Genomic DNA, 144179 nt, shown 5'->3' on the forward strand with positions numbered 1-144179 from the left:
TCTTTATGAACTTATAGTAGGATATTGATGAACTGCATACCATTGATTTTTTAAACGGATATACCCATTGGAAGTTTTTTCTCTTCTTTTTTCTCACTTTCTTCCTCACATGTTTCCTGGCACGAGGAAAAACCGGCAGAACATTATAAGAAGTGAGAACTAAGAACTCCTACCACCTCATCCTACTTAGGGGTATTTATATGTTATCGTTCTGTTCACCCCAATACCTATATCCACGTAATTGTTCGGATTGTATGTATAGCGCTCCCATCCAAGTTCCACTATCTATTGTATATATCTGATTTTGAGTATTTGGTGACACTCAGGAACTTGTTGAAGGGTGCAGCTGTAATTTGCGCAGTGGAGTTGTCTAGTTTTGTTATACTTAAACCATGGTACATGTTCAAATTCACCCAGTTGTAATATTTGTACAATTTTATTTGCGGTATTAGAAATGACAAGGTAACCCATTTTGCGATCACATCCCTGACATTTTTCCAACAGATTGACAATGGCTTTCCTCTTAGTGAAGCCAATGATACAGATAGTAGCCTACCTATAAATGAGCTGGTGTTGTGTGTTAGATATTGCTGCTAAAGGTGATACACAAACCCAGTGGACTGTCACAGTCATGTTATCTTTAGTTTGACCAGTACCACTTGTCCACATATCTGCAGTTAAGCAGATACTTGGGTGTAAATATACTAAAGTGAGAGATTTAGAAGTGATGTTGCCCATAGCAACCAATTAGATTCTAGCTATTATATTCTAGAAGGTGCTAGTTAAATGTTAAGTAGAATCTGATTGGTTGATATGGGCAACATCACTTCTAAAACTCACTTCTAAAAATTCTCACTTTAGTAAATTTACCCCTTGGTATGATGCCCATTTTTTATGCCAATAAAATGTTTTTTAATGTCCAGCTAAGGAAGTGCTATTATGATAAAATTGATGGAATTTGGTAGTGGGGATGCAGGACCTCATGTAACTGTCTAAAACCAGATTGCATTGATGCCAGATATTGGATGCAGATCTAATGCTAACATAGCCATTATGGCTTCAGTGATCCTCTGTGCAACAGGATAGTAGCTTTCACACTTGCTTTATCTTGCAAATGATGCAGATTCAACACAGCAGCAGGAGCCCTATTATGCAAAGATTCTTCCTGGGAATCCTGAATAGGGGGGAAATCAGTTAGTGTTTGATTGGATAAAAGAGGTCTACCTTCAATCCATTAATGAGGAAGTTGATGATGAAGGTGTTGGCAGTGGAGATTGCATGTGCTGGGCTGTATCCATACTGCTGCTAGCTAATGCTGTACTGCTTTTTGTTATATTACCAAATTTTTGCGATTTTGCTAAATAATTTATATGAACCTTCTGCAAATGACGTAACAGGAAGGAGATGCCTAGATGGTCAGCATCCCTTTGGTCTTCCAAATTATACAGATGGCTCGACAAATGTCCGGATTTGGGAAAAAATTATTCCACATGAAAGAGGAGGCTTTTTTGGTCTCATGCTCTGGCATTACAATGGCCTCTTATCACTGGCAAAAACTGCTGCCACTGGTGGCTGACTTTCTTTGACACATACAAAATCCTGAATTTTATCAACTCCCTCTTATCCAACACATTCATCATAAACATCATTAACGTCAGATATACAAATATCCCCTTCATCCAGTTGCACTTCCACTGTAGCATCCTCAACTTCTATGGCATCATCATTACTTTTACTATTACTCATCCCTACATTTGCAACACTTGCAGAGGGTGCAGAAATGGTGGAAAGAGACTCTTCTACAATGACAGTTTCAAAAATGTCAAACTCACATATAGCACATGTGGACACCCTTTGAGCTATTTCACACACAATGGGTTTGTCCGTCTGGCAAAAAACAGGACTTTTTATACCGTTGTTTAACTTCAGTGGAAGATACAAGGACATTAGGGCTTCCACACCACTCGAATACGGCATGGTCGCCGTGTAACAGCAGTGATAACCACTGCCATCCATGGTTTCAGCTTTAAAGTCTGAAAAGAGATTCAAACACACGGCAATAACAATACACCCGGCACAAAACCATTGTGAAAGGGACTGATCCACAGGAAAAAAAACGGATGTTATTTTTCTGTCCGGACAAAACCATTGTGTCTGAAAAGAGCCTTAGGGGTAAATTTACTAAGAATGGTTTCTGGTCCGAGTTGAAACACTCACAGTACTGATAAACACAGGAGACTTTTGACAGCTGAAACACTCAAATTTATCAAGACTTGAGTTTTGCTAAATCATGTTTTTCGATGGTGTACGTGTTTGTGTTTATCCCCGCGTTCCCTGTGGGTCCGCACCTGAACATGCAGCCTGTACATATCAGAGAGATACGTGCAGGCTGCATGTGTGTTTTATCTATAACGGAAAATGTAAAAATAAGAGAAAAATGGTGTGGGGTTCCCCCCAAAATCATAAGCAGCCCTGGGTTCTGTGAGCTAGTCCTGGTTTTGAAAATACGGGGGACAAAATCTGTAGGGGTCCTCTGTATTTTATGAACCAGCACTGGGCTCTGTGAGCCAGTCCTGGTTTTAAAAATGTTGGTGAAAAAATTGCGTGAAGTTCCCTGTATTTATAAATCCAGCACCAAACGCAAACTAGTCGGAGTGTTATGCAACAGCCAGGGGACATTTCACTGGGCCCCCTGGCCAAAGCATTTACACCAGCTACAACCCAGGTCAAGGATCGAAGGGGAGGTGGGACCACCCCAATAAAGGGTCACCCCTCTCCTGAGTACCCTAAGCCTGGGTTGAAGCCCGGGGCTCTTCCCTGCAACCCTAGCCAGTGGGTGCAGGGGTAATAGTGATAATCATAAATGTGTACTATTGTTTTTTACAGTGGGACTACAGGTGCCAGCGTGCCTGCCATTTGGCACTTGTGGAACTACAAGTGCCAGCAGGCACCGGCACCAGCACACCCACTGTAAAAAAAATTGTAAAATTAACACAGGACACACACACTGTAGAAATCAAAAAGTTTATTACACACATACACACAAACACACACGCTATTACTAGAGATTATCTCTAAAAAATATATATATACTCACCTACCTCCTGGAACAGGTCAGTCCTTTTCTCCAGTAGAGTCCTGGCCATACAAAAAAACAAACCAATTCACTCAGACCATTTAGGACACTGAAAAGATGTATGAATTTCCACATACCTCTTTTCCCCGGCAAGTGACAGAAACCTTGTGGGTTGCATACGAGGTTACAGAAGATACCTGACTGTATTTGGCCCCGGCTTCTGCAACAGGCATTGTAGGGCATGAAACAGCAGTAGCAGGACCACCACTAGCAAATACAGGCCATGGTCTGAGATTTTCCTTGCCACTGCATGTGGTGTATGGAATGTTGGCAATTTTGCAATTTTTGGCAGTAGATTTTCCCTTTATTATTAAAGGTGATATTTTCTTTAAGATTGTGAAATACTGTTTAGATATCAGGTGTCCTTTCTTAAAACTTCTTTCCCCTTGAACACCTTTAGTAAATGTTGAAGTACTATCACTGACAGCAGCCACTGCACCAGTACTGGGTTGCTGCTCCTGCTCTTCTTTCGACCGATCCATGATTGGTTTTATTATTGACACCAGGATAGGAGTAAAGCTACTGTTGTTCAACTTACTGCCACTACACCAAGTGAACATACAACAATGGAATGGGGGACTGTCACCCTTTACCATACAGTTTTCTTAAAAGAATGGAGATTTTTTTTTTAAACCAGCCAAAAAATATATATTTTTCCACTTGTGAATTGTTTTGGGGTGCAGATGATGCCCCCGCACACAGTCACTGACATTGGAAGGAAAATACACTACACATTTTATTTAAAATATTTTTTTTCACACAAACAATTGTTTTATGCTATCGTTATCGCTGTACATCGTCCTATGTGTATGCACCATTAGTGTGCAGTTTGTGTGACAAACAAACACACATACACTAACTCTGAGTCAGTTGCATATCTATAATAGGTGCAGGGTGTGCGGGGAACATGGGCCCCTGGATCCAGGGGGCCCCCGCACTGCACACCCTGCACCCATAATATTACTTACCTCACCGGAGTCCGGTGCTGTAAAACATCTGGAAAATGGCCACGGCGGCCATTTTCCCGGTGACCTGTGCATACATTATAGACTCTGGGCACACTCTAGTGCCCAGAGTCTATAACTCCGGCACTGGCCGCGCACAGGTCAGTGTGCTGCCGGCCGCCAGGCAGAGAGGAGGGGGCCGTGTTGTACCGCACGCGGGCCCCCTCTCTAGAAACACCCCTGCTCTGAGTGACAATGATGCCTGCAGTCACCCTACCCACAACCACTGCATCTACCTACAACTCTTTCTGCCCTTAAGTGCTCCTAATGGCGTTTTGACTAAGTTGAAGTTACAGTAGTAATGGACACACTACAGTACACAGCCCACAGTCCCACACACTCTCCCACTGAAATTGGCTACCTCCTAATGGCGTTTTGTACACATCACACAGTCCCACACCCTCTCCCTACGCTATCCTCTGTGAAATGGCACCCGATCACATTGAGGGACTCTTATATACGATCCAAAACATGAGAGATCAGATGCCGGGAAGATAACATTTTGTCTCATTCTGGGTTTCGAACTTGGCGAGCCAGGACTCAGATTTATTCAGGATCCCTAAGTTTGGGTGTGTTCGGTTTCTGCAAAAATTGGATAGCTCATATTTTATTATAAGCACTATTATGTAAAACCCCATTACCTGTGCGTTACATTTAATATCAGTTTTATTACAAAATACAATATTGCTCTTCCTCTAGTTGGTTATTTCATAATTTCAGAAAGTTAGTAGTAAGTTTATATTTATAAAACCTTTCTCCATTTTGAAAAACAGACTATTTCAGGATAATTAAAATCATCGATAATGAGAATCCCATCTTGCTTTGCTGCTAGTTGCATTAGGGGAGTGTGGATCCAAGTTAAAATAAAAATATCTAAATTCCCTTTTAAAAGGTTATTTAGTCTTTAACCTAAAAGGACTGTTAAAATTAAAAAATGAAGAGAACAAGGAATATTGAATGTCACATACTGTACATCCTGTAATGTTTTTAAAAGTATAGCTTTCCCTATAAAGTTTATTTGGTATATAAAGAGAGAGATTAATTTAGTAAGTTATAATAAGGAATGTTACAATTCTACATATGCATGATGATAAGGACCAATATTCAGACAGTTTCTTTCACAAAGTTGTGTGAATGAGAAGTTAATTAAGGATGCCTCAATGTAAAAAAAATAAGAGTTATGGTAGACTTACCTAGATAACTCCTTTTCTTCAAGGTCCATAGGGTTTACAGGGATACAATGGGGGATATTATGGTTGTAGACCAGGCACCAAACAGTTAAAACTTCAGCCCCCAGGATGACTTGGGTCCTCCTCCATATATACCCCGTCCCTATCCATAAGATTTCAGTTTAGGTAACAAGCCTCAAGGCAGGAGAAGGAAAGAGGAGAAGGAAGAGCAATCATACATCAGAAACACTCTTACACAAAATGAGGGAATCTGTGCCCAAAAGAAATAATGTACTAATGCAGCCAGGTGCGTCAGGGTGGATGCCCTGTGGACCTTGAAGAAAAGGAGTTATCTAGATAAGTCTACCATAACTCTTATTTTCTTTTATAGGGTCCATAAAGATCCACAGGGATACCGTGGGGATGTCCTAAAGCAGTTCCCCTAGGGTGGGGAACACTCCTGAGCGGAAAGGAGAGCTTGTCACCCAAAGGTAGCATTTAGGGCGAAAACTATCAAAGGCATAGAACCTAAGAAAAGTTTGGACAGAAAACAGAAAACCATGTGGCTGCCTTGCACAATTGTTCAGCAGAGGCACCACAGCTAAATGCTCATGATGGCCCTACAGACCAAGTAGAATGTTCTGTCACCATGCTTGGGACAGGGAGATTAGCCTGTGTGTACAGCTGAGAGATAGTCATGTGTAGCCATCTCACCAGACTCTGCTTATTAGCTGGCCATCCTCGTTTGTCAAAACCATATAATCACGGGCATTTCTAGAGAGGAGGGGGCCTGTGTGCAGTCTCTGACACGGTCCCCCTCCTCTCTGTCTGGCGGCCGGCAGTGCACTGAGTTGTGCACAGCCAGCACCGGAGTTATAGGCTCTGGGCACTAAAGTGCACCCAGAGTATATAGAGTATGCTCAGGTCACCGGGAAAATGGTCATGGTGGCCATTTTCCCTGTACTGCGCATGCACAAATGATGGGAAAATGGCCGTGGCAGCCATTTCCCAGTTATTTTTACAGCGCCAGACCTCCGCGCCGACATGGGACTCCGGAGAGGTAAGTAATACTATGGGTGCTGGGTGTGCCCCGCACACCCGGCACCCATTATAGATACGCCCCTGCATATAATACAAAAACAGCATCTAATTTTCTAACAGAGTTTGTATGCTCCACATAGATACGGAGAGCACAAACTACATCCAGAGAGGTTTCACCTACAGAAAGATCTGGAGCCTGAAAAGCTGGGACTACAATGTCTTCATTCACATGAAAACAGGACACTACCTTAGGAAGGTAACCCTTCGTGTACAAAGAACAGCTTTATTCTGGTGAAAAATCAAAAAATGAGGAGTGACAAGAAAGCGCTCCTAAATCAGAGACTCTGCATATAGAAGAGATAGCGAGGAGAAGAAGTGTCTTTGCTGTCAACCATTTCAAATCTACAGAGTCCAAGGGGTCTCTTTTGTGGGCACACCACTGATCAAAAGAATGCCAGACTCTGTAATAGATGAGGGCAGAGGCAGGCTTTCATGCCCTAAGCATTGTCTGAATTACAGAACTGGAAAAACATTTTGCTCTTAAGATGGAAGATTGAAGAGCCATGCCGTCAAAGCCAGACGAGGTAAATCCGGATGTCAGCAGGGACCCTGCATTAGCAGATCCTGCCACAGAGGAAGAGGATACGGACTGTCTATTGACAGATTCTGTATGTCCATGAACCAATGACATATGGGCCAAGCCAGAGCCACCAGTATTACTGTTCCGCCTTCCTGCTTAAATTTCCTGAAAACTCTTGGGAGGAGGGAAATCAGAAGAAAGAGATATGCTAGCTTGAAGTCCCATCTTACTGCCAGTGCATCCACGAAGGTTGCTGATGGGTCTCTGGACCTGGACCCATACCTGGGGGGACCTTGTGGTTGTGACGTGATGCCAAGAGATCTATTTCTGGCAGACCCCATTTATTTACCAGAAGCTGAAACACTCCTGGATGGAGAAACCACTCTCTGGCGTGTAGGTCCTGGCGACTTAGGAAGTCTGCTTCCCAATAGAGTACTCCTGGTAAGAATATTGCCAAGATGGCTGGAAGATGACATTCTGCCAAATCAAAACCCTTGTCACCTCTTTCATGGCTGCGTAACTTCTTGTGCCTCTCTGATGATTGAGGTAGGCCACTGTTGTCACATTGTTGGATTGGATCTGGACTGGCTTGCCCTGGAGCAGGTCCTGTGCCCTGATAAGTGCTTTGCATGCTGCTCGCAGTTCTAGAATGTTTATTGGCAGATGACTTTCCAGATTTGTCCATCTTCCCTGAAAGGTGTGATGACACGTCACTGCTCCCCATCCATGAAACTGGCATCTGTGGTGAGCAGCACCCAATCTGGAATCCAGAATGGGGGCCCTTTGTTCAGATGATCCTTTCTTAGCCACCACAGGAGGGAGTGATGAACCTCTGGAGTAAGAAGGATCCTCTGGGACTTTATTTGATGATACGGTCCATTCCACTTAGAGAGAATCAAACTTTGCAGAGGCCTGGAATGGAACGGAGCATACCCCACCATGTAATAGGTGGATACCATTGAACCCAGGACCTGCATTGGTAGCAGAATGGATACCCTTCGCTTTTGAAGCAAATTGCATATTTGCAACGATATGACCACAATCTTGTCCTCTGGCAGAAACACCGTCTGTGCCCAATAACCCAGAAGAGCTCCCAGATGTACCATCTGCTGTGTTGGAGAAAGTGATGATTTCAAATCAAATCAAACTCAAATTCAGCTTTATTGGCCAAGTATACATACATAAATATACAAGGAATTAGTTCCAGATTAACACTCTCCTATAAAACAACAATGCCAATCAATCATACCACAATGCCAGTCCCCTACCACCCCCTACACTCCACATCTATTTAACACTGTAACAGCCTGTGGAAAAAAGCTGTTCAAATGTATGGAAGCTTTTACCCATTGTGACCTATACCGCCTACCAGAGGGTAACAATTGGAACAGATGACAGCCTGGATGTGCATGATCTGCAACAATGTTACCAGCTCGACTACTAATCCTGGTTAAAAATAAGTTTTAGGTACAAAAAGAGAGAAAAGAAACTCTATTGGGCGAGCACTCCTTAATCAGTAAAGGTTCTAAAATATAACTTTTAATATAATAAGGTCTAAAATCAGTTAAATTCAATGTATTATCCAACAAACACCCCTATGGACAGTACACTTGTTATGGGAATTATATGTTGTAGTATCTACAATAGTATATCCCTGATCAATAATCATACATCAAATGTAAACATACTACATATAGTGGAACAAAAAAAATATATAAATATCATACAGAAAAGTATAAAGAACAACAAAACAACATATAAGACAACTCTCTAACTCTAAATAGACATAAATGTTGCAGTCTCTACAATAGTTTGTCTCTGATCAATAATCGGACATCAAATGTGAACATACAACGTAGAACAAATAATATATAAATATTTCATACAAAAAAATAGAGAGAACAACAAAACAACATATAAGACAACACTGTAGTTCTAAATATTTAAAAATACAAGATATTAACCAGTCGCAAAAATTCACAATTAGAGGTTTGGCTAAACCTTCTCTCATAAGGTGAAATATTCAAGAAAAACATATAGATGATACAGATATCAATAATCTGAAGTTTTCAACATATAAACCCTGTAAACGGAAGGTACCGATAAATGCATTTGCAGTGTCCTTCATCTAATGAGATCTCATTTGGAAATATAGAAATAAGGAAGGTCATAGAGCTAAATGTCCTTTTAATAGAATCCTTGTAAGCGACAGGTGACATAGCTATACATTTACACCAATATAGTGCAACAGACGTAACAGAGGAAGTGTATATATGTGCGTAAATTAAGGTTTCTTTTGGTCATAAGGATTATATATATGACAACCTACTAACAAACCAGCTGTGCTTAGTGAGGAGGAGCAAATTCGGTGTGTTGGCTTGAAATGTTAGCTACTGTAGACATTAATTGTTAAATGTTGCAAATACATTTTTTACTCCTTTTAGCTAGAACTATATTGTATTCTCAGAACAATTAGGAATGTTACAACAACTAGGAACTGTATTAAAAATTTATTAGATATTCCTTATATGATGCAGTGTTTCTAAATTTAAGTCTGAAGGTGTTTCCAATTGAATGCTTTTGGTTTATTAGATTTCATGAATTAAATTGATTAGCACCAATCAGAGATTGAACCTTGACATTGCTGGCATCATTTATGATCCTCTGTAGTGTTTGATGGCATCAGATGTAAGATCCTGAGAAATACCTTTTATATACTTGCATGATAGGATCAATTTTTATGTCCTATAAGCACACGTTCCTCTGGTTGAGGCAGGAGATAAAAATATTTCCTTCTTCAACAAATGCATTTTTTGTGATGTAACATGATAAAGGATATATAAAACTTGCTTTTCTCTACCTCTATTAACCGCAGACAATCTCATTTGTATGGTTCTCTCATTGGGTGTCCTTTGCTATAAGTATGACACTTAACAGTAGAAACAAAATTTGAGTAAAGCCTCTGTTTCTAAGGGTAAACCACTTTCTGATAATCTCTCACTCCTCACAAATAGCAATCTGCATGGGTGAGGAGCAGAAGAATGAGGAATAGTGGATCTATACCCTGACCTTCCTTATTTCTATATTTCCAAATGAGATCTCATTAGATGAAGGACACTGCGAATGCATTTATCGGTACCTAACAGGGTTTATAGGTTGAAAACTTCAGATTATTGATATCTGTAGCATCTATATGTTTTTCTTGAATGTTTTTCTTGAACATTTCCCCTTATCAGAGAAGGTTTAGCCAAACCTCTAATTGTGAATTTTTGGGACTGATTAATATCTTGTATTTTTAAATATTTAGAGGTACAGTGTTGTCTTATATGTTGTTTTGTTGTTCTCTATATTTTTTTGTATGAAATATTTATATATTATTTGTTCTATAATGTATGTTCAGATTTGATGTCCGATTATTGATCAGAGACAGACTATTGTAGAGACTGCAACATTTAACTCTATTTAGAGTTAGAGAGTTGTATATACTTTTCTGTATGATATTTATATATATTTTTTGTTTCACTATATGTAGTATGTTTACATTTGATGCATGATTATTGATCAGGGATATACTATTGTAGATACTGTAGCATATCATTCCCATAACAAGTGTACTCTCCATAGGGGTGTTTGTTGGATAATACATTGAATTTAACTGATTTTAGACCTTATTATATTAAAAGTTATAGTTTAGAACCTTTTCTGATTAAGGAGTGTTCGCCCAATGGAGTTTCTTTTCTCTCTTTTTGTACCTGCTTTATTTAACTCTAGTGAGCATCGCCACTGCCGCTTATCGATATTGAATATTGTCCTCACATTACTATAAACTGACTAGGCATAGTCATCAAAATTGTTATTGTTTTTGTTTTATGGCTTCATATTCTTTTATAGAACACATTAGGAATCTTTTTGCCTGTGTGTTGTGTTTTTTTCCAGTTTTCCATTTCCCCTCTCTTTTGACATATAAATATAATTCTTGATGGGAGGGGAGATCAATACTAATAATTATTTCCGCAGCCTTAACTACTTTTTGTAGTCTGTTCTTCTCCTATTCTGTAATAGAACCAAACCAAAACAATAATTGATATACAGAGAACAGACTGAATTATTGTTGAACAAAGAAGAACAATTCTTGTGGCAGATTAAACTTCCTAAACTGACGCAAGAAATACAATCTCTGCTGGGCCTTCTTCACAATGGCGTCCACATTAGACCCCCATTTCAGGTCCTGTGAAATCACCGAACCCAAAACCTTAAAGGAATTTACCACAGACACCACCGTACCGGTAATAAGAACAGGTGGCATCACAGACGGTTGTCTCCTACAATCCACTATCATTTCCACTGTTTTCTGTGGATTTAGCTCCAAATTATTCTGATCACACCAAAGGGCCAGCTGTTCAACCTCCCTTCTATAAGCGGACACATCACCATCCTTGATGAGGCCTAGTTTAGGGTAAAGTTTGTCTGGAACAATTATGTTGAACGCCGAGCTGAATTCTACAAATAGGACCCTTGCATATTTACCCGGCAAGTCGAGATGTTGCAGGATGTAATGCAGCCTTAAATTGACTGCATCCTCCACCGACCTATTTGCTCGATAAGCAAACTGCATAGGGTCCAGAAGGGGGCCTACAGTATCCTTCAGGTGGGTCAACACTAATCGTTCAAATGTTTTCATGACCACCGAAGTCAAAGCAACTGGCCTGTAGTCATTAAAACTTTTGATTGAGGATTTCTTAGACACTGGGATAATTGTAGCACACTTAAAACTAGATGGAACTTCACACAATTCCAAAGATGTGTTAAAAATCCCTGTAAAAACTGGGGGGCCAGCTGTTCGGCACAGACCTTCAGGCTAGCTGGAGACACACCATCGGGCCAGGTGCTTTCCTGGACCTCAGCCTCCTGAACTGTTTGGCCACTTAAATCTCCTCCACCTTCAGAACAGGTAAAACACCTGTACCACATGGAGGAGAAGTACCTGGAATTCCCCATAATTGACCATGATTGGAGGTGGTGAGGGATATTAAATCAGGCTTTTCAAACTTACAGTAAAAATTATTCAATTCATCTGCCAATTTCTGGCTCATACCAGAGTGGGGAAATGTCTTCCTGTAGTTGGTAATACCCCTTGCAGGCCTCTCCACACCGACACAGGATCATTAGCTGAAAATTGAACTTTCAGCTTATTGGCAAAACACTTTTTTGCCACCCTGATCTCTCTAGTCAGAGTGTTCCTGGCCTGATTATACAGGATTCTGTCCCCACCTCTGTAGACCTCCTCCTTGGCATGATGAAGCTGCCTAAGCTTTGCAGTAAACCATGGTTTATCATTATTAAAAATTGTGATAGGATCACTGGTAAAGTGGTCTGTGGCAGGTACATTTGTCCCAGATTCCTGTCTTTTGTGTTTTAAACCCCCAGGAGAAAGTCTGCAGTGTAGCAGGCTTGAGTTTCGGCTTTTTGAAAAGCCGGTTTGGGACCTGGGGGTTGTGGGTGAGAGGAGAGGGAGGGCTCCACCCACGGCCACTCCAGGTTTTGGTTCTCGCAGCCTGGTAACAGGCTTGTTAGTTTTCCACTTGAGAGTGGCCAATATAAGCCTAGTGTGTTTAGGGCTGATTGTCTCACCTGGGAGAGCAGACAGGGAGTTTGCTCAGAGACGCTTGAAAACCTAACTGTGAGTGTTGTGCTGTGCCTTTTGTTGCTGGTGAGGGCATTAGGCCCTGCCAGGTTCTGGTAGTGAGGGAACCACCTGTGAAGTTAGTGCCCCGACAGGGCTAGGATTTATGTTTATGTTTTCTTTATGTTATTTCTGACATTTAGACAATAAAGACTGGCGCCGACCAGCTTGTACTCGCATCCAGACTGGTGTGCTGCTTCCCTGCTGCTGTGTGTGTGTAAGGAAGGAGTCCCCTACCCAGGAGAGGGACCTCCTAATCTGACTGTGTCACAATATGGTGGAGAATGCGGGCACCCACACACACTGAAGTTGCAGCGAGAGGAAAACTTTCCGTTTAAAAATTAAAGGGACAGACACCCAATTGGTGAGTGTGGAAATAACACTGTGTCCTTGGAGTCCCATAGAGGAGGCGTCAGCCAATGCTCAGAGAGGCAAGGTTCAGCTTCCAACCTACACCCCAGGCCAAAATGGAGGACATTATTAAGGCCTTGCTCCAAGCTACAGCAGCTCAGCAGGAGACAAACAGATTTCAGCAGGAATCCACCAGGGTGCAACTGTTGGCCTTGGAGACAGCCCAGAGGCAACAACAGGTCGCCGTCGAAGAAACCCGCCAGGCCTTAGCGGAAAACAGCCAGGCCTTAGCGGAAAACAGCCAGGCCATAAAAGAGGTGGTACAGCACCTGGTCGCCCAGCCCAGAGATGTTACTACTGGTCCTCCCACCACCACTCACTCCATACGAGCCAGTCACTTCCTCCAAAAGATGACTTCGGGCGATGATGTGGAGACCTACCTCACCGCATTTGAAAGAACGGCCAAAAGGGAGAGTTGGCCCAAGGAGCAGTGGGCAGGTCTGGTGGCACCTTTTCTGTCGGGGGAGCCACAAAAGGCATATTTCGACTTATGCCTGGCTGATGCCAAGGACTATAAAAAACTAAAACAGGAGATCCTAACTCGCTTGGGAGTCACCACCTTTGTTCGTGCCCAACGGGTTCACCGCTGGGAGTTCCATATGGATAAGCCTCCACATTCACAGATGCATTACCTCGTCCATCTGTCCTCAAAATGGCTGCAGCCCGAGACGCTGACGGGACCACAGTTCATGGAAAGGGTCGTGATGGACCGGTACCTGCGATCATTACCTGTGACTCTGCGCAAGTGGGTGAGCCATGCAGACCCTAAGTCCGCGGACCAGTTGGTCGAGCTGGTGGAGAGGTACATGGCGGCTGAGGAGCTGATGAGTATGCCCCACCGAGCCCCGATGGCACACCGGCGAACTCCCACAGACACTGGTAAGACTGTTCCAGGGGAGAACGGTGCTGGGCGGTGGAATGTACCTAAGACTAAGGGTGTAGAACCTGGAGACAGGCCTGCCAGGCCGGGAAGGTTCTTGCCCCATAAATGACTAGACATTAATATGACTCAGTGTTTCCGATGTGGTGGCTTCGGCCATATTGCCGCTAATTGCTCACTTACAACTGAACCTATGCAATGTGATACTGCTCATGTCTACCGCAGGGGGTCTTTCTTTGCACAGAGAGCCTGTATGGCTGACCGGCAGGCTGAGACTGATAAGCACATGTGTGTACTCACTGTAGATGGCAACCTAGTAGAGGCACTGTTAGACTCTGGTAGCTTGGTGACACTTATAAAAGCTGAGCTGTTGAACCCCTTGCGGCGTGAGGGGACAACTGTTGGTGTGACCTGCATACATGGGGATACTCGATATTATGTTACGGCCAAGGTGAACATCGAGACACCATGTGGTTCTGCTATAGTTTCTGTGGGTTTGGTGCATGGTCTGATGTACGATGCAATATTGGAGAGAGACTTTGCTCACTTCTGGAAGTTGAGGGAAAGCCGTTTTGTTCCAGAGGTGAACAACCCCGATCCATTTGAGAAGGTTGTCAATGTAGTGGAGGAGGGAGTTTCTTCTGAGTCAGAGTTATTCCCTTTTTCTACTATGATTGGCGAACTAGAGAATGCGGAGCGTGACGGTGGCCCGCCAACTGATGTGCCTCCCATTGAGGTGGGAAGTGTTGTTGGGCCAGGTGATCGTCTGCCTGACTTAGAGGTCAGAAGAGAGGTCTTTGCCGTGGAGCAGTTGAATGACCCTACTTTGGTAAAAGCCAGGGAGAATGTAAAAGTAGTTGATGGTAAACCTGTAGACCCTGATAGTCCTTTGTCCTATCCCCACATGGCAATGTGGCAGGATTTGTTATATCAGGTGACTAAGAAGGGGGATGATGTTGTGGAACAACTAATAGTTCCCAAAGCCTACAGAAGAACAGTGTTGGATCTGGCCCATGGTCATATAACGGCAGGCCATCTAGGGGTAGAGAAGACCACTGAGCGAATAATGCAGAGGTTTTTCTGGCCCGGGCTGCATAAAGAGGTATCTGACTTTTGCGCATCCTGCCCTGAGTGTCAGTATCATGCTCCCAGGCCACATTTTAAGGGTCCACTAGTTCCATTGCCTATTACAGAGGTGCCGTTTGAAAGAATAGCGATGGATTTGGTTGGACCCTTGATGAAGTCTGCCAGGGAACACCAGTATATTCTGGTCATAATGGATTATGCTACCAGCTACCCAGAAGCGATCCCGTTGCGCAATACGTCAACCAAGACCATTGCCAGAGAGCTAGTTCATGTCTTTAGCAGACTGGGTATACCTAAGGAGATACTAACTGACCAGGGTACACCGTTTATGTCAAAAGTCATGAAAGAATTATGTCGCCTGTTCAAAATTGAACAGTTAAGAACTTCGGTTTATCACCCCCAAACCGATGGGCTGGTCGAGAGGTTTAACAAGACGTTAAAACACATGCTTAGGAAAGTGGTTGAAAAGGATGGTAGGGATTGGGATTACTTATTGCCGTATTTATTGTTGGCCATAAGAGAAGTTCTCCAGTCCTCCACCGGGTTTTCACCCTATGACTTGTTGTATGGGAGACACCCAAGGGGGTTATTAGACATTGCCAAAGAGACATAGGAGGGGCAGTCTAGTCCTTACAAAATGGTGATTGAGTATGTTTCTCAAATGCAGGAGAGAATTGCTGCGGTAGTGCCGATAGTGAGATAGCACCTGGAACAGGCTCAACAGGCACAGCAGAGGGTATACAACCGCAATGCTTGGTTACGCAGCTTTGCTCCTGGGGACAGAGTGTTAGTATTGGTTCCCACTGTGGAAAATAAACTTTTGGCTAAATGGCAAGGGCCCTTTGAAATCTTAGAAAGAGTGGGGCAGGTCAATTACAAAGTTTACCAGCCGGGGAAAAGAAAGCCGGAACAGATATACCATATAAATCTGTTAAAGCCCTGGAAAGATAGAACGGTACTGTCGGCCGACCGAGCCCCTCCAGTAAATCCAGGGCCCTTAGTTCCCGAAGTGACCGTGGCAAAAACCCTGTCGGCAATTCAACAACAAGAGGTCAAGGAGTTTCTGATTAGAAATAGGGTGCTATTCTCTGACGTACCTGGGAAAACCTCGGTCATTAAACATGACATCATCACTGACCCAGGGGTTAAAGTTAATCTAAAGCCCTATAGGTTACCAGAAGCACAAAGAGAATCGGTGTCGAAAGAAATTAAAAATATGCTAGAGTTAGGGGTTATTGAAGAATCACATAGTGAATGGTCAAGTCCCATTGTGTTGATTCCAAAGCCCGACGGGAGTGTGCGTTTCTGCAATGACTTCCGAAAGTTGAACAGCGTTTCAAAATTCGATGCCTACCCGATGCCAAGAGTGGATGAACTGATTGAGAGACTAGGGACGGCAAGGTATTTAACCACTCTTGACCTAACCAAAGGGTATTGGCAAGTACCGTTAACCAAGAGCGCCAAACAAAAGACAGCTTTTTCAGCGCCAGAGGGCTTGTTTCAGTACAAGATGTTGCCCTTCGGGCTACATGGGGCACCTGCTACCTTCCAAAGAATGATGGACAGGATTCTAAGGCCCCATAGACGGTATGCGGCTGCTTATCTGGATGATGTGGTCATTCATAGTCCTGATTGGCAGTCTCACTTACCCAGGGTACAAGCAGTGTTGGACTCCATCTATAAGGCAGGTTTGACAGCCAACCCAAAAAAGTGTTGTCTAGGCATGGAGGAAGTAAAATATCTGGGATACACCATTGGCAGAGGCCTGATAAAGCCTCAGCTCAATAAGGTTGATGCCATACAAAACTGGCCACGGCCTCTGAATAAGAAGCAGGTGAGAGACTTCTTGGGAATTACAGGGTACTACAGGAGGTTTATACCCAACTTTGCCACCATGGCAGTCCCACTGACTGACCTGACCAAAGGCAAACAAAAAGTCATGGTAGAATGGAGTCCTGAGGCAGAGAAAGCTTTTCAGGAGTTGAAAGTAGCATTGTGTTCCCAACCAGTCCTGATGACTCCTAATTTTGAAAGGGAATTCATAGTACAAACCGATGCATCAGAAGTAGGTATAGGAGCGGTCCTGTCCCAGAACAAGGAGGGTGAGGAACACCCTATTTTCTATCTTAGCAGAAAGTTGAATGTACATGAGAGAAACTATGCCACAGTGGAGAAGGAGGCGTTGGCCATAAAGTGGGCGTTAGAGGCTCTCAGGTACTACTTGGTCGGAAGAAAGTTCAAATTGATCACTGACCATGCCCCTCTGAAGTGGATGTCTGAAAATAAGGACAGTAATGCGAGAATTACAAGATGGTTCTTGGCGTTACAAACTTTTAAATTTTCAGTGGAACACAGGCCAGGAAGCCAGCTGGCCAATGCTGAAGTGTTGTCACGCGTTCATTGTTTGGGGGCTTCAGTTGTTCTGCCCCACAGGTCGAAACAAAGGGGGGGGATATGTGATAGGATCACTGGTAAAGTGGTCTGTGGCAGGTACATTTGTCCCAGATTCCTGTCTCGTGTGTTTTAAACCCCCAGGAGAAAGTCTGCAGTGTAGCAGGCTTGAGTTTCGGCTTTTTGAAAAGCCGGTTTGGGACCTGGGGGTTGTGGGTGAGAGGAGAGGGAGGGCTCCACCCACGGCCACTCCAGGTTTTGGTTCTCGCTGCCTAGTAACAGGCTTGTTAGTTTTCCACCTGAGAGTGGCCAATATAAGCCTAGTGTGTTTAGGGCTGATTGTCTCACCTGGGAGAGCAGACAGGGAGTTTGCTCAGAGACGCTTGAAAACCTAACTGTGAGTGTTGTGCTGTGCCTTTTGTTGCTGGTGAGGGCATTAGGCCCTGCCAGGTTCTGGTAGTGAGGGAACCACCTGTGAAGTTAGTGCCCCGACAGGGCTAGGATTTATGTTTATGTTTTCTTTATGTTATTTCTGACATTTAGACAATAAAGACTGGCGCCGACCAGCTTGTACTCGCATCCAGACTGGTGTGCTGCTTCCCTGCTGCTGTGTGTGTGTGTAAGGAAGGAGTCCCCTACCCAGGAGAGGGACCTCCTAATCTGACTGTGTCACAAAATACAAAAAGTTTTCATTGGTACACACAAATCCTCACAAAACCTGATATATGATGTTACAGTGGGGTAGATGTATGAAGCCCAGATGCGGTATCAGTGCACGTTATGCTTCTCCCTGATGTATGATCAGGGGTTTGGGCGGTAAATGACAGGCCGCTATGCACCCCTGTCATTATCAGCGCTGCCATCTACAAGAGAGCAGCACCGAGCGGCAGGGCCATGTACAAATGGTCATACCGCATGACAGCTACAGCCTGGCGCTAGCCTATACCCATAGCAGGGACACCGCTGTCCCTGCTGGGGCTGCTGCTGGCTCCAGGGCTGCACGCGGGGATCTCGCGATACTTGCGAGAACCTGTGCATGCTCAGTGGAGCCAGCAGGGACAGAGACATAGGGCATCAGCACTAGGCTGATGTACTGCACTCTCTAGCGGGTAGCGCCAGAGGGGGGAGTTATCGCTCCCCCTCTCCGGCCAATGAGATGTTCTTACATCTCATCGGTAGTGCTTCCTGCTTCGCCTCGGTAAAGTTAAGTGCCGCTATCATACATCTACCCCAGTATCTGTTAAGTCATCCAAATCAGCAGCTGCAGCCTCAAATACACTCCAATCAGTGCAATCAAAGCAAGCCTGAAGCTTCCACTTTGCTTCATCAGTCAATTTCCTCACTGTCTTTTCTACAGGCTTTGATGATCTAAAATTCTGCCTTTAAGTAGGTAACAATTGAACCACACAATGATCTGAAAGGGCAGCACGAGGAATGGAACGATAAGCATCCTTTAAGGACACTATAACAATGATCCAGAATACTTGTATCCCTCGTCGGGCACCTAATGTGCTGCCTATACTTTGGTAATTCCCGACTTAAGTTTGCTTTATTGAAACTCCCAAAACAATTAGCAAAGAGTCTGGATATTGACGCTCCATATCAGTTATAGAAGCCGCCAAGTGCTGCAATGCTTCACTCACGCAAGTCTGCAGAATATACACCCCAACCATGATAAATGAGGCAAACTCCGAGGAGAATAAAATGGCTTACAATTAATAAAAATACAGTAGACTCCAAATGAGGGCTACATGACTTATGCAACACTACAACATCTGTGCACCAGCCTTAATTAATATAAAAACAAATCCCACCCCCCTTTGCTTTCCCAGATAATTTCCTAACACGCTCCCCTCTATACAGAAGGAAACCCGGCAAATGTAATAGTTCTAAAGTGCAAACTGTTTGAAGCCCGCACAGGATAAAATCAGATATAGGACATGGTCCCTATTACAAATGGGACGGTAAAGTACAACTTATGGAAACCAACTTACAGATATAATTGTACACTAATTGTGAGAGAAAATAATCATGAGTTGGTGGTGCTCCCCTGAGTCAGAAAGATACAAATACTATAGCAGGAGAAAAGAAGACTCGTTGTTGGGGGCACTCAATTGGATAATTCTGTAAATGTGTGAAAAGGTAGGTTATTTAATGATGTGAACAAGCCTCGTTCTGGGCGAAACGTACGTCATCGTTATCGCATCACGTGATCTGACCGGCTGGGCACCATCCCGCTGACTCGTGGAAGGGATTTTCCTGACAGTCTGCAGCCGCTCATATATCCGACTTATACCATCTGTCATCACGTGATGTGATCGTCAGGGCACCATCCCGCTGACAACCGGAGAGAGTCCCTTTGCCAGCGTGTAACTGCTGGCTCATGTAACTACCCTGTTGATTAGCTCTGTCTCCTTCCTTTTTTCAATGCCGCCGGGATTGGCTTACTGCAGCCTTCCACCTAGGCATAGTAACCTTGCCTTATGTTGAGACTTAAAATGCACTCAGAAGTATTACTATATGATTAGCTCAGCTGATTGATACTTAGTATATTTTGCATTTTGATCTTTTTGCAACACAGTATTCATATTATTTATCAGTATACAGCAACGTGGTTTGATATACCACTTAGTTTATTTACTGTGTATTGACATCTGTGGTCGTTATAGATACTGTCAGAATTTCGTTATTTTATACACAAATACTCTTTAACTCCTTTTTTAGCCGACTGACATCCGGCTGATTTGCCATTTAAAAACATTTTTTTACTTTTCAGCTGCTAGGATTGTCTCGCTTAATTTATTAACAGTGTATCTATATCTCTTGCCATAATCAACATTGTGATAGATCTGTTATATATATATGTTTTCCGATATGTTGGCTTAATGATTAATGTTGCCAATACCTTCATGCAGGTAATCTTTCTGCACCCTCTCATCGGTGTACCTAACGCGCCTAGACTGCAATGTCTCTGACACCAGGATAGACGCGGTTTGAGCGCACCAACAGCAGAGGTGCTCTTTACCTTTCTTTCAACGAGCCATCTACCCCGTTCTCTCATCCTGTGTCCTCTGTTTAATACAAGATGCAGAGACAGCAGAAACGGAGGAGACAATATCTGGGCCTTCTTTAACTATCCTGTGGGTTTTTTTAGCGCTTGTATCTACATGAACATTATCCAATTTTGCTCATTGGGTTCTCTGGACTCATATCTGATCACATTTACTTGCTTTTTTCTCCTTTGTAGGTGACACTGTGGTATATATATATATATATATATATATATATATACTCTCCACAAATATTCTTAAGCAGCTGTGTATTATTTCTATGTGTTACTATCCACCCTTCATACAGTTGGAATATCCAATGCTCTTATATTGTATTTGAGCCCTGATTTTTTGGCATTTCCAAGTGTGTATCTTACGACATCTACAGTATTATCAGCTGTAGCTTCTCCTATGTATTACATTCTAAACCCAGAATTTTGCATTCGGATATATTTTTTGGTCTCCTAACATACTTACTATGTATTGTGTATTTTGCACCTGTTAAAGTTTTCATACTATGTAAAGGCAATAATTGGAGACATGTTTACTTATTATTCTGGAATTATCCTTTGCTATTTGGGTATAGCACATTGCTGAGGCTAGCGCTTACTCAATATTATTCGCCGTCACAAATGGTTAACACATTTATCTGTTTTGATGCGGTTCGCACACCTATGTGACTAGGTGAATTGTGCACATTTATCTCCTACTTATTGGAATATTTTATTGACAATTTATTGCTGAATAGGAACTTTTTTGTCTTGCAAGTCTTATGTGTTGTAGTGTATAACGTTCATTATTTTAATTGAATAGATTAAAAGTTAATTTTTAAATAACCTACCTTTTCACACATTTACTGAATTTACCAATTGAGTGCCCCCAACAACGAGTCTTCTTTTCTCCTGCTATAGTAAATGTAATAGTTCATCAGGGACAAGTTCTTCTAACCAGGTCTCTGTAAAGCACAGGACAGCAGATCCCGAAATGCACCCACTTGCCCTGTCAAGAAGCAGCAGTAATTCATCCATCTTGTTAGTCAGAGAGCGAACTAGCAGCACTGCTGGAAACACCCTTATGTAGCCTCTTCTAATCCATCTAACCAATACACCAGCTCACCTCCCCCTCCGGCATTTCCTCCTACAGGCCACTCCACCGCCCAGACTCTTAATTCCATTAGTTGGCTCTCTAAACTCCCGCAACACCAGCTCCTTCACCCGCCCGGACACCTCACCAGATTCCCAGTAAGTCACTGCACCTCCAAGTCTTCAGGGGACAGCCGCACACACAGTCTCAATCCTTCCCTCGCACAGACCACAGAGAGCCACTACATCTCCACCATCCTCACATGGACCTCCACACCCCCGCTCCTGCAGGGAAACGTCCCACCTTCAGTCCCTCTCACAGTCACGCTCCCGGTCGTCGCACCTCCGATCCCGCACAAAACCGTCCATCAGCTCCACCAGCTCCGGCTGCACCAAGATTGGCAGGGTAAGGGTAAGATCTCTTATCCCCAAAAGTTTCTCTCTGCTATAGGAAATGAGTAGTGCCGACATGGGGCAAACACACAGGTAGAGCAATAAGTAGAGCAACACCGAGACAGCCATCCATGGCGCCATCTTCCAATTGATGATCCAGCCATGCTTTTGTAAGCAGGCTATGGTCAGTTGAAGATGGTTTTGTAAAACAACTGGAGTCTGTACCATTATCAGAAGGTCGTCCAGATATGACAGAATTTTGACTCCCTGATGCCTGAGATAGACCATTATGACTGCCATTATTTAGGTAAAAACCCGGGGAGCCGTAGATAGGCCAAAAGGTGGAGCCTGAAATTGGTAACGATGCTGAAGGACAGCAAACCATAAAAATTTCTGGTGGGATGGTATAATAGGAACATGCAGATATGCATCCTGAATGTCCAGAGAAACCATGTAATCCCCCGGCTCCATTGCCAATATAATTGATTGGAGAGTTTTCATATGAAACTTGGGTACATGCATAAACCTTTTGAGGGTCTTTAGATTTAGTATAGGGTGATAAACCCCATTCGGTTTCTGAAGCAGAAATAGTTTGGAATATTAACCCCTTCTCTGTTGCAACACAGGAACCGGGACAATCACCCCCACCTGCAGCAGGGAATGAATGGCTTCCTGAAAGGTCAAGGCCTTGACCGCATCTGATTGGGGATCTGTGCAAAAATTTTTTGGGGATGATGCCTCCTGAAACTGAGGGCATACTCCTGCGAGACCACTTCTCGGACCCAGGCATCTATTGTTGTTTGACCCCAACAATCCGCAAACTGAAGAAGTCAGCCTCCCACCCTGGGAGGCCCGCACCATCAGGCAGAGTGTTTTTTGTCCAGCTTATAAGATGGACGTTTTTCCGGCCCAGAACTCTTAGTTTGTCGCCTTGATATTTTGCAAAAAATAGACGCCTTAGAGGAAGTCTGCTCCCTTGCTCATCCCTGAGAACCGAAGGACCGAAAAGAAACCTGTCTAGACTTTATAGTCACCGTAGATGGCAGACCTGCTGACTTTGAAGCCACCAGAGTAGCTATTACTTTATCCAACTCTGCTCCAAAATGTACTGTTCCATAGAAAGGTAAAACCTGATCCTGTATCATTTTTCCAGGATCTTAACCAAAGAGCCCTGCATGCCACTATTGAAGCTGCTGATGCTTTAGAAGCTAAAATTCCAGCATCTACAGTAGCTTCTCCAGTTAGGAAGCCGCTTCCCGTATATGACAGATATACATCATCTGTTCCCTGGTAGCATTTGGTAGAGAATTTTCCAATGCTCCCATCCATTCTTCAACCACTTTGGCTACCCAGGCTTCAGCCATAGCTGGACGAGTAACAGCTCAAGATGGTGAAATAATCATTTTAGGACACGCCTCAATCTTTTTTATCTGTGGAATCCTTCAGGGAAGATGCTGACTGAATAGGTAACGTAGCATTTCTGATTAAATGCGTTACATGAGCATCCACAGTAGGAGGCACCTCCCGCTTAGTACATACAGAAGCCAGGAAATGATACAACAAAGTTATTCTCTTATTCACATAAAAACGTTTGTCAAGGTTACCCCATGCCTTATCCATAAGCTCAGTGAGCTGTTCAGATTCAGGAAACTCTGTTTTGATCAGTGCTTAAACACTGGAGCCTTCTTACTATGAGCTGATTCATCATCCTGAATGCCTAGGATTGATTTAACCACCCTCACCAAAGAAGAAGTGTGGATGGATGGTCCTCCTTCCTCAAGCTAGACCCTGGAGAGGAACCTTGCGCATCATCTGAATCCTCTGATAATGCATCTGAATCAATATGTTGAGCAGACTGATAAAAAGCTAACTTGCGCTTAGGCACCTTAGTAACTATCGGTCTGCTATCAACATTAGATGGTGCCATACTCTGACTAGCATGGCCATCAACATCCTTCCAGAAAAAATGCATAGGAGGTACAAACATAGCATGCTGTGTACACCCCATCCAAGGAGGCATAGTGAGAGCAGCCATACGATCCACAAACGGCTGCATTACCTGGGACAAAGAGGATACCCAAGAAGGCTCTTTTACATGAAACCAGCACAGAGGACCCCACATTCCTGTATACCTTTATCTTTTGACATGTTCAAAATAAAGGCAATAATTGCAATGTTATGTGACAGCCTTCACAAAATTTTATCCACCCCAAGGGGATGGAGAGGAAAACTGTGATAGTTATAATTTACAGACAGAAATAAAAGTGTGTCACTACAGCAGCTAGCAACAGTCACATACAATGCATATGTAATAAAATTACAATCAACTCTAAATCAACTACACAGACACAAAGGAATGGTAGGATATAGAGAACTATGGCCCTCATTCAGAGCCACTCGCTAGCGGCAGTACGCTCGTTCCGAGCGATGTTCGCACATCTGCGCATGCGTACGGTTTTAAGTACGCATGCGCGAACCAGTCAGTGCGGCTGAAAATCGTTGGTACGCAATATAGCGAGGGCCTGCTATTTTGAGTGACAGAATGAGGCGTATGTGGGTGGTAACTGGGGAAGGTGCTTGAAAACGGGGAGTGGAGATCAGAACGCAGGCGTGCTTAAAGGTCAAAACGGGCGTTTTAAGGGAGTGCATAATTAATACAGCAGCGTCATTGACCACGTCACTTGGTTTTTTGTAATTCAGAACTGCTCGCAAAATAGCGGTTGAAAACACCAACCACAAGAATAGCGAGCAGTTCATACGCTGTACGATGTACTCGATTAATCTAATAAATAGCGGACATGACGTATGGTGCGTGCGGCCAGGGGGCGCTTTTATCAAATAAACGAGCGTATGTTTTGCTCGCTCGTTCAGACTTAGAGGTGTGAACAGACTGCAATTTGCGAACGGATCATTTGAATAGCCACCCCTTGTTTTTGAACGAACGACCGCAAATAGCGAACGGCTCTGAATCAGGCCCTATATAACTTAAGCAAGGGAGAGGTATACAGGGAGACTGACCCAGTGGCGTAACTAGGGTATTTGGAGCCCAGGGCAAATTTGAAAAGGGAGCCCTCCCCCAACACCCTGATATGTGCGTGCGCCACAGGCGCGCGCGGGAAAAAATGGGCGTGGTCACTTAAAAATGGGGCGTGTCAACATGACACACCCCTTTATTTTAACGCTGAACATTCCTATGAGTATGCACCTTAACCCCAGTAGTACCCCTTATACAGTACCCCCAGTATGCAGTTGCGGTCCCTCTTATGCAGGCCCATAGTAGTGCCCCTTATACAGTATCCCCAGTAGTGGTCCCCCTTATACAGCCCCCAATTAGTTCCCCTTACTCAGTGCCCCCAGTAGTGGTCCCCCCAAATGCAGTGTCCTATGTAGTGTTCCCCCTTATGCAGTGCCCCCAGTAGCAGTCCCCACAATGCAGTGCACCCAGTAGTGGTATCCCCTTATGCAGTGCCCTTTATATAGTGCCCCCAGTAGTAGTCCCCCCCCTATGCAGTGCCCTTTATATAGTGCCCCCAGGAGTAGTCCCCCCATGCAGGTTTCCCAGTAGTTGTCCCCCTTATGCAGGCACCCAGTAGTGATCCCCCCTATCTAGTGCCCCCTGCAGTGGTCCCCGCAGTGCCCCTAGCAGTAAGCCCCTTATATAGTGCCCCAAGCAGTAGTCCCCCCCTCCCATGCAGTGCCCCCAGTAGTGGTCCCCCTGATGCAGGCTCCCAGTAGTGACCCCCCCCTATCCAGTGGTCCCTGTAGTGGTCCTTCCTGTTATTGCCCCCAGTTGTGGTCCCCCCAGTGCAGTGCCCCTAGTGGTAGGTCCCTTTTATAATGCCCCCAGTCTTAGTCCCCCCCCAAGTAGTGGTCCCCAGTTGAGGTTCCCCCTCCCGATTAAGTGCCCCCTGTAATATCCCCCCCCAGTAGAGGTCCTCCCAATAATGGTGCCCCCAGTAATAGCCCCCCCAGTAGAGGTCCTCCCAATAATGGTGCCCCCAGTAATAGCCCCCCCAGTAGAGGTCCTCCTAATAATGGTGCCCCCAGTAGTAGCCACCCCCCCCGTTGTGCCCCCACCCAAGTAGAGGTCCCTCCAGTGGTAGCCACCCCCGTTGTGCCCCCAGTAGTGGTGGCAGGTTTTTTAAAATATATATATAAAAACATACTTACCTCAATCCATGCTGCTTCTGCTGCTCCTCCAGTCCACGATGCCGCTCCCGCCGCCGCCGCCCGCCAGTCCTCCCGGGCTGGCGCGCTCAGCATAATGGGACAGACGTCATGACGTCTGTCCCATTACCCACTGCAAGAGCCGGACGGAAGTCCGGCTCTTGCAGTGGGTGCTGCAGCAGTCAATGAGAGTCTATCTGACTCTCATTGGCTGCTGTTTAACACACGCATCGCCACCAGAGCTGGCGGCGATGCGTGTGTTATGCACAGCCTGAGACCACCTCCTGGCGCTATTGGGCAAGCGCTCAGGGGGAGGGAACGGGCTCAGGTGTGCAGAACACGACTGGTGCTGGAAGCCTAGCGCCGGTCCTGTGTAAATGTGTAGCGCTGACCGCACTCATTGCGGTCGGCACTACACTGGTGGCTAACTAGGGCAGACCGGACCATGGCCGGTGGCGCCCCCCCGCGCCACCGGTCCCACGGCGCCCAGGGCAAGCACCCCGCTCGCCCTGCCCTAGTTACGCCACTGGACTGACCCAAACCTTCCTGAGACCAACAGCTACAGGGTGCACTGAGTGTGGACTGTGAGCATCTCATATACACGTGGAGGGTAGGCAGAGCAACCCAGACACGTGAAACCCTTCATAAGAACTGCATCTGGGTTAGGGGAGGAGTGCCAACCTCCCCTAAGCTGTGCTTACCAGCCGGGTATGCCGGCCTCGTGTCAGCAGAAGCGTCTGCTGCCGATCCCTGGTGTCAGATGATAAAGCCCCGGTGGTGTAGTGAGGACGCAGACTATCTCGGGCCCTGACAGCAGCAGCTTCTGGTACATCTCTCACACCAGAAGCTAGGACTGGTGCACGTGATTCCCTGTAAGCGAGGACTCACCTTACATGACATCTCCGTACATCCGATGTAGTCCAGGTCACAGCATTGCGGCAAGTAAGCTTAGCCGCGACCCGCCGAAATCACCAGCCCATTTACTGGTGTTGCAGTTCGGTGGAGGTAGATGGAGTCGCAGTATATGCATCTTAATTCAAACGCTTAGTACTGCCAACCCAAAAACAAACATAAAATAAACACTTAGGACTGCCAGAGCAGTCCCCTGTTACAAAGGTGCGTCTTGATCGAGCCGCACCAAATGAACAACTGAAGTTCTATGGCTAGGGGCGGGGTATATATGGAGGAGGGCCCAAGGCATCATGAGAGCTGAAGCTTTAACTGTTTGGTGCTTGGTCTCCAATCATAATATTCCCATGATATCCCTGTGGATCCCTATGAACCCTGAAGAAGAATAGTTGGAAAATAGAATTATCCCTGGCGCTTCAATATGAGGATCGTAAAAAAAGAATCAGTAACCGTAAATAAAAATGTATATGAAATTTATTACACAATTAGATAAAAGGGCATTCAAAAATTATAAGTAAATATATAAAACAGCTACTAGTAGACAACATATAAAGACAAACCACATAGAAACAAAAATTATGAGTTGCAGCCCTCAGTGGGTCGGTAATGAGGAAGTGCACTTAGAGCATTAAGCTCTTGGTCTCTCAGATAGTGTGTAACACCCTCTGGGGTGTATTGCTCCAATGTCTTATTGTAAAAGAAAGTCAATAAAAGCCTTAATCAGTGGCTAAACAGCCCAATGCCTTGTATGTCAGGGGTGTATGTAGAGGTAGAGGTCGCTTGCCGGCAAACTTGTAAGGGTGGAGAACGTGTGAACCACGTCTCTAGATGTCCCTTACCTCACTTGATCTAAGCGTTTCGCCCGCACCTCGGGCTTCGTCAGGATGGTGAGAATGTCCCCCTGTTCCTCCTTAAGTACCCACTGACTGTGGGTCCTCCCCCTCACTTCCGCCGGTTTGCCGTGCGGTAGCTTCCGGTGACGATAGGCAGGTATTTAAATCACCCCCTCTCCACGGTACCTTAATTTGTCTCAGACCTGTGAATGAGAGTTTTGAAGGATCCCCATTGTGCTTCCATAAAGTGTTTTGGAACACTATGATTCTCCTTTTTATTCTTTATATTATTCAGATGTTAGTTGATTCGTGTTGTTAGTTTGCGTATAGTTTTGCCTATCCAAAGAAGAAACTAAAATGATCTTTGAGGTGGATACATTACAACCTAAAGGTCTCAACATTGACTTTGAACTTTTACCCTTTTTGAAAGGCTAGATCTATATTATATGCTTCACCTTTCCAATATATTAATTTTTTGGTGCTGTTTGTAGTGGCATTCTAATTACCATAATATATATTATCCTTTATATTCCGATTGTCCTATAATATGTCAATAGTGTCTGTGTGTTTTGTTTTGTGTTAATCTTCTGGCTTAACATTAATAGCCAAATAGGACATTGACAGTTCTGTATTGTTGTCTGTGTCCAGGTTGTGGGCAGAAGAGAGGATCACATGAACTCTGGAGGGTACCGGGCAGAAGTGACCCCTATGTTACACGCACAGACAGCGCTTGTAGCAGATGATATCCGGCAGTGGAACCTTATAGAAAAACGGAAGTGACACTTGTGAACTGGCATCGTCCGCAAAGCGGAAGTGACACTCCGCCGCCAGGCGGACATGACGTATACTGAAGGACCTGGGCGGAAGTGACGTCACCGGAAGCTACCGCACGGCAAACCGGCGGAATGAGGGGGAGGACCCACAGTCACTGGGTACTTAAGGAGGAACAGAGGGACGTTCTCACCATCCTGACGAAGCCCGAGGTGCAGGCAAAATGCATAGATCAAGTGAGGTAAGGGACATCTAGAGATGTGGTTCACACGTTCTCCACCCTTACAAGTTTGCCGGTAAACGACCTCTACCACTACAGACACCCCTGACATACAAGGCATTGGGCTGTTTAGCCCCTGATTAAGGTACGTCTTTTATTGACTTTCTTTTACAATAAGACATTGGTGCAATACAGCCCGGAGGGTGTTACACACTATCTGAGAGACCAAGAGCTTAGCGCTATAAGTGCACTTCCTCATTACCGACCCACTGAGGGCTGCAACTCATAATTTTTGTTTTATGTGGTTTGTCTTTATATGTTGTCTACTAGTAGTAGCTGATTTATATATTTACTTATAATTTTTGAATGCCATTTTATCTAAATTGTGTAGTAAATTTCATATACATTTTTATTTACGGTTACTGATTATTTTTTTACGATCCTCATACTGAAGCGCCAGGGATAATTCTATTTTCCAACTAATTTATACAGGGAAGGTGAACCCCTGTTATTTCATCCCCAGGCAGCATCCCAGAGGCATTTAGGAGTTATAGCGCAGCCATCTCAACCTCTATTTTTATCCTGAAGAAGAATAACCTATTCAGTCCCAACGTGACAGGGATAATCTCATCCTCAAGAAACACGCAACACATGACACCCTCAGATCAACCCTTTAACATAATTATACATTTGGTAAAACCAGTTATTTATCCAACTGCCTGTTAGGAGAACAACATGGCCAGGGATTAGAACGAAGGGGTATATTTACAAAATGAAAATTGGGTTGTGTAGCGCTCAGACCTATTGCTAAGTGGTATTGTTTCAAATGATTGGGTGATGTGTAAAGAAGAATGGACCCAAAATGTTGCAAGATCATATTTTACTGGTCTCAATAGACAGCAGCAATAAACAGAATATTGGTGCTTGTACATAGAAATGTAGCAATCATAGATGTGGGTTGGTTGGTATGAACAAATATTGCAATGTGCACAATGACACAAGTTGGGCAATCTTGGATATGCAGGATGCAGCAAAAAAAAAAAAAAAAAAAAAAAAGCAAAGCAAATCAAGTCAATGTGGCAATGTCCAGTAACAATGTTAGTGTGGCAAGTGTTTGCCGTAAAGTCGAAGGTGGTAGTGGGTATAATCAGTACCCGTTATGGTCTATTCCGGTATTCAGAGAGTCCAATACGTGGTTAAGCAGAGTTTAATTCCACCTAGTGTTGTGGACTTTTCAGAGCTAGGGGCGGCTCCCGCTTACCTGTATGGTCATCCTGGTTATGCGTGGTTGGTGTTTGGATACTTGTGGATGTGTAGTAGAGAGAAGTGGGCATGGGTGGCCTGGTGTGGTTAACCGTGTGACATCGATCTTGCACAATGGGGACCTTCAGGAGATGCATCCTCCAGCAGTTCAAATGTAGACTGACCATGGTGTATCATCCTTCTTTTCTGTTACATCCAGGTACATTGCTGGCACGGTGTGATGAGACACGATTCCCCAATCCTGGGGTTTTGCGGGCTGATTCCTGCTGGGTGTTGGTATAGGTGGTGCTCTGTGTTGATATATCGGCTGAGACCATTGGGTAGCATGACCCGCTGTGGGTGCGGGTGTTCGCGCTAGCTGTGGTATAGTGTAGCGCTTGGTATGGAAGATGTGGATGCAACTCCGTGTTTCTGCCCAGCACGTGCCTTCCTCAGAGAGTATGAGTGGTGTGGACCATCCAAGAAAGGGGGTTAAGAAACCATCTTGGATCCGATATCAGCATTTGATTGACTGTCAGTTTCAGGTATCTGATTAGTGATCTTGTCACTCAGGGAGTGCTTCTCTGATTGGGTGGTGGTTGTGGCTAGGTAATGGTTGACTGTGGTGAGGCGATCAAATGATCGTGCAGATTGTAAACAGAAGTTAAAAAAAAAAAAAAAGAAGCAGGGGTTAAGAAACCATCTTGGATCCAGCCAAGAGGGGGTTGAGGAGCCATCTTGGATCCGCTGTCAGCGTGTCAACATGCAGATTGTAAACATATATATGGAACATATATCAAATGTATGCACAAATAGCTGTGCGGGGATATGGTTGATAAATGACTGGTTAAAAAGGAGATAAAATACAATGTTGTACAGCAATATATGCATTGTACACGTTGATTAAAGGAGGTGGTTGTGTGGTGATAGGATAGGGTGGGGGGTGTCTATGTAGTGTGATGTGTAGATACATTACAGATATTGGCGATGTTGGGTGTTGTGTAAGAGTAGTATGTACTTACATGGGTTAATCTACATATGGGTGGATGCGCTCGTAATAAGTACCAGCAGGTGGTGTGTTAAGGGGAACCAAGGGCCTGATTCAGACCCACTCACTAGGCTGCGTTCGCACGTAGCCGGACGATTTTCGCAATTCGCGCATGCGTCTAAGATGCAGTCACTGAGATCGGGAAGCGATCGCATGCTGTACATAAACGCCTCGCTAGAATGAATGACAGGATGAGCTGTTTGTGGGTGGTGACAGAGGGAAGACCATGGAAACGGGGGTGCGGTGGTGCGAACACAGGCATGCCTGAGCGTCAAAATGCAGTTTCAGGGGCGTGCTTAATTAAGAAGCAGCATCATAGTACCTGTCACATGTCTGTATTACACACTGCAGCATTGGCAGTGCTTGCGGTAGGGTATGGACAACCACAAGTGCTGCGCATGGGTCCGATGTTACCAATTGTTGCATACACTTCCTGGAGATGACGTGTGTTATGAAGGGAAAGTGGCCGTCTAAATACACACCGTGATAGCACGCTACAACATAGTGGGCGTTCTAATGTCTTGACCCTCGATCGCTGGATTTGCATACTTTGGCAGCTGACAGCTGCGTGCGAACGCATCTGAATCAGGCCCAAAGTACCAACATGAACACATAAGTGCCAGAACATTCCTTCTGGCACTTATGTGTTCATGTTGGCACTTGGTTAATGTTTTAGGATACAAAACATCAGATGCATGTATCCTTGGGTGATAATATTAAGATTGGATGAACTTGCGGTAATAACCGCATATGATAGATCGGATCTCGTTATCTATATTAAGTCCTTTGGGTGCAATGTGTCCATAGTGTAAATGAATTGAAACTCTTCCTTATTTATTAGCCTGACGTAGTCCCCTCCCCCCTCTCCAGTAGGCTTTGACTTGTTTTGAAACAATACTACAACCAAATTTTCTAGTATACCCAGTGCGGATGGGTTTCCCCACTCATAGCAGCGGGACTTAGTTACACAAGCACACACTCTGGGCCTGATTCAGACCCGCTCGCGAGCGCTCGCAAGCGGGTCGATGGTGCCCTAGTGCGCATGCGCACGATGGAGGGAGCTCCGTCATGCGCATGCGTGAGACCCGGATAGTGACAGCCAAGCTGTCGCTCCGGGTCTCGCACCAAAGGGGGCATGCTGTCGATGGTGAGTGACAGCACGCCCCCTTTGGTGGGCGTGCCGGGGGCGTGGCTGCCAGACAGAGGTGTTCCCATGGGAACGCCTACCGTCTGAGTCTGGCCCCACTGACATCACTAGTGATGTCAGTGGGAGTGATTTTGGCTCTGATAGAGCCAAAATCACTCCAGGGCTTGCGGTCACCGAGACCCTACCGCAGGCTCTTGTCGCAACCCCGATGGTCACAATGGTCTTGACCATTGCGACCATCATCATGGACGCTCGCATAAGCTGTGGGTGGTAACCCACAGCTATGCGAGCATCCAGGAGGACGCACCAAAAAAACAAAACAAAACGCCCTGATTCAGAGCGGGCGCTCGTTCAGAGCGTCCGGCTCTGAATCAGGCCCTCTGTGCGCAAGGATATCCATCCTAATCTCTATATTTACAAAATGGCATATATTTCAAGTCACAGGTTTTTTCTGTTTGACTTTAAAGCAGTACGAATATTAAGGCTGGAGTGTTTTGCTTTTACTATATGTGCCACATTAAATTTTGAGATCAAGCCACAGAGAAGGGGTTGGTTTGCAAAAGGTACCTCTTCATAAATATACCCTTGAGAAATGCATTTCATTTGTTGTGCAAATTGCATACAGTCATTTGTAGGATATAAGAAATGATCCCATAAAATTAAAATAAAATACTTTATTGGAGCTACTAAAAATAAGGTAAAATGTACAGAAAGGTCTACACACACATATACAGTATATATACACATACATATACACACACATATACATATAGATTTATATACAGACTACACACAGATATGTCCTCCTCATACACTATTGCCGCAGTTGCTGTGAATTTTTTTACTCAATTGTGTGTCTTAAGCTGCATTCACGCGCAGCACACCACCAACAAGCCAAGGACTAGAACGACCCGCGATCAACGATCGCGGGTTCCTATAGTAACTTGGTCGATATCGACCAAGTTGATTTGCATGTACGGGTGATGGACGATATCGCTATCGTCCGTACGTGCCTGCACATCGCAGGTCGTTGGTGGGTTGAAACTGGCCAAAAACTGGATGATTTGAACTATAATGATATGAACACTATAGTTATCGTTCAAATCATCCAATTTTGTCATACCGTGCATACGCACCTCACGTCTCACAAAATGAAACAATCGTATGTGACAAAATCGCTTAACAAAACTGCACACATTAATTGTACATCTGTATGCAAATGAGTCTGAATATCTGTATGAAGTGCTATGATGGCTTACTTTGTGCTTCATCTGCGACTGTACATATTTAAAACGAATTCACGTGCAGTTAAAAGTAGCAGCCTGGCATCTGTGGTACGAATAAGATGCAGAGCTACACCGGAGCTACAGTAACTCACGCTGGGCGGCTCACACTGCCTGGCATATTGAGGTAATATATATATAAAACACAGATGGGTTGCTAGCTAAACCAGAAATATGAGAATGTTCTATCCCATGTTTTGTTATAAACACAGTAGTATAAGAAGTTTATAGTACAATAGAATACATTTAATGTGGTTCAGTTTGTATATTATGCTATTTTAGACATGCAAGTAGGATTCTGTTTCTAACAACTTCTACACTAAACATAACATGACTGCAGTCCTATAACTATTATCAGGGTATGCAGGGTAAGACACTGGCGTCCATAACCTATTGGCGGAACACAGCAATGAATATGGCTGGGAGTACTCTGGGTGTTCTTATATTTGTCCAGCTGGAAGACAGTACACAAGGCATACTTACCTACATTGCTGGGCAGCTTTCCAGGAGCAGCAGGAGGGGACCTGCTGTTCTCCTCTTCGGGGGGCGCGGCCAGTCGATAGACTGCATTAGGCCCCGCCCCTTTACAGAAAACCCCCGTGATTCGCGTGTTCGTGAGGAGGGGGCGGGGCTAAATGACGCGATTTGCCTAATTTAGCCCCTTCCTGACGGACCCGATAATTTCAGGCAATATCTCCCCATCCTGCCCACTTCACTAGGAAGTGGGTGGGATGCGGGAGATATGCCTACTCTTCCGGGATCGCGGGTGGTTACCCGAAAAATCGGGAGCCTCCCGCGATTCCCGGGAGAGTAGGCATGTATGACACAAGGCCAGAGTGTATAATGGTGTGTATAAGTGTGCTACACAGTATAATGGTGCTTGTGGTGGTTAGTCCACACGTCGTACAGCTTAACCAGGTGTTAGGTTTATTTATCCAGCTAGAACAACAGGTAGCATAGGGACATATGGATGAACAGGTATAACAACTGTATGGAGCATTGGAGTGCAAAAGTTTCCTGGGGGTGGCATTGCGCCGGATGGTAAGATGACAAACATCCTGGTGGTTAGTGGCGCTACTACCCCCTATGCAAGGGGTAGTGGTATGTGGTACTTCCGGTGCCTAAAGGGCTCTTATGATCGATTAACTGTGGGAGTCTTGGAGTACACGTCCATCTATGTAGAACGCCAGGGAGGAAATACGCGCCAACAGGGTGCACATACACAGTAGCGCTTGTCAAAGTTCAGGCCTCTCCGCTGGCTCATGTTACCTGTCACAGCGATGGATGCAGGCAGCGCTGAGTCCTCCTCAGCTAACAGTAACATGGTACAGGTCCTGCTTTGCATCGATTCTGTGCTATTATGTAAAAACCCTACATAAAATATTAACATTCTCATATACTGGCACGGCTTTTCAATCCCACCTTAGGTGCAATAAACAGCTGGTTTACGTGCTGTATTATTACCATTGTGTGATGCGACAGGAAGGTTGATTACACTTGGCTATAATCCTACAGGTAAGGGAGCTAACAGCTAGGCTATTGTGGTCAAAGGCTTCAATATAAAAACTCACAGATAATGAGGGACAAAAAAAACTTAAATAAAATGTATCAGTAGCTGTTGCACGCCTCTGACAATTGCAACCATAGACTGTATATGACACCAAAGATAATGTCTAATGAAAACGGAAGAAAAAAAAGAAAACATACAAACAGAATTTAGTGTGAAAATGTAGCCATGTATCCTACATTCTCTCATTCATGTCCATGAATCAATCACTGTACACATTTCACCTGCGTCCCGCGCAGGGAATATACTCTGCATCTGGACACATCAGAGACGGACTTTGGCAATTTATAAATCGAATAATAAAAAGTGTTTTACAGTAGTTAATTAGTTCCTTCTACAGTCACAGTTACTCCTTTGGCAGGGAAAGGGTTAACCCATCCAGTGAGTAAAACCAAATCAGTTAAGATTGTCCAATGCCGACCAGCAGGGATATCAGAAAGGCCACATTTCCAGAAACGAAGATCAGAAGAGCCACAGTCTCAAATTCTATCTGAAATATACAATTATGTAAATTTAGTTTTTGTATTTAATTGCAACATTTTCACATGAAAAGTTGCCTGCTTTCCACCCCATATGTAGAACACTTTTATGCTCTGCTGCATTACTAGTGTGCTATCTGTGTGTACACAAAGTAAGATTGCATGCCCATAAGCCTCTCACATTGATGCCCCATGTGTGCCCTGCTTGGAATGTCAAGAGCACAATGCAGTTTGCCATGTTAGTTTCGCAGAAAACCCCTACATATGTTTTGGTTGATTGATTAACTTAAAACAGTTCACAATAATATTAGTGTTTTATTCAGTAAGAAGACAGATATTCATTAATATTTGATTATTTTAATATAAATACTTGAAAAAGCAATGCCATAAATAACGATTGGTGCCATGCAGAGGAAAAGCAAAGGCACGGTTATTGCGCTATAGAAACAAATAAGGATGGACCTGATTGATAACCAAGGCATGTGACATACTGTGGCTGCCACTTGAATTATGTGCACAGAACTAAGAGTCTGATTCAGAATTATACTCAAAACCAATGGTTTATGTACAACTCAATGGTGGGTGGACTATGCATGTGCTGTGATACAGCTGCGGTTTCGGTTGCAGTGTCGGGGAAGTCGCTGCCTGAATGACAGGCTGTGATTGTTTGATGGTGGGGAGGCTATCGGTTTCACAAAATGGGGGCGTTTTTGCTTCAGCTCTATCATTGGCGCATCTGTCTCAAATCAGAATAATACGCACAACTCACCATGGCCTGCAATTCTGTAGACATGGACTCAATATGCCCTTAATAAACAGCTTATGTATGAATACCCCTCTGCCACCCAGTTAAGCCCTTACAGTCATACTGTAAGTGGAGATGCTACTGAGATGCATCCGACTTGATTCTGGTGCATGCATAAATTATAAGATGCATGTCAAAACTGGATTATTGGCTGAGACAAGATCAGTTTAAAATTGAAGCGTGCGCGACGCCATCTTGCAAATGGCAGCTAAACTCCATTTTAGAAACAAGAATCTGCAAGACGCCATTTTGTGACCAGCGTCATTTCAAGTTACAACTCAGGTGCTATGAACAAATGGCAATGTTTTTATTAATCTACCAAGGGCAACTGGAAGAACAAGCTTTCTGAGTAAGAGTAAATAGAATAGACAATGGGTATTTTTACATACAAATTGGGAATCCCTGGATGCAGATAAAGTATAGTTGTGGCAATTGTAATATAATCCAGGCATTGATCTACACAATTGGATTTGTCTGAATCCTAGACAGGATGGCCCCAACTTCACAGCTTGATTCACAGTTCACACAAGAGTCTAGGAGAACAAAAGAGGTTTTTTTCCTTTGAACACAGGACAGTTGGGGGCCTGCTGACAGAGGGCATGTGGAACTACAACACTGCTGGATGTTCACTTTGTGTATGAGAAATTATGCACTTAAATCTCACCCATTAATAACTAGCGTCCTTCTATCAAACCCCGAATACCCACACATTACATATTCACACATAAGGTTCAATAAGCTCTAAAGTGTATGATTTAAGTTGGTTCAGTTAGTTAAATGCTGAGAAATAAAGATATTGGATAACTAAGGTATTATACATGCTAAACAAGTCGTGTTTGGAGTTGTACTGATGCGTATCCTTTTTACAGTATTCCGGTGTTATCGGTGGGAAGATCGCATCATACATTCCCGAGTTATGGATCGCAGAGCCTACAAGCAACAAAATGTATATTTTAGAAGCAACTGTTAGGATGCTGCAGGAGGTGTGAAGACGAAGACCCCCAGCTGTTAGAGGCAGGGAGAGTCTGTTTGAACCAGCCTGTTAAATGTGCTGTAACAGATGCTTCACCCCTGGGAACCAATGATATCAGCAACAGACTTCCCTATTGTCCTGTTTATTCTGGGGGGTTATAAATATGAGTGCACGAACACTGGTTCTGGGTCTTCATGCTGAATGCTGTATGACTAGGGGTCTCTTGCTGATGCCTATCTCCGGGTCCGGAAGCCCCTGCGTATGTATACTGTACTTGGGGTCTGTATAATTTCCTTTTGCGCCTAAATTGTATCTTTCTCTCTCTGTCTGTGTCTCTCTCTCTGGGTCTTTCTCCCTCTGAGTCTCTGGGTCTCTCTCTCCCTGTGTCTCTCTCTCTGTGTTTCTCTGTCTCTCTCTCTCTCTCTGTGTGTCTCTCTCTCTCTGGCTCTCTCTCTCTCTGTGTGTCTCTCTCTCTGTCTGTGTATCTCTCTCTCTGTGTGTGTGTCTCTCTCTTTCTGTGTGTCTCTCTCTCTCTCTCTGTGTGTCTCTGTCTGTGTCTCTCTCTGTCTCTCTCTCTGTGAATCATGCATATCAACTGTACCTTGTGACTGTATGATTTATTTGCGCTTATTATACACAGGTCATAGCGTGTAACTGACTGTACTTTTACTTGAATAATACTTTGTGCTTCGGAACCACATGTTCTGAGTCTGGAATCTCTATTTATTGTATGACTGCGTATGCAAATTAGCGTCATCCTTAGAGGTTTATAGGAAAGGTTTTAGAAGGTACAGGTAGGGGTATATAGAGGTTCATTTTAATATCAACAGATGGGGGCTCGTTGAGTGAAGTCACTTACCTGCTCACACGGTACATACGTCTATCGATATTTCAGCAAAGGGTGGAGTGGCCACATGCAGGGTTTGCCTGCAACCGCTTTGTGCTGAAAGGTCGCTATGAATCCGTGTGAATCAAGGAAGCTGACTAGAATCCAGGGACAAGAGAGGAAAAAGTTTGTTTTCCTTTGTTGATAGAACCTTACGTTTAAAGGGGTGTCGCAGTACTGAGTACGCGGCTAAGTCACAGGTTTGCGCATAGCAAAGATGCACTTTTGCGTACACAGTTAAAAAGCCATTATACGGTTGTGTGGTAGTCGCATTATTGTGTATGCGACTGGTTTGCACAATAGCATATACGTACTTCCGGTTGTGCTGCCACGTGTTTGAACAAAGCCATTGAGGTTTACATTTTTTTTTTCTATTACCAATATCAACAGTGAGTGTATTGTTGGTAGGGGTAATTTGTTCCCTACAGTTAAAGGTACCGTATGACCTTTAAGGGCTAAGTGCTAGCCGCTCGGTAAGCAGCTTACCGTTCAGTACACAGAGCAGGTGTATGGTTTGTTATTTTTGTTAGGGACCGGCTCTCAGTGTGACTGCAGTGTTCAATAATATTTGAGCATTTTAGTTGAGCCGCACTAGGTGTGATTGTGAGCTGAGAGATAAAAGGTGAGCGGGGGCATCTAGAATTTCTTCCGTAGGTGAGCGGGGGTATCTAGAATTCTTCCGTAGGTGAGCGGGGCATCTAGAATTTCTTCCGTAGGTGAGCGCGGGCATCTAGAAATTTCTTCCGTAGGTAAGTGAGAGTATCTTGATTGTCTTTCACCAGTCTAAGGGCCTGATTCAGACCCACTCGCGAGCGGCTATCCGCTCGCAAGTGGGTCGATGGTGTGCATGCGCGAGACGCGATGAGCGAAGGACTTTCCTTCGCTCGTTGTGTCTGATCAAAGGGGGTGTGCTGTCGATGTTGATTGACAGCACGCCCCCTTTGGTGGGCGTGCCGGGGGCGTGCCTCCCAGACGGAGGCGTTCCCAAGGGAACGCCTACCGTCAGAAGCCAGCCCCACTGACATCACTAGTGATGTCAGTGGGAGTGATTTTGGCTCTGATAGAGCCAAAATCACTCCGGGCCTTGCGGTTGAGAAACTCAACCGCAGGCTTCGGCTCGCAGTGGCGATGGTCGCGATGGTCAAGACCATCGCGACCATCATCCTGCACGCTCGTATAGGCTGTGGGTGGTGACCCACAGCTATACGAGCGTCCAGGAGGACGCTCTATAATTATGGAGGTGGGCCCTGATTCAGAGCGAGCGCTCTGGTCAGAGCGTCCGGCTCTGAATCAGGGCCTAAATCTTTATTGAAAAGCGTAGGATTTTGTCTCAGAATGGGAGCCATGCAAACAGTAAAGATGTTAGACAATGATGTGCTGCTAATGAAAGCTCCGATTGGATCGGGCAGTCGTATTATGCATACTAAGTACGGTACTTATGCAATAAGGTATTGTGATTTATGGTTTAATATGACGAGGAAGAGTGTTAGACAGTTTCCCAGAATTGGTAGTTTTGATAAAAATGTGTTAGACAATGTCCGGGATCACATCAGTTTGATGCGCTCCCGAGAGAAAAAGGTTAAATATGTTTAAAACTGTGGCAGCATGAAGGGGATGCGTGGCTTAAAAATGTGCAAACAACGCAAACTAGCGTCGTGAGCACATTGCCAGAAAATACATCCACGACGCTGAATTGAAATACGGGCGAGCCGCAAAATGGCGCGCACGTGCGGCAAGGTAGCGTCGTGGAGAGTTTGCCAGCAGTTCACGCTCACCTCCCCCACCTTATGTGGATGGAGGTGCAAATACAGTTACCAAAAATACCCATAAAAATGTAACAAGCAACTTGTACCCTCTCTTAAGCACATATAAAGAAAATGTTCATGATGCGGATGATGAGCCTATTGTAATGTCTGCCATTTCCTATGCTGTGCAGATGATAGATGCTGCATCACCACAATCAAGGGTGGTGCCGCTATCTCCATCGGTAACAGCAAGGGAAGTGTTAACACACTCTGCACCAGTAGAGGAAGTTGTTAATACCATACATAGCAGCAGCAGATTAAACCCCCAGCCAGGTAACCAGGTCAGAGGTAGCAACGCTGCCGGTCTGCATCCCATTCGGACAATAACTGTTCCAAATGGAAATGCAGACGTGAACGGTATAGTGCCCACGAGGGAAGAAGCAATGCATTGTCCTTGGACAAGAGCAGAACTAAATTCCATCATAAATGATTTCCCCGATCCCAAAAAGGAATTAGCCAAATGTCAAAGATTTTTGAGAAATTTGGGTAGTTCACATGAGCCCACTAATAAAGATTGGCGTGTGGTGTTAAGGGCCTGTCTGCCACGCAATACTGACGTGACAAAATTTATCACGGATTGTGTATTGGATGGTAACGTTCCCTTAACAGACCAAGTAAACCAAGGTAACATTTCCCGCATTGTAACTCAATTGGGTGTATATTTTCCAGTAGTAGTTAACTGGAACAAAATATTCACAATTAAGCAAAAGGAGAGTGAAACTGCAGAAGACTATTGTGACCGGGCTCTGCAGGCTATCACCAAGTACACTGGAATAGAAGATATTAAAGATAGCACTCACCACAGGGGAATGATAGTCACGGTACTCATGGACGGTCTGAAAGACGATTTAAAGATTCGGGTTCAGGCCTCACAACCTGGCTGGAGGGGACTTACAATAGATAACCTCATAGAGTCTGCCATAGAACATGATAAAAACATCTCCAAAAAGAGAGAAGCCCAGAGCGAAAAACTAATGGCTGTCAGTATCCAAGCTCTGGAAGGAATGACAATAACATCACAGCCAACCGACACACCTGCACCCACACACACACCTGCACCTGAACAATTACACGTCCTCACCAATCCCACACCACAGCAAACACATCCTTACCCCACATATCATACACAACCACAGGTCCCATACTCATATCCCCCACAATATCCTTACCCTCCCTATCCTTACCCATACCCACCACCTTTCCCTCTTGCTCAAATCCCACAACAATCTTTTCATGCACCCCGTTCAAAATTATGTTTTAACTGTCACCAAGTGGGACACATAAGTAAGTACTGCAAAGTGAAGAACACCACACACACGAGGAACACGAGTTTCCCATGGGTAACCTCAGTATCTTCTCCCAGGCCTTATATGACTGTTTACAATCTTTTTCAAACTGCCAATGTATCTGTTCTAATGTAAAATGTGGACGATTTATTGTTGTATTTTAGGTCATGTTTAAATGATATTAAACTGTTGTGCTTTATCTCCCACTCATAGGACGCAAGGTTGCTAAGGATAAACGGCAGCCATGCCAGGCTGAGGTCGACTACTCGGAATACTATCCAACCCAGTGGCACAGATCATTATTTAGAGCAGTAGCTATTAAATAACAACATTTAATTGCAGAAACCTGTATGCAGATACTATATCCCTAGAATTATTAAAAATGATAGGGGGACTTATTTTACAGGTGACGTTTCCAAGAACATGTGTAAGATGATGGGTAACAACACTGAGATTATCCCAGACTGTCTTTTCCTTTATTTGCCCCCCCTTTGAGATACTGTTCAAACAGGCAGCCTCATGTGAAAAATATGATAATGAGGTTACTGTGCAGGGTCTCACGAAGATGAATGAGAATAACCGAAATTGAAAGTGTTATTAACTAACATGTCTAATGCAACCTGTCATGATGTCAAATCTGGAAGAATTTGTTATGATCCAATTTTTTTTTTAGCTCAGGTTGTTTGACTGATCGGTGGAAAGGTCTGTATCTGACGATACTACATCCACAAAGGGTGGCCGGGGAAGATACGTGGGTCCATTCCACTCACTATAGGGAGGTTAACCAACCGGTGGAGATACAAGGCAGAGACAAGGCCGATAACATGAACCTGTCGATTGCGAGCTTGTGCCAGAAGAATTAAAAAGGTGACGGTGAGATATCTGAGCTAAAGAAATGTGTAGATCAGTGCTTCCAACAATGGAGTGGTCTGCTGTGGTCATCCTAGTTCTTTTTCTTTCCAGAGTTTTTGTCATGATGATCTGTTTGAGGATACTCAGTGTCTGTGATGGGGGACCGATAAAGGAGATGTGAGCTGATGGCGGAGCTGATGGAGTGGAGTCAGGAGGAGGAGTGCAATGCCAATCAGGGGAGTGTCTGACCAATTTTAGCATTGTAATTGTTATGTTATTTGGGAAAAATACTTCCAGAAGTTATGACCCTCACACATGTTGAAATGCTGGGTATACATAAAAACACACCGTCACCCTATCTTCACACACAATATGAACACAGAGGCAAAAGAAATATGATGCGTCCGGTGTGTTCCTATTGTGTTGAAGTGTGGAAAATGTAAAAATAGAGTAAAACGAAAGAATGAAATTATGATAGTGGCCAGTATGAATACCGAGGTAAATACAGAACTGCATTACAACCCTGAGCTAGGAAATACAATCGTTTGATGTATTATATTTAAACATGCATAGAATGTATTATTGAAATGTTATTCATAGAACACCTCAGATAATGTAAAGTCTCAATTCCCCTTCAAGACTGCTTTTATAAGACTGGTGCATTCCCACACCTTTCACATGATCTTCCAAGATCCGCGGTGTGCGTATAATAGTAGTTTTATGTCCCCACTCAGAGACACGTTATTGATGGATTAAGAACCACCTTGTGCCATCCCATAATAACAACAAAATAATATGTAAATGTAAGCCTAAATGAAATTCTAATAGCAGATTGTGATAGCATGTTGTTCGCTATCAAAGGGTGGACTGTCAAAACTGGATTATTGGCTGAGACAAGATCAGTTTAAAATTGAAGCGTGCGCGACGCCATCTTGCAAATGGCAGCTAGACTCCATTTTAGAAACAAGAATCTGCAAGATGCCATTTTGTGACCAGCGTCATTTCAAGTTACAACTCAGGTGCTAAGAACAGATGGCAATGGTTTCGTTAATCTACCAAGAGCAACTGGAAGAACAAGCTTTCTGAGTAAGAGTAAATAGAATAGACAATGGGTATTTTTACAAACAAATTGGGAATCCCTGGATGCAGATAAAGCATAGTTGTGGCAATTGTAATATAATCCAGGCATTGATCTACACAATTGGATTTGTCTGAATCCTAGACAGGATGGCCCCAACTTCACAGCTTGATTCACAGTTCACACAAGAGTCTAGGAGAACAAAAGAGGTTTTTTTCCTTTGAACACAGGACAGTTGGGGGCCTGCTGACAGAGGGCATGTGGAACTATAACCCTCAGCAATCCACACTGCTGGATGTTCACTTCGTGTATGAGAAATTATGCACTTAAATCTCACCCATTAATAACTAGCGTCCTTATATCAAACCCCGAATACCCACACATTACATATTCACACATAAGGTTCAATAAGCTCTAAAGTGTATGATTTAAGTTGGTTCAGTTAGTTAAATGCTGAGAAATAAAGATATTTGATAACTAAGGTATTATACATGCTAAACAAGTCGTGTTTGGAGTTGTACTGATGCGTATCCTTTTTACAGTATTCCGGTGTTATCGGTGGGGAGATCGCATCATACATTCCCGTGTTATGGATCGCAGAGCCTACAAGTAACAAAATGTATATTTTAGAAGCAACTGTTAGGATGCTGCAGGAGGCGTGAAGAGGAAGACCCCCAGCTGTTAGAGGCAGGGAGAGTCTGTTTGAACCAGCCTGTTAAATGTGCTGTAACAGATGCTTCACGCCTGGGAACCAATGATATCAGCAACAGACTTCCCTATTGTCCTGTTTATTCTGGGGGGTATAAATATGAGTGCACGAACGCTGGTTCTGGGTCTTCATGCTGAACGCTGTATGACTAGGGGTCTCTTGCTGATGCCTATCTCCGGGTCCGGAAGCACCTGCATATGTATACTGTACTTGGGGTCTGTATAATTTCCTTTTGCGCCTAAATTGTGTCTGTGTCTCTCTCTCTCTCTCTCTCTCTGTGTGTCTCTGTGTGTCTCTCTCTCTGTGTCTCTGTGTCTCTCTCTCTCTCTGGGTCTCTCTCTCTCTCTGTGTCTCTCTCTCTCTCTCTGTGTCTCTTTCTCTGTCTGTGTGTGTATATCTGTCTCTCTCTGTGTTTCTCTCTCTGTGTGTCTCTCTCTCTCTGTGTCTGTGTGTCTGTGTCTCTCTCTCTGTGTCTCTCTCTCTGTGAATCATGCATATGTACATCAACTGTACCTTGTGACTGTATGATTTATTTGCGCTTATTGTACACAGATCATAGCGTGTAACTGACTACTTTTACTTGAATAATACTTTGTGCTTCGGAACCACATGTTCTGAGTCTGGAGTCTCTATTTATTGTATGACTGCGTATGCAAATTAGCATCATCCTTAGAGGTTTATAGGAAGGGTTTTAGATGGTACAGGCAGGGGTATATAGAGGTTCATTTTAATATCAACATGCATTTGGGTACACACTATAGAATAATCAGACCAAAGATGTTGCAAAACTCACGGATGGATAGTGGATGCAAACCCGTACTTCAGGATGGGTGAGACCGAGTACTGAGGCGCAGAATCTAACATGTTGGCGGTATTCACCAGGGGTCCCCACAAGGAGGTTTGGACTCAGACTTGGTTCCCTAGTACAGGTGCTGGTGTACTCTGGATATAGTGGTGTACAATGAAGGCATACAAATGTAGTCGACAAGCCGGGTCAGAATCAAATGGACAAGATGGTACCAGGGTTCAGACAATATCAGGGTCAGGAATGAAGCTAAGGCCAGATGCGGAATAACAAGTGCAGTACCAGGGAGGAGAGGGACCACGAGTAAGCCAAGGGTCAATAACAAGCAGTAGGGTTCACTTAGATATAGGAACGTTGGAGTAAGGTTTGGGAGCTTAAACTCTGGCACAGAAGTGCACCCAATAACTTCCTTATATAGGAGGAGGCTTGAATTTGGAGTCTCCTGTGACGTCACTTAGGTCGTCCTGCAGGTCGGTGCATGCACTCCTGGGGGAGCTGCGGCCAACTGTACTTTACAGTTGCATGAGAATGGCGGGGAGAAGCTGGGAGTAGGACACTAGCAGCAGGCGCAGGGGACTCGCTACCCACTGCCGACAGGGACCCTAGTGCTGCTGGACCCAGTGAGTGTCTGGCACACTATGACAGAAGAGCCATTTTCAATCGTTCGGCCCAATAATTGTTTATAGGGCTGACTGCTGTTTGGATTATCTCATGCACAACATATTTCAAAATGATGAGCCAAATTCCACAGCAGCAATTCAGGTGTTCTCATAGGATCGTTCCAATCATAACAGTCATTGACAATTGTGTGCACTAGCCATTACACTGAAAGATAATTGAGAAGTTGGATTATTGGTACTGAGAGGAATACCCTGCTTAACTCTGCATCTTACTTACTATCACTAGCATCACAGAAAGTATTGAAGAGTATAAATAGGTTGTGTAGCAGGAACCAATACAGTAATTATTAGCAAAAAAACAATACAAAATAGTTTACCTTATCATCAGTGATTTCATATATATCTGAGGATAAAACAAACACATAAAAGTTGTGGGTTTTATTTTTATGCACTAGGCTACTCATATACAGCCCTAAACTGGCAATCTTATAGTGCTAAACACCAGAGGTCTTCCAGCTTATGAGATCACAGGAATTATGTATCTATAAATAATACTTGCCCAACATTTAATACATCCCACACATGAGGTACTGGGGCAAGTATGGGGTGACATGATCCCTATCCTGACTCTGCCACCTGTTTTAAAATACTGTAATAGACTGCATTGCACAACGTGGGACTGGGCTATGGTAATGAAATTTGCAGCGGATGGTGTCATCACAGCTCTGCTTATTACAGGGGAAGTGGATGGGATCCACGATGGTAATTTTTCTCTTGAGAATCTGGGAGAACTCCTCACAAATATGGGAGTCTCCAGGAGAGCAGCAGTGTATGCTAAAAATATAAGAGACTTACACAATAGATTTGGGACCTTGGAAATAAAGGAACCACAATCTTCCCCTATACATAATGTACTCAGTTGTGCACAACTTGACAAAAGTAAACTTGAGGCAAGTTTGAAGTTGAAGTCCTTGTTGATTATTGCACTTACTTCACTATGGAGACTTCATGGAGTTCATTTTAAATGACAAAGATGGGCAGTAAAGAATTATTAGTGCTACCTTATACTACTTTTTCATATCAGATAATCAACCAGAAGTTTACTAAAGTATTAATGGATAATACACCAGTTGTGGGCTTTTTTGGCTTTATTTTGGGTACTATTACAGTTGAACATGAGTAAAAGCCAGAAGGACCATGGTGATGAAGTTAAAAGACCCTTATATATGCCTATACGCTACTTAACATACAGCTGATAACACATTAGCATATTTGTTTGTTATAGCATTGTAAAAGGTGTGTTATTACTTTTTGTTTTTAGACCAAGCAGCCGCCATTTAGGAGCACAGGTTATACTTTTTCCAAAGAATTAGCTTGTATGGTAAATCAAACACAAATAGAGCACAAGCAATATGACCCAGAGTGTGTCATAGAGTCAGGTGCATAAATATTGGGACTTTTTTCAGATTTTGGCCTCTATTCACAACCACAATGGCTTTGAAATGAAACAAACAAGATGTTCTTTAACTGCAGATTTTCAGATTTAATTTGAGGGTAATTACATACAAATCATTATCAATTAAGCAGGTAAAAGGTCTGGAGTTGATTCTAGGTGTGACATTTGCATTTGGAATCAGTTGCTGTCGACTCTCAATATGAGATCCAAAGAGCTGTCACTATCAGTGAAGCAAGCCATCATTAGGCTGAAAAATCAAAACAAAACCTATCAGAGAGATAGCAAAAACAATAGGTGTGGTAAAATCAACTGTTTGGGACATTCTTAAAAAGAAAGAACGCACCGGAGAGCTCACCAACACCAAAAGACCCGGAAGACCACGGAAAACAACTGTTGTGGATGACAGAAGAATTATTTCCCTGGTGAAGAAAAACCCCTTCACAACAGTTGGCCAAATCAAGAACACTCTCCAGGAGGTAGGTGTATATGTGTCAAACTCAACAATCAAGAGAAGACTTCACAAGAGTGAATATAGAGGGTTCACCACAAGATGTAAACCATTGGTGAGTCTCAAAAACAGGAAGACCAGATTAGAGTTTGCCAAACAACATCTAAAAAAGCCATTACAGTTCTGGAACAACATCCTATGGACAGATGAGACAAAGATCAACTTGTACCAGAGTAATGGGAAGAGAAGAGTATGGAGAAGGAAAGGAACTGCTCATGATCCAAAACATACCACCTCATCAGTGAAGCATGGTGGTGGTAGTGTCATGGCGTGGGCATGTATGGCTGCCAATGGAACTGGTTCCTTTGTATTTATTGATGATGTGACTGCTGACAAAAGCAGCAGAATGAATTCTGAAGTGTTTCGGGCAATGTTATATGCTCATATTCAGTCAAATGCTTCAGAACTCATTGGACGGCGCTTCACAGTGCAGATGGACAATGACCCGAAGCATACTGCAAAAGCAACCAAAGAGTTTTTTAAGGCTAAAAAGTGGAATGTTATGCAATGGCCAAGTCAGTCCCCTGACCTGAATCCGATTGAGCATGCATTTCACTTGATGAAGACAAAACTGAAGGGAAAATGCCCCAAGAACAAGCAGGAACTGAAGACATTTGCAGTAGAAGCCTGGCAGAGCATAACCATGGATGAAACCCAGCGTCTGGTGATGTCTATGTGTTCCAGAGTTCAGGCTGTAATTGCCTGCAAAGGATTTGCAACAAAGTATTAAAATGCGAAAGTTAGATTTAGGATTGTTTAGTTTATCCCATTACTTTTGGCCCCTTAAAAAGTGGGAGGCACATATAGAAACCGTTGTGATTCCTGCACCGTTCACCTGATTTGGATGTAATTACCCTCAAATTAAATCTGAAAGTCTGCAGTTAAAGCATATCTTGTTTGTTTCATTTCAAAGCCATTGTGGTGGTGAATAGAGGCCAAAATATGAAAATTTTGTCAATGTCCCAATATTTATGCACCTGACTGTATATGTAACCCACTGAACTTACACGTATGCAGCAAAATGGTGCATTTTAGTACAGTAAAAAGGACACAAAAACGTAATTGCAGTAGTAGAGTATGAGGTAGGGATGATGATTGGTGTGGTTACCATCGATGGCGATATAGCAATTGCCATCGATGGTTACCAACTATGTAATGGATGGCCATCGATGGTTTCGCCAACTGATGTTCATCCCTGTTCTTTGACTGACCAGTCCGTGGGCCAATCAGAACCTGGGGGTGGGGCTTAGTGGGTGTTAGGCGCAGAGCTATGCCATGTGTCTTGACACCATGTAAAAAAAACATGTGGATATGCTGTACCATCGATAGAGGGAAACCATTTGGTTCTCCCCCATTGATGGTAAAAGCATTCAACTTTGGCCATAAACCATTAATTATGAATCATAGACCGGTCAATGGCCATCCCTAATATAAAGTATACTGTAGATCAGTGATTCCCAACCTTGGTCCTCAAGGCACACTGAGCCTGATTCAGACCCGCTTGCGAGTGCTATGCGCTCGCAAGCGGGTTGATGGTGGCCCAGTGCGCATGCGCACGACGGAGTTGGCTCTGTCGTGCGCATGCGCGAGACCCGGATAGCGACGGGCAATCCGTCGCTCCGGTTCTCGTACCAAAGGGGGCATGTAGTCGATGTTGAGTGACAGCACGCCCCCTTTGGTGGGCGGGCCGGGGGCGTGGCTGCCCAGACGGAGGTGTTCCCATGGGAACGCCTACCGTCTGGGGCCGGCCCCACTGACATCACAAGTGATATCAGTGGGAGTGTTTTCGGCTCTGTTAGAGCCGAAATCACTCTGGGGCTTGCGGCAATGAGACTCTACCACAAGGGTCTCGTCGCATGCCAGATGGTCGAGATGGTCTTGACCATCGCGACCATCTCCCTGGCCACTCGCTATAGCTGTGGGTGGTTACCCACAGCTATGCGAGCGGCCAGGAGGCCGCTCTGAAAAACAAGAAGGACGGACCTGATTCAGAGCAATCGCTCTGTCAGAGCGTCCGGCTCTGAATCAGGGCCACTAACTGTACTGGTTTTAGTTATATCTATTATTGTGCACAGATGGTTAAATCAAAATAACTGAGGTACTAATTAAGTCACTTGTGCTCAAGTATGGCTATCCCTGTTAGTGTGCCTTGAGGACCGTGGTTGGGAACCCCTGCTTTAGATGAACACATTTTATTATTATTATTATTCCACAACCAGTGAATGGGTACAGTGGTAATATCACATAGGGGTTCTTACCTTTTGATTTAATATGTACATTGGTCTCCAGGATAATATAGAACAAAACTTCCCACGCAAAAAATCCACCCATCACCTTTGGCATCCATTGAGTTGGGGTCGTGTCCAAAAGAATCAGGCCAAGGAAGATAGCAGCCACTGGAGGTTGGTGGAATGTGGTATGTTTAGAAGTGATAGCAGATAAATTATTTACCATCCAAATAAAACACATATCTGCAGACATAGATTAGGTAGATATACACAAATATTCTAGGATTACCTGCTAGTATCTTTATCACTAGTGCATTGATTCTATGCGCCCAGTTAAAGATGAACCGCCTGTAAGTAAAATACATGTTCAGATGGTCACATTACAGAACTTTGTGATTTTTAACTGTCCTCTCTAAGCCACACAATTAAAGATTTGAGGGGCATTAGATTATATATGTTCTATTCTTCAGGTTTCTCACAGCTGTGTAAACAGGTATATGAACATCCAGATGACAGAGCGGTAGCTGAATAAAAAGGTTTTCCTAGAAAACTTTACCTGCTGCTTTTTGGGTCTGGACGAAACAAAGCAGCGATTGGTTGGAAGAATGACAGTATCATGACTATACATCCAAGGACTGGATGGGCACCTGCGTCCTGTGTAAAAACAAAATGCAGTGCAGTTATAGCACTTAACCAGTACTACAATCTCAGCTTTTGCTAATTGGTGGATGTTATCTTAATCAGCTTTTAAAAATGATAATTTGGAGACCAATGCATCAACATCAGACTTATCTTAACCATAAAAGACATGCTACATCACCACTTATCGCAGCAATGCAAGATGCAAGTGCTGCAATGTATGAAAAGGAGTCTCCGGAGGAGTGGTACAAAAGTCATTTGTCTGGTGATCTTGGTTACCCTCTGTATTGGATTTTGGAAAAGAAAACCCTCAACAACAGGTAAATATGAGAAGCTTGCGCATGTGTGACCAGTAGAGCATAAGCATCATCTGGTCAGTAAGTAAGCATAACACGATCCTTGTATGGCATTATGTATACGTAGCTAAACTTTTCATCACTTGATAAGTTGTAATCACTGACTATGGTGGTGTTAAAGAGAATACAAGGGTGTCGCTGTAGAAAACACCCCCCCCCCAAAAAAAAAATGAAAATTGTAATCACTTTAACCCTTTGTTTGGATAGGATATGAAAGTCTAATTTTGTGATACTAGTCTAATAAACCCCATCCAAAAAGCTGGATAGTAATAATCATATACTCTACTTCAACAGCGTCCAGAACTGGGGCACTAGGGAACTATACTTGTGGAGTCCAGGAGGGATACTGTAGGTCAGAGGTTCCCAGAGGCGGTCCTCAAGGCTCCCCAACAGTCCAGGTTTTAGAGATATCCATGGATGAGCACAGGTGGTTAAATCAAATTGACTGAGGTACTAATTAAGGCACCTGTGCTCAACCATGGAAATCTCCAGAGCCTGGACTGTTGGGGAGCCTTGAGGACCGTCTTTGGGAACCTCTGCTGTAGGTATTGTATCAGGTTGGAAAGTTTGGAGATCTGTACTTTTTACTGCTACTTTGAAAGCAGATTAGCATTTAGGGGTGTTATCCCGAGTCAGGAATCCCGACATCAGTTGAGATGTTGACTGCCGGCATCCTGAACGTAAGTATAGCGGGCCGGGTTAGCTGCTAGCCGCACAGGGGGGTTTAGGTATCACAGGGAGTTAGGGCTGGCTGTGGGGGTGGAGGGTTAGGCTGCGGATATGGGGGTTAGGTTTAGGCACCATTAGGGGGGGTTAGGCAGCGGACACAGGGGGTTAAGTTTAGGCACCACTGGGGGGGTTGGGTTAGGCACTAAGGGGGGAGGGTTTGGTTTAGGCACTATGGGAGGGTTAGGGTGAGTGGGGGGACGGATAGGTTAGGATGCAGGAAGGGAGGGTTAGGGTTAAGGGGGTGAAAGGATGAGGGTAAGGATAATTACGGAGCCCCTGTCGGGATTCTCAGCATCAGGATGCCGCTGTCAGTCTTTTCACAGCTGGCATCCAGACTGTCTGTCTCTCTCCCAACACTATATATTTCAAGTATACAAAAATCCATAACACAACTTAGAATCAACCATAAAGTAAAACAAAGATTGTCCGATATATTCTAATAAATCTAAATAATTCAGTTGCTCTTTACTACAACATATTACATTATTATAAATGGTTAGTTTGGGTGTAAATAGTGTGGTAAGCCTCATGATCCTTATTTTTTTTTTCTACTTACAACTCCATTCGTCAGTAAGCAGTGATTTACATTCCAGTTTTCAATGTTTTAAAATGACTGCATGACTTACATGTGATGAATGGAGAAGGCAGAAATACTTACATAACTCCAGTCAGCAACTTTTACAAACACCATGATAAATGCAATTATAGTCAGAATGACAGTCAGTGCCATGAGAAGTATGTGAGTCTGTATAAACCAAAACAGAAATAAGTATCAAATTATGGAGCTTTTTCAGAATAACAAAACTTGTTACTGTTATGCATGCTGATGTTCATGGAGTTCCGCGATTTTTGCATGCATGAAAAATCCCTAAAGACTTGTATGGAGCATGTGTCCCATGGTGTATACACACAGAGTTCGGTACCTATTGAGACACAGGGTGTCTGTAATGTGCTGGCTGTTCCTGGGTGGTGGCTATTCAGACACAGAGCTGTACCATCTTACGGGTGTGTTATGAGAGTGCCGTTGGAGTGTTGCTGAACTGGCTGTGAACTCAGAATCACTCACATTGGAGGCTATATTCTGATGGAGGTTCCGCATCTAGCATGAGGCAAGTTTTAATGGTGCGACCGATGGTTGCGTTTAAAAACATACCAAGTGGGATTTTAGTGTCGAACATGCACAAAGTGGGTATAGCAGGGCTAATATTAGCATAAAGTTGCAGACATGACTACGGGAAAAGATGCTAATGCAGCAGCAAGCAACTCAGACTCAGGCCCAAGTCTAACAGCAGTTGCAGTGCAATATTTATGCATGCTCTGGCTGGCTGGTGCAAGTCCATGGGAAGCCCTAGTTGACTACCCAAACCAGCTGTATGTGGCGCTAACCCCCCCATTTTGAATGTGCCTCCTCACCAGCCGCTTCTGAACTTGGCAAGTGGTAGGTGGTGGAGGCATCCTTAGTGCCTCAGACTGGGAGTGACAGACAGATGCCACAAGAGGGTGTAACCTGTTTGTTCAGCATAAACAACAGATACATTGGGCAAACTCAAAAGTTTCTTCTCATCTTTGACACACCTAAAATGAATAATTAATACACCACCGTCAAGGCCAGTAAACAGTAGACAATGTCTAGTGTGTACTGACCTAGTCAGTGACGGGACCCAGCGGGGTGCCGGCATCGTCAAGTACGTACAGCTGATGATTTCGCCCGTCTGACCTGCATGCAGGTCCGATGGACGATGCAGCGGACGACGTGCAGGAGCGTGCATAGTCAGCGACATAACCGGTACACACTGGCCGATGTGTACGATATGTTGTCCGATCCGCCGTATCGGACGACATATCGTCTAGCGTGAACCTGGCATTAGATTTACATCATAGGCGTCTGTAGGCACACAAACTTTGGTTCCATAAACCTCATCCTAGGCACTAGATATACCTCTTTTATATAGGGAAAGGGACACTATCCCCCTGCCATGTTAATTCTCATAGCTGATGATATATTATGCAGTTAAGATAACAAAAACATATCTCAGACTTTGCTACCCATACTGTAGGTGCAGGCCTCTATTTATAAAGCTCTATGTGTTGGAGGGGGGCAGTGAGAAATCTATGGACTGCAGGGGGGCAGTGAGAAATCTATGGACTGCAGGGGGGCAGTGAGAAATCTATGGACTGCAGGGGGGGCAGTGAGAAATCTATGGGCTGCAGGGGGGCAGTGAGAAATCTATGGGCTGCAGTGAGAAATCTATGGGCTGCAGGGGGGGCAGTGAGAAATCTATGGGCTGCAGGGGGGGCAGTGAGAAATCTATGGGCTACAGGGGGGCAGTGAGAAATCTATGGGCTGCAGTGGGACAGTGAGAAATCTATGGGCTGCAGGGGGACAGTGAGAAATCTACTGTATGGGTTGGATGGGGCACATTTGGGGTATCAGCATGTGGGACTCTACGAGATTCATCAACAGTTATTCAATTATGGGTGACTAATATATTGCTAATAATTTGCACCTCCACAAGTTTGTATGTCTCTGAAACAGTGTTTATGTACTTTTTTCAGATATATTGTTTGTTATCTGTATGTCTTTATGTAGCTATGATTTATATGCGATTCATGTGTTTATAGCAGAATATGTTTTATTTTTTAGACATTTACTTCACTGACTGCGTATATTCTTGCAAAGACCAGCTATCTAGGAAAGGGAGGGGGTACATGGAATAGATAAAAGATTAGAGCGATTAGAGATTTTGGGGGAGAAAATATACACAATACTGTATAGTATTGTGTATATTTTTTGTGAATTTGTGTTGTATTGTCTTTCCTATATTTCGCCGCCTTCACAGGGATATTCTTTTCCCTTACACTCCTCACTATCTTACCTTTCCCCTACCATTCTCAGTGTTTGCTTGTTATGTTAGTCCATTTTTTAGTCTGAGCATAATAAAAGTTATATTCTATATTTTATTAGTTGCTGATTAGCTATAAGAGTGTTCCATTATAGTCTTGGATTTGGTCTTTGGACCTCTTTCCCTTCCCCTTTTTTTTTACAGCTTATAATCAGCAATAAATATGGAAGTACTGTAAGTAGAATAAAATACACGATTGGAGGCCTAGGACAGAGATTCACCATCTCATCTCACCTGGAACCATGCAGCCTTTCCAAGGAATGGTTTTCCAGCTGCACTCTTCATATAACGAGCTATTATCATCCCGATGCTGCCAGTAGTCATCCATGCAATCAGCATCAGGGCACCTTTGGAACAGATGGTGAATTAGAATGTGGCGTCCCCTCTATGTGTGTGCTTTCCAAGTAAGGTATAAGAGAAGCAGATTGCAATTTTAACACTAGCCAGTCATTAGGAATTGCAAACATCATTAATTGTTTAAGAATATAGAAACAGACTAAGTTCTTTGGGGGTTCAGTCCTTGTATTTTTTACTGTAGTACTAAAGGATAAAGTAAATCATTACACATACTCACCATGACCATGTACTAAAGAACTTCTTCCACTCTGTGCACTGCCTGACGACTGAAAACTTGAAAGGTCAACAGGACTGCTGGACATGGCGGTCTTTGAGTGTTTTTGGATCTGCCCTGTGTACAATGAATTGGTTTACAATTTGTTTCATTATTCATTGAAAAGACCATAGATGATATTAATGAAAACAGTTCTAACTTGGGGGTAAATTTACTAAGAATTGTGTCTGTCTGAGATGCCATTCACGGGGGGAGTTTGCCTTTAGTAAATCACAGTGTTTGAAAAACAGATCAAACACGGGTAACAAAGCCTGAATATCCCTGAAAAACACAGGTGAACTGAAAACAAACAGAAGTATATACACCATCGGCCAAACTCGCAAGTACTTTCTATAGACAGGAATACAACACAGGAATTTACCAAGAATCATTTTCTTACACGATCGTAAATGGAGCACACTCAGGGCAAAATAGAAGTAAAAATAGATTCCCTCCTGAGCAGCGTGTTTAGCAAAAGCATGCACAGATCAGTGTGATCTGTGAATTGTTCTGAGTGTAAAACAGGCATTAAATGGTTAATAATAATAATAATAATAATAATTAAATAAAAAAGCCAGTCCTGGTTCAGGAAATACAGGGAATAAATGCGTGGGGGTCTCCTGTATTTCCATGAACCAGCACCAAGCTCATCTAGTGGGGGGGTGGGGTGTAATGCCACAGCCAGAGGGCACACTTGACAGGGTCCCCCGGGCTGACAACTTCCAACTGGTCAGCCAAAGCCAAGTATTCCTCAGGAAGTGGGGAATTCAATGAAACACGATTCTTCGTAAATTTGAGCATTTGAAAAAACTCTCCCATGTACATGTGATGCCGATCGAATTTCATCTCAGACCAGAGACGATGCTTAGTAAATTTCACCCTTAGTGTCTAGAAAATGGAAGCAAAAATATAACTGGCTGCAGTCGGTTACAACACCCTTTCTGCAAATTACCTGTGTAAGAGTATTTATAATACAATACATATATTAAGAATTAATGTATATAATTTTGTTAGATTCATTTTGGAACTAAAGCAATGTAATGTCCACCTGAGATTATTTGTTAATAAAGCTTTATTTAGCATTCACTTAACACTTTCTTTATGGTTGGAAAGTATGGTACAAACTTCATTTAGTCAGCAGAGGAATTAAAATGTCAGTTCCCTGTCACCTCAGTACATGCAAATTTATTGATAAATTAAGTTTAAAATTGAACGTAACAGTACACAAGAGAATTCACAGTGAACATTGGACCAATCTGCCAAGCAATAGGACTGTTAGGAGGTCTTATTTTTTCCCTCCTTGTGTATTTGTCTTGCTTTGTTCTACCTGTAGCTGCCGGCATTTGCCAGCTTAAACCCAATATATCTGAAGCAAATATTCTATTTTTCTCATATAACTAACATCAGGTTATAAATATATATATATATATATATATATATACACACACACACTCGCAAAAATGTGTACACCAGAATTATATACCTTTTAAATCATTTGGATCATTTGGTTAATAACATTGCACACAAGATGTGATAAAGTGTTTTTATATTCATGAAATCAATCCTCATAAAACAGTATTTAAACTTAACAATACTAGTTAAAATACAATAGAGGATATGGGGTCTATTTACTAAGCAGTGTTAGGAGACAGAGTGAAAAGTGATAAGGTGCCAGCCAATCAGCTCCCAACTGACATTAGAGATAGGGGAGAGAGAATAAGAGAGAAGAAATGTAAAATGGCTGCTGAGAAAGCATATCCAATATGGCTGCTGAGAGAGCACATCCAAGATGGCTGCTGAGAAGGCATGGTGAGAGTATGTGGGGGTTGGTATGGCCCATGTCCTATTGTCCAAACCGCATGGTCCGTAGACAAAAACTCCATTTTGAATGTCAGAAAACTTGCATAATGTTGTAACTCTGTAAATCATATATCCATTAATGATCATAATTATAACTATAACAAACCTATTTGAACTATACAACACCAAAACTATGATAGTATTATAACTATGATCACAATACTAGTAATTCACAACTCCTTTGAATCAAGCACATAGTACAAGGCCCTAACACAGCTCACCATCTGATATTAAACTGAAATATATATGCTGCATATTGCAATTACACAATCCTATCATAATACTGAAAGCATACACCAACCACATGGACAAACTGCAGTCTCCATTAAACACATGGTATGTGGGGGTCATCCTTATCCAATTCAAAGCTGTTATTAATTCAACTTCCATGATATAACACTGATACTAACCTATGATTACATCCATGATACTATACAAACTTATTCCGATACTATAACATTGTATAATATATATGAACTGATTCCTCTGTCCTCTCTTATGTTCAACTATTCCATCTCCATCAAATCTCTCTAGTGAGCACCATATAGTAGCTAAAATACAAGTATACAACACATATAAACAGACTAAATCACACTACAGCCTAGTGCATGCTACATCACAGGCTTACCCATATTGCTTACTACTGTTACAAATCACTACATTATTAAATGTTATTGTTAACACAGACATATGAATTCCTTTAACTACAAACTTGTTACATACAATCTATATAAGCTAAAAACAGATTAACACAAACTATCCAAGGCATAACCAAAGCATTACAGCTTGATAACCTTGCTGTTAACAAAGATTCCACTATGAATCACAATATTATCACAATATTAATCACTACAAACTTACATTAACTACTTAACCATCACCATGTTACTAACTACAGTAGATATTATTACCCAATATCATTATGCCATTAATCCATTAAGTTATTTCTATCTAGTCAGATACTTAGCATCTTTTCCAGGCGTTTGCAGTTGCATTGTTCTAGCCTTGTGGAATGGCTATCAGTCAGAGAGTGGGCATATCTTTCAGTGTCTTCCTCCAAGTGTGTGTGCCAGCCTGTGTCTTTGCCAGAGTGTCTTTGTCTGTTACTATCCTATTACCTGTGGAGGTGTGGTCAGAAAGGGAATATCCTATTGGTCAATTGAAACTAATGCTCAGTTTAAACTTGTGGGCTGTTGTTTAAAGCCTTCCTGTATTTAGGCTATGAGCTGTATTCAATTAGATTCGGCCAGCTATACTTCTTCGCCTCCCGGACTTTCCGCCTACTTCATCTGTTTTGTAGTTGGAAAAGTATCACGCGCGTCCCAGCAAATCCCCGTATTCAATTTGAAAGTAGGCGAAAACGTCACCCGGCGAAACCGAAACAGGCGGAAAGTGCTGTCAGATTTGGGGAAATCAGCCTGACACCCCCCAAAAGATTCACAGACATGGGGGATCACTATGGGTACCCCCGAACAGCCCTGCTGAAGGTATTTGGTCTTTTTAAAAGGGCTCGATAGGTGCCGTTTTGAGTTTTTGGTTAAGTGGTGAAGAATAGTATTTAGCAATTTTTTTGGGGACAAAATAGGTATTCCCATCAAATTTGGGGTACTTGTGAAAATGGGGGGTAGCATATTTAAATGTTGCTAATTTGAAGTTAAAAATATTGTGAAAAATCCACCTGCACCTGCAATCTTAAAAATACCTGGGGCATACTTGGGGGACCCCCTGGAGTCTATTTCACTAGTTTTTAACTTTGTCCCCCCCCCCCCAGATTTTTTGGGTGTTCTTAAATGTTTTTTTTTTTTTAATTCTTGACACAGATTACCTTTGGGGGACTGTCTGAAGGCTGCAGGGGGGTTCCTGCAACATTGCAATCCAAAACCCCAATTCTGCACTTTTTCGCCCATTAAATTGCATTGACTTTGCGCCTAGGCGGAAAGTCTTCAAATTGAATACGGAGTAAAGTCAAAACAGGTGAAAATGACGTCATTGGCGAAAAAGTATTGCGTATACGGACTTTTCGCCTCAATTTGAATACGGGCTGGCTCTAGCTAGAGGTAAACAAGTGCTAATTAGGTTGTATTGTGGGATATGTCTCCATCTATGGGTATGTTAAACTATCTGGCCAAACTAGTTCTGGGATAAGTAATTACACATATATATATATATATATATATATATATATATTTTAGTTGTATAAGGAATTAATATTATTATATATTGATATTAATATATTCTACATTATATGGTGATATTGATATACACACTGTAACATGGACGATCCATGATGATGATCCACAATCTTTTAAATGCTCACTCTGAATACTACCTTGTATTTAGAGAATAAAAATGAAATATTTTTATGCAGAGAGCAAAAAAATATATTAGAAAAGGACAAATATGCCTTGGGCAGGGCACCCTTGGAGAGAAATAATAAAGATATTAGTCTGTAAATGAAATAATGAATTAGTTTAAAACTTAACATTTAATAATACATAAAAAGAAACTCTCTCGTAAAGATACCTACAATAAGTAGAAAATAACAAATGGCATGATTTACACTCAAAAAGAGTGGTTACAAAGAACTGCAAAAATCAGCAGTTTAGAATCAGGATCAAAACAATTAATGTAAACCTTGCATACAGAAAGACAGATGGTCGTAAATTAGGTAAATGCAATCCAATCTCAAAATATTATAGAATATAGTGATTAGTGTATAATACCTACAGTTACTGTAAATGTAATGAAGAGATTGAAAATATACTAAATGTGATTAGATATTAAAACACATTAGCAACCATCTTAATGTTAAGCAAGGTAATATGGGGCGAAAATATCAAAAGGACCCCAACTATTTACTCCTCAGATAAAAATCACAAACAGGACTAGAGAGCACACACAAATATTAAAGCCAAATTTAAATGATTTAGTACACATTGATAGGGGAACCTAAATAAGTGTGGATACCATTAATTTGGTGCGGCCTTATAGCCTCATCTAAAAAGATCAAAGACCTGAGTACAATTGTCTAGTCTTGGCAACTGATTAGGCAGCTTATAGTATATAAGATGTAAATAGCACATGTACATTTATACCTGAATCTAGCATGGTCGGAAGTGCTAATTGGAACAGTCATAACATGTAAAACACATATTAATAGCCAATTAATCACTGAGTAGTAATAGTGAGAGTGAATAAATCACAGATTTATATACACAATTGGAGATCAGTGTTCACAATTAGGGATTAGTGTAGCATTTGAATTATAGTGTGCTGGATATAATTAACACATATATACTTAATCCGAATCTAGCATTAATTAAGACTAGAGTGCTGATTGAAAAAGTTATAACATATTGCACAAATATTAGATCAATTCATCGCTGAATGGTGATAGTGAATAGATCACAGGTCACAGATACAGTTAAGGGTTAATGTGTATACAATAATATTTAGAAATACATAACAGCATATAAATGTTACATTCTAATTACCTATGTAGGAACACAAATATATAGTTCCAGCAGTAAATTTAACCAGCTTAAATATATAGAGTATAATTAACACATTTAAGCCTTAATCTGTGTGTGACATAGGTTCATGGTCATTTTATCAGTAATATAATTATCAGTCACCTGGATAAATACATTTACAGAGTGCTAATTGAAGAAAGTAAAGCCTGGGATAAAGGGATGCAGAGTCACTTCTACTTTCCCCTGTCTAATCAAACAAGGGATGAGAGAGTGACTACAAGGTATATACCAGTTGAAACAACAGACAGCGCTTCTGCTGTTTGAGATGGTAGCTGCGTCTCTCCCCTGATACCAAAGGGCATTGCAGGGGGAGTCAAGCGCTAGAGACTCAAATGAGAGAGAGCAATAAAAAAAAGTATCTGTAGATTTAGGCAATTCATAGAGGCTGCAAGGAAGTGTGTGCAAGGGATCCTGCTACTATGAGCAATGGAGGACGCGCATTTCACCGGGAAGGCTTGGTCACCTGATCACCGGGAAATGCTCCTGCTTACTGCTTGATAAGGAACTGAAGTCCAACCAGAGAGGTGTGTCTGAGAGTGGCTGGACAATCAGCCTATAAGAGCACAGTGAGTAAACCAATTGATACAGGCCCTTGGGCTTAGTAACGTGTTCAGACTAGGAAAAAAAGTAAACAAACAGTGAATCATCATTCTCAATGTGCACAGACAAAATAGTGCAATGCTATAGTCATAAGAGTCTTACTGGGAATAGAAGGGATATGCCAATGTAAATAAATGAAGCATCGTGGGACCTTATTAGGAATAAAGTACACTGGAAATAGAAACAATATACCAATGTAAATGGATAAGGCATCATAGGACCTTACTAGGAATAGAGTACATTGCTGATATAGACACAAAGTGCATAAGAGTAAAAGGGATTTTTTTTTAAAAAGATGATATACACGCGATCTTAAACATAATTATAGTGTATGGATAATTGATATAACTAAAATAAATTTACAGTAATAAGGGAAAAATGTACAAAGGGGACATATGAAAACCATTAAATGAAAAATAAAATATAAAAAGAAAAAAATTAAAGTTATAAATATAAATAAAAATAAATAAAAATATAAATAAAGAAATATGAAATAAAAATGATAAATAAAAATAATAAATAAAGTGAGTAAAAAGTGTGTAGGTGTTGGAAAGTGGAAATATTGATAGTGGTGTGTAAATGAACAATACGTCCAGTTATAATGATAAGAAGCGAGACATAAAGCACATGAATAAAAATATCATGTGTTGTGGTTATAAAAAGGAAAAAATCAAGGTGAATAGTGTAAGTGGATAGTGGTGTAGTAAAAGTGAGATGCACGTATTAGATTGAAATGACAGTACAAACTGAGGTACTGTAAATATAATATGGTAAAAATTGTATGTATCTGAAAAAGAAAAAGCAGTAAATAATAATAGAAAGAAAGAAATTGTACTAAAAGTAGGGACAAGTTAGTCTGGAAGAAAGACGCCGTAATTAATGTTTTCATTTAGACCTCCCAACATCAAAGGTTTATTATATATTTTCTGAACATTATGTCCTGGTAGTTATTATTCTAATATTATATGAAGTTGTGCGGACTCTTATTCCATTACATTATTACAATACCTTGTATTGTCTGCACTTTCTTCATTGGGTAAAATTAAGTAGCAGTTAAGCTATGTTTGAGTAGTGAAAGCAGCTGAAACAGGACATACCATGGTTTCATGTAAATAGTCTATGAGTAAACACGCTGTTGAAGTGAACACGTACAATGTTACATAGCCATGTTACAGGTGTAACTTATTTCCATTTGCATGAAAACTAAATAGAAAAATGATATATTAAACATTAAACATTAAACATGCACATATAATGCTGAAGGGAAACAAATTGCAAACAGATTATTAGATGCATGGCAATCACGGAAAAAAGTACTGTACATATTACTATGACAACATCAATCATCCTCTAATCTAGCTCCCATTATCCTCACACCCATTCTGGTACAGTAGTTACCTACAGCTCCAACCTAATAAGCCTAAATTTGCACCATTATCCTTACAAACCTTTGTCACTTCATTTACTTGTGAGTCTATTAGCACTCAGGTTTTAAAGACATCCATGCTTAAATACAGATGAAATAATTAGTACCATTTTAATTTTCCCATCAGTGTTCAAGCTTGATTATCCTTAAAACCTACACTGTTACGGTATCTTGATGACGGAGTTTGAGAAACCCTGGTTTAATAAAAAGGTGAAGGATTTTTAGAAATGTAGATAACATTGTGATTATATCCTGCTAGAGTGTAAATTTAGTCCTGATTCATATATAAAACTACTTAATAAATTGAATCAGCATTCACGAGAGAAGGAAGAGATGACCCACATTACATTAATTATTACAGTAAAATATTGTTGCTGTCCTTTTCTAACCTAGGCTACAAAAAAGGCAGCTAGAATCTGAGTAGTTGTAAAGCAACACAACAAGTCAGTGAGCAATAATATATTGTTGGCACAAACACATACAGCTACATAAGTGTCCTCTCTCATCATTGCTGCAGTTGCGCCAAACAGTTTCTCTTGGCGTGCCAGGTCCCATGTTGCTCTGCTAGCACTGGGTGTTTTTTTTTTGCCAAATTGTGATAGGATGCACTGGGAGACTGTGCCGGCTAATTTGATATGAGACACTTGTATATCTGTGTGCGAGTCTCTAAATCAGCATATGAAGTACAATGATGCAGAAACTGTGGCTTTTTTACAAGCCAAGTTCCATTGTGCTTCATAGACAATATACAAGTATCATATATCAAATGAAAATCGGTAAGCGTTGTGACTAAGACGCATTTTTGGCAGAAAAAGTTGCCTGACACTAAAAGAGTTGCATGATACCTGGCGGCTCACTAACACCAGGCATCTTGTGTCACATGGCGTATTGAGGTAGGACACACGTGTAAATTGCACAAACCTAAATAACAACCAGTTCATAATATCAGGTGATGGATCATTTGCCATTTGCTTTGATAACCCTTATCAAATCAGATAATCTGTCTGGTGGGAAGGAAAATCTGGTCCGTTTTTCAGTGTTAAGGAGCAAATTTCTGTTATTTGCTCCCATACATTACCAGATTTACCTTCCAACCAGCCAGATTGGACAAACAGGTCTATAGATATAGATATAGGTGTGTACACAGCCTACAGGCTCATACACACTTAACAATATGCTCCATGAGCGATATCGTTAAGGGTTTCCCTTCACTGCTGAGCTCAATGTCATTAACGACATTAAGCATACACACTGAACGATATCGTTAATGATATTGATCAGTGACGGCACCCTCCCTCATCCCTGTAATTGCAGAACCTGATAATATTGGCAGGTTGCCCTGCAAGTATGGGCAATGAAAGACATCGTTAATGATCAGCTGGAGCGTGCATTGTTAACGATGTCTTGCATACACACTGGGCGATACTGAAATCGATGAACGATATAGTTATCATTCAGATCGTTCAACTTATCGTCTAGTGTGTATGCGGCATAGGAGAAGGAACAGAATTTGAGGAGGTGTTGTGATCAGTTAAGCTGGCCATTACCTATACAATTTTCTGTCAGATATCTGTCCAATCTGGCTAGTTGGAATGAAAACCTGGTAATGTATGGGAGCAAATGACAGTCGATCATATGGTTTTAAATCACTGAAAAGAGGATTTTTTTTTTCAAATTGGTTAAATTTGTGTGTTTTAACTAGGGGTGAGCGGGTTCGGATTTCTGAAATCCGAACCCCCCCGAGCCACCCCGACCCGAGGCCGATCCGAGTCAGGCTCGTCTTTTCCCGCCTGACTCGGATCTGAAATCGAGGCAAAACGTCATCATCCCGTCTTCCGGGTCTCGCGGGTTTTGGATCCTATATAAGGTACCCGCGTCGGCGCCATTTTCTCACTGGGCTGTGGACAGTGAAGATGGAGGGTGGGAGTTAGGGCTGGCTGGGCTGTGTAGTGTAGTGTTGTAGTGTAGTGTAGTGTAGTGTTGTGCTGTGCTGTGCTGCGCTGCTGTTGTCCATAGGGGCTGTGTCCACTCCAAAGTCCTGTGCAGTGTCCCAGTCCTAACGGGGTGCTGTAGTGTTGTCCAGGGGTGCTCTGTCCGTCAGGGGTGCTCCCCCCAAGTGCTAAAAAAAATATATTTTTTCTGTGTTTGTGAATTGTGTGCACTGTGGCTGCACATGTATCAACGAAGGAGCAGCGCCAAGCGTGCGCCTGTGTCTCATAAATAAAGGGCCGGCTGGATTGACCATTAAAGGGTGCTGTAACCCCCAAAGGGCACTCCAAACAAAATAAAAAAATATTTTCTGCGTTTGTGTGCGCCTTAGCCGCATGTATATATCAATATAACATAAATGGAGGACCAAACTTTCTCCGATAAAAATAAAATAGGGAAAGATCAAGAACCACTTCCTCCTAGTGCTGTTGCTGCTGCTGGGAGTTGTTCATCATCCCAGAGAGGAAGTAGGAACACCACTACTTTTACTAAACAATTGACCCTCCAACAGTCCCTAGCGAGGAGGATGAAGTACGACAACAGTCATCCTGAAGCAAAATGTATAACTGAGGCCTTGACTGCTATGTTGGTGTTAGACGTGCGTCCGGTATCCGCCATTAGTGCAGTGGGATTTAGACAATTGATGGAGGTAGTGTGTCCCCGGTTCCAAATCCCGTCTAGATTCCACATGCATCCTCAAAGCAGAGCGACAAGCGTGCATCTGTCTGTTAAAGGGTGGTGTAACCCTCAAAGTGTGCTCCACAAACAATAAAAAAATTCTTCTTTTTTTTTCTGTCTTTGTGAATTGTGTGGGCTGTAGCCGCACCTGCATCCTCAAAGCAGCAGCGACAAGCGTGCGTCTGTCTGTTAAAGGGTGGTGTAACCCTCAAAGTGCGCTCCACAAACAATAAAAAAATTCTTCTTTATTTTCTGTCTTTGTGAATTGTGTGGGCTGTAGCCGCACCTGCATCCTCAAAGCAGCAGCGACAAGCGTGCGTCTGTCTGTTAAAGGGTGGTGTAACCCTCAAAGTGCGCTCCACAAACAATAAAAAAATCTTTTTTTTCTGTCTTTGTGAATTGTGTGCACTGTAGCTGCACGTGCATCAACAAAGGAGCAGCGCCAAGCGTGCGCCTGTGTCCCATAAGTCTGTTAAAGGGTGGTGTTACCCCCAAAGTGCGCTCCAACAAAATAAAATAATCTTCTTTTTTTCTGTGTGTTTGTGTGTGAAATGTATGCACAGTAGCCGCACCTGCATCCTGAAAGCAGCAGCGACAAGCATGCGTCTGTCTGTTAAAGGATTACATCGGTGACAGCATCCAAGTAGGCATGTCAGACAGTCCGTACCTGTACTGGCAGGAAAAAGAGGCAATTTGGAGTTCCCTGTACAAACTGGCTCTATTTTACCTGAGTTGCCCCCCCTCCAGTGTGTACTCCGAAAGAGTGTTTAGTGCAGCCGGGAACCTTGTCAGTGAAAGGCGCAGGAGGTTGCTTCCACAAAATGTGGAGAAGATGATGTTTATAAAATGAATGATCAACTCTTCCAGGGAGACCAGCCTCCAGAACGTACAGAGGGACCTGTGGTTGTGGATTCCAGTGGGGAAGAATTAATACTCTGTGAGGATGAGGATGTACACAACACTGAAGAGGGTGAGGAATCGGTGGATGAGGAGGATGAGGACGACATCTTGCCTCCGTAGAGCCAGTTTGTGCAGGGACAGATTAATTGCCAGCTTGTTTTGTGGGAGCCCAAACGAACCAATCATTTCAGCCACAGTCGTGTGGCAGACCCTGGCGCTGAAATGTTTGGTTTGTTAAAGTGTGCATGTGCTGTTTATACAACATAAGGGTGGGTGGGAGGGCCCAAGGACAATTCCATCTTGCACCTCTTTTTTTTCTTTGCATTATGTACTGTTTGGGGCCTAGTTTTTCATGCATTTGGTCAAACCAAGCTGACCAACCAAAATCTCAAATTGTGTGAGCAGCATAATTTCTCTCATCTCTATGTCATCACTCACTGTTAAGCAGGTCATACACGGTGCGATTTTTTGCACAATATGGGAGATTTAGATCAATCGTATTGACCTATCGTGTAAATTGTGTGCGGTATTTGTACAATTACGATGACTATGCGCGTCCTCGTCATCGTAATTCTGCATCGTAGATAGGATTTCGACCTAACGTGTACGATGCGACACATATCGTACGCTATTTTGCAGGCGAAAGATCTGATGTGCGACGTATGAGGTCTTGCTAAATCCGTGGCCACAGCCCTCCTCCATTTTGGGACAGACGACGCAATCGGAAACTAAGCATCTGTATCGTATGTATAATCGTACACCATTTGTCAAATCATATAGAGAATTTATGGCCTGTATATTATTTCCTTATTCACCATTTTAGATACATTTGTCACATAGACTGAAAGCTATATCCCATAGTTGTACAAACTGGCCAAGCAAGTTCATTTGTTGTTTATGTTAAATGATTATATAATTACAGTTTTTTAACACTTTTGCATTTTTTGCACATTTTTTGAATAGAGTTATCCTAATGATTTAAAAGGTATATTTCCTGGGTGTAATATTGTGAGTAAGTTATTAAAATATATATAGTTAGTTATTAATTATGATAAATTATAAAATGATATAATTACAATATTTGCCTTAAGAAAATGATAGTAATACGAGGAAAGCACCCAAGATGGCTTTTACACTCACCATTTGTCATAGCTGGGCCACTGACAAGAAATACATAGTAGCTGGAAGTGGCACTGGATCGTTGTTGGTTAGGTAGAACGATACTGCTCTGCGTAATGAATGAACATTTCAACACCCCATTTACATAGGATGTTACTAAAGAGCCTGCAGTGCTCTACAAATATAAAAAAATACATTTATAAGTTTGTTGGAGAGCTATATCACAGACAATATAAAAGGCGACTTCATACTTATACTGTAGGAGGCTCTCTTACTCCGGAGAGCAGTTACTACACAGGTCTCCTACATTTATTTAGATCTAGGAAATATGTTACAGTATGTCTACACTGCCTACACAGCTGCTTCTGCAAATAACCAGGAGGGGGAAAGAGGAACTGGACGTAAAACACAAGAATGGGAAGGTAAGCAGGGGCACACAAAGGCTAGGGGCAAGAGACATGGGGATTAGGGGATCAGCCAGCAGCATGGAAGACAGACACGGTTTAGGGCATTTCACCTTTTGATATGTGTACTCTGACATGAGAGTCGTGCTGCGCCACAGTCTGCTATATAATTTACATAATGTTTTATCATTCCCACCGAACTCCAATATAATTTACAGACCATTACATATTGCAAATACCGTTTGCTGCCTTATACCATTCTCTTTTTTTTTGTTATATCATACACCAAGTAAGGGGCATAGTAATACATTTCAAACACTAATTGGAGACAATAATATATTTACTAAGCTCTGGAAAGTGATTAATTGGAGAGTGATTAACTACCAGCCACTCAGCTCCTAACTGTCATGTTACAGGCTGTGTTTGAAAATGACAGTAAGTTTCTGATTGGTTGGTAGTTTATCAGTCTCCATTTTATCACTTTCCAGAGCTAAATACATTTGGCCCATATGGGAGAATAATGATATATTAAGTATAGTACAGGGGCACAATTTAATATGTATGTATGGTGGAGCACAATCATATTCATAATAGTACGGGGGCAAAAATATGTATTAATATAATACTAAGGGGTTACTATTCATTTAAAACATAAAGGTGGCAATGAGCTGTACTGTATCCCAGCCAGGCATACCAGGAGGGACCCAATGCCAATTGTCATTGGGCTGCTCATCCCCAAACGCAGGTCCCTCTGTACTTACTGCCCTGCTAACACTAACATTGTTGTTTTTTCCTATATGGCCTTCTGTTTGTGTTACTCCACATGTGATCTAGGGGTGTAAAAACCTCTGCACATCACAGGCAATTTGTGTTTGAGACTGCCGGATATACATAAATCCGGTGGTTGCAGGGCAATATCACCACCTTTACATCTTACTGATTCCACACGCACTTACTGTACAGGCTCTTCAGTACTAGTGCTCATCAAACTGGCTTATGCCTATATGCTGCTGATCGCTAACTGGCATTCCTGCAGGGGAACCTGTACTACAAAGTATGATAAGGCCATGAGAGCAGAATGTGAATGGTATGACTATTTGAAACATATTAGTGAGGGCAAAAAGTATATTAAATAGATCTTATACGCTGGCCCCTAACAATCAGTTGTTAACTTGGTCAGTCTACTGGAAGCGAAACTAATAATGATATAGTTTGCATGACATTTATTAAACTGCACAGAAGAAGTAAATAAGAAATTGTTAATGTTCCTATGGCGCTGTGTGAAACATAACAAGCAAAACAAAAAGAGAGAGTATACTTTACTGTTACAGTGTCCCTTGAAATGTAGCAAATATTTGTTCATGTATGAGAGAAACAACCACAATAGTGTATTATTATTATAAGACATAAATGGACATAATTAATATCACTTGGAAACCAGTAAATAGGCAAACAACTGAAAAGAGGTCTGTGAAAACAACATGCTTTGGCGGTTACCATAAACTGCGGTGATTACAGCTTCAGACCAATATGGAATAGATTGCAGCCCTATTTAAACCAGCACATCATGCATTGACTCAAGGAAGAGCTACACCATAGATCAAAACACGTTGGATTGTGCTGCATGCTGCATCTGAACATCGCAACCCACTCCAGACTGGAGGGTGACTCAGGATTTATACCCTGTATGCACAACAACGCTGACTTGTGTCCCCCGCCTAGTTGGGTCCCCCCATTCATGACTGTGGTTGCTCCTTTGAGTTTTTATATCTGGCTTATTTTAAGCATGTGTTTTTATAGCTCTCTCGTTATTGCTCTAGTTCAGCTAATTATCATTTTGTTTATTTTATGTACCTCCTGATATTTTTTATCCACTTGGTTATATAGACCCATAAATTAAGTTGTGTTCACAGACATCTTCTCAGTTGCTTGTCTAGTCGCCATAGGAACATTACCACTTTGTTTGCATATTCCCATTTCTGGGGTTTGGGAGACCCTGAGTATTGTGTCATAGGCTGCTTTGTTTCTGTGCGCTCCGAAGTATGACCATTATTTTTCTCTACCTGCACATAAGAAGTGCTTGCTTACTCTAGTACTCACAGTGTTGGTAATAATAGGGGCGACTTTCCCAGTGGTATACGCTCGTTGTACCATAATATTTCCTGCTGAATTGGTACAAATATAAACATCATCAGTTCCCTGCAAGATACAACATGATTAGCTATAATATATTCTAATAATTATAGGACTCAAATGTGACAAATGGTAACATGGGTATAGTCATCCGGTCAACAACTACAATGTTGATAGTCAAAAGGTTGACACCATAATGTCTACATGGTTAACATGTTTTCACCTGCAAAATGTTGACACATGAAATGCCAAAAACATAAATTTCAGGGTTGGGTATTAAGGTCAGGGTAAAAATTAGGAGTTGACAAAATGTACCTTTCAATATTATGGGGTCCGTACAATGACGGTCTAGAAAACAAACTAACTGGTAAGCTGTAATTTGCTACAATTTTGCTTAAAGGCATCATGTTAAGTAATTATTTTATTAAACTAATAAAAAGAGAAAATTTGTATTAAAAACGCTCTGGAATGTAAATTAAAATTTTAAAGCAGAACAATGGTAAAATGTAATGCAATTTACATAATTTCTGAAGGTTCCTGCTTTGGATAGATGGTAAGTTGTAGAAAACATGTCACCATAAAATTACTATTGGGAACCTTTAAATGTGAAATATATTGTGGCATTGCTACATACTATCCATCTACTGTCTGTGCATCTGTCTTTATGAAACAGTGGGTAAAATAAAAGTAGAATTGATCTCAGTCACCCACATTCAAACATTTCCCCAGTGACTGGCTGCTTCATGCTTTAGGTCAGTGATTCCCAACCTCAGTCCTCAAGGCACAATAAAGCTGGCCATACACTAGACCAACTTTCATCCAACCATTCAACTAGCTGACTGGTTGGAATGAAAATCCGGAACACAGTCGAAAATGGTCGTTCAGACAAGTTGGTTAAATGTTCGATTTAAATAATTTGTTTAAACAACAGTTTTTGGCGGTTTTCCAGGATTTGGGAGCAAATAGTTTATTGTCATTTGCTCCCATACCTTACCAGATTTTAATTCCATTTAATTGAGCACAGATGGTTTAATCAAAATAACTGAAGTACTAATTAAGTCACCTGTGCATAAGTATGACTATCCTTAAAACCTGGACTGTTAGTGTGCCTTGAGGACCGTGGTTGGGAACCCCTGCTTTAGTTCTTTGAAGAGTTTCTTGAAGCAGCACAGAACATTATGGTTTAACCCCTATGGTGCGGAAGACAAGTCCCATAAGTCATCTTCATGTATTCTAAAACAGTGGATGACAAGTGGGACTCCTCATCCTCTTTGATTGGGGAGAATAATAAACAAATCTTATCTTCCCTATTGGTCCGGATGACCGGTGGGGACCGGACGTGATGATAGCAACTGGGACTTCCAGAAAGTGCCATCAGTGCACACATACACGCTGATGGCACTGTAAAGTATAATTTGTGTGGGCACTGCATAAATGTATTTATTTTTTTTTTTTTTTAAATCAGTGATCTATTTTTCCCTTCAGATTTATTCAATAATTTTTTTTTTTTTTAAAAATCAGTAGATGTGGCTTGATGGACGCAATGGCGATATTTAAGCAGATTGAGCTATTGTTAGCTATTGTGATCTTCACTGCACGAGAGCAGCGATTGAATTGCAATTACGCACGCACAGAGGATTCACTCGTGAGTGACAGGTGATCAGCGTTTGGGGAAGTTAACAGGGAGTTGGTTATAAAAATGCAGGCTTGTCGGACCGTTTTTTGGGCATCCATAAAATAGCCACAGCATTCTTGCTCACAGCAGGAGAGTCCTCTGTCTGTCTGGAGACCCACTATGTCTACGACAGCTTAGACTTGCTCATAAGGCTGATGGCCACCTGATCTGCATTCAGGGTACTGGTTTTGTGTGTTAGCGGTGGATGTGAGATGCTTTCAGTGGGTGTCTTTAAGCACTGAACGTTGAGTGCCTCATTAGCATATTTTCACAACTTCGAATCCGTTGGAGATCGCAGCTGTGATGGCATTTGTGTTCACATCAGAATCAGGCCCAGTGTTAGCAGCACTGCAGATGTTAAAGATACAGACCCTGATTCACTACGGATCGCAACTGCGATTGCGATTACGCCTGCAGTCGGACTGCGAAGATATGCTTATCCATTGCAATCGCTATGCCATCGAGGCACTACATAAGGATGCCCACCTTACCTTACACACATCTGTAATGTTTAGCAAGACTGCAAAATAATCGGTAACATTGAGTACAATCGGAGCCTCAGGCACACTTGCACAAGGTCAGACCTTACCTCAGAAGTTGCTAACCTTCGCGCACGCAGTGAGTACACAAGCTGCGTATGGCATCTCAGTGGTTAATTTGTGAATGCCCCGGCAACAGCGTTCGAACACCTTGGCATGCATACATTTTCGCCGACCACTCTCCCTTCATCACCCACAAATGGCACTTCCTGTCAATCACTCTGTGATGGGTCTGCGTAGTCACTGTTCTGCGCATGCATTGTGCGAACCAAATAATCGGCCAATTGCGTGTGTAATCACAGTTGTGATCCTTGCTGAATCAGGCCCACATTACACAATATAGTAAATGAATGAAGCATCATATGAAAAAGACTGCACAGTATTATTAATAAATAAGCTGCATTTACCCTATAAAATTCTTTTAAATACAGGTGCTATGCAAAATGAAAGTGCTAGATAAAACAACATCAAAACACAAAAGCTGTAAATTGGGAATCTGTCTTCACAGACCAATTGCAAATATCTATGGAGTAGATCACAGAAGCCACACCAATAAACAGTAATAGTGTTTGAGGAATCAAGCCATTCATAAACAGCTGGTGATCATCCTGACCTCCTGCATCTTAAGGGGCCCATACATCTGCACGGATTGACGCAATTTCATGTTCTACCGAAATCGGGGGCGATGGATTGGGAATATTTAACATATTGAAATATTTTGAATCCCCGATCCAGACTCTACAATAGTTGAATTGTTGAATCAAGGATTTTTAACATGTTGAATTTCCCTGATCCGCCAACAAATCCTCGATCATCAAGGTCTGCTGATTGGAGGTTTTGGTCGCCGATTAGCAGCTCCAGTTGGCTTTGGCAGAACAGGGAATCATGGCTCTCAGATGTATGGAGCCCATTAATTATGATCTGATATGACGCATTTGCAATCATGAGGGAAGGACTTACATGCAATAAAAAAAAAAACACTCAAGATCCTTTTTTCTAGATCAGAGATCAGACTTATGGGAAGACTCGAGCTGGGACTCGGTTCTATTTGAAACCCCCAATGTGATCTGTCATATGTTATATGTCAACAAATGCATCCACATGCAACTATACAGATGTGTCCTGCTACATCTTTGCCGATCGCACTACAAACATGCGCACGCATCGCGCTATGCAATTACCCGCAGCATACGCTGCGGTGCGCACTGTGATCGCACCATGCAATCCTATGGAGATGCGGGTGTGAATGCAGTGCGTGTATCTGCTCATGGGCACATGCACGCGTACGCAGCAATGATGTAGCAGGACACATCTGTACAATGTCCTAGAATTTTTAAGGTATTTGTCTTAGTAGTTTCTTAACAAAATTAAATGAGACCCCTTTTTCTTACCATTTTTGTATCATTCGAGAAACCAATGGCCACATAACCTGATGTTGAGCCGCTCATTTCAAATACGTAACCATTACTAGAGGCAACTACAGCCATGAACAGGCAATTGCTGTCACTGGGACTACAGTTCTCTGGACTAGTAAGGCAATACTTCCGAGAACCGCATGTGGTATTAGACATCTGCATCTGTAAGGAAAATATTGTTATTTTATTCTGTCTCACACAGTACATATCACATTCATACTGTATGTATACAATTTAATGTCACACAGAACATGCCATGCCAATTGGTCCGTGTACCATTTACAGACTTACTGCAACTATTGTGTCACTCTCCAAACCAGTCCAGAACGTGGTGTAACTACTCAAAACGGTTGCTCTGCAAAGAAAGAAAGAGGTTTACAGTATATTGCCTTTCTTTATTTTTATATTTTACAAAGCGCTACAAAATGTACACAGCATCGTATGTATTATGCAATGTTAGCTTATTTTAAAATATTGTGACAAAGGGCTCTATTCAGCAAAAGTGACAATGTTGCCCAGAATATTATCGTGCAACATCGTCACGATTTTTTATCAATTATAAATATTTATGGCTGCTATTCAGCAATATTTTGGTTTTCTGAAAACAATATCTCCTGTTTCTGCTTCTGTGCATGCTCAGTCATGTGCTCGGGAATAGTCTCTGTCCATGCTTTGAGGTGACCGCTGACGGGTAAGTCCAAATACAGTCTGTCCAAATTGATTGACATGTGTCCACAGGCTTTATATTAGTCTGTGTATATGTAAATTTATGTGCTTTTATATTTGACATTTTCATCAGGCACTGTTCCTTCTGCATTCAAGCATGCCCTTGTCTCCCCCATTCTTAAAAAACCTACCCTTGATCCTAACCTTCTTTCTAACTACCGACCCATCTCTCTCCTCCCTTTTGCCTCCAAACTCTTTGAGCGGATTGTCTACAAACGCCTTACCACTTTTCTTTCCTCCCACTCCCTCCTTGGCCCTTTTTAGTCCGGCTTCCGTTCTCTCCACTCCACTGAAACTGCCCTTACGAAAGTCAGCAACGACCTCCTTGCTGCCAAATCCAAGGGCCACTACTCTCTTCACATTCTCCTTGATCTCTCTGCTGCTTTTGACACTGTGGACCACCCTCTCCTGCTGCATATCCTTCACTCCCTTGGTCTACGTGACACTGCCCTCTCCTGGCTGTCATCCTACCTCTCTGACCGATCTTTCTCAGTTTCCTCTCATGACTCCTCTTCCCCCCCCCACAGACTCTTACAGTAGGTGTTCCTCAAGGTTCTGTTCTTGGACCTCTTCTATTCTCCCTCTATACTTCCTCTCTAGGTGAACTCATCAGCTCTTTTGACCTCCATTATCATCTCTATGCTGATGATACTCAAATCTACATTTCCTCCCCTGATCTCTCCCCCTCTCTTCTGAATCGTATCTCCAACTGTCTCTCTGCCATCTCTTCCTGGATGTCCCAGCGATTTCTTAAACTTAATATGTCTAAGACAGAGCTGATCATCTTCCTACCCTCCCACATAACCTCACTTCCCACTATTTCTTAATCAATTGATGGTATAACTATCTCATCTAGCCCCAAAGTGCGATGTCTTGGAGTTATCCTGGACTCATCCCTCTCCTTCAAACTACATATCCAGAACCTTTCACAGTCCTGTCGTTTCCATCTCAAAAATATTTCTAAGATCGGACCCTATCTCACCCAGGATGCTACAAAAACCCTCATACACTCACTGGTCATCTCCAGATTGGACTACTGTAACCTCCTCCTATCTGGCCTCCCCAAATCCCATCTCTCTCCTCTCCAGTCTATCCTTAATGATGCTGCACGGCTTATCTTCCTCTCCAAATGCTCTACATCTGCCTCCCCTCTCCTACAAGCCCTCCACTGGCTCCCCATCCCTTTTAGAACCCAATTTAAGGTTCTCACACTCACTTACAAAGCCCTCACCCCATCTCTGATATCATCTCCCTTCACTCTCCTCTCCGCTCTCTTCGTTCAACTAATGCACTCCGCCTTTCATGCCAGCTGATTACTTCCTCCCACTCCCGCCTCCAAGATTTTGCCCGCACTGCTCCCCACCTTTGGAACTCTCTCCCACTCCCCATCAGACTCTCCACCTATTTTGCAATCCTTCAAGCAGGCTCTCAAGACCCATTATTTCATCAAAGCCTTCCAGCTGTCATTCTAACTCCCTGATACATACACCTTCCTCCCCATCTGTGTCACCCCTGATTGTCTTCCCCTCCCCTTTTAGAATGTAAGCTCTTATGAGCACGGCCCTCTAACCTCTTGTACTTCTCCCTACTTTAGTTTCATCTACTTCTTACTCACCACTAGGGCACCTAACACTTGGCTGCTTATGCTCTGTTGCTTATCTGGGTGTTATGGTCACTAATGTAGCAATATATATTATCCATGTCCTGGTCCTGTATTGTATTGTTCTGTAAGTCGCTTGTCTACAACTTGCTTATGTGCTTTGTAAGGCGCTGCGGAACATTTGTGGTGCCATATAAATTGTGCGCTCGCTCATTGCGGTTTATTGACGCCTCTATGTCTGAGCGAGCGAACAAAAAATATTTTGTAAAGACGCCCCTTTGCCGTTCGCAACACATGTCATCTCCGGTATTTATTTGATTAATCGGATACATCGAAAGGCATCTGAACTGCTCGCAGTGCTTGTGGTAGGTTTTTCCTACCGCAATCACTGCGAGCAGTTCAGGCTAAAACATTAACAAGTGACGTGGTCGATGACGCTCCTTTACTAATTATGCACTCCCATGAAACAACCTTTTTACCGTTAGGCACGCCTGCGTTCGGATCTCCACTCCCCCGTTTTCAAGCACCTTCCCCTGTTACCACCCACAAACGGTACATTCTGTCAATCAAATTAGCAGCCGCTCGCTGTTTTGTGAGCGCTCGATTTCCGACCGCAATGACTGGTTTGTGCATGCGCATTACGACCCATACGCATGCGCAGTTGTGCGAACATCGCTCAGAGCGAACGAGCGGCCGCTTACGAGACCCAGAGTTACAAGATGCTGCAGGGACATTTGAGAAAATCTCCCTCTGTACCTGCAGTTTTCTGGGAATTCAATGCATTTTCTTCATATAACACCATTCTGATATGGTGTTATATATAAATGCTTCTTGCTTTGCTGAAAAGCAAAATGCGTTAAAGCCCTGTAGAGATCAATTACTGATCCCTAGAGTGCAGTTCTCTGCTAGATGGGGATTAATGGAGAAGATTATTGCATTATCTTCTTCATTAACTCATTGCTGAATAGGGAATTTACATAAAAAAAATACGGAAATCATAGTTTCCGTATTTTTTTATGTAAAAAAAATCATTGCTGAATAGACCCCAAAGACATAGTTATTCTGTAATGTAGTCTGTCACTTGAGTGGAGCTCTCATCTGATATTGTTATAGACAAACCTTAAATTCACTCACTAGTAGCCCACTCGCATCATGCAATTTAATGTAAACCTCATCCGCCAGTTGAGAGGCAGTTAAATGTTTTCCCTGGCTAAACAACATGGAGTCCAATGTGAATCTCAAAGGAGCATATTTACCGAATATGTTTTGTGAGCAATAACCGGAAAACAAACATTTTGGCGGCGGGGTCCCTGCCTAAGGCATGTATCCTCAGGAGTGGGCTCAACCACTCAATTTCCTATAGCTGCTGCTAATCTGTCAGATTGGCCCCGGCTGTTAACACCATAGCCCATACAAATTTATGGGCTATTTTAAACACATTTTACTTGAGAGTAATCCTTCCGATCTCTCCCCATCAACCCCCACTGCCGCATACACAGGCCGCACTGGGTCCAAACCCCTAAGCAAAGTGATAGTGGTAGTAACACTCACTTTGCTTCTAGCTCTTTGTAGGGACAGAACATTTCAGAAATTCCATTCCGACATTATGGTTTATCCCTTATTAATATAGCACCACCACAATATGCTGTACATTGTTTTACATAGGAGTCAAGAGTCATCAGCGTGTTTTTGCAGGCGCAAAATGTATGCCTCCTAGCAGGTCAGGATTAGCATAACCATGGCTTTTCTTTACTGTCCAGGTACTCCTCATTGTTCCATGTTTCCAGACATAGGGAGTCATAAGTGCCAGATGTAAGAAGGTCTTCAGTGACACATATGCATGCATTTGCTTTCTGATCATGCAACGCAAAATCACACTGGTGTAGTACTCCTTCTGCATGAGCCCCAAAATGTGTCATCAATCATATGCTCTGCCATACACACACACACACCCACACTAGAATCAATATTGTCAGAAGCCAATTAACCTAGCAGTTTGTCCTTGAACTGTTGGAGGAAACTAAAGCACCCAGAAGAAACGAAGTGAAAATTGGGAGAACGCCCAACTTTAGCCTTTTCTACTTATTGTTTATATGAGGGTCAGCTCCTCATTGGAAGCAGCGGGCCTACAGGTTTGTTTGCAATTTAATTATAAATAATTTTGACATAATTTCTTTCTAGCGCCCCCACTATCTTTGGTTTTGATATATTCAGGTACAGTGCCACATGTTTGTTTGCTGCAAATAATACAAAAAGTGTATGTATCCTTGTGTATCAATGCCTATTTCCCTATAGATTGTAAGCTTGCAAGCAGGGCCCTCTTACCTCTATGTCTGTTTGTTATTACCCTGTTTTGTTCTATCAATGCTTCCAATTGTAAAGCACAACGGAATATGCTGCGCTATATAAGAAACTGTTAATAAAATAATAATGTTCAGCAATATCTAAAACCTAGTTCTCTATTGAAACTCATATCAATTGTAAGTCTCAATATGTTATATACCTACTAATCTGTCCTTGTGGGCTATACTAAATAGGAAGTACAACATGCACTAGATTTATGGAACACTATCAAAAATCTATTTATAATGTTTCTTCTGAGTCACATTTTGGTGATCCAACAGGTTTAAAACTGATTGGTTTGGAGGTGGTATCTAGGACATGTAGGGGTGGAGACCGTTTCAGGATCCTATGCAGATAAGCTGCATGGATCCTGAAAATGCAATCTCTCAAACCACAGGGTTTGAATGATAATATAGATTTAGAGTATATATAAATATTTATTTTATAATCTATTAGAAATTAAAGATTAGCATTAGATATTTCACTTATTTGCTTATTAGCAGGCTATAATAGCCTAAAAACAAAATGTCATAGTAAATTCATTAATTACTGTCACACTCATGTAAATGGTAGCTACCTAAAGATTAGTTGAGGGAGATACAGTTTATGCTGTAGGAATGCAGAAACATAGAATGAAATCAGCTTCTGTAAAGTAATCAACACAATGTCACTGTACAGTAATCAGTACAGGCATCACTAAGTCTGATGACTTCTCTCTGTAATACAGTTCCCATACTAACCATCGAGGTTCTTCTAATTAAATAGTTTTTTTTGTTGAAGAAGAGAACTCACATAAGCAGAAGTATTCCACGTGTGGGTCGAGTCACAAAATAGGGTGACTATCTTTTTTTATACTGGAGAGCACCACTTTTTGGCATCCCACTAGCAAGTCACTTATGTTTGTGCTCTAGCTTCAGAATGTTTGGTGCATATTCCATTTGGTAGTTTTTCACCCTGCCAGAAGGACCTCAGGAGGATATCACAAAAGGGTTAGGCTACATGAGGGAAGGTTAGGGTTAGGCACTAGGGCGAGGGTTTGGCTACATGAGGGAAGGTTAGGGTTAGGCGCTAGGGCGAGGGTTAGGCTACATGAGGGAAGGTTAGGGTTAGGCGCTAGGGCAAGGGTTAGGCTATATGAGGGAAGGTGAGGGTTAGGCTACATAAGGGGAGGTTAGGGTAAGGCACTAGGGGGAGGGTTATGGTTAGGCTACATGAGGGGAGGTTAGGGTTAGGCACTAGGGGGAGGGTTATGGTTAAGCTACATGAGGGAAGGTTAAGGAGATGACGTATTTTGACATGGTTAATGTCAATATGCCAAGAATGTTGATAATCTCATGCAGTGGCGTCACTAGGTAGGTGCGGGGGGTGCGGTCCGCACCGAGTGTCACCCTTCAAAGGGGTGACACAAAGAAGAGCAGCACTCACACCCGCGCGCCGCACCCTTCTCAGACACATCCCCACCGCACACCCCCTTTCCTCTTACCACCGCACTTGGTCCCCGCCGACTCCATGAGCTGCATGCCGCTGGTCCTTCACGCCGCCGCCAGGGCTCAGCTAATTCTGTCATCGCGCCTTCATCCAGAGACACACACAGGCACAGAGAATCTCTGTGCTTGTGTGTGGTGCTGGACACCGGCCACGATGACGTCATCGCGCGCTGCACGCTGGCTCCGCTTGTGCTTTTGGGAGCCTGAGGGAGAAGAAGGAGCCGGAGGGACTACGACTGTGAGCGCTGCCAGAGAGAGGACCATTTATTTAGCAAGTGACAGGCCCCGAGTGCAGGCCAGGTCGAGAAGAGAGAGTAAGTAATCCACAGTGCACAGGGAAGGGGGCACAGCATAAGGGGCATTACTGGCCACTGATTAAGGGGCATTACTGGGGCCACAGAATAAGGGGCATTACTGGGACCACTGAATAAGGGGCATTACTGGGGTCACTGAATAAGGGGCATTACTGGGGGTCACTGAATAAGGGGCATTACTGGGACCACTGAATAAGGGGCATTTTTTGGGCCACTGAATAAGGGGCATTTTTGGGGCCACTGAATAAGGGGCATTACTGGGGGCACTGCATAAGAGACTTTACTGGGTGCACTGCATAAGGGGAGCTACTGGTGGTACAGTATAATGGGTGCTACTGGGGGTACTGTAAGGAGCTCTACTGGGGGTACAGCATAATGGTCTCTAATTCATGGGCATTGCATATTGGGCACAACTAGAGGGGGTATTGCATAAAAGGGCACTACTACAAGGGGAACTGCATAATGGGCACTACTACTGGGGGCATTGCATAAGGGGCACTACTACAGGGGGCATTGAATAAGAGGCACTACTACAGTCATCATTGTATAAGGGGCACTACTACAGTCATTGTATAAGGAGCACTACTGTGGGCATTGTGTATAAGGGGCACTATTACAGTGGGCATTGCATAAGGTGCACTACTACAGTTGTAATTGTATAAGGGGCACTACTGTGGGCATTGTGTATCCTGTTTGGATCGGCACTCACTCTAAGCAGCGTTCAGCAGCTCTGGTGCCCTCCACATAAATACAGTCCACAAGCAGCTACAAAGACGGCCGCACTCAGAGGCTTCCACAAAAATTGATGTATTCAAATAAGCATGTTAGACATCAACATTTCGGGACCACAATGTCCCTTTGTCAAGGTAACACTTGGTGGTCCCGAAACGTTGGTGTCCAACGTGCGTATTTGAATACATCAATTTTTGTGGAGTGCCACCGTCTTTTGTAGCTGTATATATATATTACAAAACAAAAAGGTGGATAAAGAGCGCCTCCTAGTGCAATATTATTACATATCGGTAACCTTCACCAGATGTGGTCACCCTCTGTGTGAATAAGGGTGTACCTTATTAAGTGGAATACACTACTTGTATATCAGCATGAACAACCAAGGGAGTCCTCAAGTTTTAGATTCTGGAAACCACTCGATATCTCACTTTCCATAGATGTTAGATTACTGTGACCCTTGCATCCAGCCCATCTGTGTCACCCCTGGATACCACGGACATCTATGGAAAGTGAGAGGGGCGGTGACACCATGAGCTACCACACCGGGTGACACCAACCCTAGTGACGCCTCTGATCTCATGTTGACATTATGAATGTTGACAAAATATGCCACCCCCCTGGAAAGGCATTCAGGCATTTATCTGCATATACTGTATGCGCTATAATTGGCTGAACACAATAACAGGCCTAATACAGTATGATCAAGTTTTGGGGCATTGTACAGTAGTTGCACATAGAGGAAACACACAATAGAATTTGCCCCTATGTGAGCTGCATAAATACATAAGATAGTTACTGTATTAATAGTAGTTAATTGGATTAAGACTAAACTAACATTTAACATAACCTTAATTATAGTCTTGGGGGGGGGGGGTTAAACTATTTTTAAATAATGTATATCCTGTACCACAGTACCAAGGAAGCCTGCACCATGTTTTGCTACTTACAAAACCAGCACAATAGAAATACATATTATATTACTTTATTACCTCTGGGCCAGGCAGCAGCCATCACCACTGCCCCAGCGATCAAGAGCAAGCTGACCAGGAGGATGCAGGGAATGCATCCCAGAACTCCGTTCAGCACCTCACCTGCCAGCGCCGGCAGCAACGCCACTCCTACCGTGCTGGAGACCAGCAGCTCCTGCCACAGCACCAACAGGTTTATGTCCTACTTTAGCAGCAGCAACGCACCGGACAACGCTCCGGTGTCATAGCCCTGCCGAAGAGGAACCCTCCCAGAGTTCCTGAGAAAAAGGACACCATGTAGACAAACGCTCTGGTACCCCCTCAAATCCCCCCTCTAGTTGCGGCCCTGCTCATGGTTGCCTCCGCGCCTCCCCCCTTAATCCAGCCCCTGGCACCCCCAAGCCACCACGTGGTCTGCGGGGGCCGTTGTTACGCCACTGAAAGCAATGGATCGTTACATTATTTGCATTCGATATTTACCATCTGATTGCAAGTTTTCACTGGTCTGCATGATCTTATTTGTTTTATGATACCTTGTTACATGTACATCATTGCACTATTAAAAGCAGTACTATATGCATTTTGTGGATTAATTAAATCAGATTTATTCTCATCTGGCACTGCTCCCAATATTTTTTCTTGTTTTATTTTAGGGGCCTAATTATCTAGCATTTACAGTACTGCAACATCTTTGTACATTGTAAGGGGACTGCGTTATGCTTCAATTTTTGGGTCAAATGCGGGAGATATCTGCGATATTCAGTCACCCAGGCGACATGGACAATAAGTGGTAAAGGAATGAGTAACAGCTTGACGTGTCCATTCTCCATAGGCACTGAAGGGATACTTGTTAAATAAGAATAACTAGCTGAATAAAGCTGGGTACACACTTTTTCGATTGCAGGCTGATCGGGTAAAACTGTCCCGATCAGCCGTGTAGTCTGTCCCCAGTGTGACCCCTATCAGCTGCCTGTGAGCTGCATACACACTGTGGTGTAGACATAGCACAGTGTGTACAGGCTTTGATGGGATCGGGAGGTCGCAACGAACAATATTAAACAATACAAAAGATGCGGCCACCCGATCCCGACAGCTGCAGGAGCGTTAAAAGCCGTTTATCGGTTAATGCTCCAGCATCGGGACAGCGTACACACCTATACAATCCAATGGCCGATCTCTCGATATTGGATGAATGGTCCGATGATTGTATAGGTGTGTACCCAGCTTTAGCTTGTTGGCTAGTAACTTTTCATGTATAGGATGAAGTGTAAAAGGGCTTTTCAGACTTCAATAAATTGGCCTCCAAGGCTTAAAATACTCTGCAGTCTGGGATATTTCCTTAGAACTTGCAGCCTGTCTTGTTTAGTTTGTATAACTTAGTAAACAAATGAGCACCACCCCTCTACAAACCAAAGACTGGTGATAACATTATGTTCCCCATGACGTACGAGATATGGCGCCTCTGAAAAGATTGTAAGGTTATCAATCTTCAAAATAGCTTTGCGAGTCTCCTGACCAGTTCGTTCCTTTTAGCAATTACTGAAATCTAACCACTGACTGAACCCAGTCTGTTTGTACATAGCTGTAAAATGTTATTAAACACTTATTTCCTTTATGAATCAAAACATTGTTGCAAGCATGATGCAACAATATTTTCCATTAAAAATAATAATAAATAGTATTAGAGATAAGAAAAAAGGAATTGAGTAGCGAGAATATTGAACAGAGGAAAGTAAAATGACATACTTTTAATATTAGGCAACACTTGTAACCTTGCATCATTCAATAGATTTAATCTGAAAAAGATAAAATGACCCATACAGTATCTCAGGTGCAGTTCCCAATTCCCTACACATACCTGAAGCGCACAGGTCCTTCACCTTCAGGAGCCGTCCATGAAGCAGTGATAGACGATTTTAAATTGCCACTTGTGTGGCTGACAGCGGTGTCCTACATAAGATAAAATAGGAAAGAGGTTTTAGTTTCAGCAGATCTTGAGCTTCAATTTTGATCTTTATTTCATATACACATACAGTGTCCTGTAGTAGTTGGCAGCATATTTTGTAGCATAACAAACCACATTTCTCCTCTCTTTGCATGCAGAGCAAATACTGCACGCTCTTGCATGCCACCCCCCCCCCCCACACACACACACACGTATTAATATATAGGGGGATACATACATTTGTTTTTTTAACACATTAGAAAGGCTAATACAGTAGATTACACATTGATATTTAATATTGGCATACAGATTAGAGGGCTACACTTTGGAATGGTTTCAGGTATTTTTACTTATACATCTTCCCTGTTTGGATTTAGAAGTTAGGACCTATAAGAGGCAGATGTCTAGGTACTCCTGGTAGGTTTTTAGCACTTCAATTTCATCATATTGCCTTATGCTGCTGTCATTTACCACATCAGTTCTGCTTTTATGAGACAGGGGGTCTCCTATAGAAATGTATGCAATACATAATTTGCACTCACCACCCACCCCCACAAATTGCCCTTTTTACTGCACAAGTGCACCAAACATTTACACATCCATAACAATGCTGACTGAAATTATGTACTGTGCTAAATAGACAGGTGTTTGAGAGGAAATGTAAGCATGGCCAAATTAAAGTATTGGGGTGGTCGTAAGGTATAGGTGTACTATTGCTCCTGCTCAACTCCTTGTCAAAATATAAATGGGCGCCGACTGGCTGCATCTAATTGGCTGTATACATGTGAATACTTACCTTTTAGGTCAATACTATAGTAATGTTGGTGTTGCGATCTTTTCACATTGGGTTAGTTATATTAGCAAATCAGTCCACAGCAATAAAGCATAATGCCATTTCATCTTTTAAATGGGAAGGCAAATGGTTTGTGTACGGATATGAATTTAATCAAACCTTTAATTTTGTCTTTACATATTAATCTAATTTCCTTTAACATAGAATGTGACTTTGGGGCTGATTCACCATTGAACACTAGTCTTCCAGGATCCCTAACTGGTCACGTTTTCCCAGACCACTTAGTAATGAAAGCATTTGTGCACCAGCTAACCCATATGTGAAAAGATGTTTCTTTCATTCCTAAAGGCGGCCACACATTGAGCATTTACAGTATCTGCCCGAACAGCCAATTATCGGCTGCTAGGGCTAATAATTGCACAGTGTATGGCCGTGACAGAGTTTAAATCATTACTCTATCAGGCATGAGAAATCTTCCAGCATGCTCGAACCATGCTATAATTGCTGCTTGGATCTGACAGTGAATATACTCACCATCAGACAGAGACCAATTATCGGACAGTGTATGGCATTGTCAGATAATTGGGGGTATATTTACTAAAGGTCACTTTTGGTGTTTTTGGTGTGTTTGTAGGTGATTTTCATTTGATTTTGCAACTCAGAGATTTACTAAAGTCAAAAGAGACTATGAATTCAAACATAAAACCAAATCCCATCCAAAACCAAACATTGATACTTTCACATAGACCACTACAGGATCCTCTCATTTACTAACAGACTTCCCACTATTTCCATTAACCAGCACCAGGTTGAACCAGCTGGAGTGGTAATGCCCCAGCAGGAAGACACACAGTGTGGGGTCCTCCTAGCAAAGCATTAACCAGCCCCAAACTGCTCAGCCCAGAGCTGGTAATCCTCAGAAAGTGGGGACCCCCTCCAAAAAAATGGGGTTCCGCCTCCCAAGCATCAACCATCTGTGGGCTTTCAACTCCAGAGCTACTCCTTGCAGCCCAGGTGGCAGTGGATGCAGGGGCAATGTTAGTAATAAAGGGTAAATATTGTTTTTCACAGTGCGACTACAGGTACCAGTGTGTCTGCCCTATGGCACTTGTAGAATTACTGGCATTGATACTCCCACTATTTAGGTGCTTTTAAGCTTAGGAAGCATACACAGATCTGTGCATGCTTCTTTTTTACATGTGTTTACAGCAGTCAAAATGACTAACATTGAATTTGACTTTGAAATCGAATGTTAGTAAATGAGAGATTTGGCCAGTGATTTATACAGGACATTTTGAGTTAATTTAATTCGATTAAAATAAACAAACATCAACTTAAGAATCGACATTTAGTAAATGTACCCTTTGGTCTCTGTCTGCTGGTGAGTTTAAACTCACAGTAGTGTATGGCCAGCATAACTGACACATTCTACAGATCCACAGGTGGTCTGCAAAACATAATGGGCAGGGCACTCTTCCCTCATGTGCTTTGCCATCCCTCACTTATACCATCACCTTCTCCCCACTGCCTACAACCAACGGCACCTTTCTCTTGGGTATTATGACTGCTGATGGAGCAATGTTTATAAACCATGTCCTGCAATGTTCTGTACTGTAACTGACTTATAAGACACTGTGGGCCCCTTGTGATGCGATATAAATAAATGATAAGAATAATAAAAATAATAAAATATTTTTCTGTACGTCAAGGACAAGAAATGATCTAACAGGAAATTGTATCATCTTACTTGACAAACCACCTACTCAATTCCTGCCCTGCACCCAATGGCATCTGCTCTTTATCTGATCCTGCAAATTAAGAATCTACATTTTTAACTTCATGGGTAAAATGGAAAACAGCGCTAATACCATAAATTAATTTAATGAATAAACAATATATTAAATGAAATGCATAAATATAAAAACCATAAACCTCAGTACTGAGAATACAATTCAACATATGGCCATAGTATATAATAGAATGGAATTAAAAAGGCATATAGTTAAAACCCTGTAGGCACTGAAAGGATCACCATGGCATTAAGGTTATGTCACCATAACATAACCCTGTGAATTGGCACTTACAATTGTGGACCGCAGCACCTTTCCACCTTTGGGAGCACCATTTGGACTTTATGGATTTACCATTATCCAGTACCTGGTCATCACGAGACTTCATCTGTAAGCGCTGGTTCCTACTATTCATGAAGACCTCCATCAATTATCAGAACTACCAATTGTGACCAAAGACTGGTAATATATTTACACCATCATTGGACTGTGCTGCCCGTATTATATGTGGCACTATGGTGCAGTCATGGTGATCCTTTCAGTGCCTACAGGGTTTTAACTATATGCCTTTTTAATTCCATTCTATTATATACTATGGCCATATGTTGAATTGTATTCTCAGTACTGAGGTTTATGGTTTTTATATTTATGCATTTCATTTAATATATTGTTTATTCATTAAATTCATTTATGGTATTAGCGCTGCTTTCCATTTTATCTATTATTTCTAGGAGGCTGACTACCTCCTCCCCAGCAGCTGCTTGGATCAGCTACACATGACAGCGCCCTTCACTATATTTTATAGTTTTTTTCCATTTTTAACTTCATGTTTGATCCCATACCTCATAAATCAATCATTCCTGGTCTCATGTACTCACTCAACCTTCCCTAACATCTGTAATATCTCTCCAATGATGGTTAAATTTCCATCATTATATAAACTGTGATCACATCAACAAATCAAAATCTGACTTCATAACTTACTAACCCATCCCTTAGCTCCTATGTCCTTCCAAGCTTAAGAGACTTGCCTGCACTTTCTTTCTCACACAGCTATGGGTACCTCTTCAGTCAGACTTGACTCTTAACACTCCACAGTGACTGCTGATACGGTTGTTCTAGCGGTATACAGTCAGGAGGCAGACGGTCGAAATGCTGATCGCCGGCTTCCCGACTGTGCAATCCCAACAGGGGACTAACGATAAGCATTGAAATCCCAACGCCTATCATTATCCCTACGCCGGGAGCCAGACGCCTGGCATACCGAATGAAGGATAAGCCAGGTGGCGGGCACGGACTGCCGGGACCAGGGGGTGGGGGAGGGTCAAGCACCCCCCCGGGAGGGTTAAGTTAGGGGAAAGGGGGGTTAGGCAAATGCCCCAGGATGGTTAGGTTTAGGCTGCGGGGATAGGGGAGTTAGGTTTAGGCACTTACGGGGGGGGTGGGTTAGGCACTAGGGGGGAGGTTAGGGTTAGGCACCCCTAAGGGAGGGTTAGGGTTGGGGGGGGGATAGTTATACTTACCTTACTTACCTGTTGGGATCTTCACTGCTGACGGTCTTCCGGCGTCGGGATTTGACATAGGTCCGGCGGTCATTCATACCGATCCCGTTCGAATTCTCCTGGAACTCTCTGCTGCATTTGACACTGTTGACCACTCACAGGGGCGGATTGGGCCGCCGGGAAAGAGGGAAAGTTCCCGTTGGGCCGGCCACATTAACCCCTTTGTTGGGCTGGCCGACACTGCCGGCCGGGCTGGGCAGACACTGCCTGCCAGCAACCGCGCGTCTGGTATTTGCGTTCCGCTATGGTTCACAAGTTACGCAAACCGGAAGCTCCCGGCTCCACCATCAGTCTGCAGTGTCCCCCCTCTATCAGCCTCCGCCGCCGGCCGTCAGCTCCCGTCTATGGCATGGTCGGAGCCGGGTTGGGCCATTCCTTATGGGGCTGCGGGAGATGACGTGGACCATGCAGGGAGGTGGGGTTGTGTGTGCACTGTAGCTGTGCCTGGGACAGAGTAGGAGCCGCGCGAGCGGGACAAGGTGGCAGGGGCTTTCTAAACATACTTCCTCTGGCTGTCAGTGCTGAGAGAGGGGCAGCAGCCGGGACCCATGAGCTGAGTTGACAGTAGAGGTAATTCCTCTTTAACTTCTTCCACTTCCATCCTGCCCCCTTATTCCCACCACTACAGCTACCCTGTGCCACACTACTGCTCCCATCCTGCCCCTGCCACTATTACTCCAATCCTGCCCCTTGCTCTGAAAAACTACTACTACTCCAAGCCTGTCCCACATTACTACTACTCCAAGCCTGCCCCTGCTCGGCCATTACTAATACTCCCATCCTGCCCCCTGATTCGCACTACTACAACTCCAATCCTGCCCCCTGATCTGCGCTACTACTTCTTCCATCCAACCCCCTGCTTCCCAATACTACTACTCCCATCCTTCCCCCACTACCGACTACTACTCCCATCCTGCCCCCACTTCTAACTACTACTCCCATCCTGCCCCCTGCAGGGACGTACACTGCTTTTGTTGCGGAGGTCAATGTATTTTTATTGTTTTTCCTCCAGGGGCCAATGTGTTTTTTTTTCCTGTGGGGGACCAGTATGTTTTTTTCTTTTTTTTTACCTGTCGGAGGTCAATGTGTTTTTTTTTCCTGTGGAGGCCATTGTGTTTTATTAATTTCTGTAGGAGTCAATGGGCTCAATTCTATTAAACGCGAAGTGAATAGCGCCGGGAATGAGCTCCCGGAGCTATTCAATTACTCACGCTGCTAAGCCTGACTAAGGATTTCTTCTCTCATCCCTCATGGGATGCGAGCAGAAATCCGACAAAAGTCCAGGCGCAATGCTGTTTTCTGCCCTTAGCGTGGCGGAAACAGCATCGCGCCAGGAAGATTAGTCGGAGAATGCCCGTTCTCACGACTAAACACCCTGATTATGGCGCGAGGGACAGGAGAACCGGCATTCTCTGACTTAACAAAGTGCTGAATTGAATAGCTCCGGGAGCTCCTTCCCGGCACTATTTAATTCGCGTTCAGTTGAATCGAGCCCATTGTGTTTATTTTTCCAGTGGGGACCAATGTATTTAATTTTTTTTCTGTGCGGGCCAATGTGTTTTTTTTGTTTGGGGGGGGGGGGAGTGTGTGTTTTATTTTTTCCTTGTGGAGGTGAATGTATTTTTTTGTTGTTGTTGTTTCGGGTGTCAATATGTGTATTTTTTTTTTCCTGTGGGGATCAATTTATTTTAATTTTTTACGTGGGGGCCAGTGTGGGTTTTATTTTATTTTTTGTTGAGGTTAATGTGTCTTTATTTTTTTCCTGTAGGAGCCAGTGTGTTTTATTGTGTCCTGTGGGGGCAAATGTTTTTTTTTTCCCTGTCGGGGTTCAATGTGTTTTTTTTTTCTGTAGGGGCCAAAGTGTGTGTTTTTTCCTGTGAGGACCAATGTGTTTTTATTTTATTCTTGTGCATTGTTTTTCATCTGCGCATGCATCTGAGTTGCAGTGCGGATTCAGTCGCATGCACCAAGAAGTGTATTAGAAATGGGTTGGGTGTTCATGGCTGGCTATAGAGATGCTGAATTGCCAACATTGGAGGCCATACTCCATAGTTCCAATGGTGCAACCGATTGTGACGTCTAAAGACGCACAAAGCATGATTGCAGCGTCTTTAGCCATGAACAGTGGGGGTCTCAGTCCTTGCATATTCGGACGCAGGGCTGTACAGGGAAGGGCATTGTAAGCTCATTAGCCTAAAGTCACAGACAGCAGCAGAAGACGCAAAGACGGCTGCAACTGTGTCCAACTCAGAATCAGGCCCTATAAGAAGGGATCCCACCCCCATTGACAGACCTCACCCCCTCAACAGCCTCCGCCCCCATTAGGGCTGCTTTCATAAATTTCCCGGGCTGGTTTTCTGTCCCAATCCTCCCCTGACCACTCACAAGTCATATCAACACTACATTCCCAGTACTTAGGACAGGGGCCCTATGGCTCTCATCCAATATATTAAATCACTCTTTCAGTGCTCATTTTCATAGATTTACTTCCTCTATCAGCTGTAGTATGATTCTCAGTCCTAGTTTCTCTGCTCTTCTCCATCTATACAATTTATTTTGGAAGACCTTAGGATTTTAGCATAATCTCTTTAAGGAAAATCCTGAAATCCATATTCTCTCCCTGTATCTCTCACCATCTGTGTTTCCCAAGTTACTGTAAATCTTTATGGCATTTCATCATGGATGCCTTTTCACCACCTCAAACGCAAATCTTCCAAAAACAGAGTAATTAATTCCCAGGAGCCAAGAGAAGCTACCCAACATCTCTTACTGTTGACATAATATTAGACCCATGAAGACTTCTACTTAGGTGTCATTTTTTATTTAGAAAAGCACCTCTTCTTGTTCAAATTCTGTTACATACATCTCAGCCTTTTTAAATACACACTTGTCACACACACACACACACACACACACACACACACACACACACACACACACACACACACCTGCAAAAAATGCAAGTCATGCAGTCATTATTGCCCACAATGACTATTGCAATTTCCTCCTTACTGGGTTTACTCATACCATACGTTCACCCTACACGGTTTTGAATGCAGTGGTTAGACTAAATGCCCTTGTAAAAAACTATTCTACTGCTGTCGTTCCATAAATTGGTTGCATGTACAGTATTTTAATGGAACTCCACACAAATTACTTTTATCTACACACAAAACCATGAGCAAAACTGCACCAACATACGTATCTTGTTTTAAACAATTTCCCAAGTCAACCCTCTCTTCTGTACAAGATCCACAATATCTGCATTCCTTATTCGTGTTCACTATTCCCAGTTACAGGACTTTTTGTCAAGCTGCATCCACTCTGTGGAATGCCCACCCTTGCACGACAAATTCTTCTTCTATCCACCATATATCAAAGAACTGTTTGAAAACTCCTCTCTAATGCTGCCCATCCACTAGCAGACCTCAAAACGACTGCACGATTATGACAATGTAATCGTGCAGTCGTTTCAAAGTCTGATGTGCCTTCACTGAACGAGCAGTCATTCCATGTAGGCACATGAATCATCCCCTACCATGCTCAACCTGACGTTATCGTTAGGTGGTCCAGCATATTTGCACGATGATAGATGTCTAAACGACCAGTGGGAGCGCGCAACGCTGGTCATTTTAGACATTTTTGCAAACGATTTATGAATCATAACGATATCGTTATAGTTCAATCGCTCAACTTAATCATCTAGTGGATGGGCACCTTTAGAAAACTTATTAGATTGGCAAACTAGCCTTCTATACTTATTATACGTCTGCCCTGATTGCCACTCCTCTTCACACATGTGTTTTCCATCTATGTTCAAACAGCCTAATATTTACTTTGTTGTGTGCCTATATTGGCTAGACTTATAAAGCGCTTTTTACACTTGCAAGTTGGCTAGTCCAATATGTAATATGTGGAGTATGGAGTCTTTGAATAGTCAGTCTGACCTGTACAAAAGAGGAAAAATGGGTCTGATGTGTTTGTAAATGGACAACACTTTGCTGATTTACTCCATAGAGGAAATGGAAAAAAATGGCTCATGATGACTGTGAGCATAGGTTACCAGTAGCTAGGTTATCACTTTCACTAAATAAACTCCAAGGCATAGCGGTAAGGGGGCAAAGAGCCTGTGTAGCACAGTAACCAGATGGAACTCGGGGCACTACAGTGCATAATACTGTTATAAGGGTAGAGATTTACTCTATACACCCATTTTTAAAAGCAGCATGTGCTAATGTATAATAATACATGCATAAAAGGATGATTTTGCAAAGAAAAAAAAAGGTATAAGCAGACAAAGGAGGTAATTGCTTCTTGCTAGCATTAATATATTTCTGTGATTAATACTGGGTACAGGTTGAGTCTCCCATATCCAAATGTTCAGAAATACGGAATATTCCAAAATACGGAATTATTTTGGCAGGACTGAGATAATGAAACCTTTGATTTTTGATGGTTCAATGTACACAAACTTTGTCTAAGGCACAAATTATTAAAAATATTGTACAAAATTACCTTCAGGCTTTGTGTATAAGGTGTATATGAAACATAAATGAATTTCATTTCTGTACACAAACTTTGCTTGAGCCACAAAATTATTGAAAATATTGTATAGAATTACCTGCAGGCTGTGTGTATAAAGTGTATATAGCACATATATGCATTCTGTGTGTATATTGGGGTCCCATTCCCAATATATCTCATTATTTTATGCAAATATTCCAAAATACGGAATATTCCATTATCCAAAATACCCCTGGTCCCAAGCATTTTGGATATGGGAGACTCAACCTGTATTACTACAGTTATCGAGGGTATTACAGGGCATTATTCCTGTCGATCTTTTTACTAGAGAGCTTGGTATCCGCAACAGTCGGGAAGCCGGCTTCCTGACTGCATCCCCTTCCTACAATGTATTAGTAAGTCAAAGGGTATGCAGGGATATGAGGGGTAAGAATGGAACACATTACAATTCATATTTAATGTATGGTTTTATCCCTACAGTGCTACAGACATTTGATGGCGCCAAATGCATAATAAATTAGTAACCTTGGACTTCATTATTTTACAGCTTTATAATGTGTAGTCATGCATTACATGTGGTGTTACACTACTTGCATGTATACCACGGATGCTTCTTTCGTGGCAGCCAGCCATAAACATGGCAAATCACGTGGATTAAAGGACACAAAGTTACAGATTTATAGTATCATATGATTTTTTTCACATTTTCAAAAATAATTTTATCTGGGCTGTTTCTAATCAGTATTTCCTCAAATTTTATTTTATTATCTAGGTTGCCATGGTAACATATAGGATAAATGGTGGTCGCAATGAATAAGGTGGTGCCAATAATGTTGATAATCTTATGTGTTCCTTCTTGCACATGTAATCCCAAAATTAGGGTGCACAATCATTCCAACCCCATCTTTTAACTACATCTTCACCATGTGCATTAATTTACCACTGTAAAAGGTAGCTCATTAATACTTTGTTGAATAAGAAAACAAATTTGATTACATGCTGCCACATTCAGGTAAAATAGATGCTGGTGTATGATACAGTAAATGATTAACTTACTGCTCCCGTACTGCATGTTAGTAGTTGAGTGTTTGCATCGGTTTTGGAAAAACTTCCAGTAATCCTATTACCGCCCACCGATCGAGCCTCAAGCAGGAATCCTTTAAAACTACTGCCAGATGTGGACTGTATGGTCACTAAAGTAGAAATGAATAGAACAATTAGTGGGCAGACATGAAATTTATTAAAGTTCGGATTGTCATTAATATACAGTAGGTTTAGAGGCAATGCAGTATTGGATATTCTGATTTTGTCTTCTGTAAAACAATTATTAGGGGTATATTTACTAAAGTGTGGGTTTACAGAGGTGGGAGGTGTTACACTTACCAGTTATCTAGCACCTTTCCAGAAGAGAATAGCTAGAATCTGATTGGTTGATACGGACAATATCTCTACTTCCATAAACCCGCACTTTAGGAAATATGCCCCTCAGTGCCTGCATTAGAAACATGGACAAATGTAAACACATGTTCCACTATGTTACAGTGGGAAAGCCATCAATTTACCAGTGACCATACACGGTTTGCAGGCCACTTGCTACATTTATATTTATGTAGAGATAGATGAATATCAGTCGCTGATGGAATCACCATATTTGTGAGGAAGTCATTGAAGCCTGCACTACTGATGAGGCCTGAGGAACCAGTTTGATTGCTTATGCTCCTGAGTGAAACCCCCGGCTCACCCAATGCATTGTCTCCTGTGAAAATCTTCTGATGAGAAAGTGATACTAATATCCCTGCTTTGAAATTGGAACTGCAGTACTATGGCTATGTGCTCTGCATCTTATCACGTCAGTTGAAAAATGGTTTGCTGGAGCCGCATGCCATGTTCTGCAGTTTTTTACCATTACAGCCTCTATTTACCTTCTACATCTCTAACAATAACCTTTTCTGCTGCAACAATAACAGTAGGAAATGTAGATCTCTACTGATTCCCCCTGGGTGAAGGTCTCATTATAAATCAGCCACGTACAGTAAACCTGAAACCAGCTGTCTCCTTCTAACAAGGTGTTTTCAGACTGTAATCTCTCTGCACAAATGTTCAGTTTATCTGGGATTAGACGCTGGGTAGCAAGGAACAGAATCCTCTAAATCAATTAAATATTTAATTGGCCTCTATGTTGTTGAAAAAGGTACAAACAAATGTATAATATATTCATAAAAGTTAATTGAATTGTAAAGAAAAAAAAAATGTCAGCATGGGCGAGTCAATTAATTTTCTGCAATCAAATTGTATAGAATTAAAATTGGATAAGAATTTTCTTAATGCAATTTAAATGGTGTGTATGCTATAGTTCTACAATTCTTCACTGCAGCGTACTGTACATGTTATGCTAAGATAAATATGAAAATCTTTGTACATGTGCATTAATCTTGAGGATTGATTCAACTATACTTGAGGCTGCTTTCCTATGTCTTACGGGAATACATAACTTGCATATTTTTGTTTACAGCCCCAAAGAGTGAGAACGGGCCCGATGGGGGGGGTTCAGCTCTGTTGCTGGCATTTCTGTGCCGTTTCATGGGCAAGTCGCCCCCTGCATGACTAATTGAATTGCAATCTAATTAATGTATGACAGATTTCACTTTTATGTTTTCTGAGTGAAGAGATTGTGTAAGCGTTATTTGGGAATGTGCAAGCATGGGCTCCCTTTCATATATTGCAAATTTTTACCATTTTACACTTGTATTCTTTTTAAAAAATACATAAATCGCAATGAATTGTCTAAAGCCGGGTACACACGTAAAGATATTCTGTCCAACCATCCAACTAGTTGATTGGTTGGAATGAAAATCTGGTAACGTATGGGAGTAACTGATGATCAGCAATTTGCTCCTAAATGCCAGAAAACAGGTGAAAATGGTCAAGTTTGCTAAATGTTTGATCTAAACAATTTGTTCAAACAACAGTTTTTATCCATTTTCTGGTGTTTAGGAGCAAATTGCTGATCATCAGTTACTCCCATACGTTACCAGATTTTCATTCCAACCAATCAACTAGTTGGATGGTTGGACAGAATATCTTTACGTGTGTACTCAGCCTTACTCCAAGTAGGTAATGACAAGTGGGTAGTCCGAGGGGGGATCTGATGAAGCGATTTGCAGCATTGCATGAGGCGGGCTACAATGACAATGAGATTTACCAAGAATGAAATCACCACGCTGTCGTCCAGCCCATTTCACTACAAAGTAGTTGTGGGAGTGTGACTCTTCCGGAAGTCAGTGGGGACTTCCCGAAATTTGGGAGTTTTCTGAACATTACAGGAGAGTAGATAATTATGTTCCACAATTAGTGGTGTATTTGTATACATAGAAAGCTAATTACTCAATGACAAGTACAGAAAACTATTCTGTTTCGCAATAATCATGTGTGTTGTAGGAAGGGCGGAGGAATGTGTAAGGAAAATAATGGAAACTTTAAATCAGACAAGCAATACAGTACTGTACACACATCCATGTTGCAAATGCAGTGTGCACAAATGAACATTATTCTGGGCTTTTGATAGTCAGAGGCAATTTTAAGACATTTTACTATAGTGCAGTGTTTTTCAAACAGTGCATGTTTTCCAGATCTTCTAGCAGGAGCACAAGTGTGGTGATTCACTAACACAATAGATCTACATATGTATAAAAAAGTACTTGCCATTGTGCGCACTCTCCGGGGTCTAAATAAAAATGATAAAAAATTGTATAGTCTATAGTTTTTTCCTTTTAATAGTCTGCTTCTGGTTGAGTAATTTGGTCAGGGTAATTCTCCACTTAAAGGATGTAATCAGTAATTTTATATAACGCACTTTCCTCCATATGGATATGTAAACAAGGAGAAAATATATTGTGTATAGTAAAGTATTGTTTATTTATTCGCAACATCCATTAAAATCAAATCCTTAATATGCTACCAAATAACAGAAAAAGCAGCGTACCAGATTGCGGGGGTGCAAATATCTCACACCCAAACTTGCATGTATGAAATTTTTCCAACCACCTCCTGGATATAAGTGGTTGGAAAAACTTCATACATGCGAGTTTGGGTGTGAGGTATCTGCACCCCCTCAATCTGGTACGCTGTTATTTGGTGGCATATTAAGGATATAATTTTAATGGATGTTGTGAATAAACAATACTTCACTATACATGATTTATATTTTCTCCTGGTTTACATATCCATACGGAGGAAAGTGCTTTATTTAAAATTACTGATTACATCCTTTAAGTGAATAAAGGCAGATAATTACCCTGACCAGATTACTCAACCAGAAGCGGACTATTAAAAGGAAAAAAATATAGAGAATATACAATTTTTTCATTACACTCCAGAGGGTGCGCACAATCGCAAGTACTTTTTTATACATATGACAATTTGAGGTATGTGAGACCAACTCGACGTATTGGGTGTCGCACCATTGTGTTGAAGCGCAAGTTTCTCTATACCATTTATACAATACATCTACAGGTGGTATTAATTATTCCTGAGGATAACTTGCACACATTATTAGGGTTCCATGAGGACCAAGTTTGAGAAACACTGCTTTAGCGCAATCCAGAAAGAATGAATGCGGGGCTGGGTTGGGGGTCCCGGCAGTTGGGATGCCGGCTGTCAGAATACAGACAGTGGAATCAAAACAGTCATAATTCTGACACCTACAGGCAAGTCCCCTTCCCCTAACCAACCTTTCATGTAGCCTAACTCTATCCCCTAACCCTAACCATCGATATGCTGGCGGTATTCTGAGCACCAACATCCCGCCTGAAGTCTATAAACATGTGGAATCTTGTGACGACTTATATACGTTACATGTATGGAGACTGCCTGATTCTGCAAAGGGTATTATTTCGTCAGCAAATGTGATGTGAATCAGTAAGAATCAGTGTATTTATTCTATTAAGGATACTAAAAAAATGTGAATAAATATGGCATTAAGCAGGGTTCAGATAGTTGGGCCGTTCTTTTGGTTCCAGACTCGTTCATGTGATATCTTCAGAATGTATATGCACCTTCCATCATGTTTACTCGGGAGAAAACTGGTCGCATCAAAAGATCAGGTTTTATGTGCAGTTTAATATTCATCCGATTCCATGGTACAATATTGGCCTAAAGCTGAAGTGTATACACACTACTGACCGTTCTGCCCAAATGCCTCCGGCAGCATCACAGCCTTTGTGTCTTTTCAGCAGATATTTTAGACACATGAATTACCTGGATCGCAAGTTAGATTGTAAAGGATTGTACGCATAAATTCGCCACTATGAACGGAACTTCCGAATGCAAGTGTAATCGAATGTAAAAGCGCATTGAAAGTATAATTGTACAAGTGTGTACCCAGCTTAAGAGCAACAATAAGATATCCAAGAAATGCCATTATCGGATACCATGGACTCAGTATGGAACTACCTCCTGTTTTATATATTTAATAGAAGCTTTATTCCTTCAGTCTTACCTGTTATTACGTCACCAGCAGCAAACGTAGTGTTAGACACTGTGATGCTATAAGGGGCTGCAGACGATTGGGGGCTATTGCTCCCATGTGTCGGAAGCATGGAGTCACATGACGGACTTATTTGTCCACTTGGATAGCCAGAGACAGCCACCAAACATCCAGCAACACAAATGCACAGCATTAATCTATGTTCCATTTCTACCTGAGGAGACACAAACAGAAGGTAACGTGGTGTGCTGTATACATGTAAAGCATTTTTATGCAAATATATATGAGTGTGAAGAAAGCAATGTGTATATGACACAAACACAGTATTTATGCACTTGTACATCTTTACACCGTTGGTCAGCGATGATTTATTGCAGAAGGAAACAGTTACAGGTTTCATTGGATAGTTATATAGTATCCAATGTATGGATATTCACCTCCTGTCATACACTTGGTTCCATAGCTGTCATCATTATTAGTGCGCACTCTCACCCGCTCTCTCTGGTGCCAAAGATCAGTATGAAAACAGACACATTTACACTATGCACAACTCTGTATAACCCACAACTCCATTGATATGCCTTTGTTACCCAACATGCGAACACCCCGGTACACCCCTTCTGCATTATCAATGGTTGCGTCTGCTGGTTCTGGAGCATGCAGATGCAAAAACATGCAAGATACGCCAACAATATTGGACTTGCATTTAATTTTGCATCAGCCCCATACTTAATGAGAAAGCAAAATTACTCCACCATGACAGTCCTGGTTTTAAGAATATCCATGCTTGAGTGCAGATGGTTAAATCAAATTGACTGAGGTACTAATTAAGTCACCTGTGCTCAATTATGGATATCCTTAAATCCTGGACTGTAATTGTGGAGTGTGGGAACCTCTGAGCTATAACATACATTGGGGAAGATGTATGAAGCCCAGAAACGGTATCAGCGCACGTTATGTGCGTTGATACCGCTTCTCCCCGATGTATGATCGAGGGTCTGGGCGGTAAATGACAGAGGCGCTATGCGCCCCTGTCATTATCGGTGCTGCTATCTACAAGATAGCAGCGCCGAGCGGCAGAGCCATGTATGAACAGTCATAACGCATGACCGTTCGGCCGGCTGTAGCTGTCGTTTCCGACAGCTACAGCCTGGCGCTAGCCTATCCCCACAGCAGGGACAGCGCTGTCCCTGCTGAGGCGGCTGCCGGCTCCAGGGCTCCACGCGGGGATCTCGCGATACTTGCGAGATCCCACGCATGCTCAGTGGAGCCGGCTGGGACAGAGACACAGCGCATCAGCACTAGGCTGATGCGCTGCTGTCTCTAACGGGTAGCACTGGAGGGGGGAGTTAACGCTCCCCCTCTCCGGCCGATGAGATGTTCATACATCTCATCGGTAGTGCTTCCTGCTTCGCCTCGGTAAAGAGGCGAAGCGGGAAGCGTTATAGCGGCACGTTAAGTGCCGCTATAATACATCTACCCCAGTATATTCCAAAGTTCAATTTAGAAAATAGCAATACATTAAAAAAAAAGTACCTTAGATAACAATATTCTAGTCCAAGCAATTATGATGAACAAACCATTAAATAATAGAGAAAATGTTCAAAGCTAAAACAGGCAAAATCACAAATGTAAGAGTTTTCATTGGCAATATTGCTCTTTATCACATCACTAAATATATGAAAAGGGTTATAGCTTATAATAGCGCTCTGATAATACTGGGAAAGCATATTTAACAATTATTGCAGCACTAATCTCCCCCCACACATTTTCATAACTGTCCCCAACACCTACTACACCACATACTCCGCTCCCCCTTTAGTAACAGTAGTCAAATATTAACAGAATGGAAGGTAGGCAGAGTTTTTACAAGCTGTGACTTGTGACCCTAAGTATCAGAAGAATGTGTGAAGACAAGACTTTTCTATATCAACCAAGGAAAGGCACTACATGTAAGCATGTGCTATGATGTGTGCACTGGATGGCTGAGGAACAACGACAGAATTAACATTTCATTTAACATTAATAAGTTGTGCATTTCTTCATAACATTTGCATAATTCCATTACACAATTTCACAACATCATTTCTTCATTAAACTTGTATAATTTCATTACATGCAATTTCCTGAGTTAGCCACATCCCGTGTTTCCCTAATAATTTACAAATATCCTGCTTTAGAGAACTAAACTTCACACACTAAAATAACACGTGATTTTGTACCACTCACTTGAAATAAGCCTCCACAGCTGAACGCTGCACACTGCAGAGGAGCACAGGTAAGGGAGAGGGGTTGTGTTGCTGGTTTACAGTCTGCAGCTGCAATAGTTTCCTATTCACAGGTGTCTGTAATGAGAAGAAAGACTGTACTACTGTAGTTTTTATCCTCCACCCCTGAGGGTGTGGCTTATGTGTATAAAGCTGTAGACCGTTCCCTGAGTTTATTGACAAAATCTAATTGTTTCTTTTCTTCCACAATAAGTACACTTTGGTTGCAGGAATGCCTTGTGATTATGAGCTAATCAGCAAGGCTGGTATATATAAGGTACACAGAGTGAGACCCAGCTACTAAGTAAAGTAGCATCATTATTATTGACCAAGAAAGATTTTGTAGCCTAGTTTTCTATTCATATAAACTTTTTAATGGTTGTGTCTATAATCTAGTGTGCATTTGAATTGCATTCCTATTTGAAGTGTCTATAGGGCATATTTATCTATCAGTATTAGACCTGAAAATGTCAATTTCTTATTGCTGCTATTCGCTGACCCTCTAATACCCCTTTTACACCAAAGCTAAAACCTGGATTATTGCAGGGTTAACCCGGGTAGCTCCTTGGTGTCAATGGGGACAGGGTTGGAGTCCCGGGTCGAGTGACCCAGCAATCCTACCCAGGTAAAGGCCCCCATACATCAGCATTTTGCAATCGATTGTGTATAAAAGCGGTATTACATGGCCCATTCCACCCAGTACAAAATGCTCTGCTCCTGGACTTCCCACGTAATTTTTGATTGCAGATACCTGTGTTGAAACATTTGTCTCATCAATTACCAAGTTCAACACAGGTGGCTGCAATCATAAATTAAGTGGGAAGTCGAGGAATAGAGCATTTTCTACCAGGTGGAAGGGGTCATGTTGGAGGGTAGGTATTCGCTGCAATAGGAATTATTTTTCACCTTAGTGTACTAATATACGAGGAGTGATTGAAAAGTAATGAGACTATTTTTCGATTTTTTTTTTTATTCAGAATCTGATGACTCCACAGGATCTGAACATTTTTTTTCAAAGTAGTAACCTTCACAGTCAATAAATTTTTTTAAGCATTTCAACAATGATTCAGAGACGTGCAGTAGACTGTTTTGTGACATCACTTTTAGTGTTGCAGCTGTGGCATTTTTCACTTCAACCACTGTTCAGAACTTCTTTCCGCCTTGTTTTTTTTTCAGGGTTGGGAATTCCCAGAAATCACAGGGCGCTAAGTCTGGGCTATATGGAGGGTGTTCCAGTGCTGTCCCAATAATTTCAGTCAGTGCTGCCAATGAAACAGCATCAATATGTGGTCGGGCATTGTCTTGGAGCAAATACCACTATGGTAAATGAGGTCTTTTCTTCCTCATGGCTCCACACAAATGGGTTTGCAGGACGTTTGCATTGTAGTCACCATTAATTGTCTATCCACTGGGAACCCAGTGCTATAGGATCATATCGTACGCATAAAAGAATAGCAGACATGCTGAAGGAATCACACAGAATTTTTGGACGGACGCAAATTCGCATGTTACACTGGACTGTTGTTTGGATTCCAGATCATAATGACGAATCCACGATTCATCACGTCACAATCGATGTCATGAAATCTGGTATCCTCTCTGACTTTTGAACGTTGTTCTTGCATGTTTGAACTCATCGTCGCATCTGTTCTTCTGTGAGATTTCTGGGTACCCACTTGAAACACACGCAATGCATTTTCAGTTCCTTTATCACAATATGCTGAACCCGTTCGAATGAGATACCAAGTGAAGACGTAAGTTCGCGTAGAGTTAACCTTCTGTCATTTTGCAATATCTACAAAGCTTTGGTAACGTTGACATCTGTAACCCCGGTGGATGGTCAGTCACTCGTGTATTACCCTCTTTGACGTGCTTCCACCACCATAATACTGCAGCATGGCTAATTGTTTCTCCACCGTATGGGAATGTGAGGGAGGGATTGTATTTCTACACAGGTGAGGGAGGGGAATATCAAATGTGTTACAACACGGGCGAGGGAGGGAAAGGTGTTACTACACAGGTTGAGGGAATAGAATGTGTTAGTACACAGATGAGGAATGGTATTGGATGCTTCTTCCACTATCTTAATTGGGCAGGGCAGCGGGGAATAAAGCTGGGTACAGGAGCGGCTCTAGGCATGGGCAAGCCGGGCCGTTGCCCGGAACGCCACTGTATCTGGCGGGTGCAAGAAATGCCCACCCTCCCGGCGCTATAGTGAATATGTAAGCTCAGGGGGAGGGAGCAGAGGAGGGAAGGGGTGGCAACACAGGACAGCGCTGGGCGCAGCAAAGTCTAGCGCTGGCCCTGGCTGGGTACACACCTAAAGATTTTCTGTCCAACCATCCAACTAGTTGCTTGGTTGGAATGAAAATCTGGTAACGTATGGGAGTAACTTATGATCAGCAATTTGCTCCTAAATGCTAGAAAACAGATGAAAATGGTCATTCAGACAAGTTTGTTAAATGTTTGATCTAAACAATTTGTTCAAACAACAGTTTTTATCCATTTTCCGGCGTTTGGGAGCAAATAGCTGATTGTCATTTGCTTTCATACCTTACCAGATTTTCATTCCAACCAATCAACTAGTTGGATGGTTGGACAGAAAATCTTTACGTGTGTATGCACCTCTTAGACCATTGTTTTCTCCAAACTTTCCTATGCTATCCAAATGCTGCCAGTTAAATTGGTTATTTCAGATTATAGGGTATATTTACTAAAGTGCAGGTTTTTAGAAGTGGAGTCATTGCCCATAGCAACCAATCAGATTCTAATTGATTTATTAATACATTTGACTGGTCCAAGGAACTCTAAATGTCATTTGATAGTGATTGTTATGAATACTTTTTTGTATTAATTGGTAGACACATTTTTGACATATTTTGGGTATATTTTGTATGGGAAAATCCAATAAATATATCATAGAAAATAAGTGTGTTGTTGCTCAGGCACTGTGTTTAAAAAAATACCATTAGGGTACCATTGAAGTGAACCTGCACCTTAATCTGTACCCCAGGACACAATTATCAAGTGTATTATGAACAGTATGAATAAAAATGTAGTTTGATCAAGCACGTATTATTCATGTCCAATCTATAGATATAGAAAAGTAAAAAAAATGAGTGACATGAAAAAAGTCAAACGTTTTTTCGGCACGTTATTTCTAAAATAGTTAGACTCTTTCAGACATGTCAATAAAGTAATTCTATTATGTTCACTGTACATTTTCCATACAAAAAATATCAATATCAGAAATGAGCTGTCAACCTTTCTATTTCCAAAATCTACTACACAAACTTTGAAGCTGACATGACAGAAAGTCAAAGAGGAAAAACTGAAAATATTAAATCACATTTTGTATGTGTTGATTTGTAACATACATTGGGCCTGATTCAGAGCCGTTCGCTATTTGCGGTCGTTCGTTCAAAAACAAGGGGTGGCTATTCAAATGATCCGTTCGCAAATTGCAGTCTGTTCACACCTCTAAGTCTGAACGAGCGAGCAAAACATACGCTCGTTTATTTGATAAAAACGCCCCCTGGCCGCACGCACCATACGTTATGTCCGCTATTTATTAGATTAATCGAGTACATCGTACAGCGTATGAACTGCTCGCTATTCTTGTGGTTGGTGTTTTCAACCGCTATTTTGCGAGCAGTTCTGAGTTAAAAAAAAACAAATGACGTGGTCAATGACGCTGCTGTATTAATTATGCACTCCCTTAAAACGCCCGTTTTGACCTTTAAGCACGCCTGCGTTCGGATCTCCACTCCCTGTTTTCAAGCACCTTCCCCTTGTTACCACCCACATACGCCTCATTCTGTCACTCAAAATAGCAGGCCCTCACTATATTGCGTACCAACGATTTTCAGCTGCACTGACTGGTTCGCGCATGTGTACTAAAAACCGTACGCATGCGCAGATGTGCGAACATCGCTCGGAACGAGCGTACTGCCGCTAGCGAGTGGCTCTGAATGAGGGCCATTACTAGCTACTTTTTAAGCTATTTGTAATTGCTTAATGTTGTACATACATTATTTACCAAGCATACCAGAAGACAAAAAGATATAGGGCCGTATTCAATTAGCGGCGATAATGGCCGTTTTTTTTCGCCATAGATGAAAAAAGCTGTTTTTCTTCAAAAAAAGGTGATATTTTTGCCAAAAAACAGGCGAAAACGCAATTGGTGAAAAGAAACTTGAGAAAAGTTTTCTCCATTCCAGACCAGTCCCTAAAGATAAATGACCCCAAAAATTACATAAATTGCGCACTTTGGAGAAAAAACGACCGCAAAAATTTCAGGTTACAAAAAAAATTTTGAAAATGGTTTTAATGTATTGGGTCTGATTTTCTGGGGACGGTATGAATGAGTGAAGTATTTTAAACATCGCACGCGGTCGCAGCAGGCAGTTTTTTTATCATTTTTAAAATTGCGTTTGTGTGACACGAAAATATACTCGCATCAATTTTAACATACCCCCAATTTACATGGAACAATAATTTCCTGTAAAAAAAATTGCTTCCTATAATTTTCAACGGTTTTTTTTACATTTTTTTTTCACCCAAAATTGTGTGGTCGTTTTTACGCTAAAGTGCGCATTTGTGTTTTCGCTTGTTTTTTGGCGAAAATATCACCGTTTTTTATGGAAAATGGCCATTTTCACCTATGGTGAAAAAAAACATCAGTTTTCGCCACTAATTGAATACGGCCCATAGTATTAAATTGTGATATACATTTGTTATATCCTGCTATGCAAGGGATTATTTATGACAAGGAGTATCTTGCTAAAGTTTTTGCACATGTCATTACACAGACGGTAGAGACTATTTCCACTTCAGATTCTGTACCTGGAGGTGACGTGCACTGAGGGAGGAAGTGTAGTTTCCTGCTCAAACAGTCCATCAAAAAAAGAAAGTTAACCCCTTGCGGGCTTGCTTCGCTCACCACATGGTTATATTCCCCCTCTTAGCCCACTTGGATGGTAGGGAATGACGTTGGACACTGGCTGATGACGTCATGGTCAATCTACACAGAATGGGATCTAGCTGCTTCCTTACACAGACAAACCACTGCCTACAGTTCCCAGCAGCCTCTGCAGCTGCTTAAGATGTCAGGAGGACATCACATGTACTGTGTCGGTTGCTATGAGAAGTGACCGTTGGAAGTAAGTGGCAGTTGGTGCAGGAGAGGTGTGAGGGAGGAGGGGAGGGTGCGTGTGTGTGTGTGCGCGCGCGCGCGCCGGTGTGACACAGAGAGAACGTGTTACATGCAGTAAGAGACAGCAGCATAAATAAATATAATGAGCAGAGAACAGACAGGCGCATTGACCAGAGTAGCTGAGACTCACAGAGCTGGGCAGTAACGTACTCACTGGATGTAAATCAGCAGTAATCAGGCCTGATACTTACCTAATACACTAGGAGGCCTTGTTTACATGAGGGACTGTTTACGCTACAGGAAAAAGTTTTGCAAACAGAATCTGATGACCGGCCGCAGCATAAAGAAGACAATGGCCCTCATTCAGACCCGGACGCAAGCACTGAGCGCTCGCAACCGGGTCGATGTTTAGGCCCTGTGCGTGCGCAAGCCCCGGAGCGAGAGATAAATTCTCTCGCTCCAGAGCTCACTACAGAAGGGTTGGCTGTTGATGTTGATCGACAGCTCGGCCCGTTTTGTAGGCGGGGGGGTGGTTTCACAAACGGAGGCGTTCCTTAATGAATGCCTGCCGTTTTGTGGGCGGCCGCACTGACATCAGCAGTGATGTCAGTGGGGAGCTTCCTGTTCGATCAGAGCAGAAGCTCCCTGGGGCTTGCGGTTGCCGAGACCCAACTTTAGGGTCTCATCGCAAGCCCCGATGGTCGCGATGGTCTTGACCATCACCACCATCAACCTGGTCGGTCGCTAAAGCTGTGGGTGGTAACCCACAGCTTAGCTAGCGACCAGGAGGCCGCACTTAAAAATAGAAGCGGCCGCCCTCATTCATAACGAGCGCTCTCTTCTTGCGAGCGCCTCTGAATGAAGGCCACTATGTGCACCACCCCAAGTCCGGCACCGAACTGATTACACTTGCAAATATACAGGTGTATGGGTTTACTAATGAGACTCTTGAAAAGAACTATATTTTATTTATGATGTTGATACTAACATGATAGTTACAGGTATTTATGGATCTGAATACTAAATAGCTGTAGCATCATATACATATGTATTGAATTCTTGGGCATCTAATGTGTTTTATTTTTAATATATATATATATATATATATATATTTATTGAACATAGTGTTAAGTTAGGGTTCTTACATGTTTACATTCCTTCAATATTGGTCTTGTGGCTGTGCTACACCTTTGTATACATTTATTGAAAGAAAACCTGGCAGAACTTTTTTTAGGTTTCTATTAGCAGACAAATAATGGCCAGGAATTTATTAATAAAGAAACATAGGCCCTCATTCAGAGCCACTCGCAAATAGCAGTACGCTCGTTGCGTTCCGATGTTGACTAACCACGCATGCGTCGGTGTTACACTGCGCATGTGCGTACGGCAGATTGCAAGCTTTTTTCTGTCGTTCCTAAAATAGCGTACAGGAAGTGACATGTCAAATGTGATTGACAGAACAGGGCGTTTTTGGGTGTTGACGGGGGTGGAGATGGAAAGACGCAGGCGTGGCGAGGCATTTTTGGGGCGTACATACATTAGCAGATGCGAACGTCAAATGTGTTCGGACCGTCACATACGTCACTGGAACATCCTCTTTCCCTTCAAAATGCTCGCACAGTTTAGGGTCTGGATTACTCGACCACATTGGCGATGGCCTTCTCCTCCGTCCCGGGACTCCACGATGTGGCAGCGATTAATCGCGGGTGGTCACAAAAGCAATTAGTGTTGTATTGAAAACCGGCTTGGTATGTGTTTGGAAAGCAGTTTATTGGGATAGCACAAAACCGTACGCAGGTGGAAATCATACCTGCTAATGTCAGGATTACACAATCAATTGGCGTACATTTTTTTGGGGTTTTTTTGGCCTCAATTTGTTGTTTATGGCCTATTGTGACAATAATGTCATCATGTTTTAATTAGCTCCCCTTTTTTTTTTTAATGTGCAATTTGCATCGTTATGTGATTTTTTAAACGTTCCTTCAAGAGGCCTTTTTTTTATACAAATGAAATGGTTTTTGGTGTCCTTTTTTGCCTTTAGGGCCAGGATTAAATGTAACCCATTTGTACAATAATGTCACAATACAATGTCAGATTTTTTTCAGAAATTTATTGTTTAAACACAAACCAATTGGCATAATATTTTTTTTTTTTTTTTCTGCCAAAGATACTTTTTATCAAAAATAAATAATCAATAACTGATAACATAAACGTACAAAAATAACTTAAAAACATTTCACAAGAAAGGAGAGGGAAGTTTTGACCAGAAAGGAATATGAGCCAAGCACAGAAGGAGTGTGGGAAAAGTCGCCATTGCTGTCACCGTTTTTTCGCCCGTTTGGATGGGGGAGGGTGGGCGCCAGACCGGGTCCGGGATGCCATCGGGCTGGCCTGTCCAGAGGCAGATGTTGTGGCCTCTGGACTAGGCACAGGGCTAGGCACATTTGGAGGATTGGCTGATGTTGTGCCAGAGGTGGAGGATCCTGATGTTCCGGCAGGAAGGGAGGTCGGCTCCACCATGTGCTGGCGAACGAGCTGCTCCAGGGCATCGGCGATGCGGATGTTGGCCCTGGTATTTTCCGCCAGGGCCTGACCAATGGTCACGTTGGCCGCAGCATTTTGCTCCAGGGCCTCAGCCACCCGTATCAGACTGGCGTCCATCCTCTGCAGAATCTCCGTATGGAAATCCGATTTGAAATTGAGTTCTGTGAGGAGGCCCACTGCCTGCGAGGGGGCACGCCCTGGACTGGCTTCAGCAGGGTCCTCAGCCGGATGTACTGGTTCCTCCCCTGCAGAGCCAGCAGAAATTCTGCGGCCAAGGCTTCCCTCTGGAGCAGACTCATCCGCCTGTGTCTCTGTTGGAAAAATGAGAAAAGACTCACATTAGAATCTACATATTGGCACAATAGCATTTCAGAGTTGGTGACATCACAATACTTACCTGGGCCAACATGAGGAGCCGCAAAGTCTGGCATGTCCGTATCCATGTTGGACACGCCAAACACCTCCACAGGCTGCACACACCCCTGTGCCAGCTCTTCTAAATCCGTCAACTCCAATGACACAGGGGTGGGACCCCCACCTGTCCCCCTTGCATGCCTAGCCCTGTCCGCGAGTTTTTGCTTTAGGCGATATTTGAAGTCGCCCCATCTGTGGGGAAAAATGGAAGCCATTATCCTTTGGTTTAAAATGGGGTTTGTTTTTAGGGGGGGCAAGGGTTTACTTACCGCCGTTTGACATCCCGGGCTAGACGGACATAATCACCCACTCTATTGACAGCAACGGCTACCTCTTCCCACATTCTCCACTTCTGGCTTAGACTCATATTCCTGTCTGCCTGTGGCAGGATGTCCACACACTTCTGGATCAAAACCTCCATCTCCTTTCTTGTGAAATGTGGCTGCCTTTTTTTTTTGCCCGCTTTGGCCGGAATACTGGGCCCAGCATCCTCTTCCATGTCATCCTCCTCACCTATTTGTGTAAATTTACAGAATTCACAAAATCACAACTTGCCTAATCTTATGTTTCAAATTAATCGTTGATAGAAAATGCATGAAAGACTTACCGCCTGACTCTTGTGCATTTTTTCCTTGGTCTGTCGCCATGTCTGAGGTCCAAACAAGAAATACACCAGAATTTGAATGTGTTTTCGTGACGTATTTATACATGCGTCCTTATTTTGCGGCCGCATCATTGATTGTGCGGCCCTATGATCCCTCCTTAATTTGTGCGGGAAACGAAACACTATTTATGGCTTGGTGTGTCTCAAGTCGAGGTGGCGTTTTTGGATTGTTGGAGGTTATCTTGGCTGGAGTTTATTGATTGCGTAGAAAGGAGTTGGAGGTTGGAGATTCGTTTGTTGGTTAGATTTGCGTTTTTTTTTCCGTTATCTTTGTTGGTTTATATTTTTGGGACCTCGTTTGTTGATTTGGTAAGTTTTGTGAAGTCTAACTTTTGTTCAATTGTTGTTTCATTGTGTTTCGTATATTTTGTAATTTTTGGATACCTAATTTATTCTATTTTAGATTTTGTTTATTTTCGACCCCAAAGACCTTTTGATTTTGCATCTTAGATATTTGCTCTTGGTAAGTCCATTTTTTATCTTGTATTAGCGAACTAATTAGCGCATTTTTAGTAGTTACTCTTGTGACTTGTATTAGCGAACTAATTAGCGCATTTTTAGTAGTTACTCTTGTGACTTGTATTAGCGAACTAATTAGCGCATTTTTAGTAGTTACTCTTGTGACTTGTATTAGCGAACTAATTAGCACATTTTTAGTAGTTACTCTTGTGACTTGTATTAGCGAACTAATTAGCACATTTTTAGTAGTTACTCTTGTGACTTGTATTAGCGAACTAATTAGCACATTTTTAGTAGTTACTCTTGTGACTTGTATTAGCGAACTAATTAGCGCATTTTAAACAGCTTAATAATCATTCTAACTTTTTGATGGTTTAGCTTTCGCTTTTTGAGCCAACATTTCGACCCGTTTTGATGTACTGTGTTAAATGTCGCTTTGCAGTTTTGCTAAATGGGTGTTTGGCATATTTGAACTTTGGTCTAGCACAAAATGTATCCACAAAAATGCACAGAGTGAAATGTGTCAAGTAATTTGGTTGTTTATTTTCAGTTTGGACGTATCATGACAATACCCCGGCATGTAAGCAGCAATGGATGGTATCATCAAGCTAAGTTGTTTTAATATAGTTTTGGGGTGGGTCAAAAGCCTTACTTTGAAATTTTTGAATTTCAGGTTGATCTGGGGAGGATTGTTCTGGTCATGCTCCCGGAAGCCGACCAACCTCAATCTCATCCCAGGCGTAGGCATCGTAGGCATGCAAGGCCCCAGATATTTCGAACACGTGTCACCCTTTTTGGAATGCCCGATGATGAGGTTTTAAGACGCTACCGTCTACCTCCCAAAATCATCATAGACACTCTCATTAATAGAAAGTGATCTTGAGCGGCAAATTGACAGTCCAACGGCAATACCACCACTGACGCAATTTATGGCGGTGTTACATTTCTGTGCCTCAGGATCGTTTCAAACAACGGTGGGAATAGTGGCGGGCATCTCCCAATCCTCCTTTTCCCGGATCCTGAGGGCAGTGATGGAGGCACTTTTCAAGCACCTCCATCATTTTATTCAAATGCCTTTGGATATGGGTGCCCTTAGTGTGGCCAAGGCCAATTTTTACCAAATAGCTGGCTTCCCACACATCATAGGGGTTGTGGATGGTACTCACATACCACTTCAGCCTCCAGCACGGCTGGAGGCAATATTTAGAAACAGGAAACACTATCACTCCCTGAATGTAATGGTGGTATGTGATGCCTCCCTCCAGATCCTGTCCCTGAATGCTAAGTTACCAGGAAGTGCACATGACTCCTTCGTCATCCGGCAATCAGGGATATGGCAGAAATTAACCAACCTACAAGCTGGTGATGCGTGGCTTCTGGGTAAGTGGAGACCTTTAGTACATAACAATGTTAAGCTTGATACACAGTGTTCCTGATGTTGTCTCTTATTTTTCACAGGAGACAGTGGATACCCTTGCATGTCCTGGCTGCTCACTCCTTATTTGGCTCCCACACCAGGCCCACAAAGTGAGTATAATTCCGCACTTACAGCCACCAGGCAAGTGGTGGAGCGCTGTATCGGCCTTTTAAAAGGCCGATTCAGATGCCTCCACCGCTCTGGTGGCGAGCTCATGTATTTGCCGGATATGGTGTCGAAAATTGTGGTCCTGTGTGGGATATTTCACAACATCGCCATAAGGAGTGGTGTCCCAATGCAGCCAGAGGATGCCTTACCTGAGGATGGCCCCCCCGAGGTTGGTCGGAGGTCAGTATGTGGGGGGGCCATACGCGATGATGTGGTGGCCAGATTTTTTAGGTAAGTTTGACCCAAACTACAGTGTTTATACCTAATGTGTTTGTGTTTGTTTGCGAACATCTAATTTATTTATTTTTTTTCACCATCTTCTGTTTGTTCACATAATCTTTGCCACTCCAACGCTCACTACTTCCTGCTACCCTTACCAAACCTGGATCTGGTGATTTTGTCCATATATTCTGGAACCCATATCGCAACGCCATGTTTGTGGAATCATGTTGGCCTGGTCCTTCGTCAACCAGTTCTTGATTGTTTTTTTTAATTAAATATTTTATTTGTATGTGTTGTATTTGAGATTATCACTGTTTTTTTTTTTGGGACTGACCACTTTGATTTCTCATTTATGTTGTGAATAAATGTTTGGAGAGTGAAATGGTCTTCCTTTTTTTGGACGTTAACAGCAAGTGTAACCAGGTTAACACACCTTACAATTGACTAAGGGGTAATCCAGTACTGACACCAGTTGATGTAAACTGAAATATGTTTGCAGGTTCCCAACCCACACCAAAAGGAAGCCTGTCCAAACCTTTGGATTTTGAAGATTGGCCTAAGCAGCTTGCACACCAACTAGGGACCTGTAAAATGGCGAAATATCTAATTGACACTACACCCAAAAAGGGAAATGACATTGTTACTGTTATGTGTTTCTTGTGGCTGTTTAACATACAAATACAAAATACAATCTAACTTTTAAAAAAGGGAAATCCTTGCAGGAACAGTCTACTTATGTCAGGGAAAACTATTTGTGTTTTTGAAAAAAAGAATGAGCCAGAACGTATATTAGAACTACAAAATTTATTTACAAAACGAAAATAAACAAAAAAAACTACTGGCGAAGGATGCTAGACAGCCGGTCAAGGGCCACAAGAATGCCAATGACATGTTGGCGCATCTGGCCAACACAATCGTCCACCTCTTGTCGACGCCTCTGTTCCTCTGTGGGTGAGAAAAGTGTGTGGATTAATAAAACAATAGGGAATCCACATTAAAAAAACAAAAACACAACGAAATCACTCCTAAACCGAAAAAAGAAAAACCAAAACAAAAAGGGGGTGCTGGCAAAAATACAAGGCCTATGTACAAATTCACACAGGTGTGATATGTGTATGTTGAAATCAGCAGGAAGAGGTAAAGGCAAACTGCTAAATCACCAAAAGTAAACCAAACAAGCAAGAATAAAGGCACGACACATGATTACATACAAACAGTTTGTGGTTAAAAAAATGAGAAAGAAAAACATACCGGGAGCCAAAACGGGAGCTCCGGAAGTCCCTCCATGTTCCTCCTCGGAGGAGCCTTCATTCCCCAAAGAACGGGGAGGGGTAATGATGGACTCCGGGGAGGGGGTAATAGGAAGAGGGGTGGGTGGAGGAGAGGGGGAAGTGGGACGGAGGGGAAGGAGGCCCGACAGTTCCGGGAGAGGGTCTGGGAAGGCTGGGGAGGAGTGGGGTATAGGGGAAATATTTGGGGTGGAGTGTTGGCTGGGGGTTGGGGATAGTGGCCGGGAACGCCGTCTGGCCGGACGGTGACGGCGTAGTCTTGGCTGTCCTCCTAAAATATGTCAAACAAATTGAGGTTAGTTTCTGGGCAAATCCGGGACCCAAATAAAAAAAAAAAAACCAGCAACAAAAAACATGCAAAAAGGAGTAGAATGAATAAAACAGAAATAGAGGGAAAACAAGCACACGCTGATATGAGGACAAATAATTAATAGGACAGACAGGAAAACATGCACACGCAGATATGAGGACAAATAATTAATAGGACAGACAGGAAAACATGCACACGCAGATATGAGGACCAATAATTAATAGGACAGACAGGAAAACATGCACACGCAGATATGAGGACAAATAATTAATAGGACAGACAGGAAAACATGCACACGCAGATATGAGGACAAATAATTAATAGGACAGACAGGAAAACATGCACACGCAGATATGAGGACAAATAATTAATAGGACAGACAGGAAAACATGCACACGCAGATATGAGGACAAATAATTAATAGGACAGACAGGAAAACATGCACACGCAGTTTGCCCCACAAACACAAACATGAAAACCACAATACATAACACTTACTTTCAAGGATCTGCATGCGAAAGCATGCCAGCAAGCGGGGCGTTCGCCGTTGCAGGTCTGACCACCTGCGCTCAAGCTGCTCGATGTTGCGGCGTGAACCCAACGACCGCAGGCGGGACCGTGCCTCCGCATACGCGGAGCGCTTCTGCCGGTTGGTGATGGGTGGAGGCTGGCTGGTGATCCGCCTATCCATCACCTCCGTAAGCACCAGCAGCTCGCGCCTGGTGAATGCGGAGGCTCTCATGATGGCAATGGAGTTTTTCATACAAAACATTTTTGATAAAGTGTGGCAAAAATTTCTGATTGGCTAATGTATTTTGGAAATTAACAGGAGCAATTTTATTGGTTAGTGTATGAGTCATGTGTTCAACAGGGCCAGAAATCTCTGGAGAGTTATGATAGGCTTGATGCAGTGACATGCGTTTGCAAATTTAAATAAAGAAATGAACCCCGGAAAATATGCGGGGATCCACAGCAATAGAACAATTGTTTAATTGTGGTTCACATGTTTTTTGAACAATAAAAGCGAATGTTCCATCCGTACGTATTCTGCGGGTAAACACAAACACGGACAAGAGTAAAGTTTCTTGCATTGTGTTGAAAAAAAAAAAACAATTAAGCTAATTGATACATTGATTGGCATGATACGATTGAGGGAGGTAGGCAGAATAAAGGAGCAGGTAATCGACATCTGACAAGGCCACTTCCGGTTTCACTTGTGCGTGCGTTCCCTTCAAGCCATTTCGGGGATGTACACTCGCTATTTCGCACGCTAGTTAGTTAGAGGAGGGGTCGCCTGAGTTTAGGGAGGAATTTTAGATGCGAACGAAAATACGAGCGAGCCATTGAATTTAAATAATTTTGTACGTACGCCTAACGTACGTGCGCCCGCTTGCGAGTGGGTCTGAATGAGGGCCATAATTCAATATTTGATAGTGTCCCCAGTTTCTGTGAGGCCTTACTGTCTGTACATTGTTGGTGAGATCTTTGCCACTCTGCCTTGGGTGTGTCAGGAACTTCAGATCAAGAGAAACATCAAGATTCTTCAAGCAAGTTTCTGTTGCCAGCACCCAGTTTATTACCCTATCACCTGTGTGTTACACATTAACTATTATTTTGACTAATTCTAAACAGAGATGTGTGCGGACCCCAGTGTATTGGTTATGGTTTTGGATTCATATTCGTGTTTTAGGTTTTGGATTCAGATAAAAATCAATAAAAGTCTATACAAAAAAGCTATTCTTTCCATATCCAAAACCTAGTTTCGTCTTTAAATCTGAGGGCCTGATTCAGAGCCGGACGCTCTGACCAGAGCGCCCGCTCTGAATCAGGGCCCTCCTACCTAAAAATGGAGCGGCCTCCTGGCCGCTCGCAAAGCTGTGGGTGACCACCCACAGCTTATGCGTGCGGCCAAAAAGATGGTCGCGATGGTCAAGACCAGGGTCTGCGATAGGGTCTCGCTGCCGCAAGCCCAGGAGTGCTTTTGGCTCTATCAGAGCCAAAAGCACTCCCACTGACATCACTAGTGATGTCAGTGGGGCCGGCTCCAGACGGAAGGCGTTCCCATGGGAATGCCTCCGTCTGGGCAGCAACGCCCCTGGCACGCCCACCAAAGGGGCGTGCTGTCAGTCACCATCGATAGCACGCCCCCTTTGGTGCGAGACCCGTAGCGACAGCTTGGCTGTCGCTATGCGGGTCTCGCGCATGTGCACAATGGAGCTCCCTCCGTCGTGCGCATGCGCATTAGGGCACCATCGACCCGCTTGCGAGCGCTCAGCGCTCACGAGCGGGTCTGAATTAGGCCCTGAGTTCCAAACAGGCAACAGATCCGAACCAGGACTTGGTTTGAACTGGGTCACAAAAGTGAATCCAAACCTTGACCCGGTACTGCTCAAAACCCCTAAATTCAGGTGTGTATGGATTTCATAAATCCACACCAGCACATCTCTACTTATAAATTACAATCAATAAACAAGACATTATGTGACTGGACACGCTTTTGCATACTAGAACCAATCTTAAAGCCGTCTAGGTAATCGGGAAGCCATAGGTAAAAAATCTCCAGCAAATATACATGTAGTTAGAAGGTGCAATAGTAAATAAACACATACATGCAGACATACATAAGAATAGATGCTTGGCTGTTATAGTATGGATTGAAATACTCTGGGTAAACATTATTGCCTAGTGCCATTACAAACAACTGGAGCTGTATTTCCATTTGTTTTGGTTCTAAATGAATTAGCAAAATTGTTATTGACATGTATATCTTTATTTCCTATGTGCTAACTTGATAATCATGACCAAAATTAAGTTTGGAGCTGTGCATCCACCTTCTGAGTTTTTCTTATGAATGTATCGATGGGATCAGTATGAAATACCGCCGGATCTATGTCCGGCGGGTCAAATCTCGACGCTGCCAGCCCAGCACCAGTGAAGATCCCGAATGCACTAAAGGTAAATAGTAACTAGGGGTGTGCACCGGCCACATTTCGTGTTTTGGTTTTGGATCTGGACCTTTCTTCGTGTTTTGGATCTGGATTGGTTTTGCCAAAACCACCCTTCCGTGTTTTGGGTTCTGGGTTTTGTGTTTTGGATCTGTATTTTTTTTTTAAAAAAGCATAAAAACAGCTTAAATCACAGAATTTGTGGGTTTTTCTGCTCCTATGCAATTATTAACCTCAATAACCTTCATTTCCACTAATTTCCAGTCTATTCTGAACACTTCACACCTCACAATATTGTTTTTATGGCCAAAAGATTGCACCGTGGTAGCTGGATGACTATGCTAAGCGACACGAGTGGGTGGCACAAACACGTGGCCCATCTAGGAGTGACACTGCAGTGGCAGACAGGATGGCAGTTTGAAAAACTAGGCCCCAAACAGTACATACTGCAAAGAAAAAAAAAGAGGTGCAAGATGGAATTGTCCTTGGGCCCTCCCACCCAGGGCCGGATTAAGGGGGGGGCTCTGGGGGCAAGTACCCCCGGGCCCCCCTCTCTGAGAGGGCCCCCTGCCACAGATCGGATGTTTTTTACCGATCCGATCTGAAGCGCTTTAGCAGAGTTTACACCAGCAGCGGCAGCTACTGCACTGATAGCCGTCATACAGACAGCGCGGCGACGCAGAGCACTGCTGCTGGGATGCCGGTAGCCGCGTCCAATGAAAAGGGCTGTGCAGGCAGCAGGCTTTCAGGGTCTGGCCGGCCGGCGTGCAGGCTGCAGGGAAGGAGGGGGCATCACAGGCACGGCTGCACTTGGAGGATCACCCGAGGAGGAGAAAGAAGAACGCGCTGTGCAGTTCTTCTGTGTCACTGTCTGCCAGCAAAAGGGATCATCATCTCAAGAGAGTAGATACAGTAAGACACTTGTTTTAATTATCAATTAAAATTGAATAAATTAAAGGCTCCAGGTAGTATTACTTTGAATGTGTGGTTGTGTGTGTGTATATATATATATATATATATTATATATATATATATATATGTATATATATATGTGTGTTTATGTGTGTATGTGTATATATTTATATATATATATATATATTAAGATATATATGTGTATATAGATATATATATATATATATATAAACACACATATGTATAGTATATATATATATATATATATATATATATATGTGTGTATATATATATATATATATATATACACATACACACACACTGTATATATATATATATATATATATATATATTTACACACAGCAAGGAATGTTTGGCGGTACTCACGGCATATATAAAAAAACTACCTATTTAGTTTACATTTCAGTTCCAGAAAAAAAGTCTATAAAGACTGAAATATTTAACTATATAGGTCGGTTGGACCTTATGTTTATATATGTCGTGAGTGCCACCAACCATTCCCTGCTGTGGATTGCTTAGTACTATGGATGGAACCTGGGGTATTATATATAAATATATATATATATATATATATATATATGGAGCAGAGTGCCAAGCTGATAGATGCTGATTGATTTTATATACAGTATATATATACATACGTATAGAGGTAATGGGCACTTCAGTATCCAAAGTTTTATCAAGGGTGCCAGGTACAGTAGATGCAGCGTAAGAGATGAAAAATGGCACTCCGAAGTGTTTATTTACAGAATTTGAAATATACAACTTGCTACACGACCCCGGCTCGCTGTATATTTCAAACTCTGTAAATAAACACTGAGTGCCGTTTTCCTTTCCTTAGGAATTTAATTTTAGACTTTAGGGCCCCCCTGTCTTAAGTGCCCCGGGCCCCCCAAAGCCTTAATCCAGCTCTGCTCCCACCCACCCTTATGTTGTATAAATAGGACATGCACACTTTAACAAACCAATCATTTCAGCGCCAGGGTCTGCCACATGACTGTGGCTGAAATGATTGGTTCGTTTGGGCCCCCAAAAAACAAGCTGGCAATTAATGTGTCCCTGCACAAACTGGCTCTACGGAGGCAAGATGTCGTCCTCATCCACCGATTCCTTGGATAAAACAGGAAAAAGGGATTTAGGTGTCCCTGGACTGCTTACGGTCTTAGCCAAAGTTTCTGAACTTGACAGTAACTTTTTATGAAAGCGCTGCAGGTGCCGTCTAAGGGAGGATGTTCCTAGGTGGTTAACGTCCCTACCCCTACTTATTCCACCTTTACATATGGTACATATGGCAAGACAGTTGTTGTCCGGATTTGGATAGAAATATTGCCAGACCAAAGAGGTGGAATGTTTGGTCTTCTGCCCAGGCATGACCGTGATGGGCTTTTTCATCCCACGGACAACAACTGTCTCCCCCGGAGCCTGATTTAAACAAACCACATCACCATCAGAATCCTCCTCACCAACTTCCTCCTCAGCACCAGCTACACCAGTATCCTCATCCTGTTGTACTTCAACAGTGACATCTTCAATTTGCATATCAGCACGTGGACTGTGGGTGCTCCTTTCAGCACTTGCAGGGGGCGTGCAAATGGTGGAAAGAGCCACCTCTTCCCGTCCAGTGCTGGGAAGGTCAGGCATCGCAACTACCACCACACTTGGACTCTCCTTGGGGATTTGTGATATCTTCTTAGAAAGCACAGTTCTTCGCTGTGCTTTTGCCAGCTTAACTCTTTTGATTTTTTTAGCGGGAGGAGGGCTTCCATCGTCATGTGAAGCTGAACCACTAGTCATGAACATAGGGAAAGACCTTAGCCATTCCTTGCCACTCCGTGTCGTAAATGGCATATTGGCAAGTTTACGTTTCTCTTCAGATGATTTAAATGTTTTTTTCAAGGTCATTTTCCTGAACTTTGTCATTTGGGATTGTATGTGCCCTCTACTATGACATTGGGCATCGGCCTTGGCAGACGATGTTGATGGCATGTTATCGTCTATGTCATGACTAGTGGCAGCAGCTTCAGCACTAGGAGGAAGTGATTCTTGATATTTCCCTATTTTATTTTTATCGGAGAAAGTTTGGTCCTCCATTTATGTTATATTGATATATACGTGCGGCTAAGGCGCACACAAACACAGAAAATAATTTAAAATTTTTGTTGGAGACTAGTGCACTTTGTGGGTTACACCACCCTTTAAGAAATGAGCCAGCTGGCCCTTTACTTATGGGACACAGGCGCACGCTTGGCGCTGCTCCTTTGTTGATGCACGTGCAGCCACAGTGCACACAATTCACAAACACAGAAAATATTTTTTTATTTTGTTTGGAGTGTACATTGGGGGTTACAGTACCCTTTAACAGACAAGCCAGCCGGCCCTTTACTTATGACACAGGCGCACGCTTGGCACTACTTTGTTGATGCACGTGCGGCTACTGCGCACACAATTCACAAACACAAAAAAAAATATATTTTTATTTTGTTTGGAGTGCCCTTTGGGGGTTACAGCACCCTTTAGCGGTCAATCCAGCCGGCCCTTTATTTATGGGACACAGGCGCACGCTTGGCACTACTTTGTTGATGCACGTGTGGATACTGCGCACACAATTCACAAACACAAAAAATATTTTTTTATTTTGTTTCAGTGCCCTTTGGGGGTTACAGCACCCTTTAACGGACAAGCCAACCGGCCTTTTACTTATGGGACACAGGCGCACGCTTGGCGCTGCTCCTTTGTTGATACACGTGCAGCCACAGTGCACACAATTCACAAACACAGAAAAAATATTTTTTTTTTAGCACTTGGGGGGAGCACCCCTGATGGACAGAGCACCCCTGGACAACACTACAGCACCCCTTTAGGACTGGGACACTGCACAGGACTTTGGAGTGGACACAGCCCCTATGGACAACTGACTGCACAACACAGTCCAGCCAGCCCCTATGGACTTTGAAGTAGCGGACACAGCCCCTATGGACAACAGCAGCACAGCACAGCACAGCACAACACTACACTGCACTACACTACACTACAACACTACACTACACAGCCCAGCCAGCCCTAACTCCCACCCTCCCTCTCACTGTCCACAGCCAAGTGAGAAAATGGCGCCGACGCGGGTACCCTATATAGGATCCAAAACCCGCGAGACCCGGAAGGCGGGATGATGATGTTTTGCCTCGATTTCAGATCCGAGTCAGGCGGGAAAAGTCGAGCCTGACTCGGATCGGCCTCGGATCGGGGGGGCTCGAGGGGGTTCGGATTTCAGAAATCCGAACCCGCTCACCCCTAGTACTAACTAACCTAATCCCCCCCTAACCCTCTTTTAGGGGTGCCTAACCCTAACCTCCCTCCCTAGTGCCTAAACTTAACCACCCCTTCCCCGCCTAAACCTAACCTTGCTGGGAGGGGTGCCGAGCCCTATCCTTCCCCCGGGGGTGCCTAGCCCTAACCCTCCCGGGGGGTTGCCTAACACTAAATCCCCCCAAGGGAGCCCCTAACCTAACCCTCGCCCCCCCATTCCCAAGACTGTCCGCGCCCAGCTTAACTTCGATCGGTATGCAGGGCGTTGGGCTCCTGGTGTAGGTAAAATGACAGGCGTCGGGATCCCGATGTCTTCATTAAACCCCTGGCGGGATTAGACAGTCAGGAAGCCGGTGGTTGGCATTTCGACCATCGGCTTCCTGACTGCATCACATATCGGCATCAAACACAAGGATTCCATTTTGTACAAACTCCTCAGCCATCATGCTGGTAGTGCCTGTCACACAGACGGCAAGACTGGAATTGATATGTTGACTTTGGACATTCATAAGACATGAAAGCTCTTCTGGTAGTTCTTTGGACAACTTGTCACACTATTAATTATGCAGGATTTCAATAATATTTGTATTTGTGGTAAGAGTTAAGCAGAGAAGTCTTTATCTGAGAAATAGACTCTGCTCTTTTATCTTTCAAACAATTGAATAAAGCTTTACCTGGCAACCACTAAATAGTACTCCACCTCCCTTTACCTGTGCTGACCTCAGGCCTCTGATCTATTTCTTGATTAATGAAAACATTCTATAGCAATGTATAGTTTTTTTTAAAACTACCATCTTGTCTGCCACTGCAATGCCATTATGTTTCCTAGATGTGCTATATTCTTTTTTTAAGCTGCCATGTGTTTGTGCCGCTCCTCTGTCACTTAGTTTAGCCAGTTATCTCACTGAATCCTTTGGCCAATATGGGTGAAACAAAATAAAAACAATATTGTGAGCCATAAGGTGGTCAAAATTGACTTGAAATTAATTCTGTAGGAACAAAAACAGGCACAAATTACATGATTTTAGCTGTTTTTATCAAGTTTTCTGAAAAATATCTAGATCCAAAACACTTGAAGGAGGTTTTGGCAAAACCAATTAGTGACTTGACTGTGATTGACTGTTTGCACTTCTATTGATTTAAATTCTACTCCATGTTCTATTGTGTTTTAAAACACAATTTATAGTAAATCCGTGAGTTGTATTCCTGTCTATGCAAAGTACTTACGTTTTGGTTCGATGGTCTATTCTCTTCTGTTTGTGTGTTTGGTCATCTATTTATTTACTGGTTCATGTTTTTGCACTCCTGTTTGCCTTTAGTAAATCTAGTTGCAAATTCAGCTTGCACGGGAATGCAATCTCGGCCAAACATGATTCTTAGTAGATTTAGACCTAAGATTCATAGATGGGGAGGGGATGGGAGGTGGGCAGGGTCGGCTTGAGGCATGTTCGACCAATGCGGTTGAACAGAGGCGCCACTCCATAGAGGGCGCACCCCTATCAGCCATTCCTGATTTCAGCTGGACAGGCCCATTTCAGGCACTGCCCCGCTGTTCCACCCATGGGACGAAGTGTAGCGCGGGCATTCGGGAGGTTGGGCACCTCCACCGTCACAGCTGTGCAGCGGTGCCAGCCTCGGAGAAGAGGAATGGATGCCGCCTGCATGCGCACGGCATTCATTCAGTGCAGGAAGAGGGCTGGGGGCACACCCCCAAATAAAATTTAGGGGGTGTGGCCTATGGCAATTGGGCCACTTCCCCATATTTGGCTGCTACAGCCTATTTAAACTACTAATGGCCATTGGTGGGTTCAACATCAATGATATAAAAACCATAGATGGGTAACCATCAATTGTTTGCTCCATTCGATGGATTAGTGGACTGCTGGATCAATTAGAGAAGAGGGGCCATTAGGGATGGGGCTAAGCTCCATTTCCCCTGCTCCAAGGAAAAGGAAAAAAGTAAATCATCACTGAATCTAAGACTATTGATGGCTGTTAAACTCCACTTTGGATATAGGAAGTTAGTTAATCATCACATACTGACAATGGTTCAATAAAGAATATCTCTTCACAATGCTCAGTGCAAAACCCACCAACAGCAGGGACTGCCTAGTACTGTGGTAATGGCTTCCCATTGGAAGTGCTCCCTACAAATCACAGTCGGACAGGCAGTCCAATGGTGAGGTGTTTTCTCCCTCTGAGACTGTCAACCCAGACTTGGGCCTGTATTCAATTTGAGACGAAAAGTCAGTTTCCGTAATACTTTTTTGCTGATGACCTCATTTTCGCCTGTTTTGAGTTTCCTCCGTATTCAATTTGGGAGACTTTTCGCCTAGGCGGAAAGTCAATGCAATGTAATAGGCAAAAAAGTTTTGCCTATGAATAGCAGGCGGAAAAAAGTGCAGAATTGCTGTTTTGGGGTACAACGTTGTGGGAACCCCTGTGCAGCCTTAAGACAGTCCCCTAAAGGTAAACTGCGTCAAAAAAAGTTTAAAAATATTCGGGAAACCCCCGAAAATTTTTTTAATTTTGGGGGTAAAAAAAAAAGGGGAACAAAGTGCCAAACTATCTAAATTAATTCAGGTCGGGTCCCCATGTATGCGGCAGGTGTTTTCTTCATTGCAGGGACAAGCGGCAGGTGCAATTTTGCAGATTTGTAAAAATAACTTTAGGGCCTTAAAAAAATGCTTACCCCCATTTTCATGTACCCCAAATTTGATAGGAATAGTTATTTCCCCCCCCAAAAAATCTAAGTGCTATTCTTTACCACTTCTTCATAGCCACAAAATTGCACCTTGCGCGGCTATTACAAACCCCAACTTCCTTCAGCAGGCAAAAATGTGGATACCCATAGTGAACCCCCATATCTGGACATCTTTAGGGGGTCCCAGGCATATTTCCCGAAAATTCCCATTTTTTTTTCGTAAATGGGGCAAAAGGTCATTTAAAAAAAACAGGGATAATTTTTCAATTGCATATAGCAGGTGAAAAAAAGTGCAGATTTGGGGTTTAGAGGTCCAGGCTTAAAAAAAATAGCCTGCACCCTTGGGAATGCCCCCTTAAAACAAAATGTGCCAAAAAAAAAAAAATCGGGACACCGATTGAAAAAAAAAGTGAAAAAAAATGCCAAACTAACGAAATTAATTCTAGTGGGGTCCCTAAGTATGTCAGGTGTTTTTTTCATTGCGCAGAGTAGCGGCAGGTGTATTTTCGAAGAATTAAAAAAATTACCTTTAGGGTCTTAAAAATATGCTTACCCCCATTTTCATGTACCCCAAATTTGATGGGACCACTTTTAAAAATGAAAAAAAAAACCTAAGTGCTCTTCTGCATCACTTGTTCAATGTTGGGAAAAATAACCACCTGCTATATCCATTTAAATACCCGACAGGCAAAAACGGGGATACCCATAGTGATCCCCGAGGTCTGGACATCTTTAAGGGGGTCCTACAATTATTTCCCGACAATTCCCATATTTTTTCGCCGATCCAAGTTTCGCCTGTTCCTGATTTCGCCTACTTTGGAATTGAATACGGGGAATAGCGGGCACGCGCGCAATACTTTTCCGCCTGGAAAACAGGCGAAGGAGGCGAAAAGTCCAGCAGGCGAAAAGTCTGGACTTTTCGCCTCAAATTGAATACGGGCCATAGAGTGAAGTCTTTCTTCCTCACCAGCCAGGAAGAAGAGAGACTTCACTCTAAGGTATGGGAAGTTAGGAATAGAGAAGGGAATAATCACCCTCAACTAAACTACACTAAGGGCCTGATTCTGACCCACTCGCAAGTGCTGAGAGCTTGCAAGCGGGTCAATGGTGCCCAAGTGCGCATGGGCACGACGGAGGCGGCTCCATCGTGCGCATGCGCGAGACCCAAATAACGACGGCCAAGCCGTCGTTAAGGGTCTCGCACCAAAGGGGGCGTGCTGTCGATGGTGATTGACAGCACGCCCCCTTTGGTGGGCGTGCCAGGGGCGTAGCTGCCCAGACGGAGGCGTTCCCATGGGAACGCCTACCGTCTGGGTCCGGCCCCACTGACATCACTAGTGATGTCAGTGGGAGTGCTTTTGGCTCTCATAGAGCCAAAAGCACTCTTGGGCTTGCGGCAGCGAGACCCTAACGCAGGGTCTCGTCGCAAGCACGATGGTCGCGATGGTCTTGACCATTGCGACCACCATTTTGGCCGCTCGCTATAGCTGTGGGTGGTCACCCACAGCTATGCGAGCGGCCCGGAGGCCGCTCCATAAAGGAGCAGGGACGGCCCTGAGCCAGAGCGAGCGCTCTGTCAGAACCTTTAAATGACTATAAACATTTAAATCAATATTTTTATTTCTTGGGATAAAGGTTTTATACACTTTTTATGCTTTTCACATTTTTACCTCTGCACAGGAAGCTGATTAGCACCATTCTCACAGTCCGATCAGCTTGTGACAAACACACAGAGGTTTCCCTGTGGCTGTGGAAATGAATCTGGATGTAGTTGTGACAGACACAGAAGATATGCCATTTGCCTTGCAATATCCATGTGTGCAGTGAGAAAAGCCTTGAGTTATAACAGTATATCTATACATTTCTGAGACTGTCAAGTGTCTCCACCAGGTCCGTCACTGAATGGACTTTTGGACTTCTCATAGACTGCTCCATTGTCTTAACCATTCAAAAGGAACCCCCATGTATGCGCTGGATTTTGTGGGCAACATTTTTCTGTGTTCCATTTTTCATAACATTGCTAAGAAGGGTGGTGCCTTTCAATCATGGAGATGATCAAAGTTACTGACCAGGAGGCAGCCATCATTTATTTTGTAATTTGCGTCAGAGGTGGATTTTACCTAGGGGCTGCAGCCCACCACAGTAAAACCTGCCATCAGCAGGTACTGCCTAGCAGTGTGGTAGTGGCTTCCCATTGGATGTGATCCCTGCAAATCACAGCCAGACCAAGGGTGAGGTGTTTTCTCCCTCTGGGACTGCCAACCCAGACTGCTATTAGCAGAGGTGACGCTTTCAATGGGAAGGCACTCCCCTGCTACAAAGTCAGCCCTATCTGACTTCTACTTGCTGCAGCTGATGATGTCCCTTGTAGCCTACTTGTTCATTTGTGAGCATGTGCAGCATCACAATCTCACACAGCACATTTTAGGCTAGCAGACCCCTCCCCCGGGACTTATAGGTAGGAGCCGCCACAGTTTAGTGTATGTGCTGGGCAAGCAGATGGAAAGGAGGTTGGTGTCCCTTGCAACTCGATATTCAGCTCCTCCTCTATCTCCACCCCACACTCCTCCTCTGGCTCTTTCTCTCGCTGGTCTCTTGTATAAATTGCTTTGCATTGTATCTGTAGTTGATTCTTGAAACAAAAAAGTTAAACTACTTATTTGTATATGAAAACTATTGTTGCACATCTCTAGGATAAGTACTAGAAAAAACTCTGACCATAATTTTTTTTAATGTGCATGCGCCTAACTGCTGATAGTATTTCTGCCAAATGATTACATTAAACTGCAGCAGTGTCTAACATATTTTTTTTTACAAGTGGACTACAGGTGTCAGTGGGCCCTTGATGTCTGAGCATGCTGGCACTTGTGGTGAGGCAAGTGCCATCATGCCTGGGCAACCTTGTAGGAACATGAAGTCCACCTGTTAAGAACAGGTTTGAAATTGTCTATTTACCTATAGTAATGACACCACTACAAATATAATCATAAAACTCAAACAGTTCATGGCAATCCATAACAACTCGTGACCATGCCAAGCAATTAAAGATCAGAGAATGTGCACGTTCCAGGGATGTCAAACATCTAGTAGCCCATTAAAGCCCAATTTCAAAGGCCTAGCAGAGAAAGCAATGTGCTCTGCCTAGCATCTATTGGAGAATGTACCACACAAAGGCATTAACAGTTATACAGCCCTCCTTAACCTTAATTGAAACTTGCTAAGAGATGAGCTACCATTGCCAATACAATGCCTGCTGTCACAGCACACTAGGGCTATAATCCCTATATTTCATTCTCAACTTTAACCAAAAGTATAAACCCAGATTCAATCAGCACTAACCAAGAGAAGCTGACGAGGAAAGTCTTGGATGACCGAGACTCCTCTCACACAAGGTCAGACTGTGCAAATGCAGACCTCCTCTGGCTATGACATGATGGCATCTATACAAGAGAAAGTTCCACAACCAAACAGCTATGTTAGCAATCAAAACATATGTGCATACTGTACCAAGTGCCTGAGGGATCTAGAGGAAATAGGTGTGGAACCAAGGAACCAACCTGGTTACTTGGTTACACACACAGTAATATAAATGAGTCACCCCTCAATCTTTGAATAATTTCACTCGCAAAATAAGTTTTTTAAATGTTCCTTAAAAATAGACCCAACCATGTGTCTTCCCCACACTTTGCGAGGACTTTCCTCACTTTCCAACTGTGCCCAGTGCTTGGTGTAAGCATCTGAATTGCACATAACACCATTTTGCTTCATATAACGTTTGAGCAGTTCCTCAGCCGCTTTGGACTTTTTAAATGGGTTTTAAAAGACCCTATAATCTCTTCCACTAAACCAGCAGCCAGATGAAATACAGTATTCATTAATGGGGATGCCCAAAAAGAGTTATTTTTTACTGGCATTACGGAACTCGCTGTTTTGTAAAACCGCACTATGAGAAATGAACCCCATGATCTTCCGTATGTTGTGTATGTAGTGCAAATGAGCTCCAGCCATGCGGTGATCACTTCCTAACATGGTCAATTCAACAAATACAACTGTAAGAAAATGACCATATCGGTTTATGCTCCCAGAATATTACTATTAAAAAAATCCATTCCACTAACAAATTGCAGTATTTAGTGTCATTTGAAATGACAGGTTTGTTCAATAGACTCTGCGCAAACTGCAAATCTGTATTGCCGCTTTTCCCTTTTAAGTTTTGCTGCTATTTAACAATCCGTCAGTTCGGAATTCTGATTTATAAACCCTCTGGATTTGAATTACATGTAATCAGGTCAAAATAAATTTTTATCAAATTTTTTTTTTTTTTTACTTTATTTCTTTTTTTAATCTTTTTTTTTTTTCTGTTTATTGATTTTCATCAATTTTTAAGAAATCCAAAAATGAACAAAACCGAATTTGAACCAAAACACTTGAGGGTGGTTTTGCCAAAACCAAAACATAATGATGTATTAGAACCAAAACACAGGGGTCCGTGCACATCTCTAGTGAATACGTGCCATATGACATTTTAGCATTTTTCGTGCACACACAGTAGCCAGAAATAGCTCAGTTCTGTGAACATCAACATTGTGTGCGACTCAGAATAAGGCCCTTAAAGTTTTTTTTTTTTTAAATTAATTACTGTATATTTATTCTAAAACTTTTTTTATACCATTTTCTATACTACGAACCATACAGTGTCCATGAGACAATTGCCAAAATTAGCGCAAGTTCAGGTTTATCTTATTTGTTATTGAAAACAGGTGAGAGTCGTATAGCCAATAAGATACTGTTTTTTATATCTGAACATAACCAAGTAAAACTGAAACGCTCATGTCTAATTCTATGTATCTTCCAAAACACAAGCCCTCAATTTGTATCCTTATTGTATTCTATAGTAAATATTTCATATTTTTATTCCTGTACCTACTGTAATTTGTTATAGCATGTATCCCAGCTATTACAATGGGCAGATTCTGTTTGCACCACTGTAGGCTGCAAGCACAATCTGCCTTCTGTAGTTAACTTTCCATAGCCGCCAGGACCAGTTTATGGTGGCTTTTACAATTAATTGAATCTACCCCATAGGACTCACTCCAGAATTTTCTCAAACAGGGTACTGGTCAATGAGCAGGGAACCTTTGAATTTTGAAGCACAAAAACTTTGGAAGAATTTTTTAATGCAATGTAGAGATGGGTACAGGGCAGGTGTCCAGACACTCATAGCCTTAATACAGTTAACTGCATTTTGTGATTTTCCCTGCAGGCTGCAGCATTAGGAATGTTCAGCTCCAGGCTGCAGTGTTGTAATAGTAGTGTTGAGCTGCAGCACTGGGAACAACACCTGGTGATGCTGGACACTGTACTCTGAAACTTGTCGGCTAAATACCTATTTGCTGGCTGACAATAAGAGGTAAGTTCGTTTTTTTTGGGCCCCACCATTCCATTCACTTCAATGTGCCCTCACATGCTGGCCATGCCCCCTGTCAATTCAGTTCGGGGAGAGTGGGCACTGTAGAATGAGCTTGCTCCGGTTGCCATGACCCCACACTACACCTGACTGTACTCTCCAAATACATAAATAAAAACATAATGACAATCAGCAACCACTACCTACTGTAGCAGCTTCTGATTACCAGTACTTAATTCTAGAGATGAACATTGGGAATCCGAGTCCACCTGAGCTGAGGCTCAGGTGTTCCCACCTGACTCGGATCCCACTTCAAGGCCGAACATCATCCTCCTGACGACGGATTCATGCCATAGTTAATTTCTATATAAGGTGCCGCTTGGCGTTATTTCACTGTTCACTCGCATGCTGCGCACTGCTCTGAAATGTCTCTGCATATGTTAAAGTGGCCAGAGTGGCTGTCTGGTAAAGTGACCGTAGGGGGTACACTGCACGCTGATGTATGCTGCGCTACTCTGCTGATTAAAGTGGCTATATCCTGTGTCCAGACTAACAATGGGCTGTGCTGTTAAGTGACTGTGTATAGGGGGGCGGGATGTAGTCTGGAAGCCGAAGGTCTAAATGCCGACCGCCGGCTTCCAGACTCTCTAATCCCGGCGTGGTACTAATGACAGGCTTCGAAAACCCGACGCCCGTCATTAACCATACACCGGAAGACCGATGCCCGGCATACCGAACGAAGGTAAGCCAGACGTGGACAGGGGGGAGGGTTAGGTTTTGGGCTCTCGGGGGGGACTTAGGGTTAGGCACCCCCATGGAAGGGTTAGGTTTAGGCTAGAGAAAGGGGGGGTTAGGGTTAGGTACCCCCGGGGGGAGGTTAGGGTTAGGCATCCCCTGGGGGACTTAGGTTTCAGCAGCAGGGAAGGGGGAGTAAGGTTTGGGCACTGAGAGGGGGGATTAGGGTTAGGCACTTGAGGGGGAGGTTAGAGTTAGGGTTAGGCACCACCCCTAAGGAAGGGTTAGGATTAGGGGGTAGAATTAGGTTAGCGATACTTACTTTAGGGACGATCAGGATCTTCACCCTTGCCAGGCTGCCACTGTCGGGATTGATTAATACCTACTACACCCTAGGGGGGAACACTGCACAACATGCTTATGTATGCTGCACTATACTCTTGCCCATCTGCTCCAGTGTAAAAAAAAAAATGTAAAATAATATTTTTTAAATAAGTAAAAAGAAATAATAATTAAAAAAATAATGGTTTTTTTTGTGCTGTATCCCACTGTTCTGTATACAAGCACTGTGACTCCTTGGCCCATAGACCTCTGTGTATACAAGCACCATGACTCCTTGGGCTGCAGCCCATTGTGTATACTGTATACAAGCACCGTGACTCCCTGAGCTATAGCCCTCTGTATATACAAGCACTGTGACTTCTTGGGCCATAGCCTTCTGTGTATACAAGCACTGTGACTCCTTTGTCTATACCCTTCTTTGTATACAAGTACTGTTACTCCTTGGGCCATAGCCCACTGTGTATACAACTACTGTGACTCTGCTGGCCGTACCCCACTCCCTAAGGACAATTCCATATTGCACTACCTTTCATTTTTGCCACTTCTGAGTGGCAATGTTTCATAAATGTGCTTTGAACTGCAGTGCCTGTGCAGTTGCTCTGTGGCTTATTAACCAGCCAGCTCACTGCAGCCTTTGGCCATTAATGGTGAAAACAATATTGTGAGCTGTGAGGTGGTCTAAATTGACTGTAAATGACTGTAAATTAATGTTATTGAGGTAATACTCTAGGAACAAAAAAGCCCAAATGATGTGATTTTAGCTTTTTATTGTAAATTTTTGTAAGAAATCCAAATCCAAAACCAGTCAGCCAGACGACGAATCAGAGCCAAATTTAAATCCAGCAAAAATGGTCTGTCATACGCGTGTGTCTAGTATCTTGTAAGAAGTATTCACATTTCAATTTTGATGGAAACCAAAACAAAATACAATTTGATTTTTAAAAAGAAAAATTAGATATTTGGATTTCATTTCACTTAATTTACTTTTATTTTATTTGTGTTTGTATTTAATATGGTAAAAACAATTTCCACATGTATTCATAATACTGTCAAGACAATATAATTTGTTATTTGTGTATCGCACTTTATTTTATTGTTACAATGTGTATATGAATGCAAATTTCATCTATACTAATAAAAATGCTGAGCCACATGTCTAGCCTTTCCCTGCACTGTAATGGGATGAAAGCATACACACTTATTGCCCCTGATAGTAACCTGGCACATATACTAGTGTTGTATCAGGAGATGTATCTGACTGAACATAAGTAAGTTATTGCAGCCTTCTGTACGTTCATCTTGTCCCCAAATGTACCCAGCTGAAAATGAGCCCCAATAAGTACAGATAATGAATTTATATCAGGATTTCTAGGTAGTGACTCTAACACTAACCAGATCACTGCTTCTAGCATAGTCTTGTAGTAAAGCAGTGGTTCTAAAACTCGGTTCTCAGGACCCCACACAGTTCACGTTTTCCAGGTCACCTAGCAGGTGCACAGGTGTATTCATTACTCACTGACACATTTTAAAAGATCCATAGGCGGAGATTATTTGACTTGTTTCAGGGAGAGACCTGGAAAACATGCACTGCTTGGAGTCCTCAGGGCCGAGTTTGAGAACCTGTGCAGTAAAGTAACTAGAGACATCACATATTAGACTGGTGACATTACAGCATGACTCAGCAGTCTTTAGCAATATACAATTACAGCATTACATGTCAACTGACTACACAATAGAACATAACCTTGTGTGAGTCACTGTAGTCAGGGAGGAGTTTTAGGGAAACTGACAGAGGAAACTATTTCAGGCACTGGAATTTGCCATGTAATGCTGCATACATCCATGGGCACATATCCCCTGTATTGTAACACCTACCCACTGTAATATAACACACAAACACACCATGTATTGCAACACACATGCCTATATTGCAACACACATCTCCAGTAAATAATCACAATTCCTTTGGCTCAATCACCTTTAATTCATCACAAATTCTTGCACTCATGCCATCATTGTGCTGCATACTTGTCCATTTGTGTGGGTTGGAGGCTATAAAGGTGCCCATACATCTGCGACGGATCACTGCGATGCAGGGCTGCGATCGAAAATTTCCGATCGCCATTGGAAGTTTCCGATCGCCCACCATCGATGTTCCGCGATCAGTCGCCGAATCGCAGACATATCACATGTTAAATATCCGCGATTTGACAATTGCGATCATTTTTTTTTATAGTGATCGTCAAATTGCCGAAATCCAACATGTTGGATTTCTGCGATCCTGCGATGCCGGGTTGCAGCATCGCGTGATTGCGGCAATCCATCGCAGATGTATGGGGCCCTTATTGACAGGTTTAATAGTGAATCATTTCATCAGGCTCCTTGCCTCGCCCACTTTACTCAGAAAGCACTGATTTGTTCACTTTCCTGCAGCCAAGGAGACACTCCCTCAAGTCCAGAAGTCTCCAAAAAATTCCCTGTGTTGCACCCACCCATCTCAGCCTCAGGGAGATTGCTACATTCTTTCAGGGAAGCTCCCCCGGACCTACAGGGAGTCAACAAGTTTGATTTTTAATGTGTTACTTTTTGTAAAACAGACACATCAAAGTGTATCACAAACTATATTAAATTAAGTGGATTTCTGTGAGGTCAAGACTGTACAATTAGGGGAAGTAATACTAAATGATGCTATGGTTTAATGTTGCCTTGTGTAAATTAGTTAGCATTAATTAGGAAAACATGCACTGTTTGGGGTCCTGAGGACTGAATTTGAGAACCTGTGATCTATGCCCTTGAGCAACAGCTTTAGTAGATAAAAACACAAGTTTTTTAAAAAAAATGTTATTTTTATATTTTGTACACACTGCTTTTGGTGGCACACCGGCATCTAGTGATGATGTTTTGCCTCATTTTGGAATCCGAGCCTGATGGAAAAACCCAAGCCACAGCTCAGATTCAGTCGTAATCAGTAAGGGGATGTAGTTAATTTCCCGACATTAGAATCCTGACCCAGGACTAAAGATAGGTGTCGAAATACCGACGACCATCTTTAGCTCAATGACGAAATCCTGACAGCCGGCATCCTGACCGAAGGTAAGCGGGGCTTTCTGGCTGTTAGCTGCGGGGGGTGTGGGGGGGGGGTAGGTAGCCTTAGGCACTCCCTAGGGGGATTTAGGATTAGGCACCCCTTGGGGGGACTTAGGGTAGGCACCCCCAGGAGGGTTAGGGTTGGGCTAGGGGAAGGGGGATCAGGCACCGGAGGGTTAGGTTTAGGGTGCGGGAAAGGGAGGTTAGGGTTAGGCACCCCCAGTGGGAGGTTAGGGTTAGGCACCATTGGGGGGGAGGTTAAGGTTAGGCACCACTAAGGGAAGGTTAGGGTTAGAGGGGGAAGAGGAGTAGGGTTATGGTACTTACCTCCCATGGCAGCATCTTCTCCCTTCAGGCTTCTGACGTCTGGATATAAACCGGCAGCTATGAGGATTCATACCCATTCCTCAGTAGGTTCAGGCGGCTTCAGTTTCTACAAACCCGCTCATCTCTATATATAATATAAGATATCAATAATATTAGAAACACAAAAATACAAATATCTAAATAAATTGTTTCATGTAATGTGAAACCTCTGACAAATACTTTCATTGCTTTTTTTCAACTCTTTCTTTCAAACTGGCTTCACCTTTTACTAATAATCTTACTGTACATGTTTATGTGCATCCAGTATTTTGAAAGCAGAGTCATGCATTTCTCTTTTTTTTCTATATTTAATACAGAAATTGCTGTGTCATTGTGGTTCTAAGTTTGGTGTGAGTTGAACTCTATGTAATGTATTCCCATAGACTGACAAATATGTTTTCACAGAAAGGTGACGTTCTTTTGAAGCTTTCTGTAATGTCTTCATTTCCTGATTACTGTAACTCACCCTAAACCTGCGATAAGAACAATTTGTCTAACTGAACAGGTAAAGTTTGTTTCTTTGTAAAGATCTTGATCTGCACTGGTTAACCTTTACGTCAGTGAGACCAAGCCTAGCATGTCAAACCTATTATGACAACACCTGTAGGAAAATATAATATACATTGCTAAAGGTGGGCTGTTTGTCTCTCCAATCTATAATGTTGTGTAGGAAATTTAACATTTTTATGCTTCTAGCAATGTTTCTCTTTAGAAAATCCAAATCACAATAAATTACACAATGTTATTAAATGGTGACAACTAACAACAAATCTGTCATGAACAATTTGCTGATATTTTGCACTAGAGATCAAAGTCTATATATTTCTTGTGCAAGCATTAAAATATTGTGTATGTTTGTAACCTCTCTGTTTCTCATCCTATCCCTCTTGCTTCTTCCCTTTTTCTCTTTCCCTACAGATCTCTGCTACTAGTATCAACATGTGTGATGATCATAGGCAAAATGACACATATTTGGTAATAAGTGGTTCCAATTCCAACATACAGATGTGTCCTCTTACTTTGTTGCTCAAGTCATGCCTTACAGGCTTCTGAGTTGTGGTATGAAAATACGTCAGGGAGGCGCAGGGAGACATGACAATATCCACAGCATGCAATATACAGCATCACCACTGGGTGGCCAGTGCTCCATTAGAATACAGATCTGAATACAACAGCAGTGGATGGAGATGAGACTACAGTATACATAGCAAATCCTGACAGGCAGGTTAATCACATACTGGACTGTGTAAACCGATCTGCTGCCAGTGCCTGTGGAAGAAGATGCTATAAAGTCATACTTTAGAATTGCAGTACGGCAAAACATTGGAGCGGCAATGTTGCACACTCAGTCTTCAATAAATGAAAATAAATAAATGCTGCTATATCCCTCTAACAGCTGCCAGTCATTCACAATAAAAAAGAATATTCACTACAATTGGGGACAGTGGCTGCCTTGGGCTACTGTTATAGTCAATACTTAACACATTGTCCAATGGGGTTCAATTCCCGTTAAGGACAGATGCTGCAAATAGCACCTCATTTTATTAAACACATTATTATTATTTCTTTTACACCAGAATTAACAACCATGTGGAACTTTTAGTCCTAGCATAAAAAGCCCATCATTTTAGGCAACACTGAAGGTATGACACCTGGTGGATAGTATCAATGATCAGTACAGTATATTAAAGGTGTGACAAGTAGTGCACTTTGCTAACATCAATGATAAAAGTGGGTGTGGCTTGCTTTACTACTGTATAATACAGTTAATATGGGTACAAGGAGCAGGCGCGTCAAAAGCCGCACCAGGCTCTGGGAACAGGGGGCATGTCCTAATCATGGGAGGCGTCGCCATGCCTCCTTAGAAAAAAGTTTTTTGCTGCGCCTCTTTGCTTCACAATGCTGCACACTGGGGAGGGGGGCACTGTGAGCCCCTCAGCCCAGCACATAGTCAATGGGGGGTGCGATCAGTCTGATCGCTCACCCAATAGGCATAAGAGACTGCTGTGGCTGCTGCTTAGCAGCCGCAAGCAGTCTCACAGTGCAGCCTAACACACAGCAGCGTGTGCTGGGCTGCTGTGATGTAAGAGGGTGGTGTGGGGGGGCCGGACCCGGGCCACCACCGGTTCCCTCCAGCAAGCCCAGGCCTGGGTAATTAGTGACCGCTCATTCCCCCCTCTCGGCGCCCCTGACAAGGAGACACTTACTGTAAGAGATGAGGATGTAGACAAAGGTATAAAAGATGGCTACTACAGGTGTTCGGATTTGAACTGCCTTGATAAAGCAGCCCCTGTTGAAACCTGCATCGACGTTTCTGAAGCTACCGCTGGGCACCTAAGCTATCTATGGTTAATACTGTGCAAAGATACTTTGTGTGTTTAAAACTCTATTATAAATTGGAGGCACTCTCTAATGTGACAAAGCCTTTATCATCTATTAACTGGCAGCAGCTATCTCACAGAATGCAGCGCCAGCTGATGCCTTTACTGACATAGGGTCATATTCAGTTAGGCAGAGAAAAGCCATTCTTGGCAAAACTTTTTCACTGATGATGTCATTTTCGCCGATTTGAGTTATCCCCGTATTCAATTTTTCTAACTTTTTGCCGGAGCAAAAAGTCAATGCATTGGGACCAGCGAAAAACTATCACCTATGAATAGGTGGCGAGAAAAAGTGCAGAATTGGGGTTTTGGGGTGCAGGCTTCCAAAATCCACCCGGCACCCCTTGGACAGGCCCCCAAAGGTATTCTGTGCCAATTTTTTTTTTAAAAGTACTGTAGGACACCCCAAAAAAGAACTTTTGTTTCGGGGTGAAAAAAAAACAAAGTTGGTGGACAGACTTCTAAACTAGCGAAATAGACTCAGGGTGGGTCCCAAAGTATGCCCCAGGTGTTTTTTGTATTTTTAAATCTTCACATTAGCCACTTTAAAATATGCTTGCACCCCTATTCATGTACCCCAAATTTGATGGAACTACTTATTTTGCCCCAAAAAATGCTAAATGTTATTCTTCACCACTTTCTTAAAAACACTAAACAGCAGATATTTAGACCGTTTAAAGACCCCACATACATTAGCAGGTCTATTCGGGGGTGCCCATAGTGAACCTCCATGTCAGAGCATCTTTAGGGGGTGTCAGACTAATTTCCCCAAAAATGACTGGAATTTTTGCCGATTTAATTTTCGCCAGGTCCTGTTTTAGCCGATTTGGAATTGAATATGAGGGGACGAGCGCAATACTTTTTTGACCCTGAAACCAGCAATGATGACGAAAAGTCCGACAACGGACCTTTCGCTCCAAATTGAATATGCCCCATAGAAGCAGAAATATTGTATATCTGAATAGAACAGATGATATTACTGCTGAATCATAAGCAGAGATACCATATAACAGGGCAATGAACACGTTATGACTACCAAACAGTGTAACAATTTATTGTTCAAACGATACTATATAATTAGCTAATAAAATAGTCACCAACACACTGCTACTAATGTATCAAGCTACACTGTTTTCTCTGTAATAGAGGAATAACTGAATAAAGAAAAGAACAGCCCTGCAAATTGCCTTAAACGTGGGAGACATATAGGTGTATATTAATTACTATGTGTAATTAAAATATAACCCCATAATGGGAAACAGTCGGGAAGCCGATGGACGGAATCCCGACCGTCGGCTTCCTTACTCTCTAATCCCGGCAAGGGGTTAAATAACAGGCGTCAAAATCTTGACGCCCGTCATTTTACCTTCGCCGGGAGCCCGACACCCTGTTTACGGATCGAAGGTAAGCTGAGCGTGGACATCTGCGGCGGTGGGGGTTAGGTTAGGGGCTCCCGGGGGGGATTTAGGGTTAGGGACCCCCCCGGGAGGTTAAGTTTAGGCTAGGGGAAGGGGGGGTTAGGGTTAGGCACCCCCAGGAGGAGGTTAGGGTTAGGCACCTCCCCGGGGGACTTAGGTTTAGGCTGCGGGTAAGGAGGGTTAGGTTTAGGCACCCCTAAGGGAGGGTTAGGGTTTTGGGGGGCGGGAATTAGGTTAGTTATACTTACCCTAAGGACGATCGGGATTTCCTCCTCTGACGGGCTACTGCTGTTGGGATTAGAACCACCGGCCATGCGGCCGGCAGTAAATCATACTGAATCCCCCATAACTACAGGTTGTCCCTTATGTGAAGGATGTTGATATATTGAAGCACCTATTTTGCTTAAAGTGACGTTAGAGGACAAATTATTATCTGCAATCCCAATACAAGAATATCTCTAATAAAATATTATTAAGAATAAATTAGCAGATGCCAAATTACTGATTTAATAATTATTACACATGATATAAGCATATTCCACACATCATAAAACCAGCGGTAAAGTAATGTTTTTTTTACACATTTCCTAATAAAATGTTCTCCCACAATCTTTTTTATCTATTTTCTATGAATTTTAAAATATTTTGCCTTCATTCGACTAATTTTAGCACAATCCTTTTTAATAAAGAAATAAAGATGTATTATATTTTAATGAAATTTTAGACTTCATCCTTGACCTAATAAGTGCACCAAAAACAATGGTCGTCTTTCTTCTTTTTTGTGTAAATGTAAATATATGGAGTGATTGGTAGCACCTCTACTGATTCATAGAGGACAAATGATCAATTTTCTGTCTAAATAAACATATCAGTAAATGAGCATAGATCATTATTCTAAATAGTTACTGGTTAGATACCAATATACAACAAATACTGGTGCGGGATTGCCAACCAACAGTAATCAATTAAATATCCCATCACATTGGCTGGGACCGGTCTATCAGGTCACTCCAGTCACCTGGTGCACCGAGATGCACCGTGCCTGGAGTGATGAGGGCACTCCTGCGACGAGGTACAGTATACTTTTATTTATATTGTGTTGCATGTTACTATGTTGTATATTATTGTATAAACTATACTGTACTGTATGTGAGATTTGGATGGCAAGTGTGCCATTTTGTTTTTTATTTTACCCTGTCAGTGGCAATGGGAGATGGAAACATTTCGAAGGCAATTAAGCCCCTGACACTTCATTTTGAGCAAAAAGTAAAATGCAAAAAGTGTCCCAAATTCTGCTTTAAACTTTAGGTGCCTATCACTGCAGTGACACAAGTTGCATCTGGGGCCTGGTTTTCAATTTGGAGATTAAAACACTATTGCAGCACAAGAATATTTACATAAACTCCAAATTTACAGTATTTTTCCACATGGAGCTTGTTTTTACCATGTCAGGAACAATGTTTTTTTTTCCCTGTAGGGGCTATCGTGTCTTGGCTATTTTGTTGAATACTGTAATATGTTTACTTAAAAACTAGCAATTATTTTTCTATGCTTATAAAAAGTATTAGATATGGATATACTGTAGTTGGAATCTTTTTTTTCACAGAATGTCATCAGTGGGAGCACCAGGAGGAGGAGGAGGAAGAAGCTGTGGACAGCCCCCTCGCCAAACAAGTAAGTACTGAACAACCCAGCGTTCCTGCATTTAGGTTTGCCAACCAACCTACAGTACTATATGCAGTACTCCATATTTTATAGACCCCAAAATGCTCCTAGTATTCTACATAATCCAAAATTGAGAAATCAATTAAATGTACTGTAACTGTAGTTTGACTATTGCCCCATGCCATTCTTCAACAGTACTGTATTGGTATTCACATGTAATACACAATTTCTGTGTACAGTATTTTGTGTTATAGAGGTTTCGGCTAAAGGGGAGCAGGGGTTAATTTATATTTTCCAAATTAGGTTGAGACAAACTTACAGTACATGTTTTTTCCCCAAAGAATCTCCACCACCCCAGCGGTGCCAGCAGTAGCCGCCGGAGGAGGAAGGAGCTGCAGCCAGCCCCCCTCTCCAAGCCAGCAAGTACTGTACAGTACATTGTGTTCTACTACTGTACTTCTCTTCCTTTTAAGAATGTCTAGAGTACCTCCTTTATGGAATTTAATAATTCAGTACTATTAGAAAGATTTTTTTTAAATATTTGAAATATACAGTACTCTCTGACTTTCATGTTGCTATGTAATTTGGACTTTGAGATGTTGCACATGGGGAGGAAACATTTCAGCCCTTTTTACCCCATTAGTAGTTGAATTTTGAAATATCTCTGTTTTAGTGGCTGCTTACTTCATGGAGAGAATATACTCCCAGAGTTTTATGTTTCTAAGCCAAGGTGTTTTGGCAGGGCATGGATGAGTCAGGACATATGTTTTTATATATACAGTATATAGATTTAGGGGCCCTGCTACAACAAACCAAAATAATATTGATCTGATCTTGAAAGAAAATTACAACACAATGTTTTGTGTATTCAAATTTGTTTATTCAAATTGTTGGTAGGTAAAATTAAAAACCTACTTTGGATAAGGGGACCACTCCTGGTAATGTAGGTGAGTATGTGTGTGTATGTATGTAATAAAACTGTACTTCCACGGTGTGTGTTGTGTCTTTTACACATTTCTTTACAGGTGAACTACAGGCCCCAGCGGGCCATTCATGCCCCGTATGCTGGTACTTGTGGTTTTCCAAGTACCAACATGTGGGGGAAGCTTGCTGGGACCTGTAGTTCAACTGTAAAGACAATGTTGTTACTTCAATTTTTTGCACACCACATACACTATCAACCCGTCACCCACCGCCAGGGATGGCGGTGATAGCTCCGGGCTATTAGACTTTCCCAGGTGTGCCCTGTAGAGGGGGACCCCTATATTGGGGGGTTCCCAACTCCCCAGGTATCCCTGGCCTGGGCTAACTAGCAGTCAGGACTGATGCTGCGGTTGGGGGACCTGGTGAAAGGGCTCCCCTGGCTGCAGCATCAGCCCCCTCCTAGAAAGGGTCCAGTGCTGGTTTTAATTATAGGGGGACCCCTATACAATTTTTTCCCCTGTATAATTAAAACCAGGACTGGCCCTGCAGCCTGGTGCTGGTACCTAAATTACAGTGGAACCCTACTCATTTTGTTCACCATAATTTTAGGTACTAGGACAGACTGGCAAGTCCGGGCTGGCTAGCCTTTTTTTTTTTGGGGGGGGTGGGGGGGCTCACATAATTTTTTTTTTAAACAAAAAATGAACCCTAAAAATAAAAAAACAACCTCTTACAGTAGTTAAGTATAGCCAATCCTCCATAGTGCCATTACTGTGTGACATAACATGAATGAGCGTTGTGTGACATAAAATGACTGTTACACAATAGACGATATGTCATCTGATCTGGCAGATCGGACGACATATCATCCACATCAGGTAGTGTGTACCCGCTATCTCGCTGACTATGCAGGTCCGATGGGTGATATCGTCAGCGGGGGCAATGCTGCCAAATGCACCATGGCCCTCACTGTCGCTCCGTCACTGTCAGCATTGGCAAGTATGAACCAATTTTTCACCGACATCAATGACATAGAGGCAAATAAAGGAGGGATGGCCATTGATGTTTTCAAAACATCAATGGTTGTCAGCCAGTCTTACCTAGTTTTGTTCAGCCCACTGCACATCCAGTATCAAAACAGGGATGGATGAAACCATTGTTGGGTAACCTACCAATGGTCATCCCTAAGGGCCACTACCAGGGGTGTAACTAGGCATTTGAAAGCCCCATTGCAAAAGTTTGTAAGGACCCCTACTGTATGTAAAAAATAATGGTGAAAAATGTATACAGTACTGTATATCACATGTAACTTTGACAAGGACAATGGGCCCTCATAAACTCTGGGGCCCCATAGCAGCTGCACCTCTTTCCTCCACTCACAGCAGCTCTACTTCTGCTACTTGAGCCATCACTATTGGAGTCAGGTCCTCGCTTCTCTGGTTACTTCCTTGCTTCCCAGCTGTATTGTGTCCTGAGAATTATGGTACTAAGGGGAAGATGTATTAAGCTCTGGAAAGTAATAAATTGGAGAGTGATAAACTACCAACCAATCAAATGGAGCTGAGTGGCTGGTAGTTTATCACTTTACAATGTATCACTTTCCAGATCTTAGTTGTTAATCTTGCCATTTTTATGTTTTGGTTACTGTAATGCATTGTACACGTGTGGTGCCTTATACTGTAAATAAAGTGTAATAATAATAGTGCAGTCTGGGTTTATTTACTGTATATACGTACATGTTCCAATTTTTATTTAAGACAAAATTTACATTTTCTTTTGGTTTACACAGGCCCAGAACCGCGCCACCGCCATGAGGCCGGGCAGGTGGAGGCGGAGGTTTGCTTAGAGGCTCAGGAAGAGGACAGGGCCACAAAGCCCTCTCCAGTGAAGTAAGTACTGTATAGTATAATACATTGTGTTTTACTATTGTACTGTGCTGTTCTTCCTTTGAAGAATGTATCTGTTCCTCCTGTACTGTACCTCCTGTGCTCCAAAGACTACACTGCTCCTTACATCTCCAAACTCATCTCCTAACACACAGCCTCTCGCCCTCTCTGGTTAGCCAATGACCGCTCTTTGCCTCTCCCTAAACATGTGCTGAAAACCCAGTGGTGCATCAAAGCGTACCCTTCCACCACATACTTTAACCTTGTCACCACCTTGGTCACCCCATCCTACTACTATACATCGGCCATCTCTACCTTGCTTACATTTTGCCATCAAGTCCCCATCTACATGCTGACGCCTCATGACATCTCTCAATCTACCGCTCCCCTAGATTGTAATTCCCCAAGAACAGGGTCCTCCTTCCTACTGTTCTTACAGCCCTCTTCTCTAGCACTTCATTGATAGCCTTTATCTAATCAGTGACCATTTACAGTAGCCCAGAATTTCCCTCACTCATGGCCGTTCATTTCTCCCAGCGGCTTTACTTCTGCTACTTGTGCCATCACTATTGTAGTCAGGTCCACTCTTCTCTGATTAATTCTTCACTTACTGTACTGTATCTTGCATCCCAGTCATATTGTCTTATTGAATCTAGGTACTAATTGTTAATTGTGCTCTCTTATGTTTTGGTTACTGTAATGTACACTTGTGGCTCCCTATACTGTAAATAAAGTGTAATAATAATAATAGTACACTCAGGGTTTATTTACTGTATCTATGTACATTTTAAATTTAAAAAAATTATATTTTTTTGGTTTACACAGGCCCAGATCTGTGCCACCGCCATGAGGAGGTGGAGGTGGATTTGGTGATAGAGGCAGGGGAAGAGGATGGGGCAGCTTAACCTGAAAGCCCTCCCCAGCCAAGTAAGTACTGTACAGTACATTGTGTTTTACTACTATACTGTACTTCTCTTCCGATTGGGAATGTCTCTCTCCCTCCTGTACTGTACCTACTGTACTTTAAAGACCATTCTCCAAATACTCATTTTGCTCACCTTGCTTCCCAGCCATATTGTGTCCTGAGAATTATGGTTCTAATTGTTACTTGTACAGTAATGTTCTGTTTACCCTGTACTTCCCAACTGAGTACATTACTGTATTTTTCTTTTCTTTACACAGAACACCTCCGTATCATTGTTGTGGAAGCAGACATTTAGGAGAGCAGTGATTCTGGTAAGCCTTAAACTTTTGTTAAGTGGTGTACCTTTTTATATCAGTGCCTCCACCCAAGTATTGGTACAGTACAGTGGGGGAGATGTATGAAGCAGTGTTATGGGGAAAAGTGGCATAAGCGCACATTATGGGGGAGATGTATTATAGTGGCAAAGATCGTGCTGCTTTAACTGTTCCGGCATTGCCTCCTTACCAAGGCGAAGCAGGAATCACTAACGATGAGATGCAAGAACATCTCATCTCCCGCAGTGGGGAAGCATAATGCCCCTATCATTTACTACCCAGAGCCTCAATAATATATGGGGGAGAAGTGGCATCAGCACACATAACGTGCAATGATACCACTTCTTCCCCATAGCACCATTTAATACATCTACCCCTATGTGTGATTATACAGCTTCTCCCCCATGTTGTAATGTGGACATAATAAAAGTACTTGAGTTCACACACAGATCGGCTAATCACTGACGAGTCGGCTGTGGAATCGGGGAGTTCTACAGCTGATGATATGGAGCAGTCACATTTAGGTAATGTACTGTAGGTTCTTCTGCTGCTCCTCCAGACACCAGATTTGGTCCAATGCTCCAGAAAGCATTATAAAATAATGCCCCAAAAATATATCATGCTCTGAAATTACATGTGATCTTCTTCTCATCCTCCATAATGTGGCATAATTTAAAGTAGTTGCACTGCAATGTGGCATAATGTGAATCGTGGGCACTACAATGTGTCAATGTGAAGTGGTGACACTACAATTTGACATAATGTTATGTGGCATCTCTACAATGTTGCATACTATAAAGTGTATACTCCATCATCATATTTTTATTTTTAAACAGAGATAATTCCTCTCCGACAATACAGGCGCCAGGACCAAAGGAGCCCATGCAGCTAACGAGGACCATATGCCCATCATTGTTTACTACTATAGTATACAGCATTTGTGCAAAGTGGATTTAAGCAAGTTCACCTGAGCTATCTACTGTACATCATCAAAAGAAGCTTCTGTCTACATCGTCAAAAGAAGAGCAGAAGCCTATTGGGGCCAATGTTGAAAAACAAGCAAATGATGAGTGAGAAACAAACCAAAAGCCCAAAAGAAAAGCCCAACTTAATGTTGTGGTACAGGGGTAGGGGTAATTTGTACTTTATTATGTTAATAAAAGGCTCATGCTTGTTTTGGGGGAAGAGGCCTAGAGGGCACACCCAATTTGTAATTTGAGCACACTGCCCACTCCAAAGATTTAATACAACATCCTCTAAGTATTTGCAGTTCGAAATAGCACTAAGTGAGAAATTAAAAACAAAAAGCTCTAATATTACTGTATGTACTGCATGTGTCCCATTACAATCATATTCACCATATAATACACTATAGAGCAAGATGGGCTGAGACTTGTAGTTGAGTGATGATTTTATACCACGCAGTGCCAATATTGATTTCTGAAATCCGAGGCCAATCCAAGTCAGGCTCGACTTTTCCCGCCTGACTCGGATCTGAAATCGAGGCAAAACATCATCATCCTGCCTTCCGGGTCTCGCGGGTTTTGGATTCTATATAAGGTACCCGCGTCGGTGCCATTTTCTCACTCGGCTGTGGACAGTGAAGAGGGAGGGTGGAAGTTAGGGCTGGCTGGGCTGTGTAGTGTAGTGTAGTGTTGTGCTGTGCTGCTGTTGTCCATAGGGGCTGTGTCCACTCCTCCAAAGTCCATAGGGGATGGCTGTGTTGTGCTGTGCTGCTGTTGTCCATAGGGGCTGTGTCCACTCCTCCAAAGTCCATAGGGGCTGGCTGTGTTGTGCTGTGCTGCTGTTGTCCATAGGGGCTGTGTTCACTCCTCCCAAGTCCATAGGGGCTGGCTGGACTGTGTTGTGCAGTCAGTTGTCCATAGGGGCTGTGTCCACTGCAAAGTCCTGTGCAGTGTCCCAGTCCTAAAGGGGTACTGTAGTGTTGTCCAGGGGGTGCTCTGTCCATCAGGGGTGCTCCCCCCAAGTGCAAAAAAATAAATATTTTTTCTGTGTTTGTGAATTGTGTGCGCAGTAGCCGCACGTGCATCAACAAAGTAGTGCCAAGCGTGCGCCTGTGTCATAAGTAAAGGGCCAGCTGGCTTAACCGTTAAAGGGTGCGGTAACCCACAAAGTGCACTCCAAACAAAATAAAAATATATATTTTTTTGTGTTTGTGAATTGTGTGCGCAGTTGCCGCACGTGCATCAACAAAGTAGCGCCAAGCATGTGTCTGTGTCATAGGTAAAGGGCCGGCTGGCTTGACCGTTAAAGGGTGCTGTAACCCCATAAGTGCACTCCAAAAAAAATAAAAATATATTTTCTGTGTTTGTGAATTGTGTGCACTGTGGCTGCACGTGCATCAACAAAAGAGCAACGCCAAGCGTGCGCCTGTGTCCCATAAGTAAAGGGCCAACTGGCTTGTCTGTTAAAGGGTGCTGTAACCCCCAAAGGGCACTCCAAACAAAATAAAAAAATATTTTCTGTGTTTGTTAATTGTGTGCACTGTGGCTGCACGTGCATCAACAAAGGAGCAGCGCAAGCGTGCGCCTGTGTCCCATAAGTAAAGGGCCAG

The 144179-nt window shown here is 42.7% G+C and overlaps 1 protein-coding gene across 1 annotated transcript; it reads right to left on the reverse strand.

The window, feature by feature from the left end:
• Window positions 1–32902: 32902 nt before the first annotated feature.
• On the reverse strand, window positions 32903–99694 carry LOC148540742 (ferric reductase 1-like). Its single transcript, XM_088481986.1, has 16 exons — window positions 99590–99694; window positions 97373–97574; window positions 92932–93068; window positions 83120–83211; window positions 73383–73446; window positions 73068–73253; window positions 69430–69528; window positions 66947–67100; window positions 54785–54898; window positions 54445–54557; window positions 51966–52052; window positions 50140–50237; window positions 49873–49931; window positions 49614–49751; window positions 45769–45794; window positions 32903–35583 (listed from the first exon to the last, which is right to left on the reverse strand). The coding sequence occupies exons 2-16, from the start codon at window positions 97566–97568 to the stop codon at window positions 35494–35496; spliced, it is 1653 nt and encodes a 550-aa protein (XP_088338112.1). The 5' UTR covers window positions 97569–97574; window positions 99590–99694; the 3' UTR covers window positions 32903–35493.
• Between the last annotated feature and the right edge of the window lie 44485 nt (window positions 99695–144179).

This window comes from Taudactylus pleione, unplaced genomic scaffold (genome assembly GCF_031769625.1).
Source record: "Taudactylus pleione unplaced genomic scaffold, aTauple2 ptg000017l, whole genome shotgun sequence".
NCBI classification, from domain to species: domain Eukaryota; kingdom Metazoa; phylum Chordata; class Amphibia; order Anura; family Myobatrachidae; genus Taudactylus; species Taudactylus pleione.

Excerpts from the sequence above, each read along its gene's own strand:
- LOC148540742 (XM_088481986.1), bottom strand. The coding sequence starts at position 97,568 with ATGGAACATAGATTAATGCTGTGCATTTGTGTTGCTGGATGTTTGGTG. Across the intron at positions 93,069-97,372 it reads TGCTGGTGACGTAATAACAG|TGACCATACAGTCCACATCT; the intron begins GTAAGACTGAAG and ends TTTCTACTTTAG. Across the intron at positions 49,932-50,139 it reads CCAGACCCAAAAAGCAGCAG|GCGGTTCATCTTTAACTGGG; the intron begins GTAAAGTTTTCT and ends TTTTACTTACAG.